The sequence below is a fragment of the Cryptomeria japonica genome, chromosome 9, assembly GCF_030272615.1.
Source record: "Cryptomeria japonica chromosome 9, Sugi_1.0, whole genome shotgun sequence".
Taxonomy (NCBI): domain Eukaryota; kingdom Viridiplantae; phylum Streptophyta; class Pinopsida; order Cupressales; family Cupressaceae; genus Cryptomeria; species Cryptomeria japonica.
The window spans coordinates 194,528,690-194,672,868 of NC_081413.1; positions in this window are offsets into that span (position 1 = coordinate 194,528,690).

The window sequence follows — 144,179 nt, forward strand, 5'->3', positions numbered from 1 at the left end:
ATATTCTTCATCTTATTATGAACCTCCTCACACTACACTTATCATTTCTATGGCTAATGCAATTCATGTTGTCATTACTAGTGCCACTCTGACATATTCCATGCCTACTTCTAGTGGGTCATTTCCTTCTAACCCCATTAGTGTTCTACACACATGCATGCACACACATCTACTAGTGTTATAACTAATTCCTATCATTCCCACATCCTCGATTCCTCCATCTCATCCCATATCCACTTGACTTTATAATGTTGTCTCTCCTTACATAGCCATGATAATACCTATCATTACACATCCTCATTAAAAAATTTCAATTGTCTCAAATACTCCTAGAATGTCAGTGTTATTCCTTCCTCAATCTTGGATACACTATTGAACTAAGACATGTCTAATCTAATCTTAATGATCAAGTGAATGATATATGTAATAACAAGGATTCCACTATGTACAATCATTCATATCACATGCCACTTTCTTTTGAATTTGCTACATATATATTAGCTAGTACATTTATTGCATCTAGTCATTGCTTTGATGGTTTAAGATAAAATTGAGAATATGTTGAAAGCATGCTTTACTAGACCAATTGATTCTTATCCATGGGATTCTAATATGGTGCCCATAGTAAAAGGTCATATTCATATATATACTTACTTTTAAGACCTAAAAAAAATATCTCATAAGGAAAAGTTTTGATTGCCTAATGTGGACATGATTGTAAATTCTATTGCAAGGTAAAAGATGTAATCATTTATGGATGGATTTTTTTGGCTACACTCAAATCCTTATATTTCTACTTATTTTACCACTTCTTGGGGAAAAGTTTTCTACTTTATCATGTCTTTCAAATTGAAATTATTAGAGCTACTTATCTGAGCCATGACCTTAATCTTTCATACATTGATACAAGATTTGTTTTTGAAGATTATATAGGGGTGATCTCACAATAGTGTGTCCCATTTTTTGGTCAAAGTGGGATATCACTTGAAATCAACATTTTAAACTAAATTTTCACTTTCTATCACTTATAGGAACCAAATCATGAAGAATTTGAAGATGATGTGAATTAACAATTTTTGAGATTTTGTGTGTAGATTATTATTCTTATTTTAAAATATTTTTAAATTATTTTAAATAATTTTTAATAAATCATTTTTATTATTCCTAAGAGGTATTTTATAACAATAACAAGGGTGGAATGTAATGGCATGAGTGTGTTAACATTGGTGTGTCAACATAGACTCTGACCTTTTAGGTTAAATTTGGCAACCATTTACATGTCAAAATATTAGTATTAATTATAAACATAATATTTTCAAAATAGACACCACATAAAATGCCCTTATCAAAATTATAAGTTTTAGATAGATGTATAAATCTAAAATAAAAAATAAAAAGGTTATTTAAAAAATTAATCTAGCATTTCATAATTACAATGTATAGCAAATATTTTTTAGAAAATTCTTAGTAGACATTAAGAATAATTAATTTAGTTGAGAATATATTTTATAATTTTTTATTTTTAAGGATTTTCTAGATAATGATAAGAAGTTCAAAATTTAAATATAAAAATTTAGATGTAAATAATCAAATTTGAGAAATTAGAATACAAATTTTGTTTAGGAAAAAAAGTATAGACACAATAAAATTTAAGTGTCTTTGTATGCAGTAAATATAATTATTTTAAGGTAAACACAACAGATTCAATGGACATCTCTCAACATTTCTTTAGATACATGTATTTAAGATATATATGTTGGTACCTAATAGTATTTTAAAAGTGACACTTATTCCATGTAACACAACTTTTTTTTTTAAATGGTATAATTATAGATTCTTGAATATAGATTGGTGACACCAATATTAGTGTGAACATATTTTTCCACATATTTTTGTTGTAAATTTTATTTAGTAATAGTTTTTTATGTGATAATGATTATAATTTAGACATAATGTTATTCTATAATGCATGTGTGTGTGTGTGTGTGTGTGTCCAAATTAACTTTTTAATTGAATTAAAAAATACGTAGTACGGGGATTTTTTTAAAATCTCTACCTTTTTTATTTTTTCATGTGTGGAATAGAGACCTTGTTTGACAAAAAATAGAAAATAAATATAATAATTAAATAAATATATTAAATATTATACTTTTGGAAAGCTTTCTTTGAGGGATACAATCTTGTAAAATATTATGTCAAAGATTTGAAGTTATATAAATTTCTTTAAAGAATTGTGTGACTAGAAGGAAATGGAATCTTAGGGACCTTCATTTAAATATACTTTCAAATAAGGTCCTTTGATAAACTTAACAAATATAAAAAATTATTTATAGGCAAAGACCTTCATATTAAGGTCACTTTGGTCAACTCAAAATATAGATTTAATATTAAAAGATCTTTAAATGAAAATTCTCTACCAGTAGCATGAAAATATTAAAAAATACCTCTAAACAAAGGCCATCTTCAAACAAAGGTCTACCTTCATTCAAAGGTGATTTTCATGTGACTTTTGAATTAAGACACCTTTATTCAAAGAAAACGGGTCAAATGAAGATGTTTTCCAAATTTCTTGTCATATCCTATGCAAAATTTCAATCTTTCATAAGTGGGACACACTATTGTGTAACATTCATCCAGAGATGATATTTTAGTAAAGCCTAAGAAAGGGACTCATTTTATCCAATTTTTTTAAAATAATATTTAAACATAATAAATAAATAAATAATAAAAAAATGAAAAAAAAATCAATCTTCCACAAGTGGGACACAATATTGTGTAACATTCATCCAGAGATGATACTTTAGTAAAGCCTAAGAAAGGGACTCATTTTATCTAATATTTAAAAATAATATTTAAACATCTACAAAAATACACAATTATATTAAATTCTGAGAAAATGTGCATTTGGTATATATATGGGTGGATTATTAAGCTTATTATATCTAAGAAAGGCATTAAGGTCAATTTTAAAAGGATATTATTATCAACATGCCTTTGGCCAAGAATCTTTCACAACTAGGTAGCATTTAAGGGAAAAAATAAATTATTAGGGCACTCTATTGCATAAATATTATATCGAACATTACCATTTGGTAAAATTTTGAAGAATTATGTCAAATTTAAATGAAACAACTATTGTCAAAATAATATTTGATGAATAAACTCATATTTATGCATATTATTCATGATAAAGTATTAGTTGCATATTTATTGACACAAAATGATAAGAAAGAACACTTTTATTATATTAATTACACTCTTTTAGGATATGAGACATGAGTGTGCGATTATCATGGATCAAACAATACCTTTAAGTGACAATAGAAGTGTTAAGAAATAGACATATATAAATCCACGCAAAAAAAATTAAAAGAATTGTCACATTTTAAAACCATAATAGCAATATATAATTTATTAGACATTTATTTTATAGGAGAAGGGATTCACATCATCTTATTTGTAGTGGTTTCTATATGTATATGGATAAATTAGTAGTACACCAAACTATTTCCTTATCCTATAAATTATTGAATATGTTTACAAGTTCTATGAAGAGAGCAAGGTGGTGGTGGTAGTAGATGGAAGTGTGGTAGGACACACAATATTATGTAGGAATAAAGATACCTTCCAATTAGGTGAGAGATGTTAGAGTGGATAATGTCTTGTACCTAATAAAGGTCTTATACCTAGTAAATTCCTAGTGGGGACTTATTCACATGGTAACTTAGGTCCTAGATATTAATTTTAGAAGTCTTAGTTGTCTAGATAAGATCTTTTCCATATATTATCTTTATGAATTTTATTTACTTATTGTCTTGGGTCATTTAATGTTTGTGTCATGTTATTTGTTCATAATATACATCACACCTTGTCTATATAAACAAGGTCACTGTACATTTATAATATGTCTCATGTCTCAATATTCAAGCAAGCTCATTTTTTGAGTACTCTCCTATGGAATATATATTTGTTTTTACAAGTAATCCTAGAGTTTGCAACTCTTACATGGTATCAAATCCTTGAAAATGAAAAACCCTTCTCATATATGAGGGTAGAACTATTTCCAAATGAGAGATCTTGGTTTTTTACGTAAATTTGAGCATGCCCTTCCCTTACATCATATGGTGACCTAGAGAATCAAAAAATATTAAAAATTTATACTAGCTTTGGGGTTTGTCTCTTTGTGATTTTTTATTGCAATTTATTTTTGGCATGTTTTGGAGGATATTTGAGCTCACCATTGAGTCTAGGGCAATTAAGAAAATCAGGATTGGTTTTTGTTTTGTCTAAATTATATGACATTTTCTAAAGTTACAAGGGTTTCAAATTGGAGGAGGTTACCATATGAGAGGTAATTAATTTTTTGAAGTAGCTTGGGCCAAATCAAAACCTTCTATTATGTTCAAAAGGCCAGGAAACCCTAGTAACAACTAAAAAATCATCAAAATTTAACACAGTGACCCTAGGCATCAAACAAAAATTTACCCTTTATCGATCATATGGTACTTGGTTGTATGGCCCATACTATATGACACTTTCAAATCATTAGTATAGTTGAGTCACAAATAGAGAATATCCTTAATATACTTGATTTTCTTGTGCAATCACCGATATCAAATTTACATGCATGCGTTTTTTTGCGAGCTCTATGCGTCTAGTATACAAGTGATGTCAAATAATTGTCAATTTTTTAAAATTTAATATTTTTCTATTTTTTACTAGTTTAAGTGGTAAGGAACCCAATCATATTGGAGCCAACAACTAAGGATCTGGGAGGTGGCATGGGCACCCACCACCTAAATTCCATTTCGTTTCATCATCGTCTTCAAAGAAACCCATATAATTTAATTGCCAACCCAACCAAGGTCATATTGGGATCTTACTGCTAGCAACCTGAAAGCTTGTTTTTAGCACCCGCATAGCCTTAGAAGGTCAATTTTTTCTTTGGAGCATAACTTTTTGTTGGGATATCAAAATTTTGCAAACAAAATATCAACTAAAAGTTGGTTTCGAGCAATTCACAACAATACACGTTATTTTTTTAGATTCTAATACAGGTGAAACTTATTGTAATCTAATAGAAACATTTGAAAGGTGATAAGGAGCTCTATTGTTATATCCATATACTTTTTTTTGAGATTTAGCCCCAAGTATGGGTGAGTGCAGGATCATGGGTGTCCACAAATGCATTTTTACGTTGCCAAAAATGCAAAATTGATGTTTGACATTTTGTATGGGTCAAACAAATTTTGATTTTGGTTTGCTAATACCAAGCCAAAATGGATATTTTGTATTAAATAATATATTTTTCCTAAAGTCATTTTTGCTAATATTATATTTTCCAAAATGAATGTCTATTTTGTTTAGCCTAAAAACCATACTTTAGTAAAATAGGCATAACTTGTGTGTTTGTTATCAAAATTTTCACGTTTTATAAGCATTGGAAAGGTGAAATTAAGAAATCTAAAAATGGATGAGGTAATTTTAATAGATTGTATATAAAAAATTAATTATAATAATTTAAAATTCATCCTTTATTTTCAAAAGTCTAAATGCTCACAGCTTTTGTAATTTAATGTATTTTTTTTTCTCCCAAAAGAGATAAAACATTTAAAAAGTAGTAAATAATGAAAAGTAATAAATTTTCATAAACCATCGTAGAAGTATGCCTTATTTTTTGTTAAAAGAATTGGGGAAGGGTATGAACTGTTAAGAAATGGTGTCTCAACCTTGCATATACATAAGCTTACTATTTTTAGTAAGTTTTTAATTGAGCACAGATTGGTCCAAAATTCTCCCCAAACCTTCAAATTAGCCAGATAAGCATACCAATAATTTTTTGTTGCAATATCATGTCTAGATTTGAAGATATTAATGTTTCCATTTTTTAAAGTTGTAAATGTCAAAATCAATTTGAGGGCCTTAGAGATGTTGGGAAATTAGGTGTTGTACACCTTTCATAATAATGTTCATAATTATAATATTTATTTATTGTGTGAGTTTCCCATGGACATGTGATGTAATATTTATTCATTTGATGTTGCACATAGACATGTAACATGTACAGATTCCCTTGGAATATTCTTGTAGCCACTTGATGAGTTGTATTGTAACATTGAAATTATTATATTGTACTTATTTAATATTGGGGAAAGATAAATTTAAAAAAGAGAAAACTTAGTACCCAATATTAAATGTGGGGTAAATGGTAGTTAGCACATGGTTTTGTCAAATGGTTTTGTGGCACATGGTTTTATTTTACCACTAGTTGTATTTGTGTGAGCTTGGGTCTATAAAAGCAAGCACATGTTTAGTAGTTAAGGTTGGCTGGTGGTTTTGGGTTTTTATTGCATCGTCCTTTGGAGGATTGAATTTGTGAAGAATGGCATGGGATGTGTGGATTCATGCTTGGACACATGGGAATGCATTGGAGGGCTTGATGGTATGAAGGTATTCATTGTAACTCTATGTTTCTTTATGGCTAAATAATATGGAGTATGGATGCTTTTGGATGATGGGGTTTTCCCTCGTGAGGGTTTTCCCAAGATATATCTTATGTTATCTTATGGCCCTTGTCTATTTGATCTTTGCATTAAGGTGATTTTGTAAGCTTGTATGCATGTTTTTCTCTCATGGGTTATGTAGGAAATGAATTATGTGAATGTGGGTTTAGAGCATTATTTCTTAATAAGTGGTATCGGAGCTTTCGTGGTTGATTTGGAATGATAACCCTAGCTTGAGTGGAAGAGGTGCAAAGTGGAAGTCATGGCTATGCATCAAAAGATTGAGACATTACAAGGTATGAAACACACTTGCAAGTTGTTTTATTGCAGATCTAAGGTATTTAGGTTTGTTGTTGTGATGAGTTATTTGCAAATTTGAGGTTTGGAAAATATTTGGTCAAATAGGTTTCCTTTGGATATGCATTTAAATGAGGTTTTTTTGGAGGAGTTTGCATAAATGTCCTCCTAGAGAAAAACGGACCTCGCCATTGGATCAAGGTTGGCCAAGAAACCTAAATTGATATAAAACCTTCCCTAGTTTGATCACAATTTCAAAATAAATGCAAAAAACAAATTGGTGGATGGTCGTGACGACCATCAAATTTAACCACAATGTTTGCAGAAATTAAAAATATTATTTTTGTCCTATCGTAGAAATTTAACTTGTGAAAATTAAAATAAAAGAAAATGATAAATCAGGGGCACTTTTGTTTTTCAAAAGCAAATTAAAAAAAAATATTAATGGTGGTGAGGGGTCGGCCCCCCCACACCCCTTGTTGATTAGGCTAAAAGGATCATAATACTGAGGAGGGGGGGTGTGTGAATTAGTATTCCCACATATATAAAAACTTTTCTCAAGCTTTAATCTACCACAGAGATATCAATCTTCATCAAACAATCTTAACATATATAAAATAGTAAATGAAGAACACAACCACAAGACAAACACCAAATTTTATACGAGGAAAACCCAAATGGGAAAAACCACAGAGAGTGTTAACTCTCAAGAGGATATAACTAGTTATATGGTGTTTACAAAAGGGGTGGCTCACTACTAGATTACAAAAGTGGCTTACTGCCGAACTGCTCACTGCAAGGGAATGACTTACTATCGGAATGCTCACTGCAACAGAAAAGATTGAACTGAAAAGGATTGCAACTCTAAATGCATATGATCAATTCAAATATTAAGCTCATATTATAGTTTACAAACTCTAACAATAGATTTAGTTAGAGATCTTTGTACAATTGTCCTACAACAGATCTAGTGAAGGACTACTGCACTATGCAACACTGTCTATCTTCGTTGTCCGCAACTCACACTTCACACACTGCTACCTTTGCTGCTAACTCTCTTTTGCATATCTCATGAACTTCCTTAATCTCTTTCACACACACACATTCATACCATGCCATGACATGATAATACATATGTATATATATACCAGAGGGCACAAATACAAAATAGTGTGTCGGCCAGGCCCAAAACATTAGAAAAACACTCATGTCGATCTCTACAAGATATCTGCACACTTCCCTTTACATACCCCATTTTCCAATGCATATGTCAAGATTACCATAGGGGGGCAGGGTCATCCGAACCCAAGAATACTGACCCATTATAACAAAATTAAGAATAATATCTCCAAACTATAGACTCTACATGTACCAAGGATACTGCAACACGAAACTCGAAGAGATACTACTAATATGATCAAAATAGCTAATACGGGGAAACATAACTAAGATTGAGATCAATAAGAACTCAAAAATCTAGAACAGGGATCTTTTAGATATTACCACATTATATTACCTCCATCATACTGCATCATAACATCTACCCATAACAACAACATATATCCATAACAAAAGAACTGCACATACTGACTGCATACAACATCTGGACCAATTTGGGCTACATATACTATCTGGTCCAAATTGGATAGTTGGTTTGACATCAATGACAACAATTTCAACAATATTCACACAAGTCTAACATCCCCAACAGTGCAGTACCAAGTACTACACAACCTGCAGTACCAAGTACTGCGTAGTCCGCAGTACCTTGGTGTTGTGGTTGCCAATACTAGCCCGCAAGCAGGCCAGTGCCCATGGAGATCCCAGCTGATGAGGCCTTGGGACCCGGTCAATTGGACTCCACGTGTCAATTAAAACCATTGTTTCAAAAAATTTAGCTACCAAAAAATATAAATTAAATTCTTTTTAATATGCAGTTAGAAATATTAAAATCCACCATGACATTATTTTGGGCCTGATCAATATATTTTTATTTGCCCAATATAAATAAATTGCCACCAGCTATGTTGGAATATGTGTGTGGGGCCCGAACAACAAAAATTTTGAAAGGAAAATTTTTAAATCCACAAATTATTTCCATAGAAGGAAATTGGCTAGTTTTATTCAACGGAGCATAAAGTTTTCACCTGAGATTTCGGATTTTGGATTTCTTATACTCATTGGAAAGATGATTCTGAGAACTACAGTTTGGTACAAGTTTGGCTCTATAATTTTTCCATTTTGACATGTTTTTGGATCCTGGAAGCTAGATGTTCTATTTTACACGATTTTGGCCATAACTCTTGCATATGGAATCGAATTTTTTATTTCGAATAGGTGTTGGAGAGAATGTTCAATTGATTTTAGGTGCTTGAGATTCAGGGTGTGAGTGTGAGTGCATCTAAACGAGTCATGAGGTGAAACCTTGAGCAAGTACATGTTTTTATGAGATATTTACGATGTTATAGATGATTATCAAATTTGGTGCTCCTTGGTATAGGTTTACAGGTGTTTTTCAGAGTTGGACTTTGATGGTGACAAGTACATAGGTTGTTCTCGATTCGAGGACATGGTTTCACATGGTTTGAGACTTGGAGTTTTATGTGGGTGATAGTTGAGTGTAGGTATAGTGTTGGCTATGATTATGGTGTTATGCATATGCAGGTAGATGTTTTGCATTGACACAACATAGTCATGTTTGTGGTGATTTAGTTTGAAGTTAGAGGTTGTTAATTATATCCTTGATGCTTATTTGGTTCCTTGACTATAGTAATTGGTTGTGGACATGTTTGGTGAATTAGATCGGATGTTGATTTAGCTTTTGAGTCATGTGGTCTATAAGATTATTCTCTTTGATATCTCAATTTGCAGTTTACTAATGTGATGATGAGTTTGTATATATTTCATTGACTAGATCTTCGAATTATGCAGGTTGTGGATTAGCTACCCATTCACTTGTAGTGGGATGACTCAATGTGGATTGTCTATATTCACGCAATTGATTCATTGTGGTGCACACTTGTTAGTTGGCCTTTTCTGTGGTCATTTGTGCATTGGTATGTTTTATTTGGTATGAGAGGATGGATGGTGTTTATAGTATCTGGATAGTTGGTGTTGGGACTTGTAGCATGTTGTTTATCATGATGTCATGATAGCTTGGTTGTTTATTGGTTACACTTTCAGTGGGAGCTTTTGACAGTGATGTATTGGGGGTGTAGGATTGATTCTTGATTGGAGATTTTGTTGGTAGTTGTATGTATATTCTTAGATTGGATTTCATGGTTACACTTAATGTTATTGACTTTTCAACTATATGTGTGTAGACCTGGATGTTCTTAATGTAGGAGATGGTTGCCATGATTCCATGTGTGACTTAGTATCATGATTAAGTGGGAGTTGTTGGCAATTATCTGTATTCACCATTGGATGGTGGATGATCTTCTTAGTGTGTAGATTTTGGAGGACCTCTTGATCTTATTGCTATAGAGGGTCTTTCACATTTGCAAGTGCACTAGTAGGAGATGGTTATCTTCATTTTGATTGGAGACAGTTATAGGTGATATTTGGTTTAGATTATGTTTGTTATTATGTCATGGTTTACTCTTGATTACCAATTTAGAGTTTGGAATGATACATTTCTCTTGAGACCATGTTATGTTCACTTGGAGTATGTGATCTTCATGATATTTGAGGATGTGGACATCTTGGAGGACTCATGGATCCCTTGGTTGAGGTGTGATTTTATGCTTTCATTGGACATGTTATCCTTGTTTGATAGGATGGTTCATATTATGTCATGATGCACTCTTGATTATAGATTTAGAGTTATGGCATGTTATAGTTGTTTGATATGTTCATATGGAGCATGTTATTTCCTCGGAGGAGATGGTTAGATCTCATGTTGTTATGTTTATGTTCCTGGTTCTCGATATTTGAGCTTTGACATTGATCTTGGTTGGTTCTCTTTGCATTGAGTGTATGATCATCTGCTTGGTACTTCATGTTGGTGCTATGTTGCATTTGGAGTTCGGCATGGATTGATTGGTTACAAGTGCTCATGGATACATTGATATGTAGGTGATGGTAGTATTCTCTTGTCATTAGAGACATGTTGGGATAGTTGATTGTTTCAGCGGGAAGTTTGAGGAGCATTTACCTGGTATGGACTTGAGAGGAGATTGTTCTTAGTGTGAGTCATGATGACTTGGATAGCTTGATGAGGATTCTCATTCCCCACTCTTGGTCTACTCGACAGTTTACTACTTGAGAGGTACTGCCCATTATTCCTTTCAAGTGCATTATGTTTATGCTTATCTTTCATAAATATGGATCTTGAGCTATGGAGATGTTTAGTTATGGAGGGTTCATTTGAGAGATGTATAGCATTGATTATCTCCTTGTGCATATGGTTTGATATTATGATATCATTATGAGGATGTTAATGGATGGTTTAGTGGTTGATTTCCTTCATTGGAAATGGTTTTATGAGTTTGATCTTCTTGGTTATGAGAGGCTTACATCCATGTTGGCATTACATGATACTTATGTTGTTTTGATCTAAAAGATTGAATGAGAGTTTTGGGTGTTGTTTTGGCTTTTCTTTTAGGGTGTTTTGGAAATGATCATACTTGACATAGTGTTTCTTATTTGAGGTGTTGGTAGAAGGATAGGTTATGGTTTTCAAGTTGTCTCTCTATATTTTATCTCTTTTTTGGAAGGATGGTGACATATTGTGGGAGAGTATGCAGCAATTGGGTTGCATGTGTGGATCATTGTGATTGTTCTTGGTACTACATGTTTTGATTTACTTATCACACCTTGATATGAGGGGTTATTGGTAGAATTGGTATGCTTTGAGCTTCATTTCAGATTTGGTATTACCCATACAGTGGGAGTTCCTAGATATGTATGTACTTCATTGACATGTTTTGGTACAAGGAGCTTGATTACGGTTTATGGGTTGATATGATGTTGGCATGAGTTTACTGATGTCAGTTATACCTAGGAAGTATGTATGGTTGGATGTATTGGCATGTGCTGTGGATGTCATTTTTTATCATGTGGGTTTTTACTTTATGACAACAGTTGGAGCCCTTGTTATCACATTGGTTTTATGCTTGTGTTCATGGATTGGTGCATATTCACCTTGGCTTGTTCCTTTTCTTCCATAGGTGGCATGTTGGAGGATGAGAGGAGGTCTTGCTTGAGATGGTAGTTACTTGGTTTTATTGTAGGTATCTTGTTGGAGCACGAGAGCATGTTAGATATTCATGTGGTTGCATATATGGCTATGATGATGTATTTCATCAATCGACCCTTATGCAATGTATACAACAAGTGGGAGAATGTTGGGAAAATAGGTCTTGTACACCTTGCATAATAATTTTATAATTGTAATATTTATTTATTATGTGATGTTGCACATGAACATGTAACATGTAGAGATTCCCTTGGAATATTCTCAGGGCCACTTCATGAGTTGTATTGTAACATTGGGATTATTATATTGTAATTATTTAATATCAAGGAAAGATATTTAAAAAGAGAAAAATCAGTACCCAATATTAAATGTGGGGTCAAGGATAGTTAGCACCTTATAGGGCCTTAGAGGTGTTGGCAAAGGTGTTGTACACCTTGCATAATAATGTTCATATTTGTAATATTTATTTATCATATGAGTTTCATATGGACATGTGATGTAATATTTATTTATTTGATGTTTCACATGGACGTGTAATATGTAGAGATTCCCTTGGAATAATCTTGTGGCCACTTGATGAGTTGTATTGTAATATTGGGATTATTATATTGTAATTATTTAATATTGGGGAAAGATATTTAAAAAAGAGAAAACTTAGTACTGAATATTAAATGTGGGGTCAAGGGTAGTTAGCACATGGCTTTGTGGCACATGGTTTTACTTTACCACTAGTTGTATTGGTGTGAGCTTGGGTCTATAAAAGCAAGCACATGTTTAGTGGTTAAGGTTGGCTGGTGGTTTTGGGTTGTCATTGTATTTAGTCCTTTGGAGGATTGCATTTGTGAAGCATGGCAAGGGATGTGTGGATTCATGCTTGGACACGTGGAAATGCATTGGAGGGCTTGATGGTTCGAAGGTATTCATTGTGACTCTATGTTTCTTTATGGTTGAATAATATGATGGAGTATGGACGCTTTTGGAGGCTGGGTTTTTCCCTCATGACGGTTTTCCCAAGATATATCTTGTGTTATCTTGTGGCTTGTCTATTTGATCTTTGCATTATAGTGATTTTATAATCTTGAATGCATGTTTTTCTCTCATGGGTTATGTAGGAAATGAATTATTTGAATGTGGATTTAAAGAATTATTTCCTAACAAGAAGGCCCCAAATAGCCTAAAAGTGACTAAATTGATGGAGCACATCGCAATATTTTTGGTTCTTCAAATGGATCGTTAATCAGAAACCCAATTCAAAAGTTTTGGCCTCCGAAAGTTGGATCTCCTAAAATGGGAAATGTTAAAATATTTTGGACACATGAATGACCTATAAAAGGGAGGTACACGTGTTGATGTGTATTTTGATGTACATCATATGAAATCTTGGATTGGAGATAAGATGGGTGTCAATTTATTGGGTTATTTGAGCCCATGGTTTTGTAATACCATTTTATGGTTTCATTTATTGTATCTCTCATACATGAGGTGCATGAGATCAAGGTTGTGTGTAAGAGTCTTATAAATGTTGATTTACCTCTAGACCTTCATTGGTGATAATCTTATTATAATGCCTCCCACATTTGCATTTTATTATTTGATTATTATGATCTGAGCTAGATTCTATATATGCTTGGTTACATGACTATGTGTATATTATTCTTTTGTACTAGCACCCAAATGGTGCATCCTACTTACAGTTATATTCTTTTGTTCATATGATGATATCATTACTTGATGTAGATAGTAGGTGTGTGCGGTAAAATTTAGAAGATTAAAACTATTGTAAAACCAACAAACACCCAACCACATAAATCCTAGTTCTACAATCAAGAATCCACCATACACCAATGAAGAACCTAAAACATGCAAATCACAACAAAATAGAAAGATTGTACCATTCACATGCTTGGTAGGGTTTGATCTCCAGTGTTTCCTATCTCCATCGATCTTGTTTGATATGATTGCTCTCGGATTTTCTGTTTGCACAAGAGCTCAACAAAGAATGGATTGTGGTTGTGAAGTCGCTTGATCATATGAATATTGATTGATCGCTGATTAGATTGTTGGAATAGTTAGATTACAGAATACCTTAGAAAATGAAGGTATATGATTAAGAGGTGAAAGGATAAATGGCTCGCTAGGATTAAAGGGTAGGTAAGGAAAATTATAAAATATTATAAAGGTGGTTAGGATAAAATCAAGAGATAAATGACAAGTGTCATGGAGGGAAAAAGCTAATGAATTAATTAAATAAATAAAAATTTATTTAATTAATAGAGGAAGTGGGACCGATTAAATAACTAAAATATGTATTTAATTTAGGGAAAGGATAATTTAAATTTATAAAAATATTTATTTAAATAGGGAAAGGCTAGAAGAGGATAAATGAATTAATTAAATAAATAAAAATCTATTTAATTAATAGAAGGCTTAAGATAAAATAATTGAATAAATAAAATATATATTTAATTAGGCTAAGACAATTTTAGGTGTCTACATTTTTCCTCTCTTTGAGATAATGCAGCTTGTCGCATTGGCTCAAAGAAGATAAGATAAACTGATACAAAATTTGCTCCAGGATGGGAATGGTATGCCCCCTCGAGAGATTGGATGAAAAATTCAAAAAAAATTGTAGAAAATCTCTCAAAAAGAAAGAACTAAAAGGTATAAGTATAGGATGGCAAGGTTACGCAAGTGAAAACTGGACTCAAAAGGGATCAGCGAGTAGGAAACAACAATGGGCAGCAAGCATGGCCAATTAGGGTTCCACAGCCTATCTATAGAGGCCATGGGGAGAAACATCCTAATTTGCATCCATAGCATTTGAGAGATCACAATGCAGAGCACCTAGAGAGCTTAGAGGAGCAGTCAGCAGTTAGGACATCATGGCAGTCAGAGTGCATCGGTTCAATTGAGTCTGATGGTTCGAGCAGCCTGCAGACATGGGTGAGCCAATATCTCAAACTTGGTCATTTTTTATTTATGATGCATTTAATAGGATAGGAAGGTAGGTTAGACAAAAATGCAAAATTGGTCATTAGGATTTTGAACACTTCTGTGTCAATTTAGGGTGCGTATGTGATGCACAAACACATATAGGTTGGATATGTGTTCATTTATGAATCTAATTTTGTATAGGTCATGTATATGCACATTTATGTCTTTAGTTTGTGTCTAGGTTATGTTGCTACATATGGAAAGAACAGTGTCACGTTTGTGTATGAAAGTGCGTCTTTGCAGTGTAAAACTATGTTTATACAGTAAAAATATGTATAGGTAGATTCTAAATGTGTTTGCATCCAAGAAGGATTTAATTGACAATTTTGTGATAGACATACACTTCCAATTAAATAAATTATCAAGATAATATACTCAGACAGGTACCTTGGGTAGGATAGGATAGGATTAGGGCCAGAATCAGCAACCATGTGATAGACATGCATTGCCAATTGGATAAACTACTAAGAGGATACACTCAATAGATGCCCCTAGATAGATAAGATGCTAAGCAAGTCTAGGATAAGTCATCGAATTGATAAAATCCAACGAGTGCTCTAGCAAGATAGGATACAGACTAAGTGCAATATGATAAACATATACAGTGATAGAATGAGTGCTATGTGATAGACATAAGCGCAAGGATAAATGAGTACCATGTGATAAGCATAAGCACTAGGATAGAGCATGATGAGTAGTACTGTGTGATAAACATAGGCACCTCTAGGTTAGGATAGGATGAACAACACTCTGTGATAGACATGAGTACTACTAGGACTAACGCGATTGAATTGGTTGATTGCAAGAGTATCTACCTCAAATAGAGTCATGGGAGATATTCCCTATGACACAACAACTTTGACCGAACCTGGCTGCTAAGGATCGAGCAGCTATGGAGGCTATGGGATTGCGACATATTGCATTCATGTCTAAGACTCGAGCAAATATAGGATTGTTGATTGATCTCATGGAGAGATGGTAATTAGAGACATGCTTGCCTCATTTGTTGATGGGTGAGTTGTCCATCATTTTAGAGGATGTTTACAGGATCTTGAGGATTCCTATCACAAGGGAGCTAGTGGTCTATGACCGGGAGGGAGATGCAGATGCATTGCGATGTGTATTTGGAGACCCAAAGCTAGAGATCAGAGGTGGATACCTGGGATGGGATGTTATGTATACCAACAGACATGTGCTAGCAGTGATGGTTGGAGGAGTGATCAGTGGGTTCTTATGTCCTGACAAGGCTACTCATGGATTGGCTACAGGATGGGGGAGAGTACTAGAGATGCTTTTGACTTAGAGGACTATATTTGCATGGGGACCATGTGTTTTGACACACTTATATCATGAGTTGCATTAATTTGTATACCTCGGTGGTTGTAGACTTGGATGTGGAGTGACATTACTGCAAGTGTGGGCTTATGAGCACATAGTTGTTACTAGGTCAATTCATTTCATATTTTGAGGACATGGTCAATCCTTTGTGCATACATATGGCCTGGTTAATTCCCAACCATAGCCAGGGAAGCTAGAGTACTAGCGAAGGATCATTGATGATATTGGCAGTGTTATATGGAGGCCTTACTCAGATTGTGAGGCATGGTCTGAGGATGACATATAGTTATCTTTTTGCTTCCAAACTAGGTATCTGATTAGGCGGACACCCTATATTTTGGATCAATAGCTAGTAGATAAAATATCTAGGTAGTTTGGGAGGGTTCAGTAGATGCCTCTAGGTTCTAGAGAGTTTGCTCAGACAATTTAGGAGCAAGTTCATTAGGGCCTGATTTTGTCATATGATGTTGTAGTGACTGCATTCCAGGCGATGGTACCTATGACATGGGATTTATTGAGGGATGTAGAAGATGTGGGCATGACACCAAACTATGCAACTTACTTTCTTGCACATCCATTTTCATGAATGACAAGATTGGGAGAGTCGGTGCCAAGGATAGATGATAATAATTATGATGAGGATGGAGGAGACCAACAGAAGAGACAGAGGAGAGGGGACACAAGGAGGGTGGTGAGAGGTAGAGTTGGGAGAGGTGGGGATGGAGGACAGGGAAAAGTTGGATAGGGTAGGGATGGCAAGCCACTGAGGCCAGTGAGGGGGCGAGGGGGAGAGCCAATTCATATTGTAATGCAATTATACAGATAGGATGCCCCTAGGTAGGAGAGAGAGGAGGATATGGCAGAGGGAGGAGGAGGAGGGGATGAGGAAGAAGACAATTTGATCATATTGAGAGAGCTCACATAGGGACAAGAAGACCAGATTGAGGATCTCGAGATGGATGTGGCTCAACTATGAAGGGAGTTGTGAGAGACCCGAGATGATAGGGATAGGGCCATTATGCGGTATATAGCCATTGAGACCATTAAGGTGGTTAGGGTGATGCAACAGGGTGACCCTTCATTAGGATATGCCTATACTAGTAGAGCCTATATTAGGCAACAGTGTTATCTCACCTAAGAGCTAGGAGCTACAAATGAGCATCTCATACTACTACTCATAGGGATCGACAAAGGGCATCCAGTGGGGGAGTCATGGGACCACCCACACCAATAGCAAGATCAGTAGGAGGGGGTTAGAGATAGGATCTTGGGTTTGGGCCTTCAAGAGTTTAGATTCCTTTGAGGCCTACCAGCTCCAAGGGAGCGAGTTCATCATAGTTCTCTCTATTCCATTTTGTATCAGTTTTTGTATGATGATGTAGACACCTTCCGGTGATTTTGTAATCATATAATTTTTGACATCATTGTATCATGACACGTTATTTTTTATACATATAAGAGATGATCTATCATAGTAGCAGTTATACATGCTTGTGTATTATCTTATATAATGCATTTACTATGATGATGTTATTCTTATGATGTGATGATGATATGATTTATGAGATGTTATATTATGTATGCATGTAATTTATATGATGATTCTATTATGCTTATGATGAGATGATGATATATGCTATGTGTAATGAGATGTGATGCATTTTTATGTCCTTATTTATGACGATGCAAATAAGTATGTTATAATGATATACTAATAAGTGGTGTGTGCAAGCTGTGATGCACTTATATACATGTTCATGAAATGTGTAGGATGGATGCAATTATTATTTCTATGAATGTATGTATGATGCATACTAACATGTGATGATATAGATGAACACTATATGAAATGAAAAATGTTTTTGGTGTGTCATTATACTTAGTCTTGTAATTCTGGACTATAGGGAATCGGGAAGGGATGATGGAGGACAAAGCAGAAAGGGGAATGGAAGGTAGAAGATATGGAGGTGAATGGGCCTCTTGTGCTATTATCATCATTGAGTTTTATTATGGCAAATGTATTATGACCATCCATATATAGGTTCGGCCTAGATAGTTATTGTATCATTTGCATGGAGATCAGATAGTTGAAAACAAGGAATGCCCTAGTTCATACTAGACCCACAATGTCCTCATATCCCTGGACAAGCCATAATATTACTAAGAGAGAATCAACAAATAGAAAATAAGTGAACTTACCCCATACTCGCCTTTCTAGTCAAAGACATCCTAGAAAAGCTAAAAGACATGTCACCATAATTTAAGATTAAAAAAAAAATCAAAGACTTGACACCAACATAAACTAAAATCCTCGAGTTATAAGTGTATCTTGCCACATATGTTAACATGTTTGATCCGGTCACAATGTCATCCTGATAAAGGAAAAATAATACTAAAAACCTTGTTGTAGTCCAAGTCTAGTGAAAGATTGATTTGTTGAAAACATGTTGCTACATGTGTCTCATTTGAAACTGATTTATTCCATGAAATGTTACTTTATTGCAGAGAAAAGAAAAAAACTTATTGTGGATCGGTGAAGCAAGTGATATTTTATTTTGAATTGTGTATGAAAGAAGGAAGGACCAAAAAGACAATGCTCCTCCAAATATGTGATGCCAAGGTTCCACTTCCATCACTAGGTCTAGGATATGCCTCCAGTTATAGATAGGACCTAACTAGTATACTTATACTCTAAAAAAATTATACGTAAAATAATGTCGAGAGATGTCACATAATTGTCTTGAATGTTTATTAGGTGTCAAGAAGGACATGGAGCTAAATAATTTTGCACTCTTTCACTCTCATTAAAGATGTAAGTAACATTTTCATACGCTTAGAGACAAGTGGCAATGATTCTATTTTATTCAAAGTAATAAAATAATATTTATAGAGAAACATGCATGCATTTACCTATCATCTACATGTCAAATTTATTCAAAAAAAAATTATTTATGGATATTTGTATGTCATTGTAGAAGTCCCTCAGCATAATTGGTATGGGTGAAAGAAAAGAGACGGAAAAGGTTTATTATGGATGACGAATCAATCTTAGGTAGATTGGTTAACAAGCCATGATGGGAATGGGAAAAATTTATTATGGAATGAAAGGTTGTGAGTGGGTGCAAAGTGTAAAGGTGAAACTAAATCCTGAAGAAGGGAGGAGAAAAATTCTCTACACATGGCATCGATAACCCAATTTTCACCATGGTTCTTGCCCAAGGTGCCACTGAATTGGTTTTCACCATTGGGCGAATTTATTTATCTTTACTTTTTTTTATTTTTCAATTTTTTGTGTCACAAGGTGCCTATTTGTTAGGTTTTCACCAAAGTGATGATATATTATTATTGTTTTTGTTGTTGTTGTTGTTATTGTTTTTTATTTTTAATATTTTTCAATTTTTTTGTATTTTTTGATTAGGATACTCTGAAAAGCTATGTATAAAACCTGCGAAGGTGCATGTTATTGATATGATCATCTAATGGTTCCCCTTCTAGTGTTGATAACTAAAATGCACCTGATCCAAAGACTATTGTAAAGACATATGGCCCAAGCCAATTTGGTTCAAACTTGCCCTTTTTCTCTGTCTTGCGATTTTTAGGGTTTTCTCTTAGGACCAAGCTACCCACCTTTACCTTGTGATTGTAAATGTGACTCATACATTGCTGATATGATTTGAGATGATTAAATACAGTTTTTTGATGCTCATCTAACAATTCCAAATCTTGCAAGTCGGAGACCCTGTAGTATTCATCAAAGATAAGATCATGCAAAGAGACTCTTTCCTTGACAGAATGATGTGTTGCTCCATTTATTGACTTCCTTGATGAAGGAACTAAGGTAGAATTACAAATGTGTGGACTATGTTGGCCCATAAGTGTGTCAAATAAAGAAATTCGGGCATCCCTGGTAACAAAGACCCTCAAGGAAGTTCCATTAAAGGTCCATCGATGTGATATACCACCAAGGGAGATGGATGTATGGAATGAATGTTTGTGAGGTGAAGGCTTATACATGTGGGAAGAAGTGAAATGAGGATGACTCAAGGGAGACTTAGGATCAACGGGTATTCCTTTTGACCTATAACTTGTGAAATTTATGCCCCCAATTAAATTGGTATTAGGGGAGGTCAACTCTTGTTCTTTTTTCATCATAGAATTTTTATCCTCGACTTTGATTTTTGTAGATTCCAATAGATTTTTTTTTTATTTGGACTAAAGGGCTTCTCTTTATTTTTTAATTTTAGATTTTTCTTTTCAAAGCTTGATTTCTTATCCCCAATGAGTAAGGGCTTTTGTTATTCTTGCTGATCCGAGTCTAAGAGAGAAGTGGAAATGGAAGGAGTGGATAAAATGGTAAGGATATACGAATTCTCAAATGGGTTAGTGATATATTCAATAGCTTCTTTGTTGGATCCACTCTTAGGACTATTGATATCAAGAGCTACTTGTACCACTATAGGATATTTGCATTTAGACTTAGTAGCCACAACATTAGGCGGTTCCTACCCAATTCCTTGAGATTACAAATTGTTTGTAGGCTATAAGAGGTCTAGTATTCCTTGCTAATATACACCAAGATCTGTTCCTTGATATCCCATAATTTATAACTTGGGATTGTGTTCACCAATATCATACTTGATATCTTCCTCTATGACTCTGCTATCCATAGTGCCTCGATCTTGTTGACAAAATGTCAAGAGATAGTGGGAGCTCCTCAACATGAAATATATACTCATCACATCACATGTCTTTAACCTTGAATTTTCCTTTTATCTTTGCTTTATTTGATGTGGAAGACTCCAAAGATGTTGGATCAATGTATGTTGAAGATGAAATAGCATCTCTATTGATTGGGACTAATATTTTTAGTCTTGGTCATAGGTTGTTGCAATAAATGAATGGGTTTGGATCACCTTTGATTGTCACTTTGACTCCATTATGTAGGAACTTAATACATTGGTGATATGTTGATGGTACTGCTCTCATTTCATGTATCCATGGACTTCCCAAAAGTATGTTGTATGTAAGATCAAGATCAAGGACTTGGAAATCCACATCGTTTGTTATTAGACCAATGCTTAAAGGTAGGGTGATTATTTTTTTAGATGAGCGTTCTTTGTCATCATATGCTTTTATGGTGATCTTATTTCTTGAATCCACAACTTGTTCATAATATCCTAATTGTAAGAGTTTTCAATGTACAAATTATGAGATCTTCTCCTCCATCTATCAAGATTCATTTAATACATTTTTGTATGGAGAAAGGCTTCAATATGGACTAGTGCATTGTGTGGTTGACATGGAGATGTGTCATTGGCTTCTGTGAACGTAAGGCAATGCAGAGTGGAAAGGTATCCCACCATGGCTTGAAATGGTCTACATTCATATTAGTGGGAACAAATGTTTCTCTTAATATTTTGTCTAGAATAGCCTTATGTGAAGGGGAAATACACAAAATCTCAAGGATGGAGATAAGGTTGGGTGTCTTCCCTAACTGGTCTACAAGGTCATACTCGTTCTTGGTATATGATGGAGTTGTTGTCTTGGATGAAACACCTTGTAAGGTAACTTTACCCCATCAATTTGTGACATTGCATTCGATGTTTTTGTCATTATTTGATGAAGACAATGGTCCAATGCCTTGTAAAACAACTTTACCCCTTTGGGTAGAACATTCAAGAGTTTTATCCTTAATAATCATTATAGACACATGGTTGTCCATTGAAATATTGTTGATTATGTAATCATAGTATGTGGTAGTGTAATTGGCATTACTATCTATCTTAGGGTCTTTTCCCTTGTCATTTTTAGGAATAGATCCTTAAACATCACATGCTCTTCATTGGAAGTGTGACCATCAACTTCTATTGTGACTTTGTCAATGAGATCTTGGATGAGATTTTTCAATCTATGACAATTGCTAGTCTTATACCCCTTACTCTTTTGATAGTCACAAAACTCATTATCATTCTACCATGATGGCTTCACCTTAGGTTGAAATGGTTGATTGTATGGAAATGTAATAATCTTTTTTACAACCAATTTCTTTAATGCAAATTTGATTGGTTCTCCCAATGGAGTGTATTTTCTTGGTGGTCTTGATGACCTTTGAGCATTTACTTGATTATTTGAATTAGGTGAACTTGCATCGAGAAAGTTAACTTTGGTTTAACCTTATTTTCATCCACTATCCCATCATTGACGGTATTCTTGTTTTTGTTCCAAAAGTGGGGTTTATCTTTCCCATTAGAATCATCTTTATTGTCCTTGCATAGTTTAATGGTACCTTGCTAAATAAGAACTTTCTCAACTACTAGGCCTTTCTTAATAAGATCTTTGAAAGTAGATAAACAATCTTTCCTTAGTACATATCCAATATCATTATTGACATTTTGAGTGAGCATTTCAACCATTTTTTTTTGTGGAATATCACAAGAGCAACGACTAGCCAAACTTCTCCATCATTGTAAGAATGATGCAAAGGACTCCATTTTTCTACTTGGTATTACATAAAGAAGTCACTGACACATCCATTTTAATATTGTATGGGAAGCATTGTATAAAAGATTTTTCTAGTTCACCCCATGACTTTATCCCAACCGGAAGTTGTGAAAACCATTCCATAGCTTGTCCTCCTAAGCTCTGTGGAAATAATCTCATCAAATAGGATTCCTCTCTTGCTACTTCAATGCAAGCCGTGAAAAATCTCTAATGTGTGTTAGGATCTCCCTTTCCTCTATACTTGTTAAACTTTGGTGTCATAAAATATGGAGGAAAAGGAGGCACTGGTATGGCTCTATCAAATGGAGGACATATGTCTTTTATTGTGTAGTCCTTTGTTGGTTCATGCATATCTACCATCTATTTTTGCAAATCCTTGATTTTTTGTTGCAAGTCATTACTAGATGGTGTCCTATCTCTTTGATATATTCCCATGCTTGACCCACTGGGTAGAGGAGGAGGGATATAATGCATGTACGAATGATATTGGTCATAGATATTGTCATATGGAGGAGGAATATAATTGTATAGATAGTGTATGGTCCACTTGGTAGAGCATTATAATAAGGAGCACTAGGCCTAGGACAATTATAAGTGTCATGACCATGAGGATGAGGGATATTATAAGTATGATCTTTATTGTTTCCCCCAAATCTAACATGGAGTCTCCTTGTAACATGATCTTGAATGTTTCCTTGAGTATGGGTGTATGGATTGATATCCCTTCGCCCTTGGAGAGGACGAGTATGAGGTTGTTCATGTGTATTTCTAGTGAAATTGGTATAGGCATGAGTATCAGCCACATCAATTCTTTGAAATAAGGATGAGGGTGACTTGCGCATGAGATATTCTCTCCTATTACCACCATCATTACTACTAGGATTTGCATTAGCTTGATGAACTTGATTGGGATCATCTTCCAAAATTTGTCACACATAAAAAATCATGGGGTAATCTTGCACCACTTTGGATAAACATTTGCACAAGGTATAGACAATCTCTTCTCATAATTTCCTCGATAATTCTATTAAATCATGCATTGGATATAGTGTGTTGAATATCATTGAAAGTACTAGACTCATTCTCATTGTCATTGTCAATTTTTGGTAGATTACTGTGATTTTCAAAAGCTTGTGAGTTGTAAAACTCATCTCCATAAAATTCATATGTACTCATGTTGAGAGACCTTAGAGCTTCCTTGGCTTCTCTTCTAGACCTTTGTGAGTGAGTTTCAACTATGAACTAACCTTGGCTAAAATGGAGGATGAAAGAAAAATGTGAAGACTATGGAAGACCAAGAGTATTGAATGAAAAATGAAAGAATCTAGGGTTGTCTTGTAATGTCCAAAAGTGTAAGTCCAAGAAAAATGTGATAATATAAAGCAAGGTGTGGCTTCCAAAGAGATGATAGACTCTTGATGAGGTAAGTTGACCTTAACTAAAGATAACCAACTGGTACCCAAGATGATAGATTTGATGTGGGAATCACCTAGTGATGTGTTGTAATGTGTTTTCAAGATACGATGAGGACTACTAAACAACCTTTTGACTCTATTTGGAAAAGTGTGTGTGAGGGGATTGCAAAGAGTGATTGAAAATAGAGTGGAGAATGTATGACAAAGTCATGATAAAGACTAGTTGACTAAAAATAAAGCCCTAGGGAAGCAACCTTAGAAACTCTTTTGATCTCAAAACACAAATGTGCCATGAGTTCATAGACATGCCAATAATCCACTTATACGTAGTTTTAGAGTCCATAGCCGCATTTTCATAGTTGATATATAAATCTCAGTTTGGATACAAATACACATTAAGAGTTGACAAATACGCACCAAAATATTTCACAGACACGAAAACAATGATCACGGAAGCAGTTTCTCAGTTGATAAATTTCTCAGATTCTGCTCAAATATGCATTGAAACAATGCATAGATGTGAAAAGATCAGTTAGATACATGGTACCAGTGTACACAAACGCGGCCAAAAATATCATATACTCGTTGATATCAGACATAGACACATTTATGGCAATTTTTAAATTTTGTCCAAGTTTCTTTTGCAAATTGTTGAAAGTGACTAGATCTTAATTTTCATTGTCTTTTAGCAAGTGTATGCTCAGATCTTTGCACCTCCAAGAGACACAAACAACACAAACACACCAATGGGACATTTCATTAGAGATCAAAATCAACAAAGCATGTTAGTTAATCTAAACCTCTCAAAATCGTCTCATTGTCCTCTATCTCCAAGGATCTTCAAGATTCAAGGTGGTCCTCACTTGCAAGAGTACTTGATCTTTAAGATGACAACCTAAATAATGAGATTTGAATGATGAACTAGAATCTAAATAGATGCAACTAAGATCCTAGCTGACTAGATGATCAAAACTATTGATATGAAGATGATATGAAAAATGGAGGTGTGTTTCCAAATTGAAGGATTAAATGATCTAATTAAGCTAAGATGAATATGAAAACGCTATGGAAATTATATGCAATTAAGCTAAATGATTAATCTAACACATGATATTTTCTAAACATGATGAAATTAGGATGGCCTAAATGCTTGAGAGAGGCACAATGAGAGCTCCTTGATAACCTGCAAAAACAACTATAGTAAGGATGCATAAAGTGGATGGATTCATATATTGAAGAAAGAGGCTCTATTTATAGAGAAAATAGAGAAATGGATGGTTGAGATTGAGCAATCTCAACAAGAGCTAGGATTGAAAGTTATCAATCCATGGGAGGAATTCAATCCAATCCCAAGTTGACAAATTTCACCCTTAGATGGCGTGAGAGAATGCTAAGTAAGCATTAGGGGTAACCTCAAGAGATGACATCATTGGATAATGCCATTATCCAAGGGAGCATGCGACTGTCCAAGAGGTAAACTCTTGTGCAAAGTTGAGGGATGGCCAAAGGGACAACCATCATGGGCTAGGATGATGTCTTGTAAGAGGCATTAAATGCTCTTTGAAGACTTTGGAGGTTAACTTGTTGGAAGGTAGGTAACCTTCAAGGATTTTGTAATAGCCTTACAAGTTTGGAAGACTCAACAAGTTAACTGTTGGCAATTGACACTCATTTGATTGGTTTCAATATTTTGTTATTGATGGCAACATGTTTTGGCTTTCATTCATTGGTTTGGTTGTTCACCGAAAGACACTTCACTGGCACCAGCACCGACAGGTTTCTTCACCAGTAGGAAAGATTCTTAGGATTTCGGCATTGAAGGCCAACATGACTTACATTTAGGATACAAGTATTGGAGGCCGACATCATTTGGGAGATCTAGCAATCAGCAATTGATTTTGATATTTATGTATATATGTAATTGAGCCGACATGTATATTCATTTTGTAATTATCTATGTAAGCCGACATGAGGCATGAAGGATTTTAAGGGTATATATGTCAGGATATGTGAAATATAGAAGAATGTGATGGTGTTTTGTAATGCAAAGATTATGAGGATATTTATGTAAGAGGTTATTCTAGTAAAGGTTTAGGGTTTCAAAACTGGAACAGTTAGAGCTTAACCAGAACTGTATTCAGGCATAGGAGATGCTATCATTGCAGTTCACTCATTCTTCCAGATTGTAGTCTAGATTTGTATGTAGTCAGTGAGACTCCTTTTGTGTTGAGCAGTGTGCTCTAAGCTGTAAGCCTCCCTGCAAGTGTAGGACCCCATATTGTGTAATATATTTTCATATGGCCAATGGATTGATATTGTGGGTCACAAATTCCATCGTGGTTTTTCCTCTTTTAGGTTTTCCACGTATAATTCTTTGTGTTATGGTATTCATTTGTGTGAATGTCTTATTGATTTCTTTACTTCTTTCAATCTTATATGTACCGGTTTACTGGTTGGTGAATGCATGTTATAATAAGGTTAAATTTGAACATTCTGGTAGAACATTGATTCACCCCCCCTCTCAGTGTTCTAGGATTTCAATATTAACTTTTTGAAGAAGGTAAAGTCTTCAACACATTTTGAAGACTTTTCCCCAAATTGGGAGAAGTGACTCCCCCAAATTTAAGGATGTGACATGATTAGAAGAATTAGGCTAGTTAATGAGGGGTTTGAGGGGTTCTAGAAGAATATCAGCATGCTAATGGGAAATGCAAGTGGAAGGAAATAGGCATTTTTAGATAAAATAAAAATATTTATTTTAGCCAAAAGGGGTGCAACTTGCATTTGTAGGATTTTGCAAGTGGGGGGGACTATTCACAAATAAATAATAATTTATTTAAATACAAATGGATTTTTTATCAAATGTAAATTCAATTAAAACGAAAAAGGGGTTTTAATTAAATAAATAGGATTTATTCAATTAAATGGCCAAAGGGGTACTTAATCAAACCTTAGTTTAACTAATAGGTTAGGCTAGAAGAAAAGGATTTTAATCAAATCTTTAATTTGATTAATAGGCTGATTGGAAGAATAGGGATATTAATTAAACCTTAGTCCAATTAATAGGTTAATAAATGATGATTAAATGAATAAAATTCATTTAATTAGTTGTGCAAGTTTTAGGTGTCTACATTTTGCCCCTCTTTGAAGTGACATGTGACCACATGTTGATTCAAAGGAAAATGCTTGATATGACGCTATAAAGAATTGATGAGAAGTCAATATGAAGCTGGTGTCGATATGAGACTGATATGAAATTGATATGGAGATTCAATATGATAATGCCCCCTTAGGAGATCGTGTGTGCACTAAAGGCATGAATGATCTCTAGAAAGAAGAAGAATGTTATTTGAAAGATAGAGGAGTGAATAGTTGATGACATGCATGGGTTTGATAAGATTGATCAGATTGATAAGAATGAGATCAAGTCTAGTTTCAGGAATGATACCTCATGTATAAGACAAAGATGATCAAAACGTTTGGTTTCAAGAATGATATATCCTGTATAAAACCTGATCAAAATGTCTAATCTCAGGAAATATACATCATGTATAAGACATGATAGAATGGATCAGATGAAATGGATTGATAGAATTAATAAGATTGAGATCAAGTCTGGTTTCAGGAATGACACCTCCTGTATAAGACAAAGATGATCAAAACATCTGGTTTCAAGAATGATATATCCTGTATAAGACCTGATCAAAACGTCTGATTTTAGGAAAGATACATCCTGTATAAGACATGATAGAATGGATCAGATGAAATGGATTGATAGAATTGATAAGATTGAGATCAAGTCTAGTTTTAGGAATGACACCTCCTATATAAGACAAAGATGATCAAAATGTTTGGTTTTAGGAACAATATATCTTGTATAAGACCTAATCAAAACATCTGGTTTTAGGAAAGATAAATCATGTATAAGACATGATAGAATGGATTAGATGAAATGGATTGATAGAATTGATAAGATTGAGATCAAGTTTTGGTTTCAGGAATGATACCTCCTGTATAAGACAAAGATGATCAAAACGTCTGGTTTCAAGAACGATATATCTTGTATGAGACCTGACCAAATTGTCTGGTTTCAAGAAAGATACATCTTGTATAAGACATGATAGATAAGAGTTGGATGAATGATGAAGATATGAAAGTGAAGAAATATTCCATGATGATGTGATAGATATGCATGTAATAGATGCAGTGATAAATGTGACTTGATGATGATGATGATGATGATGATGATGATGATGATGATGATGATGATGATGATGCAACTAAATGCAAATTTTAGGAACTATCTAAAAAATGCACCTAAGCACTTTAAAAGGATATGAAACCTGATATGAAATGCACTCTCGTTCTTGATATTGTCACCTTTTTGATCAAATTAGATATGCTTCCTTTTTATCATCATTGAGCCTTTGATATGTTGAAAGTCGATAAAAGCATCATGGTATAATTGAACCATGATAACCTGAGTATAACTTACATGGGTTTTGATGTCATTATTTTGAGTATAAGACATGTTGATGTTGATATATGGATTGATTAACAAGACATGTGATCAGTTTTATTGTAGACTTTGGAGATATTGTATGTTGTTGATCTTATTTGATGGATGGTCCATGTTGTCATGCTTTGATTTTCAATTTTTATTTGATTTTGTCAATTTTTTTATTTTTAGTTTTTGGACTTTTTGTGATTTTTGGAGCTTTTTGGATTAGAAGAAAGATGTATTTGGTTTCCCCAATGTATAGAAAGACAAGTAATATTATGAATGGATGACTAAACTGTTGAGGTAGAAATGGATAAGAGAAAGACAAAGTAAGCTTATGAGGAGACACGTCAAGAGATTTTTGAAATCATGTTTTTGTCCTTAGTTTTGATCAAGATCGAGGATGGAAAAGTGGATATGGATGGAGATAGGATATGGATAGGAGAAACAAGATCATACATAGTGATAGATGATGGAAGAAATGAATAGTTAGGATAGATGGTTTGGATAAAGTGAATCAAGATCGTAGATAATGATGAATTTAGATAGGGTAATGGATAATGGAGGAAGGATAATGGGAGATGTGGTATGAAGAATAGAGTGGATGAAACTTTGACCCCAAGTATAGAGGTCTCCATTTTCAAAGAGGTGATATGTAAGATTGTCACAGTATTTAGCACCACCTGAATAAGTGTTCCTTAACTTTTCAAAAATAGAGACCCAACCCACACTTAGAACCTCTGAAAAATTCAATCAAACACATCTAGCAACTAGGAAGTAGACTCAAAAGGGAAGAAGAATCCCAAACTGGATCAAGGTACTTAGTCTTTGATTACCCATGTGTGTGCAATTGGGTTCATTCCAGCTCATATGATCCTTGTAATCTTCAGAATCCAATGTGGCTAGCTACATGAGTCACCCTAACTTCAAAAGCATCCTGGATAGAGCCTCGCTGCTAGCAAGCATCCATAGCTCCGACAAGGTTATCATTGTAATAGCACAAATATTGCTCCATTTCCAGCCAAGTGTCCATAGCCCCGATGGAGTTACTCATATGTTCCCATAGCCAATCATTTTTATATTTCATTTCTTTTCTTTTCTTTTCTTGATCATGCTTTTGATCTTTTGATATTGTCTTTTTCTTTTCTTATTTTGATTGCATTGGCTTGTAAGTAATGAAATTTACATGGGTCTGATAATTACAATGGCGTTGAAGCAAGATTTTAGATTTTTCACTAGCCATGTCTTCAACTAAGAGATCACAATGATTTAGAGAAATTGATTAAGTGTATGAGATGTAGTAACCAAAAGATGTCGATACCAAGATATGATAAGTGGTTCTTTTTTGGATTGATAGTGTATCCCAACAAAAAGAAAATGTTAAAGAGGAACAAGCTCGGATTCTAAAGCATTTATGTTGGAAATATGTTGGATTTGGTTAAGTGTTGTCATTGATGTCAACATTGTATCCCAGTTGGAGACTATCCCAGTTGGACCTATCCCGGTTAGTCTTGGTGATCATTTTGGTTTTGGTTGTGATTCTGATCTAGTATGATCAGAACTCTGGAATCGGTTTTGGATGCTTATTATGATGGTTATATGATTGCTATATCTTGGTGGTTTCATGGTTTGGCTATCACTTTTGGTATTTCCACTTACTGACTTGTTCTTGGCTTTGTCGACTATCTTTTGCCTTTATTGGCTTCTGGCGTTCCCGGTTAGCTTTACTGGTATGCTATTTTGGTGACTTGGCCAGTGGATTTTGGGTCCGGCTTATGGAATCGGTTTCTTCATAATGTTGGTGCTTCTTCATCATATTGCGAGCATTTGGAGAATTTTCTTTGGATGGTGTGCTATTATGGTGGTCCTATTTGGATCCGGTTAAACTTTCACTGAGGTTTTCTATCAGCAAGTGAAGTGTGTTGGGTTTTGGTCTTAGTAGAATCCTCGGTGGGATATAATTGTTTGGTTACTTAATTTAGGTCTATGTTATGTAATGTAAATCATAATATTGGTCTGGTGGTATCATATGATGTAATTCTTGTTTTTATGGGTTTATGGGTTTAGGGTTTAGCCAACCTTGTCAATAAGGTTGATGATATGTATTTATAGGTAACTTGTTTATGTAATTCAGATAAAGATGTGATGGTTATGGTTAGTTGAGTCTGCATTATCAGAGAAGGATTAAGTTCGAATAAAGTCATATCATTCAGGTGAAGGTTGGAAAGGTTTTGTATTGTAGAGAAGACAACAATGCTTAACCAGAACTATATCAGGCATTAGTAGATGAGCTAATTTCACATTTCATTATTTTTTCGGATTGTAGTCCAATGATTTTGTAAGTCAGTGAGACTTCCCTTTGTGATGAGAAGTGCGCTCTAGGATATTGGCCTTTTTGCATGTGCAGACCCCATTGTAATTATTCACAATACTACTATAGAGTATTCATCTGATTGTGGGTAGGGTTTCCCATTGTGGTTTTTTCCTTTCCGGGTTTTCCACGTCAAAATATTGGTGTTATGTGTGTTGTGCTTTCATGTTATATTCTTCATTGGTTTCTGCTCTGGTATAAGGTTTATAATTGAATTGATTGTTCTTATTGTTAGTAAATTGATTCACCCCCCTTCTCAGTTTACTGTCAGTATCAGTGCATTCCAACAATTAGTATCAGAGTGAGGTCCTCTCTGCAGAAGCTTAACCACTTGAGGAGATTCTATGGCAACTGCATCTAGTTATACATTCAATCCTTACCAAAAGGAGAGTCCCATATTTGATGGTACAAATTACAAGATATGGAAGGAGCAAATGAAGATTCATCTCAGATGTCTTGGAGCTGAAGTTTGGGAGATGGTGGAGAAAGGGTATATACCTCATGATCCTAATTCTGGAACACCGACATCTGCTGGTGAATGGAAGAGAGTTGAAAATGATGTAAGAGAAAAAGAAGCATTGTTGAGCGCCCTATATAATGAAAAGATATTAAATGTCATAGAGTTGGAGACTGCTAAGCTGATCTGGACAAATCTTGAAACTCTTTATGAAGGTGACCAGGTTCTGAAGATTGCTAAACTTGAAGGTTTTGGGGTAAGATGTGAAACTTTAAAGATGGAAGAAGATGAGAAGATAATTTCTTTCATGGATAGAGTCAATGAGATTGTCGTGGGTATCAAGTGTTGTGGCGGATCTGTTAGTGAGGATGAGATACTTTCAAAATTTCTAAGAGTTATACGTTCGGCTTACAAGATGAAGGATAGTGCTATCAATGAATTTCAGACAATGTCAAGTACCCCTGTGACCAAAAATACACTACCTGGGAAATTGACTGCTTTTGAACTTGAAGAACTTGGAGATCAGAGGGCTGCTAAAACTGAGACTGCATTTAGAGCATTTGTATCTGGTAAACATAAGATAGATTAGAAAGAGATGTATGTTAAGGATATGAAGGAAATTGAGAAAGAAGAAAGAGAGCTTGAAGAGTTGGAAGCCCTGATTGCTAGAAGAATTCCTAAAGGACCAGTTGGAAGTAAGTATGAAGGAAAAGTCCCTTTTAAATATTTTTCATGCAATAACATTGGTCATTTTGCATCTAGATGTCCTGAGAGAGATGGTAGGAATCATGAAAGATTTATGAGGAATTATAAGCCTAATCCTGAATATCAGAACATACCTAAATTCAGAAGAAATAAAGATAAATCATGTTATTATGTTGGTGATGATGATGGTATTTCTGATGATGATGATGATGAACCTGTGAGTGGATCTGTTAATGGTGCTTCATTCAACAAAGATTGGATCTTTATTGCTATAAGGGTGATTTTCTGGAATCTATCATTGAACCAACACATACTAAGGAAAAGGCCTTGGCTGCTAAAATTGAAGAAAAGTATGAATGGGTTATAAACAATGGATGCTCACATCACATGACTAGTGACAAAATAAATTTCTTATCATTGCAACAATTTGATGGTGGATTGGTCATATTTGGAAACAACAAGGCATGTAGGATCAAAGGCAAAGGAACAATATCATAGGATGGTAAGACTAATACTAATAATGTTTATTTTGTTGAAGGCTTAAAGCATAATCTTTTAAGTGTAGGTCATATGGTGGATAGAAGATTTCATTTGCAATTCAAGGATGGAAAATGTAAGATCGTTAATAAATATGGATTAGAGATTGCTTCTGGAACTTAGACTAATGGAAATATTTTTCATTTGAACTCTGGTGAGAAGGTTTGCTTGATTGCGCAAATTGATGAGAGTTCATTATGGCATAAGAGGATGTGTCATGTTAATTTTGATTGCATAGTAAAGATCAGTTCAATATGGGTTGTCAAAGATTTGCCCAAGATTGTTAAACCTCATAATCCGATATGTAGAGAATGTCAAATGGGTAATCAAGTTAGAACTTCTTTCAGAAGTGTACATGATAAATCTAATAAAAAAATTTATCTTATTCATATTGATTTGTGTGAACCAGAAAGGACTAAAAGTTTTCAAGGTGATATATATTTTATGTTACTTATTGATGACAATTCCATAATGATGTGGGGGGCTTTTTTGAAAGAGAAATCTGAAGCTTTTAACAAATTCAAAATCTTTAAGGCTATGGTTGAGACTAAGACAAGACTCGAGATAAAGTGCTTAAGAATAAATCATGGTGGTGATTTTACATCTGGTGAGTTCAACAACTTTTGTGAAAGGAATAGTATTAGGAGACAACTTTCTGTGCCTAGAACCCCATAGCAGAATGGATTGTTGGAAAGGAAGGGCAGAACATTTTGGATGCTGCAAGGACTATGATGACTGAAGCTAAACTACCTGATATCTATTGGAGAGAGGTTGTCAATACCGTTGTATACACTTTCAACAAAGTACACATTAAAGGCGATACCGGTAAGACTCCTTATGAACTATGGTTTGGTCATACTCCTACCGTTAGATATTTCAGAATTTTTGGAAGCAAATGTTACATTCGAAGAGATGATGCATTAGGAAAGTTTGATCCTAGAAGTGATGAAGGAATATTTTTGGGTTATTCTACTAAGAGAAAAGCATATAGATGTTATAACAAAATATTGAATAAGATATTGGAAAGCATAAATGTCAAGGTGGATGAGCACGATAGTAATCAGATCAAAGCATATGATTATGGACCAAAAGATGATTTTATCAGACCTGAACCGGCAATGCAAGAATTAGTTCAAAATAGTGAACCACTGACACCGGTAGCATCATAAAATTCAATAGTGACAAAGGAACAGCAGAACGAGTTAGAAAATCAAGAAAATTCAAAGACTCCCAAGTATGTAAAGTTAAATCATTCTGAAGATCAGATTATTGGAGATAAAAGGAAAGGTGTGATGATTAGGAGAAGGTTAGTTGCTGAAGAGGTATGTTTAATTTCTCAAATTGAACCGGAATATTTCATTGGAGCAAGTAAGGATGAAAATTGTTTAAAAGAAATGGAAGAGGAATTAGATCAGATTGAAAAGAATAAGGCATGGGAACTTGTACCTAGACCTAAAGAAAAGAACATTATTGGAACTAAATGGGTTTTTCAGGAACAAATTGAATGAGGAAGGTCAAGTGGTGAGGAACAAGGCTAGATTGGTTTGCAAAGATTATTCATAGGAAAAAGGAATTGATTATGGGTAAACTTATGCCCCAGTTTCTAGAATTGAAGCTGTAAGACTTTTTCTTGCTTATGTTGTACACAAGAACTACAAAGTATATCAGATGGAGGTCAAATGTGCTTTTCTGAATGGAAATCTTGAAGAGGAAGTTTACATTGAACAACCTAGTGGATTTTCTTTATCAGAAGACAAGGACATGGTTTGCAGATAGAAAAAAGATTTAAATGGACTAAAATAGGCCCCTAGAGCATAGTATGCTAGATTGGATAAGTATCTTTCGAAGCTTGGTTTCAGTAAAGGTAATGTTGATATTAACTTATATTACAAGATTGAGCATCATGAAATATTGATTATTGAAGTCTTTGTGGATGATATCATTTTTGGAGGAGAAGAAGGTCTATGCATGAAATTTGCTAATGATATGAAGAATGAATTTGAAATGTCTATGATTGGTGAGATGAAATTTTTCTTAGGTTTGCAAATTACTTAGATTGATAAAGGTATTTTCATTTGTTAAACTAAGTATATGAAGGAGTTACTTAATAAATTTGGGCTTGAGAATTCTAAACTTGTCAGTACTCCTATGATAACCGATTGCAAATTGTCAAAGGATGATGAATTACCTAAGGTGAACCCGAGTAGATTCAAATCGATGATTGGTGGTTTGTTGTACCTAACTCAAACAAGACCTAATATAATGAATTTTGTTTGTATTTCTTCTAGATTTCAGTTAGATCCTAGAGAAACTCATGATATTGTTGTCAAGAGAATATTCAGATATCTGGTAGGTACAACGGACTTTGGGTTATGGTATCCAAAACATGATGACTTCACATTATGTGCTTATACAGATTCTGATTGGGCAAGAGATATGGATGATCGGAAGAGAACTACTGGTGGTGCATTCTTTCTTGGGAAGAAGTTGGTTTTATGGCTTAGTAAGAAACAATCATGCACTTCATTGTCTACAGCTGAAGCAGAATATGTTGCAGCTGCTACCAACTGTACTCAGATCTTATGGATGAAACAGATGTTAAAGGATAAGGGTAAGTTATGATGAGCCTATTGTTATTCAATGTGATAATACTATTGCTATTGATATGTCAAATAATTTTGTATTTCATTCCAAATCAAAATACATTTCTATAAGGCATAATTTTTTGGAGGAAAAGGTTGAAGCAAAGAAAGTTAGATTGGTTTGTGTGCCTACTAAGGAATAGATTGTAGATATTCTAATGAAGCCATTGCCTAAAGACACTTTTGAATGTCTCAGAGATCATTTGGGGGTTATCAACCCTCCGGAAGAGACTTAGTGATGCAAAGATGCATCAATCCGGTGAATCTTATCAGACATACTTTTCTTATCCGGGTTGATGAAGATGGTGCTACTACTCAGGGGGAGTAGTCAGTTGTTTGGTTTAGTATTTTTGGTTTAGTATCCATCCTTTGTCATTGATGTCAAAGGGGGAGAAGGTATTCATGTGATAACTGCTAGATCTTTTGGTTTTGGAGTTTGTTGGCATTCCTTGGCACTTGTATGTTTTTCACATTTAGTGTTGTCATCAATGCCAAAGGGGGAGATTGTTGGCAATATGCTAGATTTGGCTAAGTGTTGTCATTGATGTCAACATTGTATCTCGGTTGGACCTATCCCGGTTAGTCTTGGTGATCATATTGGTTTTGGCTATGATTCTGATCCGATATGATCAAACCTCTGGAATAGGTTTTAGATGCTTATTATGATGGTTATATGCTTGCTATATTCTAGTGGTTTCATGGTTTGGCTATCGCTTTTGGTATTTCCATTTACCAGCTTGTTCTTGACTTTACTGGCTAGCTTTTGCCTTTACCAGCTTTTGGCGTTCTCAGTTAGCTTTACCAATATGTTGTTTTAGTGACTTGGTCATTGGATTTTGGGTCTGGCTTATGGAATCGGTTTCTATCATGTTGTTGGTGCTTCTTGATCATATCCTAAGCATTTGGAAAATTTTCTTTGGATGGTGTGTTATTATGGTGGTCCTATTTGGATCCAATTAAACTTTCACTGAGGGTTTCTACCGGCAAGTGAAGCGTTTAGGATTTGGTCTTAGCAGAATCCTCAGTGGGATAAAATTGTTTGGTTACTTAATTTAGGTCCATGCTATGTAATATAAATTATAATATTGGGTTGATGGTATCATAAGATGTAATTCTTGTAATTATGGGTTTATGGGTTTAGGGTTTAGCTGACCTTGTCAATAAGGTTGATGATCTATATTTATAGGTGACTTGTTTATGTAATTCAGATATAGATGTGATGGTTATGGTTGGTTGAGTCTGCATTATTGAAGAGGGATTAAGTGTGAATAAATTCATATCATTCAGGTGAAGGCTGGAAAGGTTCTGTATTACAGAGTAGACATTAGTGCTTAACCGGAACTATATCAGGCACTACTAGATGCTACTTTCACAATTCATTGTTTTTCAGATTGTAGTCTGATGGTTTTGTAAGTCAGTGAGACTTCCCTTTGTGATGAGTAGTGCGCTCTAGGTTGTTGGTCTTTCTGCTTGTGCATACCCCATTGTAATTATTCACAATACTATTGTATAGTATTCATCTGATTGTGGGTAGGGTTTCCCACTATGGTTTTTTCCTTTTCGGGTTTTCCATGTCAAAATATTAGTGTTATGTGTTTTGTGATTTCATGTTATATTCTTTATTGGGTTGTGATCTGGTATAAGGTTTATAATTGAATTGATTGCCACTATTGCTAGTAAATTTATTAACCCCCCCCTCTCAGTTTACTGCCGGTATCAACGCATTCCAACAGTTTCATGAATATATATCTAGGAAAAGGACTGAACATGAGATTCGAGCATGGGCAAGCATGTGACAAAATGACACAAATGCCTATTTCATAGATGATGAATTTATACAAAAGACTGAATGAAACAGATGGAAGAATAGAAAAGAGGTGTTGGATAATAGATATAATGTTTGAAGATTTGTGCGAGGATAGATGGAAATGTATTCAAGATGAGTGTTGGTACACAACTCAAGAAGTGATGAAGAGATGGAGGAAAATTGAATTTTGGGACATAAGGACCCAAAATAGATAAAGGAAATGATGGAAGAATAGTTTTGGAAAGATGTTTAGATAGATGGTTGAAACAAGTTCAAAGATGTGTCCCTTTGTTGATCTTTCTTATGGGTCATTGAGGTAATGGATTGGTGGATGGAGGGAGGTAAGGACCCAAGATGGATGGAAGGGATGGAGAGTTTGACTTTGGAATGAAAGGACCTAAAATGGATTTGGAGGATGAATAATTTGACTTTGGAACGAAAGGACCTAAAATGGATTTGGAGGATGAAGAGTTTGACTTTGGAATGAAAGGACCTAAAACAAATTTGGAGGATGGAGGGATTCCTTGATCTTGTTCTTGACTTGGAGTAGGATCATTTGATTTTATGCTTTTCTCTTGATTTTGAATTAGATTAGTGAAGGAGATGGAAGGGATAGCATGCTCTTTCTTAGGAGGTGGATGTTGAATGGGTCTCTGCTCTTGAGATAAAAGGGGATCATCATGGATGGAATGCAAAATCTTATGGGATCATCATAAGATTCTTGATAGGTGGGATCTTGATCAAAAATGGGATTAGATTGGAGAGCCATGATATCTTGATCTTGATTTAGGCTAGGACTCATTTCCTTTAAATAAGCTTTTTCCTTTTCAAGCAACAAGGGATGGTCACATGAGTGATCAAAGTTTCAGTTTGGATAGGTTGATGTTGTTGACTTAATGGATACTTCATTTTGAATACTCAAGCTTACTAAGTTGAATATAGGGTTTGTTCGATAGGACCCAATGATGAAGCACATCAAATGATATGGATAAAGTCTACCGATATGGAAACTTCATTTGACTAACTTGAATACCTAGCTAGGTATTGTTGTCATTGAGATAGTTGGATGATAAACTCTTGATCACTTGGTTTGATACTCCCATAATCTTGTTGGATGAAATTCTTGCCTAAAGATAGTTAAAAAGTTGATAACCACCTCAAAAGGTGCTTTGTTGGATTTGAAAATCTCCTCCACTTATGATTTATCCTTGTTTGAACTGATTTTTGAGTTGATCGATTGATATTTTTCCAAGATGTTTTAACATTTGTGACAAGGAAAAATAGCACACATGAAGACAATAGTCATCCTAATGCTAAACATTTAGTGTATGTTCTTTGAGGATGTGTTCAAATCCATGATGTTTTCGCTGGTTTGGATACAAATGAGACACACCAAGTAGACTATATATTCAAGGTTCATCAACAATATCATAGCCCACAACTCAATACTCCTTCAGCTCAAACAGTCGTGTCACCCCCTAAGGGGAGCCCCTTTTTTTAGAAATTAACCCAAAGTGGATTGCTCTTCAATTGGGTAGTTATCTTGGGAGATGTATGGTGAGTGATCTTGGGGGCGGATTCTTCCCCACCCTTGCACTATAATATTGCCAATGTATGGCAACTGACTCGGCTCAATGTTTCTACTTCTATGATTCGTAATAAAGGTTTCTCTTGGTGCAAAAAATGATAAACTCAATTAAGAGGCTTCCCAACCTTTAGAACAAAGGCTTTTCGCATCATAAGGATACTAGGGGAAGGCTATCAAATACACACTTCTGTTGGAGGGGATTTTCATCAGCCTCCACATTTGATTATAGTGGGTTGGTAAACTTGGTGATAAAACCGTTGCCCACTTGGGTCGTACCCTTCTCACTATCCCCCTCAAGGCTTCGAGAAGGCAAGCCCTCTAAAGGTTCTAAATGCTTGAAAGTAAATAAAGCATGAAAAGAATGGGTTTGGCTTTTTGATCACCCAATTAAGGGGAGAGCATATACCTACCACTCAAGACAAAGCGTACACTATTCTTTTTAGCCTTCAAAGCAATGATTATCTAAGTCCTAATTGGAGATGTTGCTCCAATCAAACATGGTGTTTATTTTAGTCCCACATAGCAATAATTTTATAAACTAGGAATTGGAAATCCTGGTCAACAAAATGAAAATCATTGCAATAAAGTAAATCTCTTTGTAAAACGAGACAAGTTGATTGTTCTTTTTAACTTGCAAATAAAAGGTTGATTGTGAATTTTACCTTTGCAAGAAAATGAAAGATTGTTGTTCTTTTTAGAGCCCAAATTGAAGTGTTTTTGTTCCTAACTTGCAAGAGAATGAAGGTTTGATTTTGTGATTCTTTTTAACCTTTGCAAGTGATGGTCTTTTTAAACCTAAAAACAAGTTTGATTTATTTTAAAACACCAAAATGAAGTGTGAAGTTCTTTTTACCAAAAAGGAAATGTGAATTCTTTTTATCCAAATTTGAAAAACATAGAAAGAAATCAAAATCCTATTTTAAACTCCTCCAACCTGCAAGAATTTGTTAGAAACCTACAAAAAATAGAGTTAGTGAAAATCCTAGCCACTTTGGTGGGCTAGACAAGCCTATTTTCCAAGCGAATTACAATTTTTTTGCCTCTGTAAAAAATGCGTGAAAATAGAAGACAAATGCGCTAAATCGTACTGTGTATGCACTAAAATGTACTGCAAACATGCTAAAAGATTACGTAAATGCGCTAAACTATCAGATACCAAAAAAAATAGACAGACAAACACGCTAAAATAGACAGTGTAAATGCGCTATTAGAATTGACAAAAATAGTAGATAAACGCGCTAGAACAGTGAACAAACACGCTAAATCATACAACGTATGCGCTAAAAGAGTCTTGAAACTTCTGTTGACCAGACATGCACAAAAATGTTAAGATTTCAATAAAATCAGGGGTCTACCCCCACGATGCGTGACAAAAATGTATGCTCAGATCTTTCCACCTGCAAAAGAGACTCATTCTCATTGTATAGTGTATTGAATATCATTACAAGTAATGGACTCATTCTCATTGTCATTGTCAATTTTTGGTGGATTCGTGTGATTTTCAAAAGCTTGTGAGTTGTAAAACTCATCTCCAAAAAAATCATATGTACTCATGTTGAGAGACCTTAGAGATTCCTTGGCTTCTCTTCTAGACCTTTGTGAGTGAGTTTCAACTATGAACTAACCTTGGCTAAAATGGAGGATGAAAGAAAAATGTGAAGACTATGGAAGACCAAGAGTATTGAATGAAAAAAGAAAGAATCTAGGGTTGTCTTGTAATGTCCAAAGTGTAAGTCCAAGAAAAATGTGATAATATAAAGCGAGGTGTGGCTTCCAAAGAGATGATAGACTCTTCATGCGGTAAAATGACCTTAACTAAAGATAACCAACTGGTACCCAAGATGATTAATTTGATGTGGGAATCACCAAGTTATGTGTTGTAATATGTTTTCAAGATACGATGAGGACTACTAAACAACCTTTGACTCTATTTGGAAAAGTGTGTGTGAGGGGATTGCAAAGAGTGATTGAAAATAGAGTGGAGAATGTATAAAAAAGTCATGATAAAGACTAGTTAACTAAAAATGAATCCCTAGGGAAGCAACCTTAGAAACTCTTTTGATCTCAAAACACAAATGCGCCATGAGTTCACAGATGTGCCAATAATCCACTTATATGTAGTTCTAGAGTCCATAGCCGCATTTTCACAGTTGATATGTAAATCTCAGTTTGGATACAAATACATGTTAAGAGTTGACAAAAACGCACCAGAATATTTCACAGACACGAAAACAATGATCACAGACATAGTTTCTCAGTTGATAAATTTCTCAAATTCTGCTCAAATACACATTGAAATAGTGCATAGACGTGAAAAGATCAGTTAGATACATGGTAACAGTGTGCACAGATGCAGCCATAAATATCATATACTCGTTGATATTAGACATAGACACGTTTATGGAAATTTTTTCAATTTTGTCAGAGTTTCTTTTGCAAATTGTTGAAAGTGACTAGATCTTAATTTTCATTGTCTTTTAGCAAGTGTATGCTCAAATCTTTGCACCTGCAAAAGAGACACAAACACACCAATGGGACATTTCATTAGAGATCAAAATCAAGAAAGCATGTTAGTTAATCTAAACCTCTCAAAATCATCTCATTGTCCTCTATCTCCAAGGATCTTCAAGATTCAAGGTGGTCCTCACTTGGGAGAGTACTTGATATTTAAGATGGCAACCTAAAGAATGAGATTTGAATATTGAACTAGAGCCTAAATAGATGCAACTAAGATCCTAGTTGACTAGATGATAAAAACTATTGATATGAAGATGATATGAAAAATGGAGGTGTGTTTCCAAATTGAAGGATTAAATGATCTAATTAAGCTAAGATGAATATGAAAATGCTATGGAAATTATATGCAATTAAGCTAAATGATTAATCTAACACATGATATAATCTAAACATGATAAAATTAGGATGGCCTAAATGCTTGAGAGAGGCACAATGAGAGCTCCTTGATAACCTACAAAAACAACTATAGTAAGCATGCATAAAGTGGATGGATTCTTAGATTGAAGAAAGAGGCTCTATTTGTAGAGAAAATAGAGAAATGGATGGTTGAGATTGAGTAACCTCAACAAGGGTTAGGATTGAAAGTTATCAATCCATGGGAGGAATTCAATCCAATCCCAAGTTGACAAGTGTCACCTTGAGATGGCTTGAGAGGATGCTAACTAAGCATTAGGGGTAACCTCAAGAGATGACATCATTGGATAATTCCATTATCCAAGGGAGCATGTTATTGTCCAAGAGGTGAACTCTTGTGCAAAGTTGAGGGATGGCCAAGGGGACAACCATCATGGGCTAGGATGATACTTTGTAAGAGGCATTAAATGATCTTTGAAGACTTTGGAGGTTAAATTTTTGGAAGGTAGATAACCTTCAAGGCTTTTGTAAGAGCCTTACAAGTTTGGAAGACTCAACAAGTTAACTTGTTGAAGAAGGTAAAGTCTTCAACACATTTTGAATACTTTTCCCCAAATTTGGAGAAGTGACTCCCCCAAATTTAGGGATGTGACAAGATTAGAAGAATTAGGCTAGTTAATGAGGGGTTAGTGGGGTTCTAGAAGAATATTAGAATGCTAATGGAAAATGCAAGAGGATATAAGTGGAGGGAAATAGTCATTTTTAGATAAAATAAAAAAAATTATTTTAGCCAAAAGGGGTGCAACTTGCATTTGTAGGATTTTGCAAGTGGGGGGGACTATTAACAAATAAATAATGATTTATTTAAATGCAAACGTATTTTTAATCAAATGTAAATTCGTTAAAATGGAAAAGGGGTTTTAATTAAATAAATAAGGTTTATTCAATTAAATGGCTAAAGTGGTACTTAATCAAACCTTAGTTTAATTAATACGTTAGGCTAGAAGAAAAGGATTTTAATCAAAACTTTAATTTGACTAATAGGCTGATTAGAAGAATATGGATATTAATTAAACCTTAGTCTAATTAATAGGTTAATAAATGATGATTAAATGAATAAAATTCATTTAATTAGTTGGGTAAGTTTTAGGTGTCTACAGCAAGAATACAAAACAACCAAGAAGACACAATGCCTGAAGGTGTTTTTGTCACAATTTTAATTGTAATGTGTATGTTCAATAAGTTTCCACTGGTATAGCACAAATTAAAAAACACTTGTGAGCAAGCACAACCTAGGCTGGAAAGAGATACTACTTGTTGAGTTCCCACTATGGAATTTAATCTGAGTTGCACTTATTAAAAGTGGATAACCTAGAATCTTAATAGCACTAGCTCCCCTCCACGACACTCACTTCTCAGCCATACCAAGCTTCGAATTCCAAAACATCCAAGGATCTCAATAAATTTGTTATCTCTACTATGAACTATGAGAACGTGGGGTTGCTTCAGAGGTTTGACCTCCTACACCAACAAGAAAAAGGGATTTTTGGCCACTACAATAAAGGTATTTAGTTGGGGAACTTTCATGGAACCTAGTGTCTATCATGCAGCAATGACTCACTTAAGAGCCTATCCCAGTCCTCATAAGAGGATTTTTATGCATCTCACACAAGTATGGATACTGAGAGAACCTATCGGATATCCCAACTTCATCAAGTAGTCACGGATTTTGTCTAATGTTTTAATTAATATAGTGCGCTAAAGAAGTATCGCTTTGGTTGTTCCCTCTCACTTGGCCTTATGGGATACTTGGGCGCCAGACCCTTCTACCTAAACAAATAAGATAATAACAATTTCTCTTACACCCAAGGTCCAATGGAAGGCAATGGGAGAGGATACTTTTGTTATCACCTTAGGGATTAAACAAAAATGTGCCTAAAGCACAAGATATTCAAACAAGTTAATTTACCCCTAATGAAAATAATGTGACCCAAATTAAACTAGAAAAAGAATACACACTCCTAAATTACTCAGGCTACAAACAAGTGATTAGTAGTTTCAATGATTACCCCAACCTACAAGCACACTTGTTAGGTTAATTTTAGAAAATCCAAAATGAAATGTAAAAAGAGGCCTTCGACAAAATGATATAGATAGTTGCACCACTTCATTAGGCCACAAAAGGGGGTTAGGACAAAAAAAGGCCAAATCAAATCTAAAATTCTAAATGAAAGACAAAAAATGAAAGTAGAAAAACCCAGACGCAATTATACCTAACAGAGACGTGATTCTATCAATCACAAATGCAGAAAGATGATGCACAAACACGCAATTATGAGTTGTGTTATGCCCTCCATATTCACCCCCTCCATTACTTCTTAATAAATGTGGGTCCCCCTTTCTTTTTCCTTTTGGTTTTTTTCCCCATGTGTGTGTATTTTCCTTCATCCTTCGGGATCTCATAATCTCGAGTTTGGGAGTATTGCACTTCCACACTTCGAAGTTTTGGGTTCCCAGGTTTTTGTTTGTTTTCCTTTGCTTCTTTTCATTTGGGTCTTCAAAGCTTCAGAATCTTGAAACTTTGAAGGGTGTTTGTTTGCCTTTGTTTCTTTTTGTTTGCATCTTTGGAGCTTCACAATCTTGAAACTCTGAAGTATGTTTCTTTGCCTTTGTTTATTTTCATTTGTATCTTTGGAGCTTCAGGTTTACGGAACCTCAATGTCTTATACTTCAAATTCTTTGAGACTTCAAGATCTCAGGATCCCAAAACCTTGAAGTTCCCTTATGTTTACATGTGTGGGACCTTGTAATCCTAGAATCTCGAGATCCCAAAGTCTTTTGGTGTGTTCTTGTTTTGTTTCCTAAAGCCTCAAAATCCCGAGTTACCGTGATCCTGATTCTTTTTGGTCTTCTTTGTTGGTTTCTCTTTGAACTCTTGGAACTCCAAAGTCCCGAGATAAGTTATGTTCTAGTATCAAAACTTCAAAATCCCAAAACTCCAAAGTGTGGTGCGCGTTGCCTCGATTTTGTATTTGTCAATTGGTATAAATACCTTTTTCCTTTATCATTTTGCTCATTTGTGCATCTTGGCCATCTATGAGCTTTGAAAAATCTAGTGATTTTGGTGAATTTGTGGGCATGTTGTTTTGTTCTTTTGGTGTCTCCCTTCTTCCTTGTCGAGGTAGGGTTTCTTTCAGCTTTCTTTCAGTTTTCTTTTGTTCTTAGATTAGGGTTTTTTTTCTATCTCATTTTTCATGGTTTAGGTTTAGGGTTTTATTTTTGAATAAGTCATTTTTTGACATTTAGGCCCTCTGTCAATTTTTGCTCCTTAGTGCCCTTAGGGTTTTCCACTTTTCTATTTTTTATCCTTTGTATCCTATGGTTTGGCTTGGTTTAATACTTGTCAAAATTTCATGCTCTTGCAACTTCAAACCTTCCGAGTCATTTCAGAATCTCAAGTTTCTTTGATCCTGAAGCCTATCTAATCCTTCAACTTTTATACTTTGGAACCCTGGATTCCTATGAACCCAAAGCATATTTAGATTTGTCCCTTTCACACTTTGAAAACCTGGGTTCATGGGATCCCAGAGTTCTGAAATCTCAGCCTTCCCAAGCTTCGAAACCCTGGGATCTCGGGACATTGAAGTAAAACTTTCAAGATGGCTATTCTCAAGTCTTAAGTGTTTTGCATTATAAATTTCAGAATCTCAAGAACTCAAATTCTGGAGTTTGTGGTGTCTTTCACTTCACAACTCTGGGATCCCGAGATCTCAAAATAAGGTTTATATAGGCATTCTTTTTGAATCTTGAACCTTGAGATTTTGAAGTCTACTGCTTTAAAAAGTAAAGTATATTCTAAGTACTAATGATTGAACTTTCCCTTGCAGGTTAAAGAATTAATATGAAAGTAGTAGGTGCTCCTAGGACCTTGAGAAAGAAAACAAGGAACAAGATAAGGTTGGAAAAGGTTCCTATCATCATGAAATACCTATATAAAGACCAAACATATTTTTCCAAATTTGAAAGTGATGTTTAGTGGATTACATATAAGAAAATAGGATATATTGAATTAAAAGCAATCAAGCAAGAAGTATCTGCTAAGAATCCCAATAGTGCTTGTAGGAGGATTAGGAGGTCCAGGCTTGTAGAAACCATAGTTCTCTCCAAGGCAGTTTAGTCACTGGAGTTGATTTTGGCAATTTATTAGCATTATGACAAAGATACCAAGAGGTGTGTAGATACCAAAGGAAATGTAGTGATGGGTCTTTGATCTGATATGCTTGCCATGACTTTTGGGATCTAACAATATGAGGAAGTCTTGCAAACTACTGAAGGAGAATCCATTATTATCTTCCATGACAATATGGTAAACCAAAGGGATCATATAAATAAAGTTTAATTGGTCAATGAACCAAGTAATTCAGGCTTAAAAGCATCTGAAAACATTCTCAGCAAAGATTGTAAGGATGCTCCATGTGATCTAATCATTATGCTTAGCAGAGCCTTTGGAAAGGAAGATATTAAACACTCATTTGTGGATGTATCATTACATCGACATCATCCTCGAGGGAAAGGATTGTTTTGACTGGGCACAAATTATATCACACAACATTCATAAACAAATGTGCAAAGTAATTGAAACTAAAATGTTCTTCATGACTTCCTACATGGTGTGGATGTTCGCAAGGAGTGGACTGTATCCAAGATTGAACACAGGAAGCCAAATAAGGAGAAGATCCTAACAAAAATAATTTTGGGAATATTGCACTCAAATTCCCTTCCAAGTGGCCAAAGATCATTTTAATGAAATAAATGATGCATTCATATTTGTAGTTATATGTGAATTGACATGTGATGTGAGATACTGTCTGTCCACTGAGGCAATGAAATTAATTGAGAATTGGAAAGCATGGTTCATTCATAACCAATAGTTGACCTACATCAGGCTAGGTGGATTCACCGGTAATCCTTTCCTTCTTCCTCGATATTGTAGCAACAAAATTATTCTTCTTGAGTATTCAAGATAGGTCATAGGGGTTCAAGCTCTCATGACCCAAAAACACAAGATAAAAGTAATATTCCCAATTACTCTTGGATACTATAAGTGCCATAACCTACAAACTTCAAAAACAGCAATCCATGAGCTACAAGATCTAAATATTAAAGAGTTTCCTTATAAGGGCATGATGTCAATTTCATATGAAGGACATAAGCCTACACAGTAAGACTTTTGGGCAAGATTACAGGATAGTTCTGAATATAGCAAAAGGAGTTATTGCAAGTTGATTGCCTACCAAATGAGGGAGTTAGAATTAGAAACAAATATTCCTAAGGATTTTAGAGATGATGGCGTAATCTTAGACCTAACCTACCAAGAACTAGAGGCGAATCAAAGACCTCTCTCTCCTTGTGAAGCATAAAAAGGGAACCAAGTAACTAAGACCTAATCCCACTCTCATGTATACACGGTGGAATACGAAAGAGCCTAGGGAGATATTTCACTTTGACCACTTCTTGTGAGAGAGAGATGTTGGCATATGTGCAGAGCTTGACGACATGATGATATTGTATGTTGTCATTGATGTCAATATGTCGAAGTATGAACTGGTATATTGATGTAAGAAAACTGGCAAGAGAACCGGTATGATATTGTGAACCGGTATTTGTGAAAAAGTGAAGCGGTTCATTGGAATGAGAATCGGTATATGGGAAGTTTTGTATCGGGGTTTCATTTGGCATGACTACCGGTTGGTAGTCTCAACTTCAAGGTTTCTGGTTGATGCATTCCAAGCCTGTGTGATTCAACCGATGACATCTTGTGATGAGTTAGCATTGCAATGAAAGATCAGATCATGTTGCCACGTCATCCTTGTGCGCATGAAGGGTTTCCTTGAGGATCTTGTATGAAGAAGTTTGATCCTATCTACCTCAGGAATGTGCAAAGTCTCTGTAAACAGTGGAGAGTGCATGATGGGTTATCAACTTCCTGAAGCAGCAAAGAATGAATGTTGGAGAATGTCTTGAGATCTGTTCAAGACTGTTGTATTCAATGATGTGTGATTAATGGTCAGGATTGAATCGACTGAATTGTTAAACCTAAATGTTTAGGGTTTAGGGTTTATGCTACCGACCTATCTGTTTCCTATAAGGTTGATGATGTTTTCCATTTTGAATTTGTTGGCAAATGTTATGTGTGTATCCAAGTGAAGAGATACTTGATTCTTGCTAGACCAGAGAAGTGTGTTGATACCTACAGAGTGTGATTGCAGAAGAAAAGGAGCTAAAGAGGATATGCCTTGGCATTGTGTGTTGTTATCAGATCAGTGTATTACCTGTTGACTTCTAACCATTTCAGTAGTTGGAAAATCCCTTAACTGGGTAGCTTTAACAGGATTTTGTGTAAATCCTTTAACAGGGTGACTTAATTTAATGAGTTCTTCAAATCCTCTTGTGAGGTAACCTTTAACAGGGTTCTAACCTTTAACCGGGTATTTAGCCATCCCTTAATTGGGTGATCCCTAGCAGGATCGGTTCCTAGCAGAACCTATTGTAAAAGTCTTTAACTAGACTAGGCTCCTAACAGAGTGGACTTTAGAAGAGTTCAAAGAACAACTTGTGGGTATTCATCCCCACCATGGTTTTTCCTAGTTGGGTTTCCATGTGAAAAAATCAGTGTGTCATGTGTGATGCTTTTCATGTGATGCTTTAATATTTTCTACCAAGTGGTAAAGCATGTTGAACCAACAATCATTATATTTCTGAGGATATATTACGTGTTTATGCATACGGGTGAAGTGGAAATGAGATATTAGATTGTGTGGAGATCTAAGTGTTACCAGTTTATGTCTTTCACATTCTCACTGTGTTTTACCAGTAGTGCCCTGATTTTGACCAATGTCACTGTTTACCAGTTAAGTGCAGTCTTTGCAGTCAAACTAGTTCAGGGAAAGTATTTTTGCCTATATTGATTCACCCCCCCTCTCAGTACCAATATTGGTACTAATTATTCATCATTATTCATCAATTGGTATCAGAGCATCCTCCAGGTCCTCTCTGTTGTAAGCTTAACCGCTTGAGGAAAAGATCCTACTCTAATGATTAAGAGGGAAGGTCCAAAGTTCAACAAAGAAAACTTTAACATATGGAAGGCCAGAATGAAGATCTACATTAGAAGCATGGGTACTCAAAACTGGAGCTATGTTTAGAATGCTTATGTTATCCTTACCGGTACTCTCACCAATGATCAAAGAAGAGAGATTCAGGAGAATGGGCAAGTCATGGAAGCCCTAATCGGTAGTCTATCTGACATTGATTTTATTGATGTTCAGGATAAAGACAATCCCAAAGAAGTATGGGATGCTCTGGAGAATATCTATGGCAGTGATGAGCATCTGAAACAAGCTAAGGAAGAGAGCCTTAGGGGAAAGTTTGAAGACATGCAGATGGTTGAAGGAGAGACCATTCAACAATATGGAATAAGAATCAAAATTGTTGTTGGAGACATCAAGAGTGCAAGAGGTAAAATAGATGATTCCACTGTTGTTAGCAAAGTCTTGAGATCCATGTTAACAGTCTATGCAATAAGGGTTGCTGCGATTCAGGAGTTTAGGTCTATAGACAAGACAAAGGTATCCCTAGACTCCATCATTGCTAACTTGACCACATATGAGCTAAATAATTATGATGCAAGTATTTAGAAGACTGAGTCAGCCTTTAGAGAATCTGTTGCACCATCTAGAAAGGGAAAAGAAGCAAGTACCAGTTGTGAACCAAGACAAAGCAGAGAAATGGATGATGAGGAGATCCTAATAGAATTTGAAGCTCTTCTTGCCAAGAGACTTCCTAAGGGAATTGGTAAATACAGAGGTAAGCTCCCTTTGAAATGCTTTTCTTGCAATAGGATAGGATAAATTGCTATAAACTATCCTAATGGTGATAATAAGGACAAACCGGAGAAGTTCAAGAAGTTCAAAGGAGGAAATAGGAGAAACTATTTTGTAGCAGTTGATGAAGGTGTCACTGATGAGGAATCAGAAGATGAAGAAAGTGAAGACATTGTGTTTGTAGTAGTTAAGGAAGATGTGTCAAACAAGAAGGCTCTTGTCTCTCGCTTTGATAATTCCAATGAGTGGATTATTGATAGTGGTTGTTCTCACCACATGACTGGTGACTAGAGTAAGTTTATGTCTCTGAAAGAGTATGATGGTGGTGTGATCTGATTTGGTAATCATGCACCATGTATGGTAAAAGGCAGAGGGTCCATCTCTCTAAATGGAAAAAAGCAGTGCTGATAATGTGTATTGGGTAGAAGGTCTCAGGCACAACCTTTTGAGTGTTGCCCAGCTAAATGATAATGCACTCACTCTGGAATTCAAAGGTGGAGTGTGCAAAATAAAAGGAAAGAGTGGTGACTTGATGGCCACAGGTGTGGAGACCAGAGGTAACTTATTTCAGCTGAATGCAAATATCAGTACATGTCTAATGGCTAAGTTTGATGATAGCTAGATATGGCATAGGAGACTCTGCCATGTAAACTTTGATAATATTGTGAAGGCCAGTAAGATCAAGGCAGTTAGAGGATTGCATGTGCTAAGCAAACCAGAGAATCCTTTGTGCAGAGAGTGTCAACTAGGGAAAATATCTTCCTCAACCTTCAAAGGTAAATCTTTCACTGCAGACAATCTACTTGATCTTGTGCATCCTGATTTGTGTGGTCCTATGAAAACTAGGAGTATGAAGGGAGATAGGTACTTTATGATTCTCACTGATGACTACTCATGAATGATGTGGGTCACATTCTTGAAAGATAAGTCTGAAGCTTTTGGAAAGTTCAAAGCTTTAAGAGCACTAGTCGAAAAGGAAAGCGTTAAGAGGATTAACTGCCTAAGAAGTGATCAAGGAGGAGAATTCACTTTCGATGAATTCAACAAGTACTGTGAAGAAAATGGTATCAAGAGGCAACTGTCTGCCCCCTGGACTCCACAGTAGAATGGCCTAGAAGAAAGGAACAACCAAACAGTAGTTGAAGCAGCCAGAACCACGTTAATTCAAGGAAAATTTGCTCACAATTTTTGGAGAGAAGTGGTGAGCACTGTAGTCTACACAATGAACTAGGTACTCATCAAGAAAGGTAAGGATAAAACACCTTATGAGTATTATATCAAGAGGAGTGAACACTAGAGCAAGTTTCATGCAAAATATGGTGAGGGAATATTCCTCGGGTATTCCACTAAGAGCAAAGCTCTCAAATGTTTCAACAATAGGACTTAGAGAATTGTTGAAAGTATCAATGTTAGAGTTGATGAAACCTCTGAGAAACTTGAGGAAACTGGCAGTGAGCGAGTGATAGATGAATCAGTTGTAACCTTCTGGGAACTGATTGCAAAACATCCTAGTACCAATAATAGTGCTTCTACACCAGTAGACGTTGATGCTAATGAAGATGAGGATGAAGAAGAAAAGCAAGAGGAATTTATTAAGATCATTCCTAGGTATGTAAAGTTGAATCATGATCCAATGCAGATCATAGGAGATAAGGATGCAGGAATTCTTACAAGAAGAAAGGTCAGAGAAAACTCTTGCATGATCTCTAAATTTGAGCCTAAAACATTTAAAGAGGCACATAAAGATGAAGACTGGATCAAGGCAATGGGAGAGGAACTTGACCAGATAGAAAAGAATGGTACATGGTCTTTGGTACCCAGACCTGAGCATAAAAGTGTCATTGGCACCAAATGGGTTTTCAGAAATAAGTTGAATGAAGATGGCACAGTGGTAAGAAACAAAGCCAGACTAGTGTGTAAGGGATATGCTCAAGAAGAAGGAGAAGACTATAGAGAAACCTTTGCTCCAGTAGCTAAATTGGAAGGAGTTCGTATGCTTCTTGCATATGTAGCCTTCAAGGGATTCAAAGTATATCAAATGGATGTAAAATCTGCATTCCTAAATGGAATACTTGAAGAGGAGGTGTATATAGAGCAACCAAATGGGTTTCCCTTATCAAAAGACAGTGACATGGTGTGTAGGCTACATAAAGCCTTGTATGGACTGAAGCGGGCACCTACAACATGGTATGAACGCTTACACTCCCATCTTGTGAAGATTGGATTTGAAAGAACAAGTGAAGATAGCAATATCTATTTGAAGTCAAAAGGAGATCAGATTCTGATCTGTGAAGTATTTATTGATGACATAATTTTTGGTGGAGATGACAAGATGAGTCATGATTTTGCAGATGAGATGAAGAAGGAATTTGAGATGTCACTTGTAGGGGAGATTAAGTTCTTCATTGGACTAAAGATTCAACTAATGAAAGATAGTATCTTTATCACTCAGTCCAAGTATGTCAAAGAGGTGTTGAAGACCTTTTGCATGGAAGAGAGCAAACTGGTTGGTACACCACTGGTGACCGGTTGTAAATTGTCAAAAGAGGATGACTCAGCATTGGTAAATGAGAAGGAATACCGATCAATGATTGGTAAGTTGCACTATGTAGTACATATTAGACCAGACATTGCACATGCAGTGGGCATTACTGCATGGTTTCAGAAAAGTCTAAGAGAATCACACTTGGTAGCAGTCAAGTAGATTCTTAGATATATGAAGGGAACTATTGACTATGGATTGTGGTATCCATACAGTAATGATTTTAACCTCAAAGTGTTTACAGATGCTCATTGGGCTTGTAATGTGGACAACCGAAAGAGAACAACTGGTGGTGCATTCTTTCTTGGTGGTAGACTAGTCTCGTAGATGAGTAAGACACGGAGTTGTATCTCTCAGTCTATAGCAGAAGCGGAATATGTTGCAGCATTTATGAACTGCACTCAGAGAATTTGGATGAAGCATGTATTAAGTGGTTTCAAAGTCCCTGTATCTGAACTGGTGAGTATATTCTGTGACAACACAAGTGCAATTAATATTTCCAAGGATTTGGTTTTGCATGCTAGAACCAAGCACTTCTAACTCAAGTATCATTTCTTGAGGGAGAAGGTTCAGAACAAAGAGGTTGTATTGGAACATGTTTCCAGTAAGGAGCAGTTAGCAGACATATTCACCAAGCCTCCACTGAAGGCTACATTTACCTATTTAAGAGGTGAATTAGGGGTGTTTCCCCTTCAAGAGGTGAACTAAAGGTGTGTGCTCCACATCAGTCAGGTATTGCATTAATAAATCTTTTTTAGGATTGCTGTGTTGAAGGATGCTACTCCTTAGGGGGAGAAGCATAGTGGAACATAGTTGTTTGTGCCTCCCTTTGGCATTGTTGTCAAAGGGGGAGCAGATGTGAAGTAGAGAAGATATCTGCAGTATTAGGGAGAAGATGTGAAGCAGAGAGATATCTTTGTATATTGCCATCAATGCCAAAGGGGGAGATTGTTGGCATATGTGCAGAGCTTGACGACATGATGATATTGTATGTTGTCATTGATGTCAATATGATGAAGTATGAACCAGTATATTGATGTAAGCAAATTGGCAAGAGAACCGGTATGATGTTGTGAACCGGTATTTGTGAAAAAGTGAAGCAGTTCATTGGAATGAGAACCGGTATATGGGAAGTTTTGTATCGGGGTTTAATTTGGCATGACTACCGGTTGGTAGTCTCAACTTCAAAGTTTCCGATTGATGCATTCCAAGCCTGTGTGATTCAACTGATGATATCTTGTGATGAGTTAGCATTGCAATGAAAGATTAGATCGTGTTGCCACATCAGCCTTGTGTGCGTGAAGGGTTTCCTTGAGGATCTTGTTTGAAGAAGTTTGATCCTATCAACCTCAGGAATGTGCAAAGTCTCTGTAAATAGTGGAGAGTGCATGATGGGTTATCAACTTCCTAAAGCAGCAAAGAATGAATGTTGGAGAATGTCTTGAGATTTATTCAATACTGTTGTATTCAATGTTGTGTGATTAACGGTCAGGATTGAACCGACTAAATTGTTAAACCTAAATTTTTAGGGTTTAGGGTTTATGCTACCGACCTATCTGTTTCCTATAAGATCGATGATGTTTTCCATTTTGAATTTGTTAGCAAATGTTATGTGTGTATCCAAGTGAAGAGATACTTGATTCTTGCCAGACCAAAGAAGTGTGTTGATACCTACAGAGTGTGATTGCAGAAGCAAAGGAGCTAAAGAGGATATGCCTTGGCATTGTGTGTTGTTATCAGATCAATGTATTACCTATTGACTTCTAACCATATCAGTAGTTGGAAAATCCCTTAACCGGGTAGCTTTAACAGGATTTTGTGTAAATCCTTTAACATGGTGACTCAATTCAATGAGTTCTTCAAATCCTCTTGCGAGGTAACCTTTAACAGGGTTCTAACCTTTAACCGAGTATTTAGCCATCCCTTAATCGGGTGATCCCTAGCAGGATCGGTTCCTAGCAGAACCTATTGTAAAAGTCTTTAACCAGACTAGGCTCCTAATAGAGCGGACTTCAGAAGAGTTCAAAGAACAGCTTGTGGGTATTCACTCCCAGCATGGTTTTTCCTAGTTGGGTTTCCACATGAAAAAATCAGTGTGTCATGTGTGATGCTTTTCATGTGAAGCTTTAATATTTTCCAGCCAAGTGGTAAAGCATTTTGAACCAGCAGTCATTATATTTCTGAGGATATATTACTTATTTATGCATATGGGTGAAGTGGAAATGAGATATTAGATTGTGTGGAGATCTAAGTGTTTCAGGTTTATGTCTTTCACATTCTCACTGTGTTTTACCGGTAGTGCCCTAATTTTTACCGGTGTCATTGTTTACCAATTAAGTGCAGTCTTTGCAGTCAAACTGGTTCAGCGAAAGTCTTTTTGCCTGTACTGATTCACCCCCCTCTCAGTACTGGTATTGGTACTAATTGTTCATCATTATTCATCAAGACAAGGTCAAGGAATATCTCTAAGAGTTTCTATTCCTTTATTGTAAATGATGAGTAGATATGCAAAAATATGATGCAACAATCAACTAAGCTAGAAGATGAGAAACAAAGTACACTTAAACTAAAAATGCAGATTTTGTGCACACTGAAACTGAGATACAAAAAATAGGATTGGAAAAGAGACTTAGAGGTGCACGTGATGTTGAAAACTGAAGAAGAATTGGTAGGACCAGGGCATTGGGAACCTTGGTCCTTATGCTGACAGAAGTTTGGATTTATGAATCTGAGGTCATGAGGGTCTGAGATGCAGATATGGCACAAAAAAATGCAAAATCTTGGGGACCAGGGTGTCATGCCCTGGTCCTATCCTAGGGTTCCAGGCCCCTATCTCTATAATCTAAGATCAAATTATGGCACTAAGACTGTCTCTATATCTTTTTCCAGTCCCAAAATTTGTGCGTCCATCGAATTCATATACTTGCAATTGCAACTTGAAAAAAGGGGTGTCTAGGTGGCTATATAGGGTTTTGCCTTAGTCAAACCCCTTATTTTGGTTATTTGCACATCCACAAATAGCTGATAATATACTAAACATGTGTGTGCAAGAATCTTGTGTGTATGCAAGATCATAAATGAGTAAAGAGAGTTCTACCCTATTCTTTGGAGAGTAAACCCTAAATGATTGTAAATCTAAATGTAAATGCTTCAAATCATTAGTGCAATAATGGATCTAAAGCATGAATTTAAATATGAACATGAATATTATGAAGCTCATACAAAGATATGAAAATAACATGAAACCATACCAAACCCTAAGGGAGAGGTACAAGCCAATCAACAATCAATGATCTCCTATTAATCTTCAATGTCTTCAAAGCTTCTAATTTTTGTTGAAGATGATTGATGAAGGCTTAATAAATTCTTCATGAATGGTTGATTTGTTGTTTTAGACTTTATATAACATGCATTGTCACTTCACAAGAGGCTGCTTCAATCGCTAGATCTTGGATCTTCAAATGAGGAAAGGAAGGGTTTATGTAGGAGACCCTAACTTTGTTTTGAGTCATAGCCCAAAAATAATATTTTTTGCCAATCCCTTGGATTTGAATATTAAAGTACCACCAAAACATGCTTCTGAAATTCAAGGAGAAAAATTCGAGACCATGTTGGTACCAACATGGTCTGAACACACGATCCGACCAACTTTTCACCAAATTTTCAAGGAAGAAAGATATTATGATTTTAGAGAAAATTATAGGACTATGTGGGAATTTGTGATGTTTAGATATGTGAAATTGGGCCTTGAAGGTCGAAATAAGACATAATTAGGGTATTTGATGAAATGATTAATTGGAAGAATAAAATAAAAAGGGGCACACTTAGGGTAAAGGGCCCAATTTTATGATGTGTAGAGTGATAAGAAAATACCTTTAACTTAATTATATTAATTCTTAAAGAGAATTTGAAATGCAAAATTCAAACGCATTAAGCTGGGAGCTAACCTAAGCATGTAATTGTACCACCCAATTAAGGGTGTACAATTTGTGACGCTACATTCCTATAAGGTGGTTGAAAAATGAGAATGTATAAATTGATGATATTTTTGAAGGAGTGGTTGAAAGAAGTAGGCAGTCGATAGGAGGCCTTGGATAATTATATCAAGAGAAAAGAAGAAAATCAAGGTCACTAGCAATCCCCTATAAAAAACCACTCAAGAATATGCGAGAAGGAAAAGACCTAATTCTAGAAAGCCTACTCCTATAGATGAAGAAGCTTCTACATCTACCATTGAAAATGAAGAGTTAATGAATTAGTTAGACAAGAAGATGAAAGAATCTCAATCCTTAAAAGTAGCATTTGAGCAAGCAGTAACCAATGGCTTACTTGCTACTCCTCAAGCGTCAATTGTCCCAGTTGTACCTGCTATTGGTATCACCCCAGTAGAAGGAACTTCACAAGGACTAGATCCAAAACAAGTTGCCTCTTCTTCTCGAGCTCCTACATCTATTGCTAAGTCAACTCAAGAATGGGTAATCATTCACAATGTTGATTCTGACTCTAATGAGGATACTCTAATGCAATAACAAATTACTTTGAAGCAAGGCTTGGGAGAATTAATATTGGTACAAGTGCCTATCATTCCTCAAGATAAACAATCTACTCAACCACTTGTTGATGATCATAAAGAAAAAACTATTGAAGCTACTCAAACACAATTGTATGAATCACAAGTGGAAGCAATGGAAGTTGATAATCAAGATGAGCGGATCGTGCTCACCCCACAAGATCAAAAACAACTGCTCAAATAATTGGAGGAAACAAAAAGGAGAGGCAAGCGAGGAATATTTTGAACAAGAAGTAGGTGAAAAATTAGAGTAACTTGCCAAACAAAAACAAAAAGACTCTGAAGTTTTAGCAAGAGCATCCCACTCAATATCCTCCTCGGCCACCACCATAGCATGAAGAGTATATAGGACACTGGCAAGATAAGTGATCAGACAAGTTTATATTCATGTTTTCTAAGGATTTATTATGTTGTTCATGATAATACTTTAGACTTTGATACTGTGATGCCACCATTTAATATGCTCTTCCCTTAGAAATTATTACCTTTTGGGCTTAAGTTTAACCTTGAAACAATTCATGATACTAATGCATATGCTGTGTAATTATCTATTAAATGTGCATGTGTTGAAAATAATGTTGTTTCGAGATGATTTGGGAAATGTGGTTGTTTGTATGTGCTAACGTGTTTTGTGGGTCTGTACTAAGAAAGTGGTGTTATGATGAAGCTTGCAACAAGGAGCGAGACTCTTACCAGTTGGTCGATTATTGAAGAAGTCAAGGAGTAACCAACATAGAGGAGGTTTCTCTACTTAATGTCGAAAATACCTTCTTAACTAGTCATGTACAATCAGTTGACTCTACTTAGGGGCATGTTGTGTTATATCTCCATTGAGGAATTCCTATTTGACTTGGCTAAGCGCATGCATGAGATTTCCTTTCCTCTTTTCATGCTTTCAATAAATGGCGCCCTCCTTATGTTGTGGAGCTGGTCACCCAGTTAGTTAGGATAGTTGGTAGTTTTTCTTTCTATAAATAATGTTCAAATGATCTCTTGTGAGAGGTTGAATATTCTGATGTTGTAAGTTTACTTTCATCTTTGAAATACAGTTTAAGAGCATGTTGTCATATCTTGTGTACTTCCCTTTTGATGAGTAAAATGATATTTTTAGTTTTCAGCACTTGTGTTAATCTTGGAAGTCTCACTCCAAGGGGCCCACTTGGTGAGAACTCTATTCCGTTGGCTTAGTAGTTATTATTCATTCAGTAGTTAATATTGTTTCAGTGGTTGATTGATCCAACAGCCACAAAACTCTGTTGTGTGTTTGTTCCTGCAGCCAAAGTGGTCAGAGTAGTTTCCTATCTGTTTATTTGGAATTTCATTCTTGTAGCTTGTGTTAGTTTAAGACTTGCATGTTCAAATTAGTTGTTAATATAAGTTGTGTTTCCTTCATTAGTTATTTACATCATTTCAATTTTAGCATTGATCTTCTCTTAAGTCAGGATGGTCATAACAGAGTCTTAGTGCACATACAATGTTGACCCATTTTAAGTTCACATCCCTGGGTTGATAAGTTAAATGAACCTTCATAATGAGTCTGATGGCTACTTAGTATAGCTATGTAATCTATGAGTTATAGCTTTAAGGTCTTATTTATTGAACCATTTAAGGATTCCAACAATAACCATCCTATTGTAGGTAAAGAATAGCTAGAGGAAGAGAAAGAGCTTGAGCAGAAACCAAATTCCCATATAATAACTACCCAAGTCACTTCACAATAGTAGTAGTAGGATTCAAGTATGCCACAATGGCTAAGCTTCAATTTTGAAAAGAATAAGGTTGTTTTACCAAGCATCTCTTTGCAATATGTAATCATTGAATTGTCGAGAAGAACCAAGAAAGCTAAGACCCTTCATCACTTGATGAGAAGTGACTTTGGAGATCTAGTGGCCAACATAAAAGCTCCAATACCGGCTAAGAAAGGCGAAGAGAATGCCTACCCAAGTTATCAAATCTCTCAGGTGAATATTGGTAAACAAACTAAATGGGGAGAGATAGCCACCTTAGATAATGCAACTACCACCATCAAAATGAGGATAGAAACGTAGCACGGGTCTAAGCAAGAAGCTAAGGCACGGCTGCAATAATACAAATAGTTTCTCATAGAGATGTCATGACCACTTGATTCAAGACCTAAAGACATTCAACCTTCTACTTAAATACTCCCACAACAAGAAGTTAAGTCCTTGTATGTAATAAGAAAGAAAGAAACCATAATTGATACCTGGACTAAGGATTAGCTGAGCATGGTAAAGATGTTCTTGATAAGGACTGTAGAAATCTATGAAGATGTCCACCTTCTAAAGAAAGGTATGATCTTCCTTACTGATCAATAGGAGACCTGCTCTAACAAGCTCACCAAAAAAATCAAAGTCTTAAAAAAAATCAAAGATTTGGGTGAAGATGTGATTAAGGAAGAGGATTTATTGGGTGGTGAGAGCTTCAGTATCTTAAAAGGGTACATTGATGTGGCTAAATTCAAAAGGGACATCCTTTATGAGTATAGAGAAAGAGTATTGAGAGAACACCCATCTTTCTTCGATCTATTGGAAGGATACGAAGCATTTGTAATTAAAGTGTTAGGTAAATATGGCCCCATGGTGATTTAATCAGGTCCAATGAATGGCAAAGAAGTGCTCAAGCAATGCGAAACATGCATATCTAAAAACTTCTCTCCAGTTACTGAATTTGACACTATTGTCATGCAAAGGTACATATATCTTGTTGTCCAATCTTACCAATAAACACAAATAGTGGACAACCTAGTTGACAAGATGGATAAACTAAGGTAAAATGTTAGAGTTTTCAAGTTTTGAGTTAGACATGTGTTGGACCCACCATAGGCTTCAATTGAATGCTACATGGAGAACTACTGAAAGTATAAGAAGAAAAAGAAATTAGTAGGTGAACCACCTCGTGTACACCTCCAGTTGTCATAGGTGAGAAGGAGCAATCATGGTTAGCCATGGTATGATCTACAATTTTGATGAGAGTTCAGCAATACACCTATCAAGCATCCATGAAGTTGCAAAGTAAAGACTACGTCCACAAGGAATGTAACTGCCACTACAATTGATGAAGACTAACTATCAAGACTGTTGGCATATGTGCAGAGTATGATGACATGACAGTTTTGTATGTTGTCATTGATGTCAATATGTTGAAGTATGAATCAGTATATTGAAGTAAGCCAACTAGCAAGAGAACCAGTATGATGATGTGAACCGGTATATGTTAAAAGGTGAACCGGTATATGCAAAAAGTGAACCGGTATGTGAACCGGTATATGGAAAGTTTGTATTGGGGTTTCTGGTTGATGCATTATAAGTCTGTGTGATTTGACCAATGACATCCTGTGATGATTTAGCATTGAAATGAAGATGAGATCGCATTGAAACGTCAGTCTTGTGCACGTGAAGAATCTTCTTGAGGATCTTGCATGAAGAAGATCGATTCTATCCACCTCGAGAATGTGCAAAATCTCAGTAAACGGTGGAGAGCGTGTGATGGGTTATCAGCTTCTAGAAGCAGTAAAGAACGGACGATGGAGAACATCTTGAGATTTGTTCAAGATTGTTTTACTCTATGAAATGTGATTAAATGTTCAGGATTGGACTGACTATATTGATAACCTAGATGCTTAGGGTTTTAGGTTTTGGCTACCGACCTAATTGTTGTCTATAAGATCGATGATGATTTGCATTGTGAAGTTGTTGGCAAATGTTATGTGTGTATCCAAGTGAAGAGATACTTGATTCTTGCCAGACCAGAGTAGTGAGTAGAGATCTGCAAAGTGTGATTGTAGAAGTATAAGAACTGAAGTGGATCTACCTTAGCATTGAGTGATGTTATCAGATCAGTGTATTACCTATTGACTTCTGATCATTTCAACAGTTGGAAAATCCCTTCACCGGGTAGCTTTAACAGACTTTTTGTAAATCCTTTAACGGGGTGACTCAAATTCATTGAGTTCTTCAAATCCTCTTGTGAGGTAACCTTTAACAAGGTTCTAACCTTTAACTGGGTTTTTAGCCATCCCTTAATCGAGTGATCCCTAGCAAGATCGGTTCCTAGCAGAACTTGTTGTAAAGTCTTTAACCGGACTAGGCTCCTAATAGAGCGGACTTCAGAAGAGTTCAGAGAACAACTTGTGGGTATTCATCCCCACCGTGGTTTTTCCCAGTTGGGTTTCTACTTGAAAAATGACTGTGTTATGTGTGATGCTTTTTCATGTGATGCATTAGTGTTTTCTGTTAAGCGGTAATGCATGTTGATCTAGTGGTCATTATATTTCTGATGTATTACTTATTTAAGCATATGGGTGAAGTGGAAATGGAATATTAGGTTTTAAGAATATGGGTGAAGTGGAAATGAGATATTAGGTTTTGTGAAGATCTAAATGTTACCGATTTATGACTTTCACAGTCTCACTGTGTTTTACCGGTAGTGCCCTGATTTAGATCGGTGATTCAGTTTACCAGTTAGTGTAGTCTTCGCAGTCTAAGTTGTTAGAGAAAGTCATTTTTGTCTATACTGATTCACCTCCCCTCTTAGTATCTGTTGAGTATTTACTATTCATCATTATTCATCAAAGACATATTCAGTGTTAGTTAAGTAGGGTTCACAAGCAGTGAGTTGCAAGTTGAATTGCAACCTCCCTATTTTGTAACTGAGTCATAGGCACAAGTCATTTCAGGATTGTAGGGACTAAACCCTAAAATGTAATCTGATGCTCTGCAAAAAGGATTAGAAAATCTATTTGATGGCAACACACACAAGAGCACAAGAAACAAACGTTAGTGTTAGCAACAAAAGATTATCCTAAACAGGCATATCAAGAGAGATATTAAGCATGAAATAGAAAGCATATAAACATATAATAAAATAGCTAATCAAGATGCTCATAGTTGCTCCTCCCTTGTTCCTCTCCTCTCCAAGTCCCAAATGAGTGTAGCTCTCAGCTTTTAGCACTAGCCATGGATGCCATATGGAGATTCAAGATAGTTGAATATGATAAGCAAATGCTATGCAAGTGTAGATAGTGATGCTATGAGAAAGCTCTATGCTAATGCCAGTATAACAACAATACTCTAATGCTTTTCTCCTTTGCTTGAGGAGAAGGGTTCTATTTATACAAGAAATGGGGAAATGAAGGGTTAAGATTGAATGGTTTAATCAAGGGCCAAGTTTGAAAGTTGGGGATCCATGTGCACAATTGGCACCAATAAAATGGTGACAAGTGTCAACATAGGATTGGGTTGAGAGAAGAGGTTGGAGGCATTAAAGGCCTGAGAAGACCTCATGGTTATCTAGAGGCTAAGGGTCAAGTCCAAATTAAGATTACCCACTGGATTAAGTGTTAATCCAAGGATAAACCTTTGTGCAAATGTTTAAGAGATAATCATGGTCAAAGCATTAATGGCCTAATGAGACCTTTGGGTTGGGTAGAAGTTGAGTCAAAACAAATGTTTTAACCATGTGGGAGGGTTTGAGGTAACCATTAATGGTTATTGGAGACTTTGGGGATTAAGTGGTTGAAGGTTGAAAGCCTTCAATGGTTATCAAAGACTTTGAGCCATTTAGTGGTTGAAGGTTGAAAGCCTTTAATGGTTATCAAAGACTTTGAGCCATTTAGTGGTTGAAGGTTGAAAGCCTTTAATGGTTATCAAAGACTTTGAGGGTTTGAGAAGTAACTTCCCTTTTGCTTAGGAATGTGACAAAGTTTAGAGAAGGGGTTAGGTTATTTAGAAGTGATTAGAAAATTCTAGAAGGGGTTTAGGCATGCAAGTGGATTTTGTAGGAAAATGCAAGTGGGAGAAATTTTGGTATTTTTCAATTAAAATAAAATCATTTATTTCAATTAAATGGTGTAATTTGCATTTGGATAAATATTCAAATAAATATTAATTTATTTAAATGAGAAAAATGAAGATAAAGCATTAAAATGCTTGAAGACTTTGAGGGAAACCAATAAAGGCTTGAAGACTTTAAGGAAAACCATTAAAGTCTTAAGAAGACTATAGAAGGAAGCCATCAAGTTTGAAAACTTTAAAGCCATCAAGTTTTGAAGACTTTAAGGGAAACCATTAAAGGTTTCAAGTGGGTGAGGATAAATAGGATTTTAAATAAATAATTTATTTAAAATAGTTGTGCAACTTGCATTTGTAGGAAAATGCAAGTGGGTGAGGATAAATAGGATTTAAAATAGTTGTGCAACTTGCATTTGTAGGGAAATGCAAGTGGGTGAGGATAAATAGGATTTTAAATAAATAATTTATTTAAAATAGTTGTGCAACTTGCATTTGTAGGAAAATGCAAGTGGGTGGAGGATAAAGGTGATTTAAATAAATGATTTATTTAAAATAGTTGTGCAACTTGCTTTTGTAGGAAAATACAAGTGGGTAGAGGATAAAGGTGATTTAAATAAATGTTAATTTATTTAAATGTGAGAGGTGGGATTTTGGGGGATTTAAATAAATATTGATTTATTTAAATGTGAGAGAAGATTTAATTAAACAAATATGATTTATTTATTTAATTAATGGTCTGAATTTGGTTAAGTGAATTAAATCAAATAAATTGAATAATTTATTTAATTAATAGGAGAAGAGGGTTAAGATGAATTAATTAAATATTAATTTAATTAATTATTAATTGATGGTTAAATAATCAAATAAATATTAAATATTCATTTAATTAAGTGGACAGATTTATGTGACTACATAATCTATCAAGTCATTTGAAGGGTCCAAAAATTGAAGATTGGAGGCCATTAGTTAGGAAGTTTCTTTGTATCCTTTTGATTCGAGTTTTAATTCTTTTGTACTCCTAAACATTCATAATATCAATGCATGTTGATACTTATCTTTCAAATTAATGCAAGTTATTTTATGGATCGCCCGTTTCATGAGTTCTATCATTTGAAATTGGTACTTCATTGATTCAATATCTTCTTTCTTTTTGGATAGCATAAATGTTCTAAGTAATATTGTTTCATGACTCACGTTATACATGATAATGATACATGAAGATTAAATGGTGTTGCACATAAAGTTGGTTCTTTGAAAGTCATCTCTTTATGTATGTGACATCATAGACCTTGCATGTAGATGGAAAGTCCTACTTATTTCTATTTAGTGTGGCATTGATAATATTAACTCACACAAAGTATTTGTTTCATGACTGATAGATCTTGCTTAGTTAGTTGTGTTTGTTTCCCTCTTGCACCTCTTTCTTTTGTACTTTTGTTTTATGTCAAGATCTACGTGAGTTTGTTCTGCTACCAGCATACCACCATGACCAAATAAATCACATGAGCCCTGAGCTATCCCTGCATAGTTGTGACCCAATAGATGAGACCTTGGAGGGTAAGAGTTTCCAAATCCTTACTCTTTTCAAGAGAAGCTCTATTTCCTAGAGCTTGCATGTTAGGTGTGTATAAAACGTCCATCAACAAAAACTAGTGCTAGAAGGAGGGGCACCAAGAACATAATCTTGAAACATTGAAGACTAACGCAGTATGGTGTAATATGGTGCTTCTAGGGGACAGTCTACTTCTATTTATAAAACTAGATTTGGGTTTCAACAATGAGCAAGAGGATAGCATTTCTAAATTGTATACCTTTACATGGAACAATAAGAAAAGTTACACTGATTGGATGTGCATGCATTTCATTCTCCAAGAATAACAATAAAAATCCCAGCAAATTGAAAATGACTACCAAAGAGAACTTGCTGCACAAAGAAATCAAGTGCCTCAGCCACCCCCTCCTCAACCTCAACAAGATTGAAGGTGGTCAAGCTAAAGCAGATATCCTCCTTTTCACCTAAAAAAGTTTGAAAGAATTTTAAGAAGCACTTAAAGACCTAAGAAGTTTGTGGAAATAGGTCTGCCTACTAGACAAAGGAAGGATAAAGGTAAAGAAAAGTTTCCTGGCACACCCTCTCAGTAATCCCCTCCAATGAACCATGTGACTCAACTTATTCCAAGTCCACAACCGATTGCTGCCCCTTTTGTCAACCAAGTTCCACCACCGCCACCTATGGCATTCCTGAATCAAACTCACTCTCCTTTGGGTAATATCCTTGGGAGAATTCATGATCTGCCCAAAAATTTTGACAAGTTTTGTGCAAAGTTTGAATTTGGAGGACTTAGAATTGTTGAGTAGCTTATTGAAGCCTTCAACGATGCCTTAGTGCGTAATAATGTCTAGCACAAAGATGTAGCGTGTCAACTCTTTCCTTATACACTAGGTGAAAATGAGTACAATTGGTACCTCGCACTGCCCACTAACTCTATAAGTTGTTGGAATACACTTGAGGAAGCTTTCATTTCATATTTTAGAGTGTATGTCAATCTTGCTACTCTATACCATTAGTTTGCCTCATTGAGGAAGTTACCAAATTAACCTCTGACCATTTTTAATACTAAGTTTCAAAGAGCTTATAAGAGGTTGAAGGAGCCATGCCAAATTACTCAAGATGTGGCCATTGAAGCTAACTTCCATGCTATTGATCCTTGGATTGCTATGTTTATTAAACAAACTTTCCAACAACAAAATAGGGACATGTTGACAAAAGTGTATGCCCTCACCTTGAAGATGAATCAAGAGTTCAACCAAACTCTTGGAAGTATTGGACACAACCTTCCTTTAGGCATCACTTATAGCTCTTACAAACAACTTCTCGGACCTAGTCCCATTGCAACCTTGGGAGCTCCTACTATGAACCCAGTCCCCTTGTATGGACCACAGCAGCTTGCAAACCATCAATCCACTATGCATACCTTGCCATGGTACAGTGCATCATTGAGTCAAGTGAACGATCAAACCTATGGAATGACCTATCAGTAAGGTGTGAATAATGCTGTTGTGGCTAATCAAATACTTGGAACCTCTTCAGTGGACCAAACCAATCACTTTTCAGATGAAGTAGAATCTCTCAAAAAGAAGATATCTTAGGTTACTACGTCAAAATTGGGGCAACTTAAGGTGAATCCTCTAGCAGGACAAAACCAATCTCAGTCCTATAACAATCATAGAACCTATCGAAACTGAGGTTATAATCAAAGATACAAACAAAATCCATATAATCAACCATGGAATACTGGCCCAAATAATGGTGGGGCACCTCATGACCATCGAGATGCATGCGAGAACTCTAATCAATTCTAGAGTGTAAACCTAGCTCATATGAATCTGATGACCAACTGGTGCAAACTACATGACACTGCATCACATTCTAAAGTGAACTACACCCAAATGGAAAAATTTATAAGAATAGCCCATGCCAATGCACAACCCAAGGGTCAAGGAGAAGCCAAAAAGGAAACTATGTCGTTGTAATAACAAAGGGTCACCCCAAAAAGGCTTGAGTCTTACCAAAGTGGTAAGTCATACTAAAAATAAATGATGTCAGCAAGACATCTTCTCTATCACCCCAACAAGGAGACTTCATGGCTCACACAAAGAGTTTGTCACACCAAAAAGTGATGGTTTCAGTGTAACTCGAGCAAGTGCCCAAAGAAGAGGCAAGTCTTGTCAAAGGGCAAGGTCTTTTTGAAGGGTATTGTGCCAGTATTCCACTGTGTGGTCTACACAGCCATATCACAATCGAGGAGACCCAACCATTAGCTACTACATGGAAACATCAACCACAAGGATGAAGGGACCAACACAAATGCCAGCTAGAACAAGAGGACCAAAAAACACCTGCCACCTGGACGAAGTGGACACGACCAAGGCCCCACCAAAGGGAGAACATTTTGGTGTAGCATATGAAGGCCACCAATGCAGAGAAAAGGGTCTCACCAAAAGAGAAATTCTCATCAACACAGAAACATGTTGATGAGACACGAATAAGATCTCACCGAAAATTGTCAACTAAGGGGGATTTTTGCATTTCTCAATTTGCAGAATGCATGAATTAAGCCTCATGGATCCAATACATAGTGGGACATATTTAGAGCATTATTCCAAGCCTTATCCACATGAATTCAACCCTTTGTCACATCTACAATTCATTTTTTCATCATCTCATCCCTTCTACAAGTAGCCCTAGTTGACATCAATGACAACATGGGCCAACAATCTCCTCATTTGGCATTGATGTAAACATGTGGATTCCTCTCCCCTTTGACAACAATGGCAAAGGGTCTCCATCTTTGCAAAAGGATGTTTAAACTACACACGCATGGATAACATTCATCTTGTACAATTTTTTGCACTATGAAACTAAAAACACTTCTCCTTCTTTGATGTGGCTATATGTGATTGAAGATGCAGAGATTTCTCTTTCTTGAGAATGAGAATGAGGTCAAATAATGTATACAATAAATTAATAGGCTCCTCCTATATCATGCATGTCCTGCAACACAGCAGTAATAGCTAAACATAGTGACATCATCTTCTTTTTGTAACAAGATATCTATCTGCTGAAAATACTTTTCTGCTCTTGAATACTTTTATGTTGAGACACGTATCTGTTACAAATTTGAAGTGAAAATATAGTTGCAATACCCCCTATGGAAATTTGTGTCATTCTCTTCTACATCCAACCACTAGATGAACCATTATTACAATATATGCTGGAAGTGAACTAACATTACAAAATAAAAATCTAGGTAAGTCTTCTTGGATCCCCCTGTGGATTACAGCTAGTATATTTCATCATATAACTTGAGTTCCAAGGTTAAAAAGTGGATCCCTTAGCTCCCCTTGAACTATAGACCTCTATGCCCAATCTGCTCATCTGCATAACTTCCATCTTCCCTATTTCAGGCCTATCCTCTGATACCAGCACTTGGGTTGACACAAAGTTTGTTGAGCTCTATGACTACTATTATTTTAGTCTCACCTTTATAAGATTGTCTTCATCCCCATGTCATTTAGAGTCATGTAACAAGGTCAATTTAGAACATAAGCACTTATCCCTCCTATGAGGATCTTGAAAGACTATAGCATTCATGCTATCCTCTTTACACTGTTGCATAGATTTCTTCTTGAATAGAAAAAGGTATCACTATATTTTCTTCTCTTGTTCTAGGTTACCACATTGCCCTCATATTCTTATATGGACCTTGGATAAGGTCCCAAATGTCAAAACAATGGATTGTGACTGCGGATCTGAATCTCTTATGCCCAAACTACTTAAGGTTGATGATTGATGGACAACAAATATTCACATACACATGAGGTCTCATAGTCACATTTCACCATAGGAGAACGTATCTTAGTTTATGACAGTGTTTTACACACTTTATTCATCATCATAAATCTGCACCTTATGAATTATTCACAACTTATCATAGCTTGCTTTTAGATTTGATGCATTGTCTATCTCTTCAATTCATTCAACATTGTCTTATTTGTCCTTAATGCCAGTTATATCAATCAATTCTTTTGCAGTCTATGTTCTTGTAAGCACATAGCACAACATCAATTGTTCCATACATAACTATTATTTGTATGCACACTGTCCTTTTGGCTGCAATATTTACATGAAAATCAAATCCATCTTAACTAATTTAACTCCTCTTATGTTGCAGTTATATAACTTCCTCATTATCCTCATGTGGTCATAATAGTCATTCCACTTTTACCCTTCACCATACTTATCCTTTCATTGATTCAATGAATTATATCCTTTCTTGTTGAGTCAAAGTATTTGCCACAAAGATTTATGTGACTCATTCTTTATGCATAATCTCTGCAGATCTAGACTCTGAGTAGTGATATAGATTGGTCTTTTCAATAGTGATCTCTTCTGATAAATATTTGTTTACTATGACTCATCTGCAATCTTGCAACATGGATAGTTTTATGTAATGAGAACTATCAACAATTTATTGTTCAGCAGTTGCAACAGTATACATCCTTATATATGTTAGTGTGTGATTATAACAAAATTCCTTTTCACAATGATCTAAATGCATACCAAGGCATAAATTTCTCTAGAACAAACAACTATAGCAGATATACAAAATTTTAACCAACACAACATCAACTACACTGAACACAAACAATCTTTATCCTAATCAATGTCTTTGTCATCACTTCCTATCTCTTTGAGCCACTTATTTTTCCAAGAATTAGGGGTAAATGATGTTATCATGCTTAGTTCCCCTTAAGGTTCAGTTTCTCCTTAAGCTTTAGGATATGTCACATGTGCATGGAATGCATCATGTTGGCCCACTGCATCATCCTTCTTGTTTTGTTGATTATATGTGTTCTATTTCATTCTCCAAACTGGCTTGATCTCCCTCCTTTTCTCAGTTGCAACCTTTGGAGCAGCATCTATCATCTTTCTTGATTTGACAACTTTTGTCCTATAGTATTTAGCAGTGTGGCCAAAATTATTGCAGTTGTAGAATACTATATTCCTACTAAACTGTGAAGTAGATATATTTCTATTTAACCAATTTGTTCTCCTCCTCCAATCCATACTTTTGTGACCAGCTGATGGAACAAAGGAACTTCTTAACCATTTAGTGATACTTCTATTTTTATTCCATGTATGTTCCTATCTTTCATAAGTTCTACCCACTATTTCATGTTGACCATAGTTATTATATATTGCATTTTTGTTGAATGAGTATGTGTGGGGGCTGCCATTTAACTTATATATTTTTCTTTCGCACTTAAAGCTCTTATGACCAACTTTATTGGAGTTATAAAAAATCAAATTCATATTTCTTGAGACAGCATATGGACTTTTTCTTTTATAGATTGGAGTAGACCCATGCATAATTTTACAATCATATATTTTACATCCATATGTGTTACATTTATGACAAACTAAATTTTTTCTTCCAAAGAATTCAACTTGACCTTTCCTAGACCCTTTTCTACGCTCATTTGATTTATGGCCATATCCTTTGCATGAATAACAACAACCAGTAAAGGAAAGATTGTATCTTACAGAGTGATTTTGTCGGTTAGGTGAAGATCTTGTGGACATATTTTCTCTATATCTTCTTCTTTTGTTGATGATATTGAGTTGTTTATTTGCAGCAATCAGATATTTTGGTTTCCATACCTCCTTCTTGTGTCCTTATCTTTGAAGAGGACATCTTCATTCATATTTCCTTTTCCTTTTGGATCACCATTATTTTTCCATGTAGCAGTAGCCTTTGTCTTCATACTATCAGTAGCAGTAGTCAAATCAATCCTCTTCCTTGGAGCATTCTTGACTATGAAGATTCATCCATTTCCCTTTTCACTTGAAGAGGCAAAGTGTATTTCCTTCTTGGATGAGCCCTTGCTGGTAGAACATTGACCATTCTCATATCCAATTCCTGTAGTATCCTTTGAATGTTTTTGCTTTCTCAACATTTCATCCAATGCATTGGTGCTACCATCATACTTCATCCTCAACTTGAGATCATCCTTACACTTCTCAAGCTCTTTCCTAATATTTTCAGCATCTTGCTCCAACTTTTGACACTCCTTTTCTTTGGCTTCCAAATTTAATTTTATCACTTCACTTATCCCCTTGGCTTTTTCCAACTATGTTTTCAGATTTGTAATATTTTGTTCTGACTCTTCAAGGCATTTGTTTAATCGGTCTTATTCCTTGGTAGCATTATTCCTATACTTTTGTTTTCCTTCCTCAACCTCTTGATCTCTTCAAGTGCACAAAGAAGTTCTCCTTCAAGATCTACTTCAGCTTCAACTTCATCTTTCTTATCACTATTAGGTGAGCTATGATATTCACATTGAGACTTGCAATCTCTACTTGATGTGTGTCCTTCACCTAATTCCTCTTGTTCCATAAATAGATGAGTTTCTTTTTCATCTTCACTGTAGCAACTAACGGATCTACTTCTATCATCTACACATATGCCTGATCCTTTCTTCATCTTTCTTCCACAATCTGATTCAGCAGTGTTGGGCTCATCTCCATAGACTTTCTTCAGTCTGTCCCATACGTTATTTGCAAACTTACATTTCTTGACCTTTGAAGATACTATATCAAATAGCATACTGAGAATAACCTTCTTATCTTCAACATTGCATTCATATTCTCTTTTAGCATGAGGGTTGGTTGGAGGAGTAGCAAAAATAGTGTATCCACTCTTGACTACCATTCAGACATCATAATCTAAGGAGGACAAATAGACTTCCATTCTTGAACTCCAAATGGCATATTGTGTGCCATCAAACCTTGGTACATTAGCAAAGGATGACTTATACATCACCATTGTGTTCACATACCAAAATCTACTCAAGCTAGAGAAGCTTATCTAACTAGGAACCTAGGGCTCTGATACCAATTGAAGGAACACAATAGGTCACTAAGAGGGGGGGTGAATCAGTGATAATTAAAATTTTAACTTTAAATCAAATTGTGCCAACACTAAAAAGATAATAGATTAAAAGCACATGCACGCAAGAGTAAACCACATGACACAAGATATACAAGGAAACCCCAATGTGGGAAAAAACCTCGATGAGAAAATCTCTTGGAGTCTACTGCTCCAATCCAACCTCACAATGAAAAACTAAATGCAATATTTATGGGCACCAACCAAAGGAGCACCAACCCCAGTAGTTTATGGGCACCAACCCCTAATTTTATGAGTACCTACTCAAAGGAGCACCTACCCCCACTCTGAGCACCCACTCAAAGAATTACAAAGATTCAATAAAATATTTTATATAATGAAAAGCGGTGTTACAAATGAGTTTTGTAACACCTAGACTCTAATGGATACACATACACAGTTGCTCACCCTAATGTTTATTCTTCAATATCTTTATTCTATCTTTTGAACTATGCAACTCAATTTAATTTTCCAGCTCAAGATCTTCAATTTATCTTTTTGCTTGTCTTCTCTCTTGCTCTTCGCAATCACCTTCTTTTCTTTATACTCTGCTTTGTCTTCTCTTCTTTCTTTTTTTCTCTTTTGTCTTCTAAATACACTCATTGCTATTATGTTGCACTCTTCGGTTCTCTACTACTCATACCCTCTCTATCCTTTGCAACTTTTTCTTTTCTGCTACACCAAATACACACTCTCCTCCATTCAGCTCGACCTTCTATCTCATCTTATCTACACTTCCTTTCTCATAATAATCGACTTTTTGTTCTGCAGCACACCCTTCTTGTTCCTCAAGATGCATACACACTTCTTTCTCTTTGCTTCTCTCTTCCTTCTTTGTGTCCACACTTCTCTTTATTCTCTATAGCTCTCTGCTTTTTCTCTACAAGCCCCTTACTTACTCTCACCCCACATCTGACTTAGTCACATCTCATCAAGGCATTCTCCATTTGATCATCTCTATACCAATAAGGTTTTTCCCTATAAAACTGAATTTGAATTTTTTAATCACATTTATTATCTGAGAGATATTATCTACAAATTGATTACATCCTTTATACACTGATTGCCACCAATCACAAATGTATCACATTTGCATCATTATAAATTTAGATTTTATCTCTAAGATTTGTTTTTTGTATTCAACAATTCTTGGTCTATTATACCTTCTTGAGCTTCTCGATAATCTACAAGTGGACCATCACTAAATGCTCTTCCATTCCTTTTTGAACTACTCTGATTGGATGGACAACTACTACAATTATATTCTTCATTTTAGCAAGCGACGACTTATGCAATTCTAATTAGCTTTCATTTGATCTGAATGTTCCATGTCATCAAAAAATTTGTCTTTATCTTCTGGTTAATCTCGGTCAAACACCCCACATGGACAACTCAACTATCGGCTTGCATCTATGGAGTTAAAAACCTTCCAATCAGTCAAAAATTAAAGATAGGGTCTTTATGAGAAAGAGTTTTCTCCATCACATTGAACCAGAAACTTATTGCTATGACTACATGGGGTCGCCAAGAGCTTTTTAGGTCTTGTTGAAGAATATAAGCCCCACTAAAAAAGGATACCCATTTGGGTAAGAATCCATCATTGTCATGCCAAAGAGAGAAATCTTATCATCAAGAAATTCTAAATTCACATCGAAAAACTCTTTTCACTGAGTCTCCAAAAGGTCAGCCTAAAGCATCATGAGTCACACTGACACCCAAGGTCACACATAAAAGACTTCATTTCGCTAGGACACCATCAACGTCTCACCAAAATTGAACCCTCATCCCCAAGATGGTAAGCTTATTACACTAAAAAAGATATGTTTTGGTGTAGTTCAAAGGGGTGGCAAACAAGAAGAATTATCTTGCCAAACTCCAAGGTCTAGGCCAAAAGCCTTTTACCATCATTCCAACTCAGGGACCACATGAACTCCGCTTGGTCAGATTATGCCAAAGAATCTTTGCCACATGTATACCTACGTGTACACAAATGAAGTGGGCTCGACCAAAAAGGAAAGCATGTCATTATAACAACAAAGGGTCACCCCAAAAAAGTTTAAGTCTTGCCAAAGCAGCTAGTCATACCGAAAATAAATGATGTCGGCAAGACATCTTCCATGTCACCTCAACAAGGAGACTTCATCACTCACATAGAGAGTTTTTCCAACCGAAAAGTGGTGGTTTCGATGTAACTCAAGTAGGCACCCAAAGACGAGGGAAGTCTTACCAAAGGATGGGGTCTTACCGAAGGGTGTTTTGCCAGTATTCCACCGCGCAGGGTCCACACAGCCAGATAACAATTGAGGAGATCCAACCATTGGCTGCCACATGGCGACGTTGATCACAAGGATAAAGGAGCCAACACAAATGCCACCTACCACCTGGATGAAGTGGACCCAGCCAAGGCCCCATCGAAGGGACAAGAATTTTGTGTGACATATGAAGGCCACCAACACAAAGAAAAGTGTCTTGTTGAAAGAGTAAGTCTCATCGACATGGAAACATGTTGATGAGACACAAATAAGGTCTCACCAAAAACTATCAACTAAGGGGATTCTTTGCATTTCTCAATCTGCAACATGCATGAATTAAGCCTGACAGATCCAATACATAGTGGGACATATTTAGAGCATTATGCCAAGCCTTATCCACGTGAATTCAACCCTTTGTCACATATGCAATTCATTTTATCAGAATCTCATATCTTCTGCAACTAACCCTAGTTGACATCAATGACAACATGGGCCAACAATCCTAAGTCTTTTCAATATTCTCTGTTGGTTTCTCTTCAGAGTCTTGAACATGCGAAGTCCCAAGGTAAGTTGTGTTCTGATTTTGGAACTTCAGAATCTCAAAACCCAGAAGTTTTTTGTGTGTTGCCTTAATTTTTGTAGTTGTCGATTGGTATAAATACCTTTTTATTTACTCATTTATCTCATTTGTGCATCTTGGACATCCATGAGTTCTGAACATCCAATTATTTTACTAAATTTGTGGGCACATTGTTTTGTTCTTTTCACGTCTCCCTTCTTCCTTGTTGAGGTGGGGTTTCTTTTGGCTTTCTTTTGTTCTTAGCTTGGGTTTTTGTTTTTCTTTGTCTCATTTTTCTTGGTTTAGGTTTAGGCTCTTATTTCTAAATAAGTCATTTTCCAACATTCTACCCTTTGTCATTTTTTTCTCCTTAACGTCCTTAGGGTTTTCCACTTTTCCTTTTTCAATCCTTTGTACCCTAAGGTTTGGCTTGGTTTAATGCTTGTCAAAATTTTATGCTCTGGCAACTCCAAACCTTTCGAGTCATTTTAGAATCTCAATTTTTTGAGATCTTGAAGCCTATCTAATCCTTCAACATTCATACTTCAAAACCCTAGGTTCTTATGATCTCAAAGAATATTTAGATTTGTCCCATTCACAATTTGGAACCCTAGGTTCTCAAAAACCTGAAATGCATTCAAGCCTATCCTTCTGAAACTTCAAAATTTTGAGATCCCAGAGTTCTGAAATCCCTGCCTTCCCAAGCTTCAGATCCCCAGGATCCCAAAAACTCTAAGTAAAACTTTCAATATGGCTATTCTCAAGTCTTAAGTGTTTTACATTATAAATTTTATGGGAGTTTACGGTGACTTTCACTTCGGGACTCTGAGATCCTGAGATCTCAAAATGAGGTTTATATGAGAGTTATTTTGAATATGGAACCTCGGGGTTCCAATGTCTACTACTTTAATAACAAGTAAAATATATTCTAAGTGCTAATAACTGAACTTTCCCTTGCAAGTTAACGAATTCATATGGAAGTAGAAGGTGCTCCTGAGACCTCGAGGAAGAAAACAAGGAATGAGATAAGCTTGGAAGAGGCTCCTCTCACCGTGAAATACATGCATAAAGGCCAAACATATGCTTCCAAATTTGAAAGTGAGATGTAGTTGATTACAGATAAGGAAATAGGACATTGAATTAGAAGCAATCAATCAAGAAGTATCTACTAATAGTCCCAATAGTGCTTGCAAGAGGATTAGGAGTTTCGGGCTTGTAGAAGCCATGGTTTTCCCTTAGGTAGTTCAGTCACTGGAGTTGATTTTGGTAATTTCCCAACATTATGACAAAGACACCAAGAGGTGTGTAGACACAAAATGAAATGTAGTGGCGGATCTTTCATCTGATATGCTTGCCATGACTTTTGGAATCCTAAAATATGAGCAAGTCTTGCAACTACTGAAGAAGAAACCATTAAGATCTTCAATGATAATATGGTAAACAACAAGGATCATATAAATAAAGTTTACCTCAATGAACCAGGGAAATTAGGCCCAAAATAACTAACAACATTCTTAGGATAGATTTTAGGGATGCTCCATGTGATCTAATCATTATGGTTGGTAGATCCTTTGGAAAGGAAGATGTTAAACACTATCATTTGAGGATGTATCATTATATCGACATTGTCCTCAAGGGAAAGGATTATTTTGATTGGGCACAAATTATATCAAACAATATCCATAAACAAATATGCAAAGTGATTGAAACTAAAAGGTTCTTGATGACTTCCTACATGGTGTGGATGGTCACAAGGCATGTAGTGTATCTAGGATTGAACACAAAAGGCAGATTAGGAGAAGGTCCCGATGAAAAGAAAGTTTGGGAATATTATACTCAACTACCCTTCCAAGTGGCCAAATATCACTTAAAAAGAATAATGATGCATTTATATTTATTGTTATATGTATATTGATAGGTGATGTGGGACACCGTCTGTCCACTGAGGCAATGAAATTAATTAAGAATTGAGGAACGTGGTTCATTTAGAATCAAGGGTTGACCTACATTAGGCTAAGTGGATTCACTAGTAATCCTTTCCTTCTTCCTCGTTATTGTAGCAAAAAAATTATTCTTCTTGAGTATTGAAGAAAGATCTTAGGGTTCAAGCTCTTGTGACCCAAAAACATAAGACAAGAGTAAAATTCCCAATTACTCTTGAATATTATAAGTGCCATAACCTACAAAATGCAAAAATAACAATCAATTAGCTGCAAGATCTTAATATCAAAGAGTTTACCTACGCTCAGCAATGTTATGATCCATTTAGCAAGCTAAAGGGTATGATGTCAGTTTCACATGAAGGACATAAGCCTGCACTGGAAGACTTTTGGGCAAGATTATAGGATAGTTTTGAAGCTGGGAAAAGGAGTTATTGCAAGTTGACTGCCTACCAGATGAGGGAATTTGATTTAGAAACAAATATTCCAAATAATTTTAGAGATGATGGGGTAATCTTAGACATGACCTACCAAGAATTAGATGTGAATCAGAGACCTCTCTCTCCTATAAGGTGGTCAAAAAAGGAGAATGTACAGATTGATGATATTTTCAAAGGAGTGGTTGAAAGTAGGTAGTGGCTAGGACTTAGGCTTCAAGGAAGTATATCAAGAGAAAGGAAGAAAAGAAAGGCCACTGGAAGTCCCCAATCAAAAGCCACTCAAGAATATGTGAGAAAGAAAACACCTAATTCTAGAAAGCCTACTCCTATAGATGAAGAAGCTCATGCATCTACCATTGAAAAAGAAGAGTTAATGAAGCAGTGAGACAAGAAGATGAAATAATCTTAGTCCTTAAAAGCAATGTTTGAGCAAGGACTAACCATTGGGTTACTTGCTATTCCTCAACCGTCAATTGCCCCAATTGTACCTACCATTGGTATCACCTCAAGAGAAGGAACTTCACAAGGACTGGATCCAAGACAAGCTGCAAGTTCTTCACAAGCTCCTATAGATATTGCTAAGTCAACTCAATAATGTGTAATCACTCAACGTTTATTCTAGCTCTGATGAGGATAATAAGCCTATCTCATTAATGACCCACAAGAAAAGGGAAACTCCAATGCAAGAACATATTACTTCAAAACAAGACTTGGGAGAATCAGTATTGGTATAGGTGTCTACCATTCCTCAAGATCAACAATCTACTCAACCACTTGCTGACTAGCATAATGAAAAAACTACTGAAGCTACTCAAACATAATTATTTAAAGAACAAGAGGAAGCAATGGAAGTTGATGATCAAGATGAGAGGCTAGTGCTTACCCCACAGGATCAAGAGCAACTACTCAAACTGTAGACGTATAAAAATGACCATATTCCTAAATGAATATTTTATGTTCATTTCTCTATTTAATTAAATATAATTTAATTAAATAATCCACATTCTTCTATTTCATTAAGTAAATTACTCAATTAAATTCACTATACCATTTAATACGATAAATTCATTTTATTCAATTAAAGCCCCTATCCACTTTTTAATTAAATTCAAATTTAATTAAAATAGTTATCCTAAATTAAATAAATCTAATTTATTTAATTGCAACCAAATTGAATTCAATTCAATTAAAACCTATTTTCCCTCACCCACTTGCAAAATCCTACACCTCCCACTTGCATCCTAACCCTCTTTCTAACCTCTTCTAGATTCTTCTAATCCTAATTAATTAACCCAAACCCATCCATTATCCCTTTCCCCTAAATTTGAGGAGGTCACTTCTCAAATTTGGAGTAAAGTCTTTAAAATGCATTAAAGCCTTTATCCATTCAACAAGCTAACTTGTTGAATGCCCCCAAATTTGGAAGGGCTCTTACAAAGTTATCCCCAAAGTCTTCATAACCATTAATGGTTAACTCAACCCTCTTACATGGTTAAAGAATTTCCATAAACTCAACCTCCATCTAACCCAAGGGTCTCATCAAGCATTTATTGCTTTGACCATGGTTATCCTTAAACCTTTGCACAAGACTTTATCCTTTGGGTAAAAGCTTTATCCAATGGATAACCTTAACCTAACCTTAACCCTTAACCCCTAGGGTAACCATGAGGTCTTCTCAAGCATTTAATGCTTCTTTCACCTCCTCTCAACCAACCTTATGTTGACAATTGTCATCATTTCATTGGTGCCAATTGTAAACATGGATTCCCAACTTTCAAACTTGGCCCTTGATTGCCTCTTTCAATCCTGACCATCCATTGCCCTATTTTTTCTATAAATAGAGCTCTCATCCCTCCATTTTCATAGATCCAAGTCTTTAGCATCACACTTATACTCAAATCCATTCAAGCTTTCATATTTTATATGCTCATCATTTAGCCTCTCTTTTAAATCAGGAATTAATCTAAATATGCTAATTTAGAGTATGTTCCTTATCATATAGCTGAAATCATGAACTAATATAGTATGCTAGGATAGTATTGTTTACTAATCTTGTCATCTTATAGCTAGTTTATTGCATTTTTATCATCATGCATAGCTTAGGATGCATCTCATATTAAAATCAACAAAAGCATCCCTCGTTCTTGCATTTGCCATCCCTAAACCATTTTGCTCAGTGATCTGAGAGCAAAAACATTGGTTTGAGGGACCGTGTAAGATAGAGAACCATGAAACCATCCTTGGGAAGTTGAGCCATGCTTCATGACTCCGTAGCTTGCACCAAGAAGTCTTGTGGATGTGTGAGAAAGGCTCCATAGAGCTCAGTTTTTCACATATTGAGTTCTATCGGCCCACTTTTCCCGCATACACAAACAATTGGAGGAAGGCTAAGAAAAATAATAAGGAGAGGCAAGAAAGGAATCTTTTAAGCAAGAAGTAGGTGAAAAATTAGAGGAACTTTCCAAACAACAATAAAAAGACTCTGAAGAGTTGCAACAGGAGTATTCCACTCAATATCCTCATCAGTCACCACCACAGCATGAAGAGTCTATAGGATAGTGGCAAGATAAGTATCCTATTACATATAAAGAATAGGAAGAGAAAGAGAAAGAGCCTTAGGAGAAACCAAATACCCATATAATAATTTCCCTTGAGTCACTTCACAACAATAGGAGTAGGATTCAAGTATGTCACAATGGCTAAGCTTCAATTTCAAAAAGCAGAAGGTTGTTTTGTTGACAATTCACACTCATCCGGGCTCATGGTGTTGTCATTGATGGAAACACACATCATTTTGGGTTGGATACTTATCTGGTACTCACCCGTATTCTAGGATTGATATCCGACATTTAAGGAAATCGGCATTGTGAAAAGAAAGGGAAACCAACAAACTAGGAACCGGTATTTGGAGGCCGACATAGGAGGTTGATCCGACAAAGGTTAAAGAGGCAATGGTCATAAAGATTAATGTTTATATTTTATTTTGGGCCGACATGTATTTATCTTTTGTAATATGATTGTAAGATGACATAAGGCATTCATGTTCATGTATGTAAGGGTATATAAGTCAGTTCAATTAGGTCATTTTGGGATATAGATGTGATAGGATTTATGAAATTGTGTGAGCGAGATCTTGATCGACAGAATGTGAATATTATGATCTGTAATCGATCTTGGTTATTTGTGAAGAGGATTAGAAAGTGAATTAGGTTACTGGTAAGGAAGGCGACAGTGTTAACCGGTATAGTCAGTGCTTAAACCAAAACTCATCCAGCATATCAGATGCACACTCAAAGTTCATAATTTTGTTTGTAATTTAGCATTTTATATCTGTAGTCAGTGAGGCTCCTTTGTGATGAGCAGTGTGCTCTAGGAAGTGTGCCTTCCTACATGTGTAGGCCCCCTTTTTATGTAATATTTATTCAACTGGCCAGTGGATAGATATTGTGGGTCATAAATCCCACCGTGGTTTTTCCTCTTTGAGGTTTTCCACGTATAAATTTGTGGTGTTATGGTATTGATCTTTGTGGTTGCTTTGTTCTTCATTATATCTTGTTTATATGCTTACTAGTTGTTAATTGGATTCATCCCCCTCCCCCCTTCTCAGTGTTCTTGGATTCCAACAATTGGTATCAGAGCCTGGTGGCTCAGAATAAGTCTAACGGCTTGAGGAAGATCTTGAATCCAGAATCCATGGAGATGAGTTTGGAGAAAGAACTTTAAGTGGCACTTGAAGACTATGATTCTGAAAGATTGAAGAACATGAAGCTGCAAGATGAGCTAGATTCTACAAAAGATGAGCTGATATCTACAGAGGAATTCATCCTTACTTTGCAAGGGAGGTTGTCATCTGCACAAGCCAAAAGGAAAGAAATCTTACAAAATCGGGATGATGAAGAGAAGAATGCTTTAAAGGAACTATTTCAGAAGTTGAGTGAGGAAAATGGTGTCATGAAGAATGAAATTCAAGCCCTGACCATGAGGATGTCCAAGGAGATTGAAAATCGGAAGAAGAATGAAGAAAATCTTGCCAAATCTCTGAAAGATAGATCTGAAGAATGCATTAGGTTGGCACATGAGAATGATATATTGAGAACTGAATTAGTACAATCTCATAACAATCAGAAAGAGTTGGAAAGAATGATGACAGTCTTAAGAAGTGATCTGGATGCTACAAATGAGTACAAAGACAAGTTCAAGGCCAGTTTTGCAAAGCTTGGTGAGTTATTGAAGAATCAAAGGGACACTGGAGACACTAGAGGTCTTGGATTTGAGCATGGAGAAAGCTCTGGTACTGCAAATCAGGATGATACGTCTGATCCGAAGAACAACCAGACTTAGAGGTCATTGGTAGGACAACCCAATGGACATAAATTTAATGGCAGATGCTTTGTTTACAATAAGTTTGGTCATATGGAAAGTCAATGCACAAATAGAGTCAATCAAAATAATAATGCAGGTACCAATCAGTGTTTCAATTGCAAAAATTATGGTCATAAGACAACGGATTGTAGAATAAATGTAAAATGCCATGCATGTGGAAAGTTTGGACATATGGCTAATCAATGTAGGTCAAGAAATGATCAAGGTTACAACAAGGCAATTTAGAAGAACAATGTCACCTATTATGCATGCAACAAAGTTGGACATATTGCTAAATTTTGCAGAAGCAAGAACCTACCGGCATGAAATGACAAATCCAATGAGAAGGGAAAACAAAAGGTTGATGATATCTGAAAGGAGCATGAGAAGAAATGGATTAGAAAGTCTGAGGATCAATCAGCTGAAGCATATACTGGGTAGTGTTGGCATTCTACACTCTAGTGAGAAATGATGGTGTTGTCATTGATGGCAACCTACTGGCAACCTTGTGGCATTCATCTGGTAAATCACCGCCAGGCACCGACACCGACAAACACTTCACCGGTAGCGGCAAGAATGTATACCAGCACCCCAGCCGACGGGAATAAACTTTTGTTTACTGTATTTAATTGTAAATATATTTTGTAAAGCCAACATGGCATATTGTGATAGACTCATATATGTATGAGATCCTGTAAATCATTTTGTAATGATGTATGTATGACGGATATGGTAGAAGTGATGAGCGAATATTAAGGCGGATTTTGTATAAATTTTATGGTTATAGTAGGAGCTTAAATTTGTACTGAACCTAGCATAGAAGATGTTGAATTGTAGCAGTACATTATATTGGATTTTCATAATCCATTTTGTAAGTCAGTGAGAATTCCATTTTGTAGATTGAGCTGTGAGCTCTAAGCAGTTGGCCTTCCTACATGTGCAGGCCCCTCATTGTAAATAATATCCATTCATTAGCCAGTGACTGAATATTGTGGGTCACAAATCCCATCGAGGTTTTTCCCACACCGGGTTTCCTCATTAAACATCTTGTGTTATGGTGTGTTTTCTATGTTGTCTTTATTATTCCTATTTACTGCATTAATTCTTCCTTACCAATACACTGTTTTGGAAAAAAAAATACTTAATAAGGTTAAATATTCTGTTAATTGGTTAGATACTGATTCACCCCCCCTCTCAGTATCTTTGGGACTATCATTAATCCTAACAGGCGGTTACTCAACCGATAGAGCAAAATGTTCCTGCACCGGTAGGAAACTCATCCGGTAACTAGGGCATTAGCCTTAGGGGGAGGAAAATTGATGACAGATCTTGCATTACCCCCGATAGTGGTCTAAAAGCATGTTTCAGACACTGGATAAGTTAGTTTGAAGATTCATCGATGCAGATTTGATGGATCTTAGATTCATATGATATGTGGGCAAGCATTTAGTCAATGAGGAATTAGGGTTCCGCAAGTTAAAAGGTAAAAGTCACTCATTTTTCACCTCCAAGCATTCAGAGCGAGTTGAAGGTGAACCAAGGTAATTCAGAGTGATCCTGAGCATTTCCAGGCAAATTCTAGTACATTCATTGTGAATTTTCAAGAGCTTTTCACCGGCAAAGATTCTAAGGTATTTCTCGGTTTTCAAGCTATCTTTTTCAAAATTGCAATGGCTTCTGGATCTGCTCCCGCTCTGGTAGATGTTTTTGTTCTTGTTGTGGTTGATATCAAGGATGGTCCACGCCTGGTATTTAAGAAATATCTTTAGATTGCGAAGGTTGATGATTCAATCGATGCATTTTTTAGGGTTCTCAATGGTGTTCTTTATGTTGAGGATGTTAGAGCATACATTCACTGCACTTTGGAAGAATTGGGCTCATCCAAGATAAAGACTATGTATATGATAGCATTGTTGGATAATAATGGTATAATCAAACTGGAATTCAGACACTTGAAGGATCAAGGGTTTACAAACATTTTGGAGATGCATGAATTTGATGATGAAATCATCCGATATGTGTTGAGTCATGTTCATGGTGAGTTTATGTGACTAGACCGGCCTCATTAAATCACTAAAGATGTCATGCAGGCCCTTACCAGTTTGCCTCAGGTTGGTCAGAGATCGGATAAGAAGAAAATCTCTAACAATGAAGTCACCAAGCTAACCAGTACTACATTGGACAATCGGTCTATGAGGATTAGCACAATTAGAGATAAGGACGTGCAATTTGCCAGCATGGTTATTGGGTATTAGATAACTCAATCTAATCGGTTGAAATCTGTTTCTAGTTCATGTATATACTTTGCACTTAGGATGATCAAGGAAAATGAAAAGTATGGTCTTTGCCAGTGGATGTGTTGAATTAATTTTGAATCTTGGAAAAAACAAGGCTGAGAAGAAGGGTGTACTATGGTATGGAAATCTTGTTGTTTGTCTAATGTTATTCTTTCTCAATGAGACCCCGAGATCCAAAAAAAGGCAATGGGCCTTTGACATTCTGGTAGAGAAATAAATCAAGGATGCCTTAAGAAATCTAGGACAAGATAGAGAATCCACCTTATAGGGATATTTCAATGCTTTTTAGAAGGCAATGAAACAAAGGGAAAGGGTACCAAAACATTATAGATAAGTATTCTACTGAAAAAAAATTTATGGTTAAGAAGGATGAAACTCTCATGGAAGTTGTTCAACCTAGAACAATATGGGTAACTGAGATGGGTTATGAAGTTGTTGCACAGGTATTGAACTTATATGCTAAGATGCTTATAAATGCCCCTATAGATGAAAAGGAAAAGACTTTTGGCACTGCGAAGAAAAAGGAACTTGAAGTTCAAATAGGGTTCAATAAGAAGAAGATGGAAGGTCAAATAAAGAATGTAGGACAGGTTGTCAAGAAAATGTCCAATGAAATCAAAAAGATTATTGGACTAGCAAAGTCATCTTCTCCGGCAGTAGTTCAGGTCTCACCAGTAGCAGCAACCGGCAAAGGTGTGATGAAAAGGAAGAAACCAGAAACCTTTATTGCCCTATTTTCTTTTGGATTTGAAACTGAAGAAGAGACCTCTAAGAATCCCAAAATTTACATGAGACTTCAGAGGAAGAAGTCTGAGGAAGGAAAGCAGCAAAAAACCAAGGTCACCCCTCCGACAACCCATAAGCAACTGGTGAAGGAAAGGAAGCCTATAGAGAAGAGGAAACTTGTCAGAGATACAGCTCCCTCATCTAGGAAAGAGAAGAAATCTGAATCGGATAAGGCTCTTGAATCCGGTAAAAGTATTAAAATTATCCCTCCTTTATCTATAGATGAATTGATTGATCAAATCACTAAGGATGGAATTTTGAGTAATATATAATATTATTATGTGCATATGGATGATGTTGAGCAAAAGGAAACTGAGGAAGCAGTTTTGTTATACTTAGATATATATATATATATGAAAGCCTTAATTGAGATAGAAAATCAAATACCGATAGGGTTATAAAATGAATTAGATGGTAGAAGACTATCTGCACTCGAGGAAGACATGCATATAAAGATTCAGGAACTGTTAACTATTTGTGGTGCAATAACTAAAGAGGAGATACAGAAGTGCCTTGAATTTACAAAGAAAATAATTTTTGAAGTAGGCACAGACATGTTAGCTTAATAGTGGGAAGAGTAAATGAAATAGTCAAAGAGACTCATGAGTCATGGGTAAAATTCTTTGTTGATAATCCAGGATTCTTCACATCATCGAAAGTTCCTCCTAAGTCTGACATTCCTGACATCTCGGTTGATGCTATAGGGAAAGGCATATTAGGTGAAGACCCACCGATTTTGGATAAGAAATTAACTGAGGATATTCCTCCCGTAGTTATAAATGTATAGGATATAGAGGAAAATAAACCAGCAGATAATATTGAGGACAATTTTCCTCCGGTTATTGATGTAGATGCAATTGAGATTCATGATGTTGTTAGCATTATGGGTGAATTGATTATGTGTGGCATTGATGTTTTTTCATTGATGTCAACACTAGCTGTTACTAGCAGACATATTTGCATTGGCTGATATGGATGGTTACCGACAGACAGGTTACCAGTATAAGATCTAGTGTTATCGGCAGAAGAGATTATCTGTTGGACACTTCCGGCATGTTTGGATCAATAACGTATATTGGATTTCATGAGTTATATGCTCCATGAGCATGTTTTGGTCAGTTCATATTGGCTTGATAATTGCATGTTATCATACTCTATGGTAAACCCTTACCAACACTGGTTTATGGCTTTACCGACAGAGCTTTCATTGAGGAATCATGATAGGATGCACAATTGGTGTTGGTGCAGCTTCTTCGAGGATTTTTGGATGTTGAAGATGTTTGTTGATCATGCTTTAATTGCTTGAAGACATTGCTTTGGCATGGTGGATCCAGAATAGGTCTGATACCTATCTAGGTTATGGACCGGTATCATGCTAGCATGTACTCTACACATTATCTGGATGATTTGAGATGTTTTATGGATTTATTATTATTGTTTCGATCTTAAGCCAACATGGCATATCATTGTAAAAAGGAATTATGTAATTGTAATATCTTTGTGGCCAACCTAATTGGCTTAGGCCTTAGGGTTTGTATAAATAAGAGGTAGAAACTCTTTGTAAAGTATCATGATTATTGGAAAGGTCATGGTCAAGGAATGTAAAGTATGAATATTGTAATATCATTCAAGCAGAGGAGTTGATCGATCATTGGTGATCGGATTGGTTTAAGAAGAGTTTAGTCCTCTAGCATTGAGTTTAACCCGGACTCTAATCAAGCATAGTAGATCTATTTCCAGCAGTTCACTCTATTGGATTGTTGTCCATTTATCTTGAGAAGGTTGTAGCCTCTCTATAGTTAGTGAGACTCTTTTTTAATGAGCAGTTCGCTCTAGGCAGTGTGCCTTCCTGCAAGTGCAGGCCCCTCATTGTAACACATACTTTTTGCAGAAGTATCATCTGACTGTGGGTAGGCTTCCCACTGTGGTTTTTCCCTTTTCATGTTTTCTACGTACAAATCATGGTGTTATGTGGTATGGTTGCTTTGCATTGACCATCTGGTTAGTTGTTAAGTTGTATTGTTTACTAGTATATGTTTCTACTGCCATCTATTTGTGCTTTATCGGTACTTAATCTGTTTAAGGTTATATTGTGGATTAAAAGTTATAATCTGTTAACAACTGATTCATGCCCCCCCCTCTCAGTTGTTCACTAGTTATCCTAACAATTGGTATCAAAGCTTTGGTCCTCTTTTGCAAAAGATTAACCGCTTGAGGTAGATCCTATGGCAGCTAACATTTCTAATCCACCGGCAGCTATTTTCAGAAGAGAAATCCCTAAGCTTGATGGAATAAATTATGGGATATGGAAAATTTGAGTGGAGACTCATCTTAGATGTCTTGGCAAGGATATTTGGTAGTCCATTGAGAAACGATACACACCTTATGATGTGGCTTCCAGAAATCCTGCTCTTGCAGACCTAGACAAGAATATTGAAAATGATTGCAGAGCTAGAGAAGCCCTCTTGTGTGCACTTATTGATCAACAGATCATGGGATTGTCTAACAAATCATTGGCTAAGGTTATATAGGACAAATTCCAAACACTTAATGAAGGTGACCCTACTGTCAAAATTGCTAAACTTGATGGTTACCAAGTAAGGTATGAAAACTTGAAAATGGAAGAAAATGAAAGAATTGTTGTGTTTATGGAAAGAGAAAATGAGATTGTTATGGGAATTCAATGTTGTGGAGGATTTCTAAGTGAAGATGAAATAGTTTTCAAAGTCTTGAGAGCCCTTCCACTAGATTACAAGATGAAGGCAATTGCAATTAATGATTTAAGAACAATGGAAAACACTTCAGTCAACAGAGACATTCTGATTGGGAAATTATCTGCTTTTGAGCTTGAAGAATTTGGATTTTCTAGAGCTGTGAAGTTTGAACCTGTTTTTCATGCATCATCATCAACATCTACCAACAAAAGTGATTGGAGAGCTCTATATGCAAAAGAATTGGAAGACATGAGGAAAGAAGATGAAGAGCTTGAACAACTTGAAGCCTTATCTGCTAGAAGAGTACCTAAAGGTCCAACTGGAAGTAAGTATGAAGGAAAAGACTCTTTTAAATGTTTTGCATGTAATAAGATTGGTCATTTTGCATCTAGATGTCCTGAAAGGAATGCAAGGTTTGAGAAAAGAGTTAAGAAAACTTTTAATCCTAACCCAAACAGATATAGATTCAAGAAAAGCAAACATTGCTACATAGCAGATGACAAAGGAGTAACTGATGACTCTAGAGATGAACTAGTAGAAGACTCAGCTAGTGGATCTGGAAATGGAAAGGAATGGGTGTTCTATGCTTTGAAGGAAGATGAACCACAACCGGCTATCAAAAATGAAGAGAAGGCCTTGGCAGCAAAATTTGAAGATAAGGATGAATGGGTAATTGATAGTGGATGTTCACATCATATGACTGAAGATAAAAGGAAATTTATATCCCTACAAAAATACAATGGTGGTCAAGTCAGATTTGGAGATGACAAGGCATGTATGATCAAAGGTAGAGGTATTATTTCTTTGGATGGCAAGCATAACACTGATAATGTCTATTATGTAGAAGGTTTAAGGCATAATCTTTTGAGTGTTGGTCAATTAATTTATAAGAGTTTTCAACTTCAGTTTAAGGATAGAAAATGCAAAATCATTAAGAAAACTGGTTTGGAGATTGCAACCAGTATTCAAATAGGAAGTAATATCTTTCACTTGAACACTAGTAATAAGACATGTTTGATTGCTCATATTGATGAGACTTGGCTATGGCATAAGAGGTTGTGTCATGTTAATTTTGATTGTATTGTTAAGATAGTTCAACTAAGGTAGTCAGAGATATACCTAAGATTATGAAGCCTCATAATCCAATATGTAAGGAATGTCAATTGGGTAAGCAAGTCAGAAGTTCTTTTAAAAGCATACATGATAAATCTAATGATGTACGTGATTTGATTCACACTAACTTATGTGGTCCAGCAAGGACTAGAATCTTTCGAGGTGATAGGTATTTCATGTTGATTATTGATGACTATTCTAGAATGATGTGGGTGACTTGTATGAGGGAGAAGTCTGAAGCTTTTGAGAAATTCAAGATCTTTAAAGCGAAGGAAACTAGATTGAAAATCAAATGTTTAAGATCATATCATGGCGGTGAGTTCACTTCTCATGAATTTAACAGTTATTGTGAGACAAATGGAATCATGAGACAACTATCTACACCTAGGACTCCTCAGCAAAATGGAGTAGTTGAAAGAAACAACAGAACCATTTTGGATACAGTTAGATCTATGATGATGGAAGCCAAATTGCCTCATATCTACTGGAGAGAAGCAGTGAGTACAGCAATCTACACACTGAACAGAGTTCACATTAAAGGTGAAACCAGTAAGACCCCTTATGAACTATGGTTTGGACATACACCTACTGTTAAATATTTCAGAATTTTTGTAAGTAAATTCTATATCAAAAGAGATGATTCAATTGGAAAGTTTGATCCTAGATGTAATGAAGGGATATTTCTTGGTTATTCAATTCAGAGCAAAGCATATAGATGTTATAAATTGTGGAAAGTACTAATATGAAAGTGGATGAACAATACAGAAATCACTTTATATCATATGACAGGGAACCGACAGTGGAAATGATCATAACTGAACCAACAATGCCTCAACCAATACAGAAAGCTGAAACAGTTACACCGACACAGTCTGAACATTCAACTATGACTGATGATCATAGTGGTGAACTTGAAGTTCAAAAGACTCCAAGATATGAAAGATTAAATCATTTTGAAGATCAGATTATTGGAGATAGGAACAAGGGAGTAATGACAAGAAGAAAACTTGCAAATGAAGAGGTATGTCTTCTTTTTCAATTTAAACCAGCAACTGTTATTGAAGCTTGTAAGGATAAACATTGGTTAAAGGCTATGGAAGATGAATTAGATCAAATAGAGAAGAATGAAACTTGGTCTTTAGTTTCTCGACCTAAAAAAAAGAATGTTATTGGAACTAAATGGCTTTTTAGAAATAAACTAAATGAGAATGGTCAAGTTATAAGGAACAAGGCTAGATTGATTTGTAAAGGATATTCTCAAATGGAAGGAATTGATTAGGGTGAGACATTTGCACCTGTAGCTAGAATTGAAGTTGTTGGACTATTTCTTGCCTATACAGCTTATAAGAACTATAAGGTTTATCAAATGGATGTCAAATGTGCATTTTTGAATGGTGAGCTTGAGGAAGAATTTTGCATTGACCAACCTGATGTATTTTCACTTACAGATGACAAAGACATGGTTTGCATATTGAAGAAAGCTTTATATGGTTTGAAATAGGTTCCTAGAGCTTGGTATGCAAGGTTGGATAAATATATTTTGAAGCTTGGTTTTACTAAAGGCAGTGATGATAGTAATCTATATTATAAGATCACTGATAATGATATTCTAATTATTGAGGTTTTTGTTGATGATATCATTTTTGGAGGAGAAGATAAATTGTGCATGGAATTTGCTAACAACATGAAAAATGAATTTGAAATGTCCATGATTGGTGAGATGAAATTTTTCTTAGGTTTGCAGATTACTCAAACTAACAAAGGCATTTTTATCTGTCAAACTAAGTATCTAAGGGAATTGTTGAAAAAGTTTGGTATGGAGAATTCCAAACCGGTAAGTACTCCTATGGCTACAAGTGAGAAATTATCTATCAAGGATATTTCTTCACCGATAAATCCGACAAGGTATAAATCTATGATTGGTGGTCAATTATATCTAACTCGGACAAGACCTAATATTATGAATGTAGTAAGTATTGTTTCAAGATATCAAAGTAATCCTAAAGAAAATCATGAATGTGCAGTAAAGAGGATATTTCGGTATTTGCAAGGAACAACAGAATATGACTTATGGTATTCCAAAAATGATGATTTCACTTTATGTGTATATGCTGACTCAGATTGGGTAGGTGATACTGATGATAGGAAGAGCACTTCTGGTGGAGCTTTCTTTCTTGGAAAGAAACCGGTTTCATGGATAAGCAAAAAATAGTCATGCATTTCTTTATCTACTGCAGAAGTTGAGTATATTGCAGCAGCAACTAATTGTACTCAAGTTTTGTGGATGAAGCAAATGTTGAAGGATATCAGGGTAAATTGTAGTGAACCTATAGTTATCTACTGTGATAACTTTGCAGCTATTGACATATCCAAGAATCTGGTATTTCACTCTAAGACTAAGCATATTTCAATAAAGTATAACTTTCTGAAGGACAAGGTAGAAGCAAAAGAAGTCAAATTGGTTTATGTGAACACTAAAGAATAGATTGCAAACATATTCACTAAACCGTTGTCTATGGAATCATTTGAATACTTGAGAGACGGGTTAGGGGTTTCTTCCCCTCTGGCAGAGACTTGATTGATTAAGTTTGTCATCAATCTGGTATGCATTATCAAGAACATTATCCTTTTCAGCACTGATGAGTGGTGCTACTACTCAGGGGGAGTAGTCAGCTTTGATATTTAGAGGTTTATATCATTGCTTTGATATTTTTGTCATATTTTCTAGTATTGATGTCAAAGGGGGAGAGATATCGATGTGAAAATAAAATAAAAGTTGTATACATTGGGGAGAGAGATTTTTTCAGAGCCTTGCAGAGATATCATTCACTGGGGGAGAGTTATTGATTGTTGGTTGTCTTCTACAGGGGGAGACTTGTTTGGCATTTCTTGGTACTTAGATGTTTTTCACATCTAGTGTTGCCATCAATGCCAAAGGGGGAGATTGTTGGCATTATGGGTGAATTCATTATGTGTGGCATTGATGTTTTGTCATTGATGTCAACACTAGTTGTTATCGGCAAGTAGATTTACATTGGCTGATATGGATGGTTATCGGCAAACAGGTTACCGGTATAAGATCTAGTGTTACCGACAGACGAGATTATCTATTGGACACTTCTGGTATGTTTGGATCAGTAAATTATATTGTATTTCATGATTTATATGCTCCATGAGCATGTTTTGGTTAGTTGGTATTGGCTTGATAATTGCATGTTATCATACACTATGGTCAACCCTTACCAGCACTGGTTTATGGCTTTACCGGCAAAGCTTTCATTGAGGAATCATGATAGGATGCACAATTGGTGTTGGTGCAGCTTCTTCAAGGATTTCAGGATGTTGAAGATGTTCGTTGATCATTCTTTAATTGCTTGAAGTCATTGCTTTGGCGTGGTGGATCCAGAATAGGTTTGGTACCTATCTAGGTTATGGACCAATATCATGCTAGCATGTACTCTACACGTTATCTGGATGATTCGAGATGTTTTATGGATTATTTATTATTGTTTTGATCTTAAGACAACATGGCATATCATTGTAAAAAGGAATTATGTAATTGTAATATCTTTAGGTGGACAACCTAATTGGTTTAGGCCTTAGGGTTTGTATAAATAAGAGGTAGAAACTCTTTGTAAAGTATCATGGTTATTGGAAAGGTCATGGTCAAGGAATGTAATGTGTGAATATTGTAATATCATTCAGATAGAGGAGTTGATCGATCAATGGTGATCGGATTGGTTTCAGAAGAGGATTTAGTCCTCCGGCATTGAGCTTAACCGAGACTGTAATCAAGCATAGTAGATGCTATTTCTAGCAGTTCACTCTATTGGATTGTTGTCCATTTATCTTGAGAAGGTTGTAGCCTCTCTGTAGTCAGTGAGACTCTTTTGTAATGAGCAGTTCGCTCTAGGCAGTGTGCCTTCCTACAAGTGCAAGCCCCTCATTGTAACACATACTTTCAGCAGAAGTAGCATCTGACTATGGGTAGGCTTCCCACCGTGGTTTTTCCCTTTCCAGTTTTTCCACGTACAAATCATGGTGTTATGTGGTATGGTTTCTTTGCATTGATTATCTGGTTAAGTGTTAATTTGTATTGTTTACCGGTATATGTTTCTATCAGCATCTGTTTGTGCTTTACCGATACTTAGTCTGTTTAAGGTTATATTGTGGATTAAAAGTTATAATCTATTAACAACTGATTCACCCCCCCCCCTCTCAGTTGTTCACCAGTTATCCTAACAAATATAGTGGAAGAAGAAACAACTGCACCAAGCGACAAAGCCACTGGTGCCAAGGAGAAGGAACAAGAAGAAAAAGAACATAATGTATAGGAGAAGGAGAAAGAACAAGAACATATTGAAGTCAAGGTACTGACACCATCACCAGTTGTTGGTCCCTCATTGTTGGCACTTGACACATCCGGTCAAGTAGATTTTAGTCATTTTGAGAAGAAGAATATTGAGCAGTTGAGCAGTTCTGAGTTAATTTTTGTTGCAGCTCGGAAGCTTTTGAAGGAAGGATCAGAGGACAAGTAAGTTATAGATCAAGACATTCCAATCCTGCAACAGCTTTCCCCGTAATTCAAGATCAGTCAGGTAGCCAGCCCTTTCGGCAAGCTAAAGGGTTTGACAGGAAAACATTGCCAAGGAGTACAAAACTCTACAACAAGTGTCAAACCGGTAATTGGTAGAGAGGTATAATGTAGCTAGGAAGGTCACTGGTGATAACATGATCACATCTGATAAGGCAAAGCTGATAGAAGAATTGACAAGGATTGATGAAGCCCTTCATCAATGCAATAGTATTTACCAATCTTGCACTAACACAGCTAAATTAACAGAAGACTTGGAAGTTAAAATAAAAGAGGCTAAGATCTGGTTAGAGCATCTTGCAAATAATTTTGATGGTACTCATTCATTGACCAGCACTGTTGATGGTCAAATTTTGCTTTCAGAATCAGAGATTTCTGGTTTGGAGAAGGATATGGACAGGTTAATCCGGTGGGCCAAAGAATTGAGAGGTTTGGTCAGTCCCTGGCTAAACAGTTTGTTACTTCACAAAAGGGAATGTATAGAATAGATGAGTAAGTCCACACTAGACTCATTAACAGAAGAAGAATTGCATGCCTATATTCTTAATGGGTTTGTATCAATTTTGGGAACATTGAAAACAAGTTGGGACACTTACTTGGGATTTTTGAATAGTGCTTACCCTGATATATTCAAGTACATCTAGATTCGATAAACACAATTTTCATTTCATTCATTTCTAATTATTTTTGCTAGCTTTGGCATTGTTGTCAAAGGGGGAGAGGTTGGATGTGAAAAATGTTAAGGGACATAAGAAGTAATGTATAGCTGGTGCAGGAGCACCCAAGACAAGATTGGCCACCATGACGCCATAATGAAGATTTATGAGATAATTAAGTCTATGAGGTTAAAATGACCATTTGATATTTTAAACATGGATAATAATGCCATTTGAAATCATCAAACTCATGTAATGAGTCATTTTGTAATAAGTTGTCAAAATTGCCGTGTTGGGCAAATAATGTCAAAATGAGTAATGTAATGGGGTTCAATGGGTAGAATAGGTTTTTAATGAGAATTTTAAGTTTCATAAGGTCTTGTGTGACCATATTAATGTAATAAAATTGATTAGAAAGTTTCAAGATGCAAAAAAGTTAAAACCTTGTCAATTGACAACTAAAAGTGTCAATTTGACAATAAATTAAAGTTGTAAGCACCCAAAAGTGGTTGTATGAGTGGTTAAGAGTTGGTTTTCAGTTTCCATGAAGGGAAGAGGTTTAAATATGTTTGTAATGATCCAAAATGAATAGGAATGGGGTCAGATTTTCTGGGCATTGTAAGAGTTTGGAGTTTGGCAATAAAAATATGAGGTTTTCCTTGCAATTTTGGTCTAAAATCTACACTTTATTGGTCTGAAACTCTTCTTCTTTGCTTCATTCTTGGTTGGAAATGGATTTGGAAATGTAGAGGAGTATTTTTACTATCATTTTATACTATTATTGAAGGTTTTACATTCAAATCTGATATACTTCTATTTGCTGTCCTAAAATCTGTTGTAGGTGATTGTTTTTGGGAAGTTTTGAGAGTCACAATCCAAATGTGACCCATTCCACTTTATGTGGTGGTTGTTTCTTGTGGAATGGGTCATGAATATTGTAGTATATGTGTCTCTAACCTTACATGTGTAGGGAATAATGTGGAGATGAAGTGTTGATACCCTAGGCTAAGAGATTGAGTAAGGAAAAGCATGAAAATGGAGGCATGAGTATAGCAGCAGAAGATCTACCTTAAGGAGGGTGTTGGTCTGAGTATTTCGTCCAAAAGATAAATAGTGTATTTTCACATATACTATGTAACTTCCAAAAGGGTATCTAGATATATAATTTATTTTTCAAGTGTTTTGGAATTATTGTGAGTAAAGGTTAGAATACCCGCTGAACAAGGCTACTAGGGAATTGGCCTATTTAGGGACCCGGGTAAGGGTTTGTGAGTTAACCAGTTGATAGGGTGACTAAAGCCTATTGGGTAAAGTGGAATAGGGTATGTATACACCCAAGTAATTGTTGGAACAAGCTGGTGAGGTTGATAGTTCTATTTGAGCATCTTGACGAAGCCTAGTAAAGGAAGGTGAAACAAGAAGAGTTGAGTTTTTGAAGAAACAAGAATGAAAAGTTGCAATGTGATTGTGGGAGGGTCCATGATGCTCTACATCAATAGCTCAGGGGGAGAAGCTTTCAGAGATCATTTTTTAGGAAGTTTTCAGACAGGAACCAGAACAGAACTTCAATGATCCATTTTTCACATGAATGTTGCCATCAATGCCAAAGGGGGAGATTGTTGGCAATTGACACTCATTTGGGCTCATAGTGTTGTCATTGATGGCAACACACATCATTTTGGGTTGGATACTTATCTGGTAATCAATGGTATTCTAGGATTGACATTTGGCATTTAAGGAAACTGGCATTGTGAAAAGCAAGGGAAATTGGCAAACTAGGAACCGATATTTGGAGGCCGACATAAGAGATTGATATGGCAAAGGTTATAGCGGCAACGATCATAAAGATTAATGTTTATATTTTATTTTGGGATGACATGTATTTATCTTTTGTAATATGATTGTAAGCTGACATAAGGCATTAATGTTCATGTATGTAAGTGTATATAAGTCAGTTTGGTTAGGTCATTTCGGGATATAGATGCGATAGGATTTATGAAATTGTGTGAGGGAGATCTTGATCGATAGAATGCGAATGTTATGATCTATTGTCGGTCTTGGTTATTTGTGAAGAGGATTGGAAAGTGAACTAGGTTACCGGTAAGGAAGGAGATAGTGTTAACCGATACAGTCAGTGCTTAAACCAGAACTCATCTAGCATATCAGATGCACACTCAAAGTTAAGAATTTTGTTTGTAATTCGGTATTTTATATCTGTATTCAGTGAGGCTTCTTTGTGATGAGCAGTGCGCTCTAGGAAGTATGTCTTCCTGCATGTGCAAGCCCCCTTTTTATGTAATATTTATTCAACTGGCCAGTGGATAGATATTGTGGGTCACAAATCCCACCGTGGTTTTTCCTCTTTGAGGTTTTCCACGTATAAATCTGTGGTATTATGGTGTTGATCTTTGTGGTTGCTTTGTTCTTCATTATATCTTGTTTATATGCTTACCGGTTGTTAATTGGAAAAGTATCTAAAGGAATTAAATTCTTTATTACCAATAGAACATTGATTCACCCCCCCCCCCTCTTAGTGTTCTTGGTTTCTAGCATGTTTTACCAAGCATATCCTTGCAAGATCTAATCACTGAATCACTTAAAAGAACCAAGAAAGCTAAGACCCTTCATCACTTGATGAGAAGTGACTCTAGAGATCTTATGGCCAACATAGCAGCTCTAGTACCAGCTAAGGAAGGCAAAGAGCTTGCTTCCCCAAGTTATCAAATCTTCCAAGTGAATCTTGGTAAACAAATTAAATGGAGAGAGATAGCTGCCTTAGATGCTGCAACTACCACCATCAAAACAAGGATAGAAAAGGAGCACAAGTCTAAGCAAGAAGCTAAGACACAACTGCAACAATATAAATAGTTGTTCATAAAGATACATAACACACCCTTGATTCAACACCTGGGGATACTCAACCTTCTACTTCAGCACTCCCATAGGAAGAAGTTAAGTCCTTGTATACAACAAGGAAGAAAGCAACCATAGTTGATACATGTACTAAGGATCAGCTAAGCAAGTTAAAGATGTTCTTGGCGAGCAGAGTTTACTTTAGTGGCAAATATTCGCCAATGGCGAATTTTTCACGTCGGCCATGTCGGAAATGGCGAATATTTTACACCGTTTGGGGGTGGCCATGTCGCCAGAACATTATCAATTTCCGTCATAGTCACGGCCCAATCGCCATATGTTTTATGCAAATAAATGTTTCTATGCGATGATTTCACCAATACAATATATGGTGGACACACGGTAAATTTAATTATTTCGCCTACACTCTCTGAGGTTGCCTTAATAGATGACCTTAATTCGCCTATAGGCATGCAAAGATTTGTTAGCCAGGGGAACCCAATTCTCCCGACATCTTGTCGACGTGTGTCTCCATTCACCCCAACTTTCGCCAACTATATTGTATTCGCCTATTATTTGGACGACCTATAATCGCCTCGAAAATTACATAAGTCGTATTTGGAAAACCTATAATCGCCTCAAAAATTACATAAGACGTGTTATAGTTACGCGGAATTCGCCAAATATTTGTATACCATATAAAATTCCTGCGAAATTCGCCATATAAGGATTGGTATAAATACATGCAAAGATCAGATCTATCTCAATATCTCAACACAATCTGGTGGGTTCTAGGCTCTGAATTCTGATCAATAGCGAAGTTTCAGACCAAGGAAAATCATTGTTGTTGAGTCGTTGACTGTATTGGCAACTGCTAGTGACCTAAAGCCTAAAGGTGAGTGATCATATTTTTGAAGTGGTATATTATACATTATAGCCTATTATTGCTTCTTCAGCAAACTGATATTTTTTTGGCAGCCTTTATTTCATTGGAGATGTCGAACAAGAAGAGGGGTAGGAAACCTGCAAGTGGGGAAGGCCAGGAGAGGCCAACAAAAAGCAGAATGTTGTCTTCATACTTTGGCATTGGATGTGAAAATCAGGAAGGTACATCATCACAAGTACAAGTACAAAATTCGCCACCTGCACCGCATGTTGAAGACGGCGGCGAACCTGATATCTCAAATCAGGATGATCTTGAAGAAGATTATCTGGTAGATACCCAAGTTAGCCGGAATGATATAATCGACTTGGGTGATAATGCCATTGATGATAATGCATGGAAGGGGAAAAGAATAGCCATATCAAAAAAGGGTGAACCACAATCAAAAAAGGATCGGGAGTGGGATATGTCAGTGAGGAATTTTCAAATTAATTGGGCATCAAAGTATCCATTCATTGAACCAGTCGAGAATCCAATTGAAGGCGAGCCTCCAATAGAATTCAGGTGTAAGATTTGCACTTGGAAACATAACAAGGAAATTAGGTTGCAGCTAAAATTTGACACCATAGAAAAGCATATGGGTAAAGTTTATGAAAAACAAATGATAGACGGGGTTGAAAAATCAGTGATAAGATGGAAAACAAAGGATGACTGTAAGCATGTGAGGAATGCCGAAGAGTATTATTTTCATGAGAAATTACAGACGAAGCCTGCTGAAGTTAAAGGTTCTATTGAAGCTGTTTTTGGAAAAGCAATGCAAATAGAACAACTGGGAAAAGTTGTTCAGTTAAGCATTGTTTTTCATATTTTGAGCAGAGGGTGTGCTATGATAGATTTCCCATCAATTAGTGGTTTATTACACTTTTTGAAAGTTCCTAACTATCCTAATAGACACTGGTCAGTAAACAGTGGATGGGAATGGGCAAGTTGTCTTGCTGAGGTTGAAAAAGAAGATGTACAAGAAAAAATAAGAGAGTCAAACTTCATTGCATTTTCTTTAGACGAAGTTACCGTAGTAGACAATACTTCATGGGTATGCATGCATGTTTATACTGTAGAGAATCATACCCGCCAACCTCATCTACTATTTGTTGCTAAAATGAAGGAGAGTGTGACAGCGGAAAATTTATTTCAACTAGTAAAGAGAAGTTTAATTGAATATGGAGGTATGGATGACATGACGGTAGCCAAAAAATTGGTTTGTGTTGGAGCAGATGGAGCTTCAGTAATGCAAGGTCACAAGAACAGACTTTGTACAAAGATTGAAACTTCATTTGCACCGTACATTACTGCAATTTACTACATGGCTCACAGAATTAATCTAGCTTTTGGAATTGTGAGCAAGTTTGCTTTGGTTAAAAAATTTGAAATTTTAATCAAAGAGCTCTACTCACACTTCTGTCGAAGTCCCAAGCGATTTATGGAATTTCAAAACTTTGTTGATGGATTAACTGATGGGAACAAGCTTCTCAAGGATAATGATACCAGATGGATCTCTTTGGATGGTCCAGCGCATCGAGTGTTTTCAGAATATCCATCCTTGATTGGACTATTTCATACAACTCACGATGAATCAGATCAACCAAAATTTCCAGAACTTCTTGGCAGGTTAAGTAATTTAGAGACACTCTTAACTTTAGCAGCTCTTCTGCCCATGCTAGAGGAAATGAGGAATATTATGAAGGCTGCCCAAAAAAGAACTCTGTATATTGCAGAATATGCTACGCTACGTAAGATGGCATGCCTGACCCTTGACAATCTCTATCGAAATCAACCAACACTATCTGATGAAAAATTTGTTAAGTGGCGGACACTCACAGATTTGAACAATCCTGATAACTTTTTACAAATCGGTGCAGATGGGGAGGTATGTGCCAATGTATGGGGAGTTGAGATACCAATGCACTTCTATGCCACGGTCGACCCCGAGGAACCAGGAAAGCGCCCCAGGAAGAAACTAGCAAGAGTTACAAAGGAATATTTCGACAAGATTGTTGAGACTGTAACTACTTCTGTGAAGAAAATTGCATATGATCTTTCCTCACAAATTAGAAGTAGATTCCCTCCTGACAACCTACTCGAAGCCATGTCTATTGTGTTTCCTCATTATTGGAGCCTCAACAGTGCATCTGATTTTTGAAGTAAGCTACTGACTTTGGTAAAACAATTTTGCATTTCCAGAGAATTCAATGGAGTAACTATAAATGGAATATTAGACGAAACTCATCTTCGAGAGCAATCAGCTCATTTTGCATACACTATGAAAGAACAATATGCCAAAATGGATAAACCCCGCGAAGAGGGATCAGTAACAAGGGTTTGGAAATATATAGTTGAGAACAAAACCTTGCGTGATTCAATGCCACAATATGTGAAGCTTGTTGATTTATGTCTTACCATGATATTGGGTTTGGTGGAAGATGAGAGAGTTTTCAGTGCTTTGGGGTTCCTAAAATCAAAGCTAAGAAACAAACTAGACAAAAATTTGGAAAATTGCTTGAGGCTCTATACATCTAGGTATGATGTCCACACTTTTCCTTACGATAGGGCACTGCAAATCTGGAGGTCCAAATGTGAAAGAAGAGGTTTGGGTAACACTTCAAACCAAAGTGCTAGTGGGACTATTGGAGCTACTGGTAGCATTGAGATGCAGTTCGACAAAGATATGCAGACTCAGACTCAGAGTGAAGAAACCACAGACGGGAATCAAGAAAGCACTGAATTTGATGAGGATGAATGGCAACTGTAACAGTAAGAGATTGATATTTATTAATCTTATTACTATATCTCATCATTCATATTACAAAAGCATATTACTTTTTGCAATTAGAATTTAATATTGATTTGTAATTATATTTTTCAACTTTATATTTCCAGATTTAAAATAGCATAATAAAAAAAAAAACCATAATGTTTTTATTGATACAAAGATGTTTATTGTTTATTTATACATGTATGAGTCTCAAATCTATGTGATACATTTTAGAACCATATGATACAATTCATTCAATAGTAATACATGTTGGGAAAAATGGTGTCTCAACCTTGCATTTATGCGAGGTTACTATTTATAGTAAGTTTTTATTTGAGCACGAAATGGTGCGAAACTCTCCCTGAAGCTTCTGGTTGGCTAGATAAGCATTTCAGTAAAGTTGTGTCGCAAGGTCACAGCTAGTTTTGAAGATATTAAAGTTTTCGTCTTGGAGGGGTGCAATAAAATGTTTAAACTTAATTTTGGGGACTTTAGAGGCTCCGAAATGCCCTGAAAAGTTGTTGTAACCGGTGAAGCGGGTTACGAGGTGATAGAGCACTTCGTGAGCTTTCCGGCGCTTCAAACGGTTCGTCAATCGGACACCCAGTTCTCAAGTTATGGCCTCCGGAAGTTTGTACTCCTGAAATAGGAAAAATAATTTGTATCGAATACATAAATGAGCTGTAAAAGGGAGCGACACATGTTGATGTGTGCTTTAACATGTCATAGGGCATCTAGAAGGGAGATAAGGTCGGCTACACCTTATTGGGTGGTTTTAGCCCATGGTTTTGTAATACCGTTTGACGGTTTCTTGTATTGTATCTCCTATTTATGAGGTGTGTGAGATAGAGGTTGTGTGTAAGAGTCTTATGGCTATTGAGTTGCCTCTGAATCTCTGATTAGTGGTACTCCTGTGAAGAGCTTGCTTTGCAAGTATTTTGTAATCTGTTTTTGATTGCTGAATAAAATATTGAGCTGCTTTTGGAGGGTGGGGTTTTTCTCCCGAAAGGGTTTTCCCCACGTAAATCATTGTGTTGTGGTATGATTGCTATTATATCTATTTCTATTTTCTATAACTGTTGTAATGATCTGAAAAATTTTTGCATTACCCTCCTCTCAAGGTTAGTGTAGGAAGTTGTTTCCGCTACTTAACTTCCTTACAAGTGGTATCAGAGCCTGATCACCTTTGGTTTCAATTGTGGGCAGTTGGGTTTTTTGAACTAATCCAGATTTGAGTGGGAGCTTGTGCAGAAGACACTTTGTGATCCTATTGTAGGAATATTCAGATGGCAAGTTCGTCAGGGAGAATAGAGGTGGAGAAATTTAATGGAAGTAATTTTGAGATGTGGAAGCTGAAGATGGAAGATCTGCTAATAGATCGAGATCTTTGGGATGCTATTGATGTGAATTTCCAAAGGCCCTCAGATCCTACTACGGCAGCTCAGTATGATGTTATGGACCGAAAAGCCAAGGGTCTAATCAGACTGTGCCTGGCAGACTCTGTTCTAATCAATGTCCATGAAGAAAACTCTGCAAAGAAGCTATGGACTAAGCTTGGTGAGATGTATCAAGTGAAATCTTTATTAAATCAAATTTTCTTAAGAAAGAAATTGTATTCCTTGAAGATGGAAGAGGGTGGATGAATTGCAGACCACCTAGAAGCATTCAATATGATTGTGGCTCAATTAGTATCCGTCGGTGTTAAGATGGACAAGGAGGAAAAATGTCAGATCTTGCTTTGTTCTTTGCCTGATTCGTGGGATTCTCTTGTTATGGCTATCGGTAGTACTTCTGTTGTTTTGAAATCTGAAGACGTGGTGGGTGCCCTACTCGGTGAAGAGATGCGAAGGAAGGTATCCATCAGTTCAAAGGAAGCCCTAACTGTTCGTGGAAGACCTAAGGAGAAAGGCAAGAAGAATGAGAAGTGTGGCAAGTCCAAATCCAAAGGGAGATCGAAATCTCCTGGAAAGTCCAAAGTCATTTGCTGGAATTGCGGTAAACCGGGTCACATCCGTAAGGACTGCAAAGAAGAAAAGAAGAAGAAAAAGAAAAAGTTCGATTCTGATTCTGAGTCCGACAAGGAAGATGGCGATTCATTTATTGCGGCTTTGGTGACTCATGCAGGTAATGATGCCTGGCTAATTGACTCAGGTGCATCTTTTCATATGACTTCCAATAGAGATTGGTTTTCTGAATATGAAGGATTTAATGGAGGTAAGGTGTACTTGGGTGATGATTCACATCTAGACATTGTTGGTCGAGGTAAAGTTAGAATCAGGTTTTCTGATGGTAGAATAAAAAGGATTAATGGTGTGTTGCATATCCCTGGATTAAAACGAAACCTGTTATCTGTGAGCAAACTGATAGATGCGGGTGTGTAGGTAGTCTTTTCTGAAATAGGATGTAAGATGATTAAGGGTGCTATGGTAGTTGCTAGAGGTGTCAGGTTTGGCACTTTGTATAAGCTTGAAGCATACACTGTTGAGTGTAATAGCACTTCTATAAAAAGTAAATCTGCGGATACTTCACTGGAAGATTTGAAGGTTTCACCTTCAGCAGATGGAAATGGTTTTTGGGTACCTAAGGGTGCTCTTTCGTCTGAAGCAAAGTTACCTGCAGAGAAGACTATGTTATGGCACCAGAGACTTGGTCACATTGGAGAAAAGGGTCTAAGGACCTTGAAAAATAAAAACCTTGTTGAAGGTTTGAATGACTGTAACCTTGACTTTGATTTCTGTGAGCATTGCATTTATGGAAAACAAAACCGCGTTCAGTTTTACTCAAGTTCTCATAAAATTTGTGGTGTTTTGGATCTTATCCATTCTGATGTGTTTGGTCCAGTAGATGTCTCTTCGATTGGAAAATCCACATATTATGTTTCATTTATTGATGATTTTAGTAGAAGGACATGGGTTTATTTTCTAAAGAGTAAATCTGAAGTTTTTAGTCGTTTTAAAGAATTTAAAGCAATGGTTGAGTTGCAGACTGGAAAGAAAATAAAATGTTTGAGAACTGATAATGGCGGTGAGTTTTGCTCTAATGATTTTGATAGATTCTGTAAAGACTATGGAATTAACAGGCAGAAGACAACTCCGTATTCTCCACAGCAGAATGGAGTTGCAGAAAGAATGAACAGGACACTGATGGAAAAGGCTAAGAGTATGTTGAGTGGTGCTAGTCTTGAACAAAAGTTTTGGGCTGAAGCTGTTGCCACTGCTTGCTACCTGATTAACAGGTCTCCTACATCAGCTCTTGTTGATAAAACGCCTATGGAAGCATGGTCAGGTCACAAGCCTTCATTGAGACATCTTAGAGTTTTTGGTTGCGAGGCATATGCACATGTGCCAAAGGAGAAGCGAACAAAGTTGGAGAACAAGGCTGTGAAATGTATCTTCATCGGGTATAGTTATGGTGTGAAAGGATACAAGCTTTGGGACCCTGTTGCACAAAAGGTAATTCACAGTAGAAGTGTTATTTTTAGAGAAATTAAGTCTCCTTCTGTTACATTGCAGCCAGAACAGACTAAAAAAGAAGATGTGATTCAACTTCCTTCTACACCTGAAAGAGTGAATCAAGACCCCTAGATAGGCAAGAATTTGAGGAGAGCTCGTCTAGCTCTGAATCTTCAGAAGAGGAGGAAGAACCTCCAACTCAGCTTGTTCAAAGGTCTACAAGACATAGACAACCACCTGAAAGGTATTCACCTGATGATTGGAGATGTATTTTTGCTCTGAATACTAGTGTGGATGAACCAAAATCTGTAGAAGAGGCATTAGGTATGAATGATGCAGAATCCTGGAAGATTGCTATGGAGGAAGAAATGGCAGCTTTGAAAAAGAATGATACATGGGATCTTGTACCATTGCCTGAAGGACGAAAACCTGTTGGTTGTAAATGGGTGTTCAAGAAAAAGATTGGTTCAGATGGAAGCATTGAAAAGTATAAAGCAAGGTTAGTTGCAAAAGGCTACTCTCAGGTTGAGGGTGTTGATTACGGTGAGATATTTTCTCCTGTTGCAAAAATGACGTCCATTAGATTTTTGCTTTCTATTGCTACTGCTTATGATTTAGAGGTTGAGCAAATGGATGTGAAAACTGCTTTCCTTCATGGTGATTTGGAGGAAGATATTTATATGACACAGCCAGAGCACTATGTGGTGAAAGGCAAAAGTAATTTGGTCTGTAAATTGAAGAAATCTTTGTATGGCCTCAAACAAAGTCCTAGGATGTGGTACCAGAAATTTGATACATATGTGTTGAGTTTGGGATTTGAACGTTCTAAATCAGATCACTGTGTTTATTATAAATCTTATGCTGATCATTTCTTATTCATTGCATTGTATGTTGATGATATGTTATTCATTGGTAAAGGGAAGGTATGATTTCAGAACTGAAGTCTCAGCTCGCTGCTAAATTTGAAATGAAAGATCTTGGTGCAGCAAAGCACATTCTTGGGATGGAAATTAGAAGAGATAGGGCGAACAGAAAGCTATGGCTAGGCCAGAGTAAGTATGTGAATTCAGTGTTACAGAGGTTCAACATGCAGAATTGTAGACCATTGAGTGTTCCTTTTACAGTTGGAATGAAACTATCTATTTCAGATTGTCCTACATCCCCATTGGAGATGGAAGACGTGAGCAGAGTGCCTTACCAGAGTGCAGTTGGAAGCTTGATGTATGCTATGGTTTGTACTAGACCAGATATTGCCCAAGCATTGGGAGTACTTTCTAGATATATGTCTAATCCTGGTAGAGTTCATTGGGATGCAGTCAAAAGAGTCTTCAGATATTTGAAGGGTACTTCAGAGTATTCTTTGTGTTATCATGGTAATTCAATTGGAGACATGACTTCCCTTGATATCCATGGTTATGTAGATTCAGATTGGGCAGGTGATATCGATAGCAGAAGATCCACCAGTGCTTATGTGTTTACTTTGTTTGGTGGTGCAATTAGTTGGATGAGTAAGCGACAGGCTGTGGTTGCTTTATCCACTACTGAAGCAGAGTATATGGCAGCTACTCATGCTTGTAAAGAGGCCATTTGGCTTAAGAGACTGTGTTCGGATATTGGAATAAAACAAGGTACAGTGATAGTTTACTGTGACAGTCAGAGTGCAATTAGCCTAGCTAAGAACCCGACATTTCATGCACGGACCAAACATATTGATGTTCAGTATCATTTTGTTAGAGATATGGTCAAAGATGGTAGGGTGAAGCTGGTTAAGGTGGAAACTTTGATGAATGTTGCAGATGCTTTAACTAAGGCTGTGAGCACAGAGAAGTTCAGATGGTGTTCAGAGTCTATGGGCCTTATGGCCCCTAGCAATTGATTCATTGTGTTGACATTCCCTTCCGCTCATGCAAGGTGTTCGACAAGTGGGAGATTTGTTGGGAAAAATGGTGTCTCAACCTTGCATTTATGCGAGGTTACTATTTATAGTAAGTTTTTATTTGAGCACGAAATGGTGCGAAACTCTCCCTGAAGCTTCTGGTTGGCTAGATAAGCATTCCGGTAAAGTTGCGTCGCAAGGTCACAGCTAGTTTTGAAGATATTAAAGTTTTCGTCTTGGAGGGGTGCAATAAAATGTTTAAACTTAATTTTGGGGACTTTAGAGGCTCCGAAACGCCCTGAAAAGTTGCTGTAACCGGCGAAGCGGGTTACGAGGTGATAGAGCACTTCGCGAGCTTTTCGGCGCTTCAAACGGTTCGTCAATCGGACACCCGGTTCTCAAGTTATGGCCTCCGGAAGTTTGTACTCCTGAAATAGGAAAAATAATTTGTATCGAATACATAAATGAGCTGTAAAAGGGAGCGACATGTGTTGATGTGTGCTTTAACATGTCATAGGGCATCTAGAAGGGAGATAAGGTTGGCTACACCTTATTGGGTGGTTTTAGCCCATGGTTTTGTAATACCGTTTGACGGTTTCTTGTATTGTATCTCCTATTTATGAGGTGTGTGAGATAGAGGTTGTGTGTAAGAGTCTTATGGCTATTGAGTTGCCTCTGAATCTCTAATTAGTGGTACTCCTGCGAAGAGCTTGCTCTGCAAGTATTTTGTAATCTGTTTTTGATTGCTGAATAAAATATTGAGCTGCTTTTGGAGGGTGGGGTTTTTCTCCCGAAATGGTTTTCCCCACGTAAATCATTGTGTTGTGGTATGATTGCTATTATATCTATTTCTATTTTCTGTAACTGTTGTAATGATCTGAAAAAGTTTTGCATTACCCTCCTCTCAAGGTTAGTGTAGGAAGTTGTTTCCGCTACTTAACTTCCTTACAATACACATGTCAAGAACTTAGATTTTCATTAATTCTTTCAAAATATAGCCATATGATACAATTCATTCAATAGTAATACACCAAATTCCAATCTGTGTGATTCTCCATACCAATTGCAAAAGTGAATACAAAGTTTCAGAACCCTTTGCAAATGACCCTGAATTCCTTTTTATAAAAACAAGAGAGCAACAACAACTCCTATGTGATTCTCCAATGTCCATGCAAAAGTGAATACAAAGTTTTAGAAGTAGAACCCTTTGCAAAATTGCAAATGACCCTGAATTCCCTTTTATAGAAACAAGGGAGCAACAACAGCTTCAAGTCAAATTGTAAGTTTGCAACATGTGAACACTGAACATCAAAATCACAAACTCAGGACATATTTATATGGCCATCACATGCCATATTAGTAATTTAACATCTGCTACATGTTTGATGTCTCCTACATTCAAAAAATAGAGTTCAAAATTAAATATTAATTCACACCATGACAAATTAAACATAGATAATAGCAGTGCCTAAAACCTACTAATCAGAAATAGAGAAATGCATAAATGTTAAAGCAAGGGAGAATTTGAGAATACAAATTTACTGGTTGAAGTTTTGCACTGTGCATCATAGATTCATAGGCTGGATTAGCAAAATAGCAATAGCGAGTGTTGTTTTTTTCCTATTCATAAAATAGATTCATAGGCTGGATTAGCAAAATAGCATTAGCCAGTGTATCATAGATTCATAGGCTGGATTAGCAAAATAGCAAACAAAAAAAATATAAAACCTTGAAATTAAGAATAAAAGAAGAAAATTGTGCAATACATACTATGATTCTTAAGAATTTTGTGCCAGTTTTTGTAGGGTGCTCCACTCTTCGTATGATGGAAGGTCAATATTTTGTAAACTATGGAAAGTCAACTCCAACTTCGTCAACATTCCATATTTATAAGATTTACTTGACATCACTGTTTCATCCAATATCGTATTTAGAGTTGTAAATGGTTGGATGAATTCCAGAAAACTTTTGGGAGTTGTGTCCTTTGGAAGCAAGTCTAAATCAGACTTCATTTTTATCTCCATGATTTTTTTGTAAGCTTCTTCTCCAATGAATTTATTTGATGTGTCAGCAGGCTTAGGAAAACCAGGTTTAATCAAATTATTTTTCATATATTGCAGCTTCACTATCTTTTTTCCACAACTGTCCATAACTTCTGATGTTTCCCTTAGCTTCTGGCATTTTTGAATGATAGATGATGTCTTAACTGTGGCATCAATGCGGCTCTTAATTCCCTTGGATTCCAAGTAGCTGTCACTGGAACTATAGACTACTTTCAGAATCTTTTTTGCCATTTCCTCTTTTGAATAAACATATGTGCTCTTCTTGAAGAGGGAAAAACATATTTGAAAGGTAAACTGATCAAAACATAATGAAATAAACATGCAAAATGCTAAAATATCATTAAAAGACCATTTCACCTTGCTATTTTACCTTCTCCTTCGGATTGAGCTTGATGAAGTGAAGGCGCCCCTTGATAATGCTCCACTTGATGCACTCCTTTGATTGTTGGATGTGGATGGCTCTCCAATATTGTGCACAAATGATTAGGATGAATGATAAGGATGAGATGACCAAGTTGCCAAGATGATATCCTGGGCTCAAAAGGGCAGCATAAGCTTACTAGATTTTAAGATGTTCTGAATGAAGGGATGGAACCCTATTTTATAGGAAGAGGAGAGGAAAACGGATGGCTAGGATGAATTCAAGATGAAGGGCTAAGATTTACTTGTGAGCTCACACAAGCTCCAAGAGAGGGTGTGGAGACCAAGAAATATGCCTTAAAGGCATTTCGTATCTCCACACTCTACAAGATGCATTGGAAGAATTAAAAATTCTCCAAAAATGGATATTATGGGGATTAGAAGAATAAAAAGGAATTAAAAATTCCTTGGGAGAGGGAAATTCCTAGAGGAATGTGAGATTTCGAAAATCTTACATTCATCTAGAAAAAGAGCATTTAAAGCTAGTGGCTGGATGAAAGGACAAAGAGTTGACTTTGTGGCTAATCATGATGATTAGTCATTAATGACTCATTAGGAGGGAGATTAAAGGAAATGTTAGGTGGGATTTATATTTGTAGGAGAATTTGAGTAGGAGAGAGAATGAGTGGAGGGAATAAAAAATTAGAAGAATAATGTTAAGTGAGTTTAGGGAGTTTCTAGAAGAATTTATTAGGTTAATGATGAATTAAGAATATGATTTGTAGGAATCATGTAGGTTAACTAATTAATTGAAATTAATTAGCTAAGAGGAAGATTTGTGAGGATTTGATTTTTTTAGAAGAATAAAGAAAGGGATTGATTTATTAAATAAATCATATGCTATAGTGACAATATTTAATTAATATTAAAAAGAATTTTAATTAACATAATTAATTAATTAATTATGTGAGGAATTAAAAATAATTAAAGTAATTATTTTTAAGTGTCTACATTTTGCCCCTCTTTGAAGCGAGGTGTGATGACACATTGATTCAAAGAATAATCTTGTTTTGATGCTGATATTGGTTTGATAGGATGTCCTAGCTCTTGATTTATAGATTACGGTGTGGTGATGCCCCCTCGGGAGATCAATTGAGGTATTTGATCTTTGGAGTTTTGCGAAATTGATATCCCGATAGATTTGATTTGATTCAATTGATAAGATCTAGATTCAGTCTGGTTTCAAGAAGAATTCATCCTGTATAAGACAAAGATGATCAAAGTGTATGGTTTCAGGAAGGATTCATCCTGTATAAGACCTGATTGATCACAACGTCTGGTTTCAGGAAGGATTCATCCTGTATAAGACATGATAAGAGTGTCTGGTTTTAGGAAGGATTCATCTTGTATAAGACATGATGGATCACAACATCTGGTTTTAGGAAGGATTCATCCTGTATAAGACATAATCAGAGCATCTAGTTTCAAGAAGGATTCATCCTGTATAAGACATGATCAGATCATCTGGTTTTAGGAAGGATTCATCCTGTATAAGACATGATCAGATCACAATGTCTGGTTTCAGGAAGGATTCATCCTGTATAAGACATGATCAAATCACAACGTTTGGTTTCAGGAAGGATTCATCCTGTATAAGACATGATCAGAGCATCTGGTTTCAAGAAGGATTCATCCTGTATAAGACATGATCAGATTGTCTAGTTTTAAGAAGGATTCATCCTGTATAAGACATGATCAATCACAACGTCTGGTTTCAAGAAGGATTCATCCTGTATAAGACATGATCAGATCACAACGTCTGGTTTCAGGAGGGATACATCCTGTATAAGACATGAATCAAAATTAGAATTGATTATGTGAGGAAAAAAAAGAAAAATAGAGGAAGAAAAATTAGGGTGGAAGGGATAAATGAGGAATATATATGAAGTAGTCATGAGGTATTTAGAAAGAAGAATAAGAGATGCGAGACCACGGAGGAAAATGGGGGCAATTGAGAACTCCATGGGATTATTGAGTTTAGGATTTGATGGAATGATGGTGAGCTTTTGTGCACAATAAATGTGGAGAGCCAACCTAGTTTGATGTTGCCCTGAGTGACTTGCACCACTGATTATAGAAATCAGGATGCCATGAGAAACCCAGGGCGTGGACTGACTCTGCAGACAAACGGGAATTTCTTGCATACAACAATGCATGTGTTAAGAAACACTAATACAAAGTTGTGGGTTCGTGCAAGGAAAACCTCAAACACACCGATACCTCTTGTACACGAGAAGGTAAGTGTTGATAAACACTAGTACCAGGTCGCCAGTTTATACAAGAAGGATCCAAAACATGCCATACTATGAAATATGCCCCAGTATGCACCTATCATAACATACCTGGATATGGAAGAACCCAGGCAGTCGTAAATAGTGGTAGTCGTAGGGCAAAAGATGCAAGCCTATATGAAAAGATCTAACAAAATCTAACAAGTCTCTTCCTTGCGACCAAATGATACCTCTTGCCAAGAGTAGAACTAAGATGGACTTGGGATTGTTTTCAAGACTTCTTGAAGCTTATACAGAGGCATAAAAGCTCAGTTTCACTGGGACATTTTTTGTTCATGACTTAGGCAAAGACTCATCATCATACGCATGTTTTATTGGGAGCCGGAAAAGAAGGAATGTTGTGCATGGGTGGGCTGGATGGCAGATGATTTGTAGTATCGACATGATAGACAATGGATCCGGTTATTTACCTTGGCGCCTGCATAGAGGTTTTCACCAAGATACTTGCCCATAGCGCCAAGAATTGTTTTTCTTTCTTTTTCTAATTTTTTTTTTTTCTTAATTTTTTTGTATCATAAGGTGCCTGTTTGCCAGGTTTGCACCAAAGTGACGATTTTTTCAGGATCTTTTTTTTTTTCATTTTTTTATTTTTTTGACAATTTAAGACTTTGTGAGGACTAAGCATAAAACCTTTTGAGGTGCATGATATTCATCGGATCATCCAAAGGATCGCCTTCAGGATAGCCAACTGATAAGCTCCTGATCCATATTTTGCTGTGATTACATATGGTCCAAGCCAATTAGGCTCGAACTTGCCTTTCTTTTCTCTTTCTTGTAGATTTTTCTGATTTTCCATGAGGATAAGATCACCAACTTGGAATTCTTGGGTTCTGAATTTTTTATGATAACTCATGCGCAGACGGTTTTGATATACCCGGAGATGATTCAAGGCCTTGAGGCGCCTTTCATCTAACAATTCTAGCTCTTGTAAGCCAGCAATTTTGTATTCTTCCTCTGGTAGGATGTTTTGCAGCGATGCCCTTAGAGAGGGGATCTCAATCTCAAGCAGAAGGATAACTTTGGAACCAAATACTAGGGAATAAGGAGTGGCACTTGTGGGGGTGTGGATGGAGGTACGGTAGGCCCACAATGCAGGATGGATTTGGAGGTGTCAATCACGGCCCGCTTCATTGACTATCTTTTTGAGGATTTTTATTAGGGTTTTATTAGAAGCCTCAGCTTGGCCATTGCATTAGGGATAATATGGAGTGGAGAAGCGATGTTGGATGTTGAATTTTTGGCAGAGTTCTTTGACATCCTGGTTTTTAAATTGTTTACCATTATCTGTGATGATAACTTTTGGGATGCCATATCGGCAGATTAGGTAGTTCAAGATGAATTTGGATATTTGTTTGTCGGTGGTGAAAGTAAGAGGGATAGCCTCTACCCACTTGGTGAAGTATTCGGTGGCGATGATAATGAATTTATGTCCGTTGGAAGATGAAGGGTGGATTTTTCCAATGAGATCGAGCCCCCACTGCGAGAAGGGCCATGGTGTAATGAATGGTTGCAATTCTTGTGATGGTGCATGAATCTTGTCACCATGCTGCTGGCAAGGGATGCATTTCTTCACATAGTTGTATGCATCTTCTTCCATTTTAGGCCAATAGTATCCCATTCTCAAAAGTTTTTTAGCCAATGTGAGTCCACTTGAGTGTGCCCCACAGATGCCCTCATGTACTTCGCATAATGCCCATTCAGCTTCTTGTTTATCTAAACACCTTAGGAGGGAACCATCAAAATGCCTTCTGAACAAGGTGTTTGCAAGGATGGTGTAACGGGCACATCGACGGATGAAAGTTTGTTGTTGGGTTTTGGTGAGATGTGGGGAAATGGTGTTGTCTTTGAGGAAAGAGAAGGTTTCTTGATACCAAGGGGACTCAGGACCAATGAGAACACACACCATTTCAAACTCTGGTAGGTTGTATGCCAGTATAAACAATTGCTCGACCAAGAACTCTCACTTCTAACTGTGTGTTGGCATTTGAAGGAGGGAGCCAATGGTGGCCATTGCATCTACAGCCCTGTTGTTTGTTCGTGGGATTTGATCAAACTTGATTGCCATGAAATGTTGCTTAAGATCTTCAACCATGGTACGGTAGGGAAGGAGTTTATCATCTTTTGTCTGGTATTCATCATTGACTTGTTTTATGATGAGCTGGGAATCGCCATAGACTTGTAATTCCTTTATTTTCCAGTGGATAGCCAAGTGTAAACCTGTGATGAGGACCTCGTATTATGCTATGTTATTAGTACATGCAAAGGCTATCTTGTATGATTTGGGGATGCCATCTCCTTGAGGTGTGACCAATAATATTCCTGCCCCCGATCCATTTTGAGTGTAGGAGCCATCAAAATACAATTTCCATGTGGAGGATGTGGTAACAGTCATAATGAACTCATCTGGTAATTCTGTGAGAAGAGGATGGTCGCCTAGAAGTGGAGCTTCAGCCAATTGATCTGCAATGACTTGTCCCTTGATTGCCTTTCTGTCCACATATTCAATGTCAAACTCGCTTAAGAGCATGACCCATTTGGCGGTTCTGCCAATGAGAGTAGCTTTGGACAAGAGATATTTAAGTGGATCAATTTTAGCAATTAATTTTGTCTTATTATTTAGCATATAGTGTCATAGTTTCTGTGTGCTGAACACTAATGCCAAACATGCTCTTTCAATGGGGGTGTAATTGATTTCATATCCTACCAACGTCTGACTCCTTCCCTTGATCATCTATTTGCTCCAGTAATGCCCCCAATGCCATTGTAGTAGCACATATGTACAAAATGAGGGGTTTTCCAGGGGTAGGTGGCATCAAAACTGGAGGTGATGCTAGATATTATTTTAATTTTTCAAAGGCCTTTTGACAGAGGCAATCCCATTTGAATTTTGTGTCTTTACGTAATAGGTGTGCAAATGGATGGCACTTGTCGGCTAGCTGTGAAATGAAACGCCTGACAGACTGGATTTTTCCCTAGAGACTGCGTAGTTGTCTGATATTTTTTGGCGGAGGCATTTCCATAATAGCTTTTACCTTTGCGGGATCAACCTCGATGCCTCTGCGGGAAACAATGAATCCTAATAGTTTTCCCGATGTGACTCCAAACACACACTTTTTTGGATTCAACCGTAGTTTTTATTTTTCTAATCTTTCGAAGATCTGTTTTAGAATAGGGATATGCTCTTGTCTTGTCTTGGATTTGCCTAGCAGATCATCCACGTAGTCCTCCATAATTTTATGCAAGAGGTCATGAAAAATTGTTGTCATTGCTTGTTGATATGTAGCTCCAGCATTTTTAAGGCCAAAAGGCATGACCCAGTAATAGAAAGTACCCCATGGTGTTGTGAATGTGGTTTTATGCCGATCCTCATCTGGTATCCTGATTTGGTTGTATCCAGAAAACACATCCATTAGCGATAGCATTTCATGTCCTGCTGTAAGATCCACAATCATATCTATGTTTGGGAGCGGGAAATCATCTTTAGGACAAGCTATATTTAGATCTCAAAAATCTGTGCAAATGCAGATGCCCCCAGCAGGTTTGCCGATAGGTACAATGTTGGAGACCCATTCAACGTAGTCTATGGGTTTGACAAATTTTGCGTCTAACAACTTTTGAAGTTCTGCCTTGACCAAGAGAGCAATATGCAGGTGCATTTTGCGGAGTTTTTGTTTTACAAGTTTTGCATCTGGGCGGACGGCGAGATTGTGAACCACCAAGGCAAAATCCAACCCTAGCATATCAGAATAAGACCATGCAAAATTGATTTTAACCTCTGTAAGGAAGTTGATGAAGTCTTGTTTCTCGATTTCGGTGAGGGATTTGGCAATGAGCACATTTTTCGGAATGACTTCAGTGCCCATGTTGATGCTATCTGTTTCTTCTATCAACAAATTTTATTTGTCCTGTGGAAGGTAACCAATGGTAGGGAGGTCAAATCCCTCATCGTCAAGTGCCTTTTCCAGGTTTTCACTTTCAGATACACCCTTTGTTTTTATTTCTTGTTCATCCAAAGGCACCTTAGGGAGGTTTTCACCTAGGAAATCATATCTTTTTCTTTTATTATCTTTTTTGTGGATAAGGGCATTGACTTGACTACCAAAGTATCCCTTTTCGTGTAGTTGAATACCCTCAATTCTATTACAATCTTCCATATTTTGTGTTGTTAGGAGAGCAATGAGAGCACTATCGTCGGCACAGATATCTAAAGTGGGTTTGTCTCATTGGCCCCAATCAATGAGTTCAAGATGGACAAGATGTAGCTCATGTGAAGTGGGAGGGGTTACGGGGGTGATGGTATTGATGTAAGCATCGAAGAAGGTATCTTTCTCGTATTCATAAGGCATTTTGTGGAATTCCTCTTCATCGACGCTTTCGATATCCGAAGAAGGACTAGAAGGGGCACCGGCGATAGTAATCTTAGGCACCGAGGTGTACCCCAAGCCTTTGTTGTATCTGTAGGAGATAGGATTTATGGGTGCTTTTCTTCCTTTCTCCTCTGGTCCCAGACCGTGTCCTTTGTAACCCATTTTTTCAACTATGGCAAATGCTTTTGGGTACATTTCTTTGGATATTCTTGTTGGATCATCATCCTCTTCCCGGTACAGCCATGAAGAGATATCTGCTTTGAGGTTCTCATTATCAAGTGGGCCCCATTGCTAGAAGGTGGTGTTTTGGTATTGCATGACTGGTTTCAGGTCCTTTTTTAGCTCTTTTGGTTTGCCAAATGACTTAGGAGAGAGAGGGAGGTTGCCTATTAATAAGACGTCCTCCAATTTGTATTCTCCACAGCCATTGTCCAAGATCTTGATTTGATTATTTGGTTGGGATGATGTGGAGGCAACATTTGATGTGTCAAATGGAGGTGTTGGCAAAGGTCTATTTAGTGGGCAATGATACGAATGCTTCCCTTCTAATAGTTTGCAATATTGAAAAGATTGGGGATCACCTTTGATAGTGATCACTTTTCCATTATAGGGGAATTTGATGCATTGGTGATAGGTGGAGGGTACGGGCTGCAAGGAATGAATCCATGGGCTCCCGAGGAGAATGTTGTAAGGGAGATCAAGATCGAGTACTTGGCAAGGGGTTTCAATTGTAATGGGGCCCACTTGAAGAGGTAAAGTGATCACGCCCTTTGAAATTCTTTCTACATCATCATATGCCTTTATTGTGATCCTTCCTGATGTGTCTATCAGATCCTCAGAAAGTCCCAATTGTTTTATCAATTTGTATGTACACAAATTAAGCCCGAATCCACCGTCTATCGGGATACGTTTGACCTTGTGCTTGTGGATGAGAGCTTCGATGTGCAAACATTTGTTATGGTCCTCATCTGCGGGAGCATCTTTGGAGTTAAATACAATGTGATGCTGGGCAGCAAGGTTTCCAATGAGGGTTTGAAATTGGGTGGCGTTGATGTTATCAGGAACGCGTGATTGGAGAAGGGCTTGTTCCAAAATTTCTTTATGGACTGGAGAAGTCTTGAGAAGTTCCAAAATGGAGATCTGCGCAGGTGTCTTCCCAAGTTGATCAAGGAGGTCATATCGGTGGGTGGAAGACATGGGTGGGGGGTTTGGTGGGGGAGGAACTCCTTGGATGGTGACTCTTCCTCAGCGTGTAGTTGCATTACAGTCATTCTGGAAATGGGAGGTGGAAGGCGTGGCACCTTGAATGACTATTCTAGCCGGATTTGGTCTACTTTGGGAAGAAGGAGGATTAACTCCTTGGATGGTTATGACACTGACATGATTGTCTACAGGTTCAATGCAACTTACTAAAAAATCAAAACCAGTTACGTGATTAGCGTAGTCATAACCCATTGCGTTAGATGATGAGCCTTTTCCTTTATCATGCTTTGGGAAGGGTTCCTGGTACATTTTGAGTTTGTCATTGTTATTACCAGATTTTGCATTTGCTACCTCAATCTCACCTCTATCAATGAGATCTTGTATGTAGATCTTCAGTTTCATACACATTCATGTATCATGTCCCTTGATACGATGGTATTCACAATACTCATTTTCATTATACCATCTTGGTTTAGGTTGATTGGGATCAAACGGGTGAGTGATTGGAAAAACCACTATACCTTCTTGGACAAGTTTTTGAAACACCACTTCAATAGGCTCAGCAAGAGGAGTGAAATCTCTTGGAGTCCTCTTATTCGATCGGGGTGGTCGTCCCTGGATTGAGACATTGTTGTGAGGTTTTTGAGATTGATTTGAATTGTTTTGATTGTTGAATTGATGAATATTGGTGGTGGATTTTGGGGGAGCGGCCACGGTTTGGACCCACTTTGCATGAGTTAGACCATCATTGACCACGTTTTTATTTTTAGCCCAGAATTTTGGCTTGTCGTTATGATAAGAGGAAGAACTTTGTGATGACTTCTGGTAATGTTTCAAGGTTCCTTCCTCCAACAAGACACGTTCGAGGGTGAGGCCCTTATCGGTTAATTTTTGGAAGGATTTGATACATTGAGATATTAAAGGTCTTGAAAGTTCAGGCACCAAGTTCTTTTGAAATAGTTCAATTTGATGTTGTTCTGGCATGTCCCACTGGAATTTTTTGATAAGATGTCATCATCTTTGTAGGAAATTGGCGAAGGTTTCTCCAGGCCTTTGTTTTGTATTACATAGGTCCATCATAGAAACATCATTACCCATGTTGTATGCATAGTGGGCCACAAATTTTTCTGCCAAGTCTGGAAAAGAGACACTGGAACCTCATGGTAAAGATGAGAACCATGCCAAGGCATCTCCCGTGAGACTCTTGGGAAAGAGTCTGCGAAGATAAAGGTCACTATAGGAGACTTCTTGGCATAAGATGTGGAATTCTTGAACATGGTCGCGAGGGTCTCCTTTGCCTTCATACTTGGTGAATTTAGGGATCTCAAATCCCGGGGGATACGGTGCAACTGATATAGATGGGTCGTAAGGACAAGGGCAAAACTCTTCGAATGAATAAGCTTTACTTTTATTAGTCTTTTATTTCATGTTTTTGATGATATTCTTCATGTCTTGAATTTCCTTGATGAGGTCTTGTTGTGGACTTTGATATTGATGGATTGTATTTGCCCCAAGAATTGGATGAACCAAAGAAGGTGCACCACCACCAATATATTGATATGATGAGGAGGTGGGAACGTGGGATGTGATGACTGATGTCATTGGGGTTTGTGTGATAGCTGGTTGCAGTCTGCCAACTGTTGTGACGGGATTGAATGCAGTCTGGATAAAATTTGCAACATTGTTGGGAGAAAGGGAAGTTTGTGGAATAGAAATATGTGGTTGAATAGAAGGAGGCATTATAGAAGTTTGTTGGAGAATGGATGAGATTGGATTTAATAGTGGTATGGATGGTAAGGAGGAAGAAGGTAGGATGGAGACCGTGGTGGGAGGTGTCACGGGTGGCATTGATTGGGCTTGGATGATTGATGGGGCTGCAATTGATTGAGTTTGAATAGTAGGTGCAGCACTTTGTGTGGGAGCGAGGTCTCCTTGTGGTTGTTGGACGAGAGTGGATCTATTAAATTCAGGTGGAAGTTGAGCTCCATGTTCAATAAGAGTTTTCAGAAGTGCAGTAGGATTGTGTTTAATAAACTTTTCCATCATCTCTTGGTTATAACAATCCGCTAGAAAAGTTTGCACTTCCGGACAAAGTTCATCTTGGTTAACCATGTCAAGATTTTGGCTTTGATCTTGATCACTTGGTTGCCCACTTTGTGTATGATCTTGCGTGGGATCTTCATATAGGACACCAATGTCTGGCATGCCATATTGTTGATCAGCCATCTTTTTCTTTTGGGATCGAGTTGCGACCATACACGATATTTGTGATGAAAAGACTTAGGAAAAATGTGATGAAATGACTTAGAAAATTTGTGATGGAAGGATTTTAGAAACTTGTGATGAAAGGACTTAAGAAATTTGTGATGAAAGGACTTAAGAAATTTGAGGATGAAAGGATTTAAGAAATTTGAGGATGAAAAGACTTAAGAAATTTGTGATGAAAGGACTTAAGAAATTTGAGGATGAAAGGACTTAAGAAATTTGTGGATGAAAGGACTTAAGAAATTTGAGGATGTTTGATGAAGAAGGTATGGTAGTGATGGTTTAGAAGAAAACTTGATGACTAAGTTGTCTTTGGCATGAACATTAAGGATCTATTTAAATGGCAAGTTGTATGAAGGGATATGACCACCCTGATTTGGACGATAGTAGGTGTTTCAAAGGACAAACTTGAATGTTGACGTAGAGGATAAACTCTTAGCTTCTCTCTTAAGCTTATGAAAAATGGGACGGACGGAGTTTTGACGCAATTTTGGACTTGGTGTGGGTAATGACTTGGACAATTTGTTTGTGTCTTGACAAATATTTTTGCAAAGTGTTTGGGGATAGTGATGTGTTTTTACTCTACTCTTGGCAAGTATGTATCAAACAAAGCAAACACAATGATTAAATGCATATTATCTCAAAGACACTCATGCTCATATACAACATTCTTAAGGCTGGCAAGGACAATAGTCATTGAATCCCAATTGGTTTCCCATCTACGCTTACCCAGAGTGGACACTTAGATGCTTGACCCCACTGGCTCCCCTCCACGGCACTCACTTCTCAGGGCAGCCAAGCATCAATTCCCATGAAAACTCCTCATGACGAACTTTGTGTCTCTACTAAGGGCCGTAAGAATATGGGCCGCTTCAGAGGTCCGACCTCCTGCACCAATGACTAGAGGGTTTTTGGCCACTATGAACAAGGTGTTTAGTAAGTCTTTCCGTTAGGAGCTACCCTTCGAAGTTGCACAAGCGCAATTGAGGCCTATAGCCCAACGAAGCACCAAGAACTTAGTAGTCACGCAAGCATGATTGAGATCTCGAGGATCCTACTAAGCACCCAATGTGAGAGTGAACTCTCATATAGCCCCAACCATTAACCCTTTCGTAGTCAATGGCCTATTTATTATAGTGAGTTGGGAACCCCAAGTCCGGGTGTACTCACTTGGGTCGTTCCCCTCTTACATTCTCAAAGAGCAAGTTGGGAGGGTAGGCCCGCTAGAGGTAAACACACAATCAAACAAGAAAAGGTTGGAGGGTTTGGATTTCTGATCGTCTAGTAAGACGAGAGCATACTTTCCTACCTTTACGCCTTTCTTAAAGACACATAAGACAATGGTTCATTCCATTTTAATTAATATCTAGGTGCCTAATTTAAATAAATGCACAATATTTGGTTGAATCAGCTAGGCAACCTGCAAAACCACTTGATTAGTAGTTTGAAAAACGAAGTCTTCAAAAAGCATCCTGCAAAACAACTTGATTAGTAGTTTGGAAAAATAGTCTTCAACAAGCATCCTGCAAAAATCAACAAAATGACAAAAATATTATTTTTATTTTTATTTTTTGCGAATGAATAGAAAAACATGAATAAAAACTTTTTTACTAATGACAAATGTGGATTTGAAGAAAGCTTTGATGGGTAAATGGGGTTTGACTAGGTTTTTACCACTTTCCAAGGGATAGGCAAGCGAAAAATGAGGATTTTAGAGGAGAGATGAAGGAATGGGAAAATTTGTCGAAGAGGGACAAAGAAGCAAAAGTTGAAGATGGATAATATGGGAAAAATTTGGAGGTGATTGGATGAAAAGGGAAGAAGTTATGGCAAACCCTAAAAATAGAGAAATATGGGATTTTGGGCTTCAAAAAGTGGATTTTTTAGATAAGGCCTCCAAGGAAGAAAATGTGGAAAATGGCAATGTGGATAATCTGGTGAAGTTTGAAGGGAAATGGAGTCAAGATAAAGAAGATATGGCGAAAAAACAGAATTTTTTTTTTTTTTTTTTCAAACCCTGGATTTAACGGAATAGAAACTCTAAATTTAACAAAATAGAAACCCTAAATTTAACAAAATAGAAACCCTAAATTTAACAGAACCAAAACCCTAAATTTAACAAAACAGAAACCCTAGATTTAACAGAGCAGATAGAAACCCTAGATTTAACAGAGCAAATAGTCGCACTAAACATAATAAAATAAAAATGTCAAAGGTCCGGATTTCTGATTGTCTAGATAGACAAGAGCATACTCTCCTACTTTCACACTTTCATGCGGTCAGACAGATTATGATTAAACAGAGCAGATAACACGAAATGAAAAGAAAATGCAGACTACTGTTAGCGCCTAACAAATTTCAAACATATTAACAGAGCAGACAGTCGCACTAAACAGATAAAAAAGTGCCAAAAATCTGGATTTCTGATTGTCTAGATAGACAAGAGCATACTCTCCTATTTTCACACTTTCTTGCGGTCAGAGCATACAGTCGCGCTAAACAGAATAAAAAAGTGTCAAAGGTCCAAATTTCTGATTGTCTATATAGACAAGAGCATACTCTCCTACTTTCACACAGATTATAAATAAACAGAACAGATAACAGAGCTGTCGTGCTAAAACAGAAACAGCAAATAAATAGAAAATAGAAAAGTAAAAGAATAAGGAGGAGTTGTCGCGCAAAAATGCAGAGCCGCTATTCTGGAACCTGCGAAAAAGATAATATTTTTTTTTCTGTAGTCACACTATTCTGGAACCTGCGTCTCACAACTCACAAAAAACCTAAAAACACAACAACATTAGTTCTTAGGGATGTGGGTCCCATCGGGTGTGCCAAAATGAAGAGGAAAAAACAGATTTGAAAGGTAAACTGATCAAAACATAACGAAATAAACATGTAGAATGCTAAAATATCATTAAAAGACCATTTCACCTTGCTATTTTACCTTCTCCTTCGGATTGAGCTTGATGAAGTGAAGGCGCCCCTTGATAATGCTCCACTTGATGCGCTCCTTTGATTGTTGGATGTGGATGGCTCTCTAATATTGTGCACAAATGATTAGGATGAATGATAAGGATGAGATGATCAAGTTGCCAAGATGATTTCCTAGGCTCAAAAGGGCAGCATAAGCTTACTGGATTTCAAGATGTTCTGAATGAAGGGATGGAACCCTATTTTATAGGAAGAGGAGAGGAAAACGGATGGCTAGGATGAATTCAAGATGAAGGGCTAAGATTTACTTGTGAGCTCACACAAGCTCCAAGAGAGGGTGTGGAGACCAAAAAATATGCCTTAAAGGCATTTCGTATCTCCACACTCTACAAGATGCATTGGAGGAATTAAAAATTCTCCAAAAATGGATATTATGGGGATTAGAAGAATAAAAAGGAATTAAAAATTCCTTGGGAGAGGGAAATGCCTAGAGGAATGTGAGATTTCAAAAATCTTACATTCATCTAGAAAAAGAGCATTTAAAGCTAGTGGCTGGATGAAAGGACAAAGAGTTGACTTTGTGGCTAATCATGATGATTAGCCATTAACGACTCATTAGGAGGGGGATTAGAGGAAACGTTAGGTGGGATTTATATTTGTAGGAGAATTTGAGTAGGAGAGAGAATGAGTGGAGGGAATAAAAAATTAGAAGAATAATGTTAAGTGAGTTTAGGGAGTTTCTAGAAGAATTTATTAGGTTAATGATGAATTAAGAAGATGATTTGTAGGAATCATGTAGGTTAACTAATTAATTGAAATTAATTAGCTAAGAGGAAGATTTGTGAGGATTTGATTTTTTTAGAAGAATAAAGAAAGGGATTGATTTATTAAATAAATCATATGCTATAGTGACAATATTAATTATATTTAATTAATATTGAGAAGAATTTTAATTAACATAATTAATTAATTAATTATGTGAGGAATTAAAAATAATTAAAATAATTATTTTTAAGTGTCTACACTTCTCATAGTGCCCTTTGATTTTTATAAAAATTTGTCTCATACTTTCAGTCAATTGAAACCATTCACACAACTTCTCACTACTCTGCGTTATTCGCCGCCAAATGTTTTCTTGTATATACTTCATTGTATTTTTCATATTATCTTTCAATCTATCCTCCAAAGTTTTTATTTTATCATTTGCATTGTGCAGGTCTTCTTTCATTTGTGCACATTTTTTTCTTTCTTCCTCTACTTCCTCTTGCAAATGTTTTTCTTTTTCCTTCCCATGATCCAATAGACCTATAACTTTCTCATTTCTGCGGCAGCAAACTCATAACTTTTGTATAATTTTTGAAAACTGGTTTTTTCCTCAACAATTTTTTTACTGCTTTTAGCCAGTTTTTCAGTCAGGTCCTTCAATTCTGCATCCTTCTTCTCCTGCTCTGCAATTTCTACTGCAGAGCCTGAATTTTTAATCCTTTTCTGTAAATCATTGCACTTGCTATCTGCTGCTTTCCTCCTTGATTTTTCATTTTCCAAGTCTGCTTGTAACTTTTCTATTTGTTTCTCCAGTTTATTTTTTTCTCTCTCCACCTTTAGCAGTGAAGTGTAGACCACTTCGTTAGTCCTTTTTGACACACTAATTTTGTCCACATTATGTACTTTGGAAAAATCCATTTGGAGGGTGCTAACTTGAAATTGAGAGGGTTCTATCTGACTTTGTGGTGGATTTTTATCTTTAGATGTGTCCGGGGGCATAACAACCATGAACTCCATCATATCTTTCTGTGGGTCATATGTTGGAAATACCCTATTCCTTGCAAGTTGTTCATTTACAACTTCAGACACGGAATTCCTATGAAATGCTTTCTTTTTTTCTTTATTTGCTTTTGTTGTGTGTTCATATTTTTCATAGTAATCACGAAATTGAAAATCTGGGCTTGCTGAAGCAATTGAATGTTTGAAAGGTGACATAGGAATACCATAGGCTCCAGTTCCACTTATTCCTATGGTTTTAACTAATTCTTAAAGAGGATTACCAATAGCAGTTCCTGATGTTGTCCCACTCCCATTAACACTTTCATGTGTAGTTTTCATTGTCTTTTGAGGTGTGTGATCTGAAGCTACAAATGATTGATTTGTAGTGTCAGTGGCACTTGATATAGGATTCTCAATAGTATGAGATTGAGTATCTACCTCTAGTGGCCTCTTGCGAGAGATTTTTTGTTGTTGCCCTTGTCCAACACCAAGACAACTAGTATCAGTAGTTGTACCCATGCCAACCCCACCAATCACAGCAGCACTTGACTGAACATTAATAGGAATACTATCCCCAGATTCCCCACCAGTGGCAGTGGCACTTGATTCACCACCAATGGGAATACCATGATGTGGTGGTGGTTGTGGATTTGAACCTGAAACAAATGTAGGTGTACCCTGAGGGTAATGAGTAGTACCTATCCCTGATGAATCTGAAGAATCGAGTCCAATGACTGGTTTATAAGGACCTTTTAATTTTAAATGTGATGAAAGTTGTACCTGAAGTGGATACCAAATGCCCTCTCCTTTGGGACCTAGACCACCACCTTCAAGACCCATTTTTTCCACAAGGTTTGCCCCTTTGCTATATTTTTCTTTCATGGACTCACTAACTCCACCTAATATTTTAGGGACTCTAGTAGTTGTTGGAGGGGGCTCAACGGCAACCTCATGCTCATCATCATCACCTTCAGTTCTGCCATGCTCCATATCCCACAATATGCTCTCAAATTCTGCACTTGTCTTTGGTTCACCGAGATTCCTCCTCATAGTCCAAAAATCATTTATTTTGGTTTGAGTGAAATAATTCTCTTTACATTCGTGCAGAATTGATTTGGGAATAGTTTTTTAGATGGATTAGCAGATTTGAGGTAGAAATTATTGGACCTCCTATTTTGGATGTCCTGGCCCTCCTCTATTGTCCTCTCTGTGTGCATTTGCAATGCCATAATTTGTGATGAAATTTTTTCTGTTGAAATGTTATTGTCAACTGCAATTTTCTCCATCTCTTTTTTAACCTCATCATAGGAGTCCTTGTTTCTAAGCTTTTCTAGCAATGGCTTACTTTCATGTTGACATAACGCTGAAGAGTTCCCATTTTCTTAAGCCTTGCTTGAACTACACCAATTGGATCATACTGCCAGAGACCCTCATCACCAAAGTTAAAAACTGTCAAGAAATCATGTGCCACAATGAATGTTTTTCTCTCAAATGTGAACCTTCCACATGAGAAAGGCAAGGAAGGAAATATGCTCTTCTTTTGCTGACCATGGAAATGTCTATCTGTGCTCTCCAATTTTCATACATACTCTAATGCAAATACCCTCTTTGTCACATGTATTGGAAGTCTATATGGTTTTACTGCCAATCCATAAAACCTTAACACAATGAATTCTTCCATGAAGAACCAGTCAGCCAATTCTATTTGACTTCCAAGTTGAATGCAATCTCTACAAGACACAGGCAACCTAGGAATTGGAGTGCTTGTAATTTCATTATACATTGGTGCCAAAAAGAAGTCTACAAAATGGTTGTAGTTCTTTCTGTTATCATGCATCCTTATCTTTGGGGTCCAATCATATATTGGACACTCTGTTCTCTTCCCAGTCTTCTCATCAATCTTATAGCTCACAATTTGAAGCTTGTTGGTCTCAAATATTGCACGATACTTGGATAGAAGGAGATAGCACAAGTAGGATGAGAACCTAAATGTCTTACAGGAACCTTTTTTGATCATTAGTAACTGTTTTTGCACGGATTTTACAATGTGCTCAATAAAATTATATCTTACTGGTTGACTTGCACAATGGATATTATAAATCAATTCAAGAAGGCTTGCACCCACTTCCCTATCATTTTCCAATCCCAAGCAAAATGACAGCAAGGAAATAGTATCCCCAACCCATGGAACAAAAATTTTAGAATCATAAGGAGGCTTATGATTCTAATCCAACACAATACCAGTACCAATCTTTATTAGACCTTTGATAAATGAATCTCTGCAACTTGGATCAAGACTCTCATAATTCTCTGCCAGCTTTCCTAGGTTGATTTGGACGTTTGAGTTTTGGGCTTCAAATCCTAGGTTCAACAAACGAGCAAATTCTCCCTCGTTTATGGATAGAATTTCCTCTTTTGTATTTTTATTGACAATTGATTTTTTTATCTTCATCAGAATTTTTCAATGTGGACCATGACAAAATCAGGGCAAGGGAATACTTCAGGTAACACCATGCTTCCCAATCCAACATCCCACGATGCGATTTTATTTGTTTTTTGTTGTAACATTGGCTTGAAAATACTAAATTTTGCCCTGGATGCATCTGCCACCTTACTAGACAATCTATATCTAATATCTATGATACGCTTTTCACCATGGATAGCAGGGTCATAAATATCATGGTATTCATCAGTGAAACCTGGTGTTTTAACCAGTTCGGTTAGGTACATTTTGTTTTTCACTTGACTTCTTGTAGAACTACTGCTTCCCGTTTTCCCCGCACTATTATTGTTAATAATTTAAAATAATGCTAGATAAAAACCTGGAAATGCTAACCCTCAAATTGGACCACGGGATTACCAAAAGCAAAAAAGGCGGGATGTAGGTGTTCTAGATTTTACCCGGAAATTGGAATTTCTATTTCACTAGATTGGCGCAGACAGTCTCTGTTGCAACTTGCATTCCTCAATCTAGTAGTTGTTTCTGAATCTCCCTCGATTTACAGGTTTGTCCAAGAAATGAAAGTCGATTATGATTTACGAGTCTCTTATTTTGAAAACTCTAAAAAGTAGAAAAGTAAAACCTAAATGGCAAAATATCAAGAATCATGTTGTAATTTTATTAATTACTATTACTAACTATTCGATGTCGAAGAACAAAACATTCATTACTTCAGTATAAATTTTGAGGACATTAAGAATCATGTTGTAATTTTATTAATTATTATTAATAAGTATTCGATGCCAAAGGACAAAACATTCACTACTTCAGTATAAATTCTGAGGACATTAAATGTAATACGTTCAATTCTGGGCGAAGTTCTCCCAAATGTGTTCACTTCCCACATTCGGGCCGAAATCCACCCTAAGTCGTTGATCTTTGCTCATCCAACGGACGAGGGACCAAGGTACCTGTTGTGACTTTATGGGTCTGTTTTTTAAGTCTGTTTAATAATTTTAAACTTCCATCCGAAAAAGTGCTTTATAGACTTACTCATATTTAATTAAATTTAAAACGTTTCAATTCTGGGCGAAGTTCTCCCAAATGTGTTCACTTCCCACATTCGGGCCGAATTCTACCCTAAGTCGTTGATCTTTGTTCATCCGACGGTCGATGGTACCTGTTTTAAGATGTAGTGGGTCCCACGACTTCTGCCATTTTTCTGGCATGTCACCATAATCGTGTCACTTTTCGGGTTTGATTTTTAGTCTATTTAACCATTTTAAACCTCCGCCCAAAAAAAAGCTTTATAGACGTAATTGTATTTAATTACATTTAAAATGTCCAATTCCGAGCGAAGTTCTCCCAAATGTGTTCACTTCCCACATTCGGGCCGAAATCCACCCTAGCCATTGATCTTTGTTCATCCAACGGTCGATGGTACCTGTTTTAAGATGTAGTGGGTCCCACGACTTCTGCCAATTTTCTGGCACATCACCATACTCGTGTCACTTTTCTGGTTTGATTTTTAGTCTATTTAATCATTTTAAAATTCTGCCCCAAAAAAGAGATTTTTAGACTTAATTATATTTAATTAATTTTAAAATGTCCAATTCCGGGTGAAGTTCTCAGAAAGGTGTTCACTTCCCATATTCGGGCCGAAATCTACCCTAGCCGTTGATCTTTGTTCATCCAACGGTCGATGGTACCGTTGATCTTTGTTCATTAAATATAATGTTAATAATAAATATTATTTGTAATTAAAGATGTGCAATAGTTTGAGATAACTATTAAATATAATGTTAATATTATTTGTAAAAATTTTAAATTCAAAAATAGTATAAAACATGAAACTTAGTTTCTAGAATAAAACAAATAACTAAATAAAAATATAAATTTTGATATGCAATTTGAAAGGTAAAAGTTTAATATTAAAAAGAAAACATTCAATATTAAATCTAAAATATTAATTTAACGTTTAACAAAATTCTTTGAAAATATGTTTACGATATATAATTTTCAAAAATAGTTTAAAAATATATATAAAATTTCAACATAAATTCAGTCTATTAATTTTTAAAAATGTGCAACTACAGTCCTCAACCTGTTAAGGCGAGCAAATTTGGAAAGTACAAATGCCAAGGTGGCGATTAATTGTTGCACAAGGAGTTGTCTGCGGCATGCCACACGAAAGGAGGAAGGGGAGGATGGCAGGAAATCTTTTTCCTGATCTCATGGCATTAATGTCTTATCGTGCACATTCATTACCCGGCCTATAAGAGTTAAGACGGAGGCAGATTTTTTTACCTTTTGATTTGTGTACCACTTTTTGCTTTGAAGCAGCTGCAGAACAAATCTGTAGTTCGTAGAATCATACCTTCTGTAAGACATTTTTTGCAGGAAGTGATTTTGAAATTGCAGGTGACAATGGAGGCCAATTTCACACTTCGAACAGACAAGAAGTTGGTGCCCTTTTTGGGCAAAGTATCTGATAAACGAATGCAAGGACTATTCAGGTTTAAGGAGGAGAAGTTATGGGCGGCAGCTCGACTGATGCTTGCGGAGGAGGTGGCACATATCAGTCACCGGTATCAAACTAACATGGAGGTTTACTCTCTGATTATGGCATGGGCCTATGAATTCGAACCATAGGTGGAAAAGGTAAAACTCACATTGGTCAAATTGATTGATGGGGAGTTTTTGATTAACCTGGATTCAATCTTGGAGTGGGTGGTGTCGGGAGTTGGCATTCGAATTATGGAAGGGGACGACCAGGAGGAATTGCTTCCTTTTATTCGTAGTCCAGAGGATGAAATCAAATACCAGTGCCGTGAACGAGCTCGAGTGGGGTGGGAAGTGATGAAACTCTTTGTTAAATTAACGAGGGTGGATGAAGTCCTGAATGCTTTGCATGTGGTGGGAAGGTTGGTAGGGCATTGAGAGATAGGGCTGAAGAAGGAAGGGCCATACAGCTACTGGCAAGCTTGGAGGGCGACTCCGACTTCGGGTTCCTAAACTGCATTCCAAAAATGAAAGCTGAAGTGGCAAAAGGGAAAGCCAAAGCATCGACCTCTGAGGAGGGAAGGGACTAGGAGGACCAGGGGGATAGTGAGACTGAGTGAGCGTCCTATCGGCAATGAACTAGTTTTTTTGTCTGCTTGCTATAAGCTGTGGACAAATTTTGTATCTTGAAACGTTTCAATTAATTGAATGAAAAAACCTTGACCGATAAACTTTTGTATCTTGCAACTTTTGAAATTTTGTATTTTGAATGACTATATAGTAATAGTATATATTTATAAAATTATAATCAACCATAATCAATGATTCAATGTACAAATAATTAATGGAACGAATTAAATTTTTTTTTTTATAGCATTATATAAAAAGATCACGATATTAAATTTATTTCCATTGTTTAACAAATAATTGAAATAACGTAGCTCATATACAAAAAGCATTTGAAAGAAATTAATTAATAAAAATGAAATAGAATTATAGAAAGCATTTTTATATCCATAAGAATGTAAGAGGCAAAGTGAAACAAACTGGAATTTGAAAAATTATCATTAAATTATTTATGCTTTTGAAATTTACAATTTTTTCGTCAGAGACTTGAGTCCCCCAAAAACTTAAAAGCCAAAATGAGTGAGCCTCTGGCACTCAGCCTGTTAGGGTTCAAGGACGTAGGAAAAAAAAACTACATGTAGTGGAATTGTTTACAATTTTTCCCTAAGAATCTGGCACTCCTTCCATGTAGAATTCTTTAGACAGCATAAGCTGAGAGAATTCTTCAAGCCACATGTAGTTTGGAAAGTCATCCAGGAGGAACCATTTCCGGAGGAAGTCCCTGCCAATTCGCGCCCTTTTTTTGTGACGCATCAGCTGCTCCGCATTCAGGTTTAGGAGAAACAGTTGCCTAGCCATTGGCAATGTTTGGTCAGGCAGGAGAAGCTTAGATAAATCACTCGCCCAAGGGATCCCCACCCCTACTTCTGCAAGAACGACAAGAGTAATGTCATCTCTGAGGAAGTCTTCCTTAAAAACCTTCCTTAACAGCATCAGCATATCCACCTTGTCTCCTCCCAAGTCTAGAAGAGACGCTAAGAAGTGGGATGTACGGTCCGTGTTAACACGGTACCTATTATCGTTTCGCAGAAATTCTCTGCCTAGCACCATCCGCACAGCTTCATTGGTGAACGACCCAACCTCCTTGCAGACTGATTGGAGGGTTGGGTCTCTAACAGAGCCTAGAAAGGCCCTCTGGTCCTCTGCAGAAATGCTTCTCAAGCGGATGGGAGTGTCCATCTTGAGAAAACAAATTAACAAATTAAACAACCTGAGCAGTGAGCCTATAAACCTAAAATACCGTGAGCTCTGACGATTTATCTACTAAATGGCAAAGGCTAATTGAAGATGAAAGAAGCAGAGATCGTATATAAATTGTTGAAGCTCTTGATTGTAATAATTACTTCTTTAACAGTATTAACTGCTATAAAAAAAATTAAATCTTTCGTATCTCTGCAAATCTTTCCCATAAATGCATGAGTGTGCGAAATTGGAAACAGCTATGAACCAGTACCAAATTGGCAAGTATCACATTGGAAGTCGTGGGGACAGAGTGGATTGCCGTAAGTGAAAAGATATATATTAAATGAACGAAATTATCGATCGTGATTCATGACATTTGATACGTGTCTATTGAATCCAATTCCATTCCGGGCACTTTCTGGTGAGCTATGTTCTCTTCATAAAATTGGGCCGAAATAAAACTTTAGCCATTGATATACGATCATTGAACGGTTTAAAATCATTGATAGATTTTAGGTATGTGTCACCCTTTACGTGTCAAAGAGGTCGCGCTTATTGATACATCGTGCAGAGTCCGGACTCAATGTATTATGTGATGTGATGTACTAATGTGATGTGATGTGCCTTGTCTATTAATGGCAATGAATTTATGAAATCGTCAATGAAATATATATTGTATCATAAATAACAAAATATTCGCCAAACCAAATTAAAAAAAAATTAAGCGGTGGATAAAAATCGCCAATACATTTAAATAATTTTCAAGCGGTGGATAAAAATCGCCAATACATTTAAATAATTTTTCCTTCGGAGTAAAAATTTTCGCTCATACAATTATATATTTGTTCCTTTTAACAATAATTATTCACCTCCCACAGTAAATATTTTCCCCATAGAACAAGGTATTATTCGCCAGAAATTTATGGCATTTTCGCACCCTAGAAAAAAAATGGCCAATACAAAATAATTTTTTCGTCATTTAAAAAAAAAGATTTTGCCATCAATATGAAAATTTCCCCCCGAAAATAATGTCTGATTCGCCAAGATTTTACACAGTTGCTCGGGGGGGTTTCTTAAAGTTATCCCTGTTGGCGGGGACCATGGAAATATATGAAGACACCCACCTTCTTGAGAAAGATATGATCTTCCTTATAGATCAATGGGAAACCTACTCTAACAATCTCACCAAAAAAATAAAAGTCTTAAAGAAAATCATATATTTGGTGAAGATGTGATAAAGGAAGAGGATTTATTGGGTGGTGAGAGCTTTAGTATCTTACAAGGATACATTGATATGGTTGAATTCAAAAGGAACATCATTGATGAGTATAGAACAAGAGTTTTGAGTGAACACCCATCTTTCTTAAATCTCTTGGAAGGATAAAAAGCATTTGTAATTAAAGTGTTGGGTAAATATGGCCCCACGGTGATCCAATCAAATTCACTGAATAGCAAAGAAGTGATCAAGCAATGGGGAAGGTATGTATCTAAAAACTTATCTCTAGTTGTTGAATTTGACACTACTATCATGGAAAGGGAAATGTATATTCTTCTCCAATCTTACCAAGCAACACAAATAGTGGACAACCTATTCAACGGGATGGATAAACTAAGGGAAAATCTTAGAGTTTCCAAGTTTCGAGTTAGACATGTGCTGGACCCACCACAAGCTTCAATTGAATGCTACATGGAGAACTACCAGAACTACAAGAAGAACAAGCAGTGAGCAGGTGAGTCACCTCAAGTACACCTCCAGTTGTCACAGATGAGAAGGCACAATCATAGTCAGTCATGGGATGATCTGCAGTTTTGATGAGAGTTCAGCAATACACCTGTCAAGCATCCATGAAGTTGTAAAGTAAAGACTACATCCACAAGGAATGTAACTGCCACTGCAATTGATGAAGACTTCTATCAAGGCATGTCTAGTGTTAGTTAAGTAAGGTTCACAAGGAGTGACTTGCAAGTCAAATTGCAACCTCCCTGTTTTGCAATTGAGTTATAGGCACAAGTCATTTGAGGATTCTAGGGACCAAGCCCTATAATTGTAATGTATCAAGTCATTTGAAGGGTCTAAAAAATTGAAGATTGGAAGCCATTAGTTAGGAAGTTCCTTTGTAGCTTTTCTTTTCAAGTTTTAAGTATTTGTTACTATCGAACATTCATAGTATCAGTGCATGTTGATACCTATCTTTCAAATTAATGCAAGTTATTTCTTGAATCACCCATTTCATGAGTTATATCATCTGAAATTGGCACTTCATTGATTCAATAACTTCTTTCATTCTAAATAGCATAAATGTTTTAAGTAATATTGTTTCATGACTGTTGTTATGCATGCTAATTATACATGAAGATTAAATGGTGTTGTAAAAAATTGGTTCTTTGAAAGTCAGCTCTTTCTGTATGTGAGATCGTAAACCTTGTTTGTAGATGGAAAGTCATACTTATTGCTATCTAGTGTGTCATTAATAATATTAACTCACATGAAGTATTTGTTTAATGACTGATAAATCTTGCTTAGTTAGTTATGCTTGTTCCCCTCTTGCACCCCTTTCTTTTGCACTTTTGTTTTATGAGGAGATCTACGTGATTTCATTCTACTACCAGCATATCACCTTGACCAAACAAGTCACATGAGCCCTAAGCTATCCCTGCATAGTTGTGACCCAACAAATGAGACCTTGGAGGGTGAGAGTTTCCAAATCCTTACTCTTTATAGGAGAAGCTATGTTTCGTAGAGCTTGCATGTTAGGTGTGTATAAAAGGCCCATCAACAAGTCCCAAACATGAAAACATGAGAATTGAAATCCTGGAACCTGCAAAAATAACCAGAACTGAATACGTGACAAGGTAGATCTGATATACGATGATAATAATCACATGTGTCAGAATAATTGGCACAAACGCGATATAAATGATCAGAAACCATGGATCTATTAAACACAGACATTGAAAAATGAAACACAAACACAGAAATAAAATACAGAATACTATAAAATCCAGAAAACCCAAATGCAGAATAAGGATATGTCGATGCTGAAAAAGGACACACACATGATTATATTAGTCGTAGACGCGAAATATGATGTACAAATGTAATTCTGGTGATCCTACAAAACAAAATTTTCAAACAAAATAAAGACACAATAGAAGCTTTCGTAGATGTGATTTAGACTTGCAATCATCATAAATCTGATCTGCAACTTCACAACACAATTTAAAAATGCAAAAAAGATCCATTGAGTGCAATGAAATTTGGAAGATTAAAACTATTGTAAAACCAATAAAGATAAAACCATTTAAACCCTAATTCTACAATCAAGAATCCACCATACACAAATGAAGAACCCAAAACATGCAAATCACAATAAAATAAAAAGATTATACCATTCACAAGCTTGGTATGGTTTGATCTCCAGTAATTCCTATCTCCATTGATCTTGTTTGATTTGATTGTTCTCAGATTTTATGTGTGCACAAGAGCTCAACAAAGAACAGATTGTGGTTGTGAAGTCGCTTTATCGCATGAGGATTGATTAATTGTTGATTAGATTGTTGGATTAGGGTTGATAAGAATGAAGGAATCCTCTTATAGAGAACACCTTAGAAAATGAAGGGATAGGATTACGAGGTGAAAGGATAAATGGTTGGCTAGGATTAAAGGCTAGTTAGGGAAAAGGATAAAATATTAGAAAGGTTGTTAGGATAAAATCAAGAGATAAATGACAAGTGTCATAGAGGGAAAAAGCTAATGAATTAATTAAATAAATAAAAATTCATTTAATTAATAGACGAAGTGGGACCAATTAAATAAATAAAATATTTATTTAATTTAGGGAAAGGATAATTTAAATAAATAAAAATGTTTATTTAAATAGGAAAAGGCTAGAAGAGGATAAATTAATTAATTAAATAAGTGAAATTATATTTAATTAATGGAAGGCTTAGGATAAAATAATTAAATAAATAAAATGTTTATTTAATTAAGTTGGGACAATTTTAGGTGTCTACAGTAGATTATACTTGTAGTTTCAATGATGATCATATATGCTTGATGACTCTACGATCATGTGACAAGATGTTATATGATGACGTCTGGATTATTATAAGAGAACATTTCGACTTTACCAATTATGATGTGATTACTTGATGGTGCTTTGATGATGTAATGTTTAGATGAGATATGATGCTACTGACCATGGTTTCTATGTGAGCTCAATTGGGAAGTGATTAATGATGTTTAATTTATATTATATTATATAGATATGTATGCACAGGTGTTTGTATATTTTGGTTGATACAGGGTACAAGGCATCAACTTCAGGTCTGGCTTCACAACTCTAAGCATGCCCTTATCCTTGATGGTAGTTAGAGGAGATAGCAAACATGTTTCCTAGCCTAAGACATTATTCCTAATTAGGATGATTAATCCCTAATTCATGTGATTACACCTCCAAGTTGCAATTTAGGTAATGACATGTTACCCTACTGCATATTATGTGAATCTTATAAAGATTGTATGTGCATTAGTTGTCAGATGCATGTTGTCATCACTTAAATATTTATATTAGTGGTATTTAGCATTGTAGTTGCAATTTAATATTATAATGTGTATTATGTCATAAATGCATTTGAATTAATGTTATTTGAGTGATTTTATATTTGGGGCTTTTGAGGGTTTAGTGGTTTTGTGAGTTTTAATTTAGTTTTTAAATGGTTTTATTTTTTCCTTCTCCAAAAGAGAGCATATAATTTAATTTAGTTTTTAAATGGTTTTATGGTCTGGATTCTCATTGTTGCAACTTCTTCTTCCTCTCTTTTGTCATCTACTTGGCACACTACTCCATATTCTCTTCTAATTGCACTTACAAGAGTGTTGATATCATCATGATATAATTTGTTTTCTCCATCTGCATCTATTTTCTTTCTTTGTCCATCCTTCAATCAATTATTTTATCATTCTCATCTCTTCCTTTAACAATAAATCATTCATCTTCATTAACTCTCATGTTGAATTTATGAATCCCTTCTTTTACCTAAATTTGTGAGGTATCTTCACCTCTTTTACATTCTTTGCTTTCACTCACTAACTGATGGTCCAAAATAACCATTTTGTCCTCTCTTCTCTCTTCATTTTGTTTCTTCTCCTTACTTGTGCAATTTGCCCTTATTTGGGATACTTTCACATACTTCTCCTTCCATGTTCCTTCTATCTAAGGGCTACAATTATCCTCTTTCAAGGGGATTTATTCTTCTAGTATCTCTCTTCTAATCTTCTCTTTCTATTTCTATCTTCCTTTCAAATCATCTAAACTATCCTGGAGGTTCTTCAATTCTTCACAAAGCTTCATGTTTTGCACTTCTTCCAAATATTGTTCCAAAAATGTAATAATCATAGGTCTTTGCGTGATCCATCTCATCCTCCTTTTCAAACCCATCTTCTTCCCCTTTGTCAATTCTCTTAGAGACTCACTCATCCCTTTGTCCACATAGGTCCTCCCTGCAACCAACTCACTATTGCCTATCCTCTACCCAACAAGAGGTTTCTGGAAGACACGCTTCTCTCTTGCACACCTTCTATCAAGCCTTAAGCTCTACTAGAGGATAACTAATTCATGCATTGCAATTATCCTATCCCTATTCTCACCTATTTGAGAATGACTTTTCTATTCTTCACTTTTGCCAAGATCTCTCCCAGACAATTTAATTGAACTCTCCCAACCAATCAACTAGCTTTGATACCAAATGGTGTAGAACAAATTTCTTGTGCCTTATCAAACAAAGAAATTTGTAATCTTCACAATTTAAATAAAAATTCATTGCAACAATTTATTGTTCACATCAACTTGGATTCAAACATGCTCTAATTTATTAAAAATTTGACAAACAAAATCTACTAAACATTATTTACTCATGCAATTTTAAACTCAATCTTCATACTCTACTCAATTCTTTACATGGATAATTGTCAAATCAAACACTTCACAATATTTCTCTATTTTCTTTTTAATTTTTGAACTACAAAGATGCCAAGACCTTCTTTCTTTCAATGAAATTTACTTCCCAATACGATGCACTTCTTCTCTTTCTATTCCCAACACACTTTTGTCCTCACTTTTGTCTTTTCCATCACCCCTCCTTTCTTAACACTTTCTCCCAATTCCCTTTCTTACTACTCAAATTTCAAATATTAAATTTTTTTAAAACCTTTATTTCCTATGTACTCATTCCTCTACACTACATTGAACTCTTGGTTGGCCCCTCTTTCCTCTTCTAACACAACCTCTGCTCTCAATTGAACTCTTGGTTGGCCCCTCTTTCCTCTTCTAACACAGCCTCTGCTCTCAATTGAACTCTTGGTTGGCCCCTCTTTCCTCTTCTAACACAACCTCTGCTCTCAATCTTCCCACTATACTTTATTTACAATTTTTATCTCTGCAAAGAGGATTTAAACAATTTTCTAATGTCAACCTATTTTTAATAAAAAAAATATAAATCAATACATAATTTTCTAATGTCAACCTACCTCTTATTCCTCCTCCTACACATTCCTTCTATGTTATCCTTCCACGCAACCCTCTATTTCAATTTAAACAATCAAAACTCTCTTTTTTCAATTATTCTTGAATGGTGCCTCACTTCTCTTTTCCAAGTCTTTTTGCTCACTTTTCCTCTTTTGGCATTTCTCTCAATTCATTCACTTGTACTCCTTTTTCAAATCTACCAAAGTACAATTTTTAATCTTATTTGCAATGTCTCCTACTCCTCTCTATTTTGTCTTTTGTTTTTTAATTTTTTATTTTGCAATAAAAAGTATGTTTGTCTTCATGTGCACATGAAGGAAAAAACCAAATGCCCGTGCCAAAAAAATTCTTCTTTCTTGCATTATTATTTTACATAATTTGGAAATGTCTTCCTTTGTCTATTAAGATACCTCTACTACGCCCATATGGAATATCATGAGACAAATATACTAATTATGAACAACAAAGCAAGATATTTATTTGTAAACTAATAATATAAAAATCATTTGTGTGAAATTAAGGATTCCCCATCTTAGATGCTCTTTCATCATTTATGTACGAAGAAAATGATTTATTAAGATGTAAATGTGATTCTTCTACTACATAATATTATTTATAATCTTATGTATCATTATGAGAAAAAATAATCAATACAATTATTTATTTAATTTTATATTGTATTTTACATATTGCCTTAAAAATGAAAATTGTGCAATTTACTTATTTATATAGTATCTTTAAAAACATACATGGTGTTTAGAGTGGCTAGAACCAATTAGGTTCATTACATATGACATTGAAATGATGGAAAATGGGATCCTAGCATAGAGATATAAACTAGGATCTGAATTGATATCATTCCATTAGGGGAAATAGCCACCAAAATCCAACGTTAGTCCTAAAAGTGAGTTGGATACAATGTATGATTATTTCCTATTTTTGTGTTTCATATAATTTGATGTGAAGATGCAAGAACTAGGTTAAATGATGCAAAATTGACAATATTTAGCATAAACAGAAAGATACAAAATTGAAAGTCAATTGAGAAGTACAAATCTAGAAATAAGATACAAATAGGACCTAACACTAAAATCTAAGCCTAAAAATGCCTGACAAGGGTGCTAGGCACCCCAGTCTTGGAAGTGTTTTCTGTTAGACAATTCAGATAACCAGAAGACAACTGAGAGGGGGGGTGAATCAGTTGTCATAGATTACCTGAAGCATTAGCAATTTAAACTTTAATACCGGAACCCAAAACAATAATACCATAATAGCAATTACTCCAATTAAGCATAAACAATAATCACAGAATAAAAGTCATCCACACAACACCAAGATTTGTACGTGGAAAACCCGGTAAAGGGAAAAACCACAGTGGGAAGCCTACCCATAGTCAAATAATACTTCTGCAGTAAGTATGTGAACTACAATGAAGGGGCCTACACTTGCAGGAAGGCCAACAGCCTAGAGCACACTGCTCATCATAAAAGGAGCCTCACTGACTACATATAAATCCAGACTACAATCCGGAGAAGTGTTGAACTGCAAAAGATAGCATCTCCTATGCCTGAGTACAGTTCCAGTTAAGCTCACTACCGGAGAACTAAATCCTCTTACACAAACCCAATTCAATCTCCAATGATCGACCAAGTCCTCTTGCCTGAATGATATTAAATTATTTGCGCATTAGATTCCTTGACCATGACCTCTTACAATAACCATGATGATCTACAATGAGATCTTACAACTATTTATACAAACCCTCGACCATAAACAATCAGGTCGACCATCGGACAATAAACTAATTACATAATTACAAACCATGTCGGCCTAAGACCAAACAAATAATATCCACACATAAGACATCTCGAAAATACAACAATAGATCCTATCCACATGTTACATTAATGTCGGTCCATAACCTAGATCAACCAGGACCAAGTATAGGTCCACACGCTTCAACAATGATCTCCAAACACCAAGTCTCGAACATGATCACCAACAACATCCTAAAACTTCATTAGAAGCTGCACCAACACCAATTATGCAATGCATCAAAGATCTCCACCAAAAGCTCTGCCAGTGAAACCCTCACCGAAACCAGAAACCAATCTTCTAAGCAAGTAGGATAGCATCCAATCACCAGACCAAAACCAACTAATCAAATATGAGCATAAGCATTATGAACAAGCCAATTTCATCACCAGATTATACCGGAGTCTACCGGATCATGCCGGTTCCAAGTTAACCAAAAACTACTCAACCTACCGGGACCAGAAGGGTGTCGGTAAAGAATCCAAACAACTAGTGTTGACATCAATGACAAAACATCAATGCAATACATAATCAATTCCACCAAATGGCCAACAATCTCCCCCTTTGGCATTGATGGCAACACTAGATGTGAAAAACATCTAAGTACCAAGAAATTCCAAACAAGTCTACCCTTGTGGAAGACAGCCAACAATTTCTTGCATATAGCTCTGAGTATCAATATCTCTCCCCCTTTGAATAATATCTCTGTAAAGTTCTGAATTTCTTTTTCACATCACTATCTCTCCCCCTTTGACATCAATGCCAGAAATCTGACAGAAATATCAAAGCAAAAACATAAGCCTCAGAATCTCAAACCTGACTACTCAAGTGCCAAAATAAATAGTATCTCAGATAATGCATGCCGGACTGATGCCAAACCACATCAATCAAGTCTCTGTTGGAGGGGCAGAAACCCCCAATCTGTCTCTCAGGTACTCAAATGATTCCTTGGATAAAGGTTTAGTGAAAATATCTGCAATATGTTCTTTAGTGTTCACATAAACCAGTTTAACTTCATTTTCTTCCACCTTCTCCTTCAAATAGTTATACTTGATAGATATGTGCTTTGTCTTAGAATAAAATACTGGATTCTTTGATATATCAATAGCAGCAAAGTTATCATAGTGAATAACTATCGGTGCATCACAATCCACCTTTATATCCTTCAACATTTGCTTCATCCATAAAACTTGTGTACAGTTAGTAGCAGCAGCAACATACTCAGCTTCAATAGTAGATAAAGAAGTACATGACTGTTTCTTGTTGATCCATGAAACCAACTTCTTCCCAAGAAAGAAAGCTCCACGGGAAGTACTTTTCTGGTCATCAACATCTCTAGCCCAATCAGCATCTTTATATGCACATAAAGTAAAGTTATTCTTAGGGTACCATAAGCCATATTTTGATGTACCTTGTAAGCATCTAAAATCCTTTTCACCACCATCTCATGATTTTCTCTAGGATCACTCTGAAATCTTTAAACAATACAAACAACATTCATAATGTCAGGCCTAGTCTGAGTCAAATAAAGTAGACCTTCAATCATATATTTGTATCTTGTAGGATTTAGCGGTGCAGAAACATATTTCCTTGTCAATTTCTCATTGGTAACCATAGGTGTACTTACCGGTTTAGAATCTCCCAAATCTCCTTGCCAAGACATCTCAGATGAGTCTCCATCTGAATCTTCCATACTGTGTAATTTTTTCCTTCAAGCCTTGGTATATCCCTTCGAAAGATAACTCTAGAAGAACTAGATGAACTTGAACAGTTAGTCGCCATAGGATCTTCCTCAAGCGGTTAAGCTTTCTACAGAGAGGACCAAAGCTCTGATACCAATTGTTAGATAGTTTAGATAACCGGAAAACAACTGAGAGGAGAGGGTGAATCAGTTGTCACAAATTATCGGAAGCATTATAAATTTAAACTTTAATACCAGAACCCAAAACAATAATACCAAAATAGCAGTTAATCCAATTAAGCATAAACAATAATCATTGAATAAAAGCCATCCACACAACACCAAGATTTGTACGTGGAAAACCCGGTAAAGGGAAAAACCACGGTGGGAAGCCTACCCATAGTCAAATAATACTCTTGCAGTAAGTATGTGAATTAAAATGAAGGGGCATGCACTTGCAGGAAGGCCAACAGCCTAGAGCACACTACTCATCACAAAAGGAGCTTCACTGACTACATATAAATCCAGACTACAATCTGAAGAAGTGTTGAACTGCAAAAGATAACATCTCCTATGCCTGAGTACAGTTCTGGTTAAGCTCAATACCGGAGGACTAAATCCTCTTACACAAACCCAATTCGATCTCCAATGATCGACCAACTCCTCTGCCTGAATGATATTACATTATTCGCACATTACATTCCTTGACCATGACCTCTTACAATAACCATGATGATTTGCAATGAGATCTTACAACTATTTATACAAACTCTCGACCATAAACAATCAGGTCGGCCAGCAGATAATAAACCAATTACATAATTACAAACCATGTCGTCCTAAGACCAAACAAATAATATCCACACATAAGACATCCCGAAAATACAACAATAGGTCATATCCACACGTTACATTAATGTCGGTCCATAACCTAGATCAACCGGGACCAAGTATAGGTCCACATGCTTCAGCAATGATCTCCAAACACCAAGTCTCGAACATGATCACCAACAGCATCCTAAAACTCCATCAGAAGCTACACCAACACCAATTATGCAATGCATCAAAGATCTCCACCAAAATCTATGTCGGTGAAACCCTCGCCGGAACCAGAAATCAATCTTCTAAGCAAGTAGGATAGCATCCAATCACTAGACCAAAACCAACTGACCAAATATGAGTATAAGCATTATGAACAAGCCAATTCCATCACCAGATTATACCGGAGTCTACCGAATCATGCTGGATCCAAGTTAACCAAAAACTACTCAACCTACCGAGACCAGAAGGGTGTCGGTAAAGCATCCAAAAAGCTAGTGTTGACATCAATGACAAAACATCAATGCAACACATAATCAATTCCATCAAATGGCCAACATTTTGATCAACTAAAACTTTGGATTATGAATCGAGATTCTTTGTAGATCACTCTCCCCAAAATTCAGCCAAAAAGTTTTAGACGCATGTGCAAATGGACATAGTCTAGGGATTTTACCTTGTTTAAAATTTAATACTGTGTCTCAATTTTGTTGCACATATGTGTATTTATTGTTATTGATGTCAAACCTGTTATTGATTCTCCAGTTGTTGGTAGTCTATTTGGCTATTGGTTTGATCCAGATGTACTGTGATGTTAGTATGGATGTATCATGGTTTGGTAGTACTGTAATGATGGTACAAATGCCATTGAAGAAATCACATCTGCAATGTATTGGTTGTTGGTGAGCTAAGGGTTAATTTCAACATTAGTTTGAGTCAAAGCTTGACCTCTCACAAACTTCAATGGAGTGATCGTTATATCAAATTCTTGTAAAATGGTGATCCACTTTGCTCTCTTTTCTCTAGGATTGCTTTACATCAAAAACATCTTAACTATAAAATTAGGTACAATAGCAATTACTTGGCTCCTTATGATGTAATGTCTAAATCTGTTTTTTGTATTTTACCAAGGTAAAATCTTCTCTTTCAACATTCAAATATATGATTTTTGTATCCAATGCAAAGGAGTAGAGATGTAAAGCAATATTGTGTAATTTGGGCTAGCTAATATAGGAGAATTAATTATGGCCTTCTTAATATATTCAAAGGTAATTTTTTTATATTGGCATCCATTCTATTTCTGCATATTTCTTTGGTATATCATTTAATGAGTGGACAATTTCAACAAATACTATAATAAATTTTTGAGGAAATTAATTTTGCTAAAATAAGATTTCAATTCTTTCATACTGGTTGGTAACTATAGCTTCATTATCACACAAACTTTGTCTAGATTAATAGAGATGCCATTTTTTGAATGATGTGGAATAGCAACTTCCTTTGATTATGCCAAAAATATATTTCTTAGGTTTTAGTGAAATCCCATGCTCCTCACACCTCTGTAATACTCTTCTCAAGTTAGATACATGATATTTTCTCTCTTTGAGAACACTATTAAGTCATACATATAGTAATGATGCATTTTTTTATTAGATATTTGAATGGTATACCAATCATGCATTGAAAAGTTGCAACAATGTCGATTGATGTGAAAGGAATTCTTATATAATTAAAGGTTCCTCATTTTATAATTAATGTTACTTTGAACCTATCCTTGTGGCCAACCATAACCTAGTCGTAGCTAAAAAAATCCATTGAGAAAAGACATCATGTGGGAATCATTCACTATTTGTAGTACTTCATCTAGTGATGAGAGAGGATAATTGTCTTTCTTATAAGCCTTATTCAAATTTCAAAAGTTGACACACACCCATATGTTGCCATTCTTCTTCCTAATAAAAAATACATTAGCCACCCATGTGGAATGTCTATCTAGGATTATTATCTAAGTCGAGAGTAGCTTCTTAACTTCTTGAAATATGAGGGTCTACAAGAGTGTATTGGTTGGCCTTTGTTTTACCTAAATGGATGTACTACTAGTTTTAATATAATTGTATGTGTCATGTATGTATAATGATTGAAGTATCACACATCTTTATAACTTTGTAGCTCTATGCTATGGCATGATGATAGTCTTTAAGTTCTTTGGAGATGCCTTCCTTTTATACCGAAGTGCACACTTTACTAATTAGCACATTCTTTAGATAATTCTCTTGAGATAATTGTAAAGATTTATGTGCACCTCCATTAGTCTTAGGAGTGCCCTATTTTTCCATTCAATCTAGATCAAACAATATTTCTAGTTTGATCATCCCTTTTGGAATGAAATTATTTCTTAGGTTTATTATACTATTTTCTTAAACTTCAATACTTCTCTATCTTCCTCATTTATCACTTATGCTTCAAATACGCTAGTGTTGGTAATAAACTCTAGGATGTACTAGTCATCCTCAAAACCTTGAAGGTTGGTCAAATTATTAGGTACTAATGATACATACGCCAATTCTATAGAGGATTTATTTAATCTGGATAAAGATAAAAGTTCTAAAGTACTAGCTATATGAGTTGATGAATCAACTTTGTGATCATTTTTTTCTTAGAATATGTTAGAAATTAAATGCATAAAATCCCTTAAAGAGGTACCAAAATCTATGTTTGTAATTGGAGAGTCTTTAGAATATGTTAGAAATTAAATGCATAAAATCCCTTAAAGAGGTACCAAAATCTATGTTTGTAATTGGAGAGTCTTTATAGTGGTAGACATAATTTAATAACCTATTTAATAAAAAAATTAAGTCTCCTTAGACTCTCAGAATCCTAACTCTTTTCTTCGGTGCTAACAATAATCCATGAATTAAAGCTTTGTAATCTACAACATTGTTAGTACACTAATATTTCAATCGATAGGTAGTAAGAAAGGACTTACCTAGAGGATTTATCAATTCTATTCCTAGCCCTACTCTTTGCTTTGATTTAGATTCATCAAATTTTAAAGTCCATATTTGATTTTTTGCTTCTTTAAGAACCTTGAAATTTGGATCAACTTGTGGAATAGTTTTGGCTATAATTTCTCGAGGGTTTTTTCTCCTTTCACTTTTACTAGAGCTATCACTTCTAGCTTCTTTATTTTCATTTCTTCCATAGGCGGTTGAACAAAATGGTATTCTTTTGGTTGCTCTTTTAGTTGTTCAATGTGTGTATTTGAACATATTCTCATTTGGTGTTCTCCTGATCCTTTGGGGAGAATATTATTCTCCTTACTATCAATGTCAAGACCTAATGCACAAGACTTGAATCTGAATGTAACATTATGAATCATGCACCACCCTTTTAATAATGTCTTCTAGGAATATCACCTTATTATTGTGTTATTTTGCCTTTTGTGAGATGAAATTTTGAAAATTCACTAAATGACCTTCTTTATCTTTTGATGAAGAGCCATAATTTGATTTGATCAATACTTCAGAGCTAGTTGTCATCCTAATATCATAATTGCAATTTACTTGGGATGTGTAGATCTCCTCATTATGGTACATGCATGAAGTATACCCATGCACCCTAGATTTAACCTCGGAATAAATAACCTCATTGTTATGATTAAATTCTATAATTTGGTGTTTCATTCAGAGCTCTTTGCCAATCCTAATTTGATTAGGGATTCCTCTCCATGTACATGTGTGAGAAGTATGTCACAATGTATCCATTCAATTTTTTTGACCAATATATATTTAAGAACATTACATATACTCTAGGAATGTCCACTACTTGGATGTCAATATAATGTTGCACTATCGAATCTAGCACTAATTACATATGGATGTGTGTGAGTTATCCTAGCACATTTACCTCTATTTTATTTAACTAAGTTACATTGTTAGAGGATTTAGCTGGAGAAAATCATACTCCTTGACAAAATGGCAAAGGCATAACATTCATGGATGCACATGAATCTACTAAGAAATTATGCAAATTCTTACCAAATATCCCCAAGCTTAATATGAAAGGAGGAGATTCTATTTTCTCTGTATACAAAACAACTTGAATATCAACTATTTGTGTAAAGACTTTATCTATTGATTTATGATTGTGTTATTTAGAAGAGGATTCTTTAATTATGGGGATTCTTTTGAATAAGGCTCTTATAAACTTTCTTAACCATAGCCATTTTTAATAACTCTACTTAAGGCATATTAATCTTTATTTTATTTATTTTATCAATAATATATTCATATAATTTATTCGAGTCAAACTTTTAAATTCTACTTGATTGTGCAATTGATTAAGAAGACTAAAACAATAAAAAGACCAAGGAAGTAACTTAGATGACTCGAGATTATTGTACATTTGGAAGTGGGTGAATTTTTTGGGTGGAAATGAAGTATACAATGGACCTTTAAGATGATTGTTACTTCTTAAGTTATAATTGTCCTTTTTGATACTATTGTAAGTGTGTAATTCACCCACTTTTTGTTTTGGCTTGTTGTCTCCTTCATAAGGAAATATATAACTAGCTAACATTATTGTAAACTCATACACCATTTGTGACAATTCTTAATCCTAAGAAGCATTTTAATAAAAAAATATTATG